This window comes from Lepus europaeus, chromosome 2, assembly GCF_033115175.1.
Source record: "Lepus europaeus isolate LE1 chromosome 2, mLepTim1.pri, whole genome shotgun sequence".
Taxonomy (NCBI): Eukaryota; Metazoa; Chordata; class Mammalia; order Lagomorpha; family Leporidae; genus Lepus; species Lepus europaeus.
The window spans coordinates 174,702,754-174,839,922 of record NC_084828.1 but is presented as its reverse complement, the minus strand read 5'-3'; the positions used below and the strand labels follow the sequence as shown (position 1 = coordinate 174,839,922).

The window sequence follows — 137,169 nt, the reverse complement described above, 5'->3', positions numbered from 1 at the left end:
CCTGCAGCCCAGGCTCCCTACACAGAGCAAATGTCTACAGGGGCTTGATCCTCAGGGACAGCCTCATTCCCTCCCTATCCCCAGCCCCTGAGTCTGAGCTTCTTGATGTTTCTGGCCAGCAGAAAAGGTTGAGAGCTCAGAACACAGTGATTTGAGGCGTCTATGGAACATTCATGGTGATTTGTCCAAAGGCCCCGGGTTCATAGTTCTCAAGCTCGGAAGAGTGTTCTAGATTTAGGGATTGCACTTGAAGATAATGGGTGGTACACACTGGTAGAGAGACCCTAGGAGGCAGGAGAAGGAGCCAAGAGAAAGGTGAAAGTCCCAAGGCCTGCCCCACCAAAGCCTGGGAGGAGGCAGAGGCTGGTGGAACAGTAATCCGCAAGAATACCGGCCACTTAGCACAAGTTTCCTCCTCCCTACCCCTCCCCAGACTAGCCGTGACTTGCCAGCGGAATCCAGGGAGAAGCTCATCAAAGCTCTAGAGCCCTGGGAATAAGTCTCGGCTGCCCCAGATCCTATCCCCGACCAATGCACCACCTCACATGCACAGTCATAGACACTCTCAGTGCTTCCCAAAAGGAAAAGCCCTCAGCAGCGTCCACTGAGGGCCAGTAGGGAGTGCAGTCCCCCGGGCCTCCCCTCCATCTTACTTAATGAGAATCTGCAGTCAGAGCCCAGGAATCCGCCTCCTGACTCTCACCCTGTGTGATGGTGATGCAGCCCACCCAGCACTAGACAGAGGACTGGCATTGGAAGATCACACTATCAAAGAAGGTGGGAAACGGTGCTACCCACAAAGCCAGGGGTTACTGCACGAACAAAGCTTGCTGTAAGGGCTTCACGCCACATCCCGAGAGCCATCAGAGAGGAGCACACAGAGATGGCACTCCGCTGGCTGTGCTGGCAAGTCAGCTTCTGTTCCTCCATACCAGGCCCAGGGCTGTGAGGCTTCTTTAAAGTGTGTAGCCCATAGAAAACCCAGAGGGTCACCCGAGTGTCTAGCAGGGCTTGCATGGGCATGGTGGACTAGCTCCAGAGAACAGGTGCTGGGCCAGGATTCATGCAAACTTACAGGGCTGGTGAACAGCGTTAAAGTCAGTACACACTTCTGGGTCGCAGTGGATTCTCTGCAGATGGCAGGCGCACATGGATGAACGTAAACAGCCAAAATGGGCTCACAGATAAGTCACCTGAATAGTTGAAATTGTATTCATATGATTTTTGTAAATAAAACCTTCATAGTACCAGAAGTAACCCATGAGGATAATTAAACAATTTCATGTAAAAGAACACAGGAAGTCCAAGCATATATTAGAAAATATCTTTGGGAAAATGGCAGGGCAAAGTTACTACTTAGCAATAGTCACATTGAACGTTAATGGCCTCAACTCTCCAGTTAAAAGACACAGATTGGCTGAATGGATTAAGGAACAAAACCCATCTATTTGCTGCTTACAAGAAACACATCTTTCCAACAAAGATGCATGCAGACTGAAAGTGAAAGGCTGGAAAAAAGATATTCGACACCAACAGAAATGAAAAGAGTGGGCGTAGCCATCTTAACATCAGACAAAATAACTTTAACACAAAAACTGTTGAGACAAAGAGGGGCACTATATAATGATTCAGGGATCAGTTAAACAGGAAGATATAACTATTATCAACGTATATGCACCTAATTACAGGGCACCAGTTTATTTAAAAGATATGGTAAGGGACTTAAAGGGTGACTTAGACCCCAACACAATAGTACTGAGGGACTTCAATACTCCACTCTCAGAGATAGACAGATCAACAGGACAGAAGATCAACAAGGAGACAGCAGATTTAAACGACACTATAGCCCAAATGGATCTAACAGATATCTACAGAACATTTCATCCTACATCTAAGGACTTTACATTCTTCTCAGCAGTACATGGAACCTTCTCTAGGATTGACCACATACTAGGCCATAAAGCAAGTCTCAGCAAATTCAAAAGAATTAGAATCATACCATGCAGTTCTCAGACCACAAAGGAATGAAATTGGAAATTAGCAACTCGGGAATCCCTAGAGCCTATGCAAACACATGGAGACTGAACAACGTGCTCCTGAATGAACACTGGGTCATAGAAGAAATCAAAAGAGAAATCAAAAACTTTCTGGAAGAAAATGAAAATAACAGCACAACACACCAAAACTTATGGGATACAGCAAAGCAGTGTTAAGAGGAAAGTTTACAGCAATAGGTGCCTACATCAAGAAATTGGAAAGGCACCACATGAATGAGCTTTCAATGCATCTCAAGGATCTAGAAAAACTGCAGCAAACCAGACCCAAATCTAGTAGGAGAAGAAAAATATTAAAATTAGAGAAGAAATCAACAGGATTGAATAAAAAATGACAAAAAATCAGCCAAACGAAGAGCTAGTTTTTTGAAAAAATAAAAAAAATTGACACCCCATTGGCTCAACTAACTAAAAAAAGGAAAGAACCAAATCAATAAAATCAGAGATGAAAAAGGAAACATAACAGCAGACACCACAGAAATAAAAAAAGAATCATCAGAAATTACTACAAGGACTTGTATGCCAGCAAACAGGGAAATCTCTCAGAAATGGATAGATTCCTGGACACATACAACCTACCTGAATTGAACCAAGAAGACATAGAAAACCTAAACAGACCCATAACTGAGACAGAAATTGAAACAGTAATAAAGGCCCTCCCAACAAAGAGAAGCCCAGGACCAGATGGACTCATGGCTGAGTTCTACCAGACATTTAAAGAAGAACTAACTCCAATTCTTCTAAAACTATTCAAAACAATTGAAAGAGAGGGAATCCTCCCAAATTCTTTCTGTGAAGCCAGCCAGCATCACCTCAATCCCTAAGCCAGAGAAAAATGCAGCATTGAAAGAAAATTCATCAATTCCCATGATGAACATAGACGCAAAAATACTCAATAAAATTCTGGCCAATAGAATGCAACAACACATCAGAAAGATCATCCACCCAGACCAAGTGGGATTTATCCCTGGTATGCAGGGATGGTTCAACGTTCGCAAATCAATCAACGTGATACACCACATTAACAGACTGCAGAAGAAAAACCATATGATTCTCTCAATAGACGCAGAGAAAGCATTTGATAAAATACAACACCCTTTCATGATGAAGACTCTAAGCAAACTGGGTATGGAAGGAACATTCCTCAACACAATCAAAGCAATTTATGAAAAACCCACAGCCAGCATCCTATTGAATGGAGAAAAGTTGGAAGCATTTCCACTGAGACCTGGTACCAGACAGGGATGCCCACTCTCACCACTGCTATTCAACATAGTTCTGGAAGTTTTAGCTAGAGCCATTAGGCAAGAAAAAGAAATTAAAGGGATACAAATTGGGAAGGAAGAACTCAAACTATCCCTCTTTGCAGATGATATGATTCTTTATTTAGGGGACCCAAAGAACTCTACTATGAGACCATTGGAACTCATAGAAGAGTTTGGCAAAGTAGCAGGATATAAAATCAATGCAAAAAATCAACAGCCTTTGTATACACAGGCAATGCCATGGCTGAGGAAGAACTTCTAAGATCAATCCCATTCACAATAGCTACAAAAACAATCAAATACCTTGGAATAAACTTAACCAAGGACATCCAAGATGTCTACGATGAGAATTACAAAATCTTAAAGAAAGAAATAGAAGAGGATACCAAAAGATGGAAAAATCTTCCATGTTCCTGGATTGGAAGAATCAATATCATCAAAATGTCCATTCTCCCAAAAGCAATTTATATTCAACGCGATACCAATCAAAACACCAAAGGCATTCTTCTCAGATCTGGAAGAAATGATGCTGAAATTCATATGGTGGCTGGTGCTGAGGCTCACTAGGCTAATCCTCTGCCTACGGCGCCAGCACCCCGGGTTCTAGTCCCGGTTGGGGTGCCAGATTTTGTCCAGGTTGCTCCTCTTCCAGTCCAGCTCTCTGCTGTGGCCCGAGAAGGCAGTAGAGGATGGCCCAAGTGCTTGGGCCCTTCACCCACATGGGAGAGCAGGAGGAAGCACCTTGCTCCTGGCTTCGGATCAGCGCAGTGTGCCAGCCACAACACGCCAGCCATAGTGGCCACTTGGAGGGTGAACCTATGGAAAAAGGAAGACCTTTCTCTCTGTCTCTCTCTCTCACTGTCTAACTCTGCCTGTCAAAAAAAAAAAAAAGAAAAAAGAAAGAAATTCATACGGAGGCACAGGAGACCTCAAATAGCTAAAGCAGTCTTACACAGCAAAAACAAAACCAGACGCATCACAATACCAGATTTGAAGGCATACTACAGGGTAGTTATAATCAAAACAGCCTGGTACTGGTACAGAAACAGATGGATAGACCAATGGAACAGAATAGAAACACCAGAAATAAATCCAAACATCTACAACCAACTTATATTTGATCAAGGATCTAAAACCGATTCCTGGAGCAAAGATAGTCTGTTCAACAAATGGTGCTGGGAAAACTGGATTTCCATATGCAGAAGTATGAAGCAAGATGCCTACCTTAGAACCTGTAAAAGTGAAACTGACACTATGAGAAGCAATGACTTGATCAGCCCTTGTCCTGACTGTTGAGGAGCAGCTTACTATTTTATTCCTTTTAGCATTTTCTTGTTCTACTTAATACCATTGGTTGAACTCTTTACTTAACACACAATTATTCTTAGGTGTTTAAACCCAACTGAAAATTGATCCCTGTTAAAAATAAGAGTGGGAATAAGAGAGGGAGATGTACAGTTCGGCACATGCTCACTCGGACTTACCCCTAATGGTAGAGCTAGAAACGTGCCGTGGGACTCCAAATCCCATTAAGTTGGCATGTACTAATGCCATCTTACTAGTTAAATTGATCAGTTTAAGTTCACAATTGATCATAATGATAGGATTCAGAGTCAAAGGGATCACATAAACAAGACTAATGTCTGCTAATACTAATTGATAGAATTAAAAAGGGAGAGAATGATCCAACATGGGAAGTGGGATACACAGCAGACTCATAGAATGGCAAATGCCCTAAACAGCACTCTGGCCTCAGAATCAGCCCTTCAGGCATTCGGATCTGACTAAGAAGCCCACGATAGTTTCTCAGGCAATGAAAGCCAACACATTGTGGCAAAAAGAATGACCTAAATAAAAGATCTCTGTGAGTGAGATCCCAGTGGATAGAACCGGCCATCAAAGAAGGAGGTACCTTTCTCTGAAGGGAGGAGAGAACTTCCACTTTGATTATGGCCTTGTCTAAATAAGGTCAGAGTTTGTGAACTCAAGAGGCTTCCATAACCTTGGCAGCTCATGACAAGAGTCTCTGGTGATTACTGACGTCATAAATAAGAGTGTAAATTGTTAAATCAATAACGGGAGTCACTGTGCACTTATTCCCCATGTAGGATCTCTGTCCTTAATGCATTGTACTATGAGAGTTAATGGTAAAACTAGTCTTCAAACAGTACTCTGTAGCTGTGTGGGATATACTAAGTTGATCTGTATATAAAGATAATGAAAAATGAATCTTAATGAAGAATGGGATGGGAGAGGGAGTAGCAATTGGAAGGGTTTGCAGGTGGGAGGGTGTTTATGGGGGGGGGGGAATCGCTATAATCCAAAAGTTGTACTTTCAAAAGTTATATTTATTATATAAAAGTTAAAAAAAAAAAGACAAAGCCTGAATTCCAGGCGCTAGAGCTGGGGCTGGAGGTCAAAGCAGGCTCAACCAAGACACTCTCCATAATTCTGCAGGGGCACCACAAATCCCTGGCCCTGGCCCAGGACAACATCGTTCTCAGTTAGGAGTGGAACTGTGCTTCGAGCTTGGATTTTCCAGTGATCTGATATAGGCTCAGTCCCTCTCCCAAGACTTTACAATCAGGAGAGACAGCTCTGGACTTGGGATCCCTTGGTCTAGACATCCCCTTTCTTTCCATCTGTTGTCCAGTGTCTATAGGGCACCCCAAGACAACGTCTGAATACAAGTAGTTTATCTGAGAGTGTATTTCCAGGAATCTCAGGGAAGTGTAGGAAAGTAAGACAGGAAGAAGAAAGCCGACAGACAGCACTTCCGTGATCGTATTACTTTTGTGGGCCACCATGGCTCAAAACTGTTTCACTGAAGGAAAATGACGCTCGGGTTTTATCTACCAATCCCATTCCTCCTTGGTTGAGTGTCACACCAGGGTTGTTGATTCTACACAACGTACAGCAGTGACCAGGGAAATCCCCAGGCAGAGAGAGATACAGGAAGCCAGTGTGTAGGGGAGGTATGTGCAGGTGGTCTCTGAGATAGACCCTTAGGTGCAGGTGGAAATGGTGACTGCTACACTGCAGGGCTATGGAGCAGTTGCTTGCAATGCTTATTGGGAATCTTTAATTCTGGGTGTATTTGAATGTCCCTTCTGAAGCAACCACATTGGGCCAATGTGTTATAGGATTAGTCTGAGCCTGGGATCTCTTCTTGGACTGATGGCTGGGGAGGAGCCAATCCAAGAAAACTTGTACCCTTCGGCTCCAAGCTCAGCCCTGGCTAGAAGAGTCTGCATGAATCTTGGAAGGTGTATTCCTTGCAGATGAGCTGCTGTTCCTGCCAAGCAAGCATCCCTATTTGGTGGCTGTTCAGTTCTTCCAAGATGAACCAACAGGGCTATTTGATATCCATTACCTTCTTACTGTCAAGTGGGATAGTATCCTTCTGTATTGCTCTCCTTTAAAGATCCCATACCTCCCAGATTCTGTCGGAAAATTAAACTTCCTTAAGACCAGCCTCAGCAATGGGCAGAGCAGATTAGCTACATGGACAATGCTTTTGTTTCCTCTGCCATGGGGATCAGCTGTGGCCCCAGCTCCCGAGGGCCAGACCGAGGCCTGCAGAAGTTCCTCCCACAGGCAATGCCTGTCCCTCACATTAACTCATCAGACATAGGAGTTTGGACTCTGTGCCCTCAAAGAGGAGTATGTAACCATGCATCTCCCCCAGTGTATTCTGTAGAATTTTAGTGTGTGGCAAAGTGTTTTGTGGGGAAACAATGCTGGTAAAATCACCCCCATGAAAATGCACTTGCTAAAGTATGGAGGACCCAAGGAGGTTTTGTTGTTCTTTTTTTTTTAAATCACACAGTGGTATGAAGTGACAGCCATCCCTGAAGAGCAGGGAGACAGAGGAGAGAACCCAGCTCCTGGAGTTCCTGGGTGCATTTGCCCCCCGGAGACTGAGCATCTGTCTGCCTGATGCTCCGTAGCTAGGACCCTATTTGTCATTTTTTGTTCTTAATGCATTTGCATTTCCCTGATTGCTAGTGATCCTGAACATTTTTTCATGTGTCTGTTGGCCATTTGGATTTCCTCTTTTGAAAGATGTCTATTGAGGTCTTTGGCCCATCTCTTAAGTGGGTTGTTTTGTTGTTGTGGAGTTTCTTGATCTCTTTGTAGATTCTGGTTATTAACCCTTTGTATGTTGCATAATTTGCAGATATTTTTTCCCAGTCTGTCGGTTGCCTCTTCACTTTCCTGACTGTTTCTTTTGCCGTACAGAAACTTCTCAATTTGATGTAATCCCAATTGTTAATTTTGGATTTGACTGCCCGTGCTTCTGGGGTCTTTTCCAAGAAGTCTTTGCCGGTACCTATATCTTGCAGGGTTTCTCCAATGCTCTCTATTAATTTGATGGTGTAGGGTCATAGATTTAGGTCTTTAATCCATGTTGAGTGGATTTTTGTGTAAGGTGAAAGGTAGGGGTCTTGCTTCATGCTTCTGTACATGGAAATCCAGTTTTCCCAGCACCATTTGTTGAACAGATTGTCCTTGCTCCAGGAATTGGTTTTAGATCCTTGATCAAATATAAGTTGACGGTACATGTTTGGATTGATTTCTGGTGTTTCTATTCTGTTCCATTGGTCTATCCATCTGTTTCTGTACCAGTATCAGGCTGTTTTGATAACAACTGCCCTGTAGTATGCCTTCAAATCTGGTGTTATGATGCCTCTGGCTTTGTTTTTGTTGTACAAGATTGCTTTAGCTATTCGAGGTCTCATGTGTCTCCATATGATTTCAGCATCATTTTTTCCAGATCTGAGAAGAAGGTCTTTGGTATCTTGATTGGTATTGCATTGAATGTATATATTGCTCTTGGGAGAATAGACATTTTGATGATATTGATTCTTCCAATCCAGGAACATGGAAGATTTTTCCATTTTTGGTATCTTCCTCTATTTCTTTCTTTAAAATTTTGTAATTCTCATTGTAGAAATCTTTGACATCCTTGGTTAAGTTTATTCCAAGGTATTTGATTGTTTTTGTAGCTATTGTGAATGGGATTGATCTTAGAAGTTCTTCCTCAGCCATGGCATTGCCTGTGTATACAAAGGCTGTTGATTTTTTGCATTGATTTTATATCCTGCTACTTTGCCAAACTCTTCTATGAGTTCCAATAGTCTCTCAGTAGAGTTCTTTGGGTCCCCTAAATAAAGAATCATATCATCTGCAAAGAGGGATAGTTTGAGTTCTTCCTTCCCAATTTGTATCCCTTTAATTTCTGTTTCTTGCCTAATGGCTCTGGCTAAAACTTCCAGAACTATGTTGAATAGCAGTGGTGAGAGTGGGCATCCCTGTCTGGTACCAGGTCTCAGTGGAAATGCTTCCAACTTTTCCCCATTCAATAGGATGCTGGCCATGGGTTTTTCATAAATTGCTTTGATTGTATTGAGGAATGTTCCTTCTATACCCAGTTTGTTTAGGGTTTTCATCATGAAAGGGTGTTGTATTTTATCAAATGCTTTCTCTGCGTCTATTGAGAGAATCATATGGTTTTTCTTCTGCAGTCTGTTAATGTGGTGTATCACGTTGATTGATTTGCGAACGTTGAACCATCCCTGCATACCAGGGATAAATCCCACTTGGTCTGGGTGGATGATCTTTCTGATGTGTTGTTGCATTCTATTGGCCAGAATTTTATTGAGTATTTTTGCGTCTATGTTCATCATGGGAATTGATGAATTTTCTTTCAATGCTGCATTTTTCTCTGGCTTAGGGATTGAGGTGATGCTGGCTTCATAGAAAGAATTTGGGAGGATTCCCTCTCTTTCAATTGTTTTGAATAGTTTTAGAAGAATTGGAGTTAGTTCTTCTTTAAATGTCTGGTAGAACTCAGCCATGAGTCCATCTGGTCCTGGGCTTCTCTTTGTTGGGAGGGCCTTTATTACTGTTTCAATTTCTGTCTCAGTTATGGGTCTGTTTAGGTTTTCTATGTCTTCTTGGTTCAATTCAGGTAGGTTGTATGTGTCCAGGAATCTATCCATTTCTGAGAGATTTCCCAGTTTGTTGGCATACAACTCTCTGTAGTAATTTCTTTTTTTTTTAACTTTTATTTAACAAATATAAATTTCCAAAATACAGCTTTTGGATTACAGTGGCTTTCCTCCCGTCCCCCATAACTTCCCTCTCACCTGCAACCCTACCATCTCCTGCTCCCTCTCCCATTCCATTCACATCAAGATTCATTTTCAATTATCTTTATATAGAGAAGATCAATTTAGTATATATTAAGTGAAGATTTCAACAGTTTGCACCCACACAGAAACATAAAGTGTAAAGTACTGTTTGAGCAGTAGTTATAGCATTAATTCACATTGTACAACACATTAAGGACAGAGATCCTTCACGGGGAGTAAGTGCACAGTGACTCCTGTTGTTGACTTAACAATTGACTCTCTTGTTTATGGCATCAGTAATCACCCTAGGCTCTTGTCATGAGTTGCCAAGGCTATGGAAGCCTTTTGAGTTCACCAACTCTGATCTTAATTAGATTATAGTCTAAGTGGAAGTTCTCTCCTCCCTTCAGAGAAAGGTACCTCCTTCTTTGATGGCCTGTTCTTTCCACTGGGATCTCACTCACAGAGATCTTTCATTTAGGTCCTCTTTTTTGCCAGAAAGTCTTGGCTTTCCATGCCTGAAATACTCTCATGGGCTCTTCAGCCAGATCCGAATGCCTTAAGGGCTGATTCTGAGCCCAGTGTGCTGTTTAGGGCATTTGCCATTCTATGAGTCTGCTGTGTATCCCACTTCCCATGTTGGATCATTCTCTCCCTTTTTAATTCTATCAATTAGTATTAGCAGACATTAGTCTTGTTTATGTGATCCCTTTGACTCTGAATCCTATCATTATGATCAATTGTGAACTTAAACTGATCAATTTAACTAGTGAGATGGCATTGGTACATGCCACCTTGTCTTTATAGTAACTTCTGATGACTCTGTTTATTTCTGTGGTATCTGTTGTTACATTCCCTTTTTCATATCTGATTTTATTGATTTGGGTCTTCTCCTTTTTTGGTTAGTTGAGCCAATGGTGTGTCAATTTTGTTTATTTTGTTTCAAAAAACTAGCTCTTCATTTTGCTGATCTTTTATAATTATTTTTGGATTCAATTCTGTTGATTTCTTCTCTAATTTTAATATTTATCTTCTCCTATTAGATTTGGGTCTGGTTTGCTGCAGTTTTTCTAGATCCTTGAGGTGCATTGAAAGCTCATTCATGTGGTGCCTTTCCAATTTCTTGATGTAGGCACCTATTGCTATAAACGTTCCTCTCAACACTGCTTTGCTGTATCCCATAAGTTTTGATGTGTTGTGCTGTTATCTTCATTTACTTCCAGAAAGTTTTTGATTTCTCTTTTGATTTCTTCTGTGACCCAGTGTTCATTCAGGAGCATGTTGTTCAGTCTCCATGTGTTTGCATACGCTCTAGGGATTCCTGAGTTGCTAATTTCCAACTTCATTCCACTGTGGTCTGAGAAGCTGCATCAAATGATTCTAATTCTTTTGAATTTGCTGAGACTTGCTTTATGGCCTAGTATGTGGTCAATCCTAGAATAAGTTCCATGTACTGCTTTGAAGAATGTAAAATCTTTATGTGTAGGATGAAAAGTTCTGTAGATATCTGTTAGATCCATTTGGTGTCGATTAAATCTGCTATTTCTTTGTTGATCTTCTGTCTGATTGACCTGTCCATTGATGAAAGTGGAGTATTGATGTCCCCCAATACTGTTGTATTGGGGTCTAAGTCTCCCTTTAAGTTCCTTAACATATCTTTTAAATAACCTGGTCCCCTGTAATTAGGTGTATATACGTTTATAATAGTTATATCTTCTTCCTGTTGAGTTGATCCCTGAATCATTATATAGTGCCCCTCTTTGTGTCTCTTAACAGTTTTTGTGTTAAACTTTATTTTGTGGCCAGTGCCGTGGCTCACTAGGCTAATCCTCTGCCTGCCCCAGGTTCTAGTCCCGGTTGGGGCACCGGATTCTGTCCTGGTTGTTCCTCTTCCAGTCCAGCTCTCTGCTGTGGCCTGGGAAGGCAGTGGAGGATGGCCCAGGTCCTTGGGCCCTGTACCCACATGGGAGACCAAGAGGAAGCACCTGGCTCCTGGCTTCAGATCAAATGGAAAAGGAAGACCTTTCTCTCTGTCTCTCTCACTGTCTAACTCTGCCTGTCAAAAAAACAAATAAAAGAAAAAAATAAAATAAAATAACTTTATTTTGTCTTATATTAATATGGCTACACCAGCTCTTTTTTGGTTTCTATTGGCATGGAATATCCTTTTCCAACCTTTCACTTTCAGTCTGAAAGTATCTTTGTTAGAAAGATGTGTTTCTTGTAAGCAGCAAATAGATGGGTTTTGTTTTTTCAATCCATTCAGCCAGTCTGTGTCTTTTAACTGGAGAGTTGAGGCCATTTACATTCAATGTGACTATAAATAATTAGTGACTTTGCCCTGTATTTTTGCAAAGATATTTCTAATATATGTTTTGAACTTCCTGTGATCTTTTACTGGGAGATTTCCTTCCTTTACCTTCTTTCATATTGATGACCATGTTTCTGTGTTTCTGTGTGTAACACATCTTTAAGCATCTTTTGCAGGGCTAGACAAGTGGTGACAAATTCTTTCAATTTCTGTTTGCTGTGAAAGGTCTTTATTTCACCTCCATTCACAAATGAGAGCTTTGCAGTATATAATATTCTGGGCTGGCAGTTTTTCTCTCTTAGTACCTGGGCTATGTCTCGCCATTCCATCCTAGCCTGTAGGGTTTCTGATGAGAAGTCTGCTGTGAGTCTAATTGGAGATCCTCTGAGAGTAATCTGATATTTCTCTCATGCACATTTTAGAATCTTTATGTTTCACTGTGGTGAGTTTGATTACAATGTGTCAATGCGAATCTTTTCTGTTCATGTTTACTGGGGATTCTATGTGCTTCCTGTACTAGGATGTCTCTGTCCTTCTCCAAACCAGGGAAATTCTCTGCTAGTATCTCACTAAAAAGGCCTTCTAATCCTTTCTCTCTCTCCATGCCTTCAGGAACTCCTAGAACCGAATGTTGGTTTCTTTAATAGTATCCTGTAGATTCCCAACAATATTTCTAGATTTCTAATTTCCTCTTCTTGTCTTTGGCTTGACTGTATACTTTCCTGTGCTCTGTCTTCTAAGCCCGATATTCTCTCTTCTGCCTCACTGACTCTGTTTTTTAGGCTCTCAACTGTGTTTTTTATTTGTTCTATTGAATTCTTCATTTCATTTTGACTTCTCTTCAATATCTCAATTTCATGTTCTATTGAATTCTTCACTTCATTTTGATTCCTTAAGATTTCATTTTCATGAGATTTTCTTTCAGGCCCTGCATGGATTTCAGTAGTTTGCGCATTTGTTTTTGATTTCTTCTAAGTATTCTTATCATCAATTTTTTGAGTTCCATTCCTTGCATTTCTTCTACCTTGTTGTCTTCATAATCTTGTATTGAAGTGTCATGTTCTTTTGGGAGCATCATGTTGTCTTCCTTATTCTTCTTTCTTGGGTTGTTGTGTTTGTTGTTTGGTATTTGTGGAGATACTCATTGGTTTCTTTTTTTTCCACTGTGGCAGCTTTTCTCACTGTGCTATGACTCTATTGATAAGTGGACTGTCTTCTGAATCTCTAGAGGCTTGTGGTGGATGTGGTCAGAGAGCTCTGTGCAGTTCTTCAGGGTTAAGGGTGTGCCTAAGGTGACACACCCAGGTTTGGTGTGGTAAATCTTCTCTCTCTCTCTCTCTCTCTCTCTCTCTCTCTCTCTTTCAATCTGAAGGGAAGTAATTCCACTCAGCTGAGCTCTTCTCCTTGATGGCGATCAGTGCCTGAGCACCAGCCCCAGTGGGTATATTTGTCTGCTCTGTCCCAAGGACCACACAAGGATCTGTGCAGTCCTCAGTGTAAGCTCAGATTCCCCTGCAATGTCTCTCAGCGGGTAGCCAGGGCCGCCCGAGCTTGTGGCATCTCCCACCGAGACTATCCACATCTCAGCCACACCATGAGTTCTCCCACACACTCTCAGGGTTTGCCCCCCCCCCCCAACAGTCCGTGTTCATAAGCTCCACACATTCACTAGGTCTTATCCTCCTGTTATTACTTCCCACCAGAGTCAGGTTTCTCTCCGATTTAGTCTTGACTGCTTTCCATGCAACCAATGGAATCCCTGCATTGTCTCCCTATAATGAGTCTTGGTACACAAATTTGACTTCAACATGTAAGTAGGTCTAGATTGGGAAGTTAACTTAGGCCTTGTTACTTAAAAGGGAAGAATTAAAGACACTGATTATATTCAATCAATTAGTGATGTCTGAGTGAGCATTGCATAGATATACTATGTTAATCAGGATGTGAACATACAGCACAAAGAAATTTTAGGATAGAAGGAAATAAGAGACAGTTGTGAAATCCTGGAATATAGGTTGACTTTGAAGAGTTTCCTAAGAGTTCCAAGAGCCAACCGTGTAAGGCGTTACAGGAGCCGAATGGTGGCAGAGAAGGGAGGGCTCCTCCCCAGACTACAGCCCACTGGTGACAGCCAGGAAGGTGTCGCTCACATGGGCATTGGGTGTAATAGCTACAGAACAGGTGGCAGCCAACAGGGCCTCCATTACCGGGGGATTACATATGAGTGCTGCCTCTGCTGCTACATGCTTGACTCTGTGATGTGCTGGCTTTAGCAAGTCACTGGGCTCGTATTCTCTTTGGTTTCCTTCGTTTCTTTGATTGGATTTGACTTTTTGCTGCACTTCTCTGAACAAGATGTCTTTAGATTTTTGGTTTCTGAGCAGTGCAGTTCCACCACTCATTCTATACATGTAAACACCCATCAGGTATCTACCCAGTGCCTGGCACTATTACAAGCTATGGGAATCAAAGCTGAAAGCCATGCGCATGTTTCTGGCCTTCACTGCACTGATAATTTAGCAGAAGAGCTAGGAAACTAAACAAATTACAAACCAGAGGTTTATAAACCACAGCAAGTTACGGAAATATCCAATGGGAATCATAACATACACTTCATACAGGTTTGGAAAGGGAGAAATTTGGTTCAAAGTCAATAGCTAAAGAATCAAAGAGGATTAACCTGCAAGGCAAACTGGGAGGATAATTTCAGGCACAGGAAACAAAACATGGAAAGGTCTTGCGATGGAAAGGAACGGTTCAAACTGAAGTAATGAAAGTAGTATGGCTGGTGCCTCCGGTGCTGGAGAAGCAAGCATACGGTTTGGGTTGGAAGGGTTTTCAATAGGACATAACCAGACTTGCATTTTAGAATGATAATCTGGGGGCCGGTGCCATGGCTCACTTGGTTAACCCTCCCCCTGTGGCTCCAGCATCCCATAGAGGGGCTGGGTTCTAGTCCCAGTTGCTCCTCTTCCAGTCCAGCTCTCTGCTGTGGCCCGAGAAGGCAGTGGAGGATGGCCCAGGTGCTTGGGCCCTGCACCTGCATGGGAGACCAAGAGGAAGCATCTGGCTCCTGGCTCATTAGGGGAGTGAACCAACGGGAGGAAGACTTTTCTCTGTCTCTCTCTCTCTCACTGTCTATAACTCTGTCAAATAAAAAAATAAAAAATAAAAAATTTAAATAAAGAATGATAATCTGGTTGCAGTTGGAGAATGGATTAGAAAGGACAACAAAGGGAGCAAAAGGATACACAGGGCACCATGGAGATGACCGCGGCCAGACCAGCATTACGGTGGACAGGTGAGAGACACTGGAGAGCATCAGATATCTGATTGTATTTAGGAGTGAAACTGAAAGAACACAAAGATGACGCCCTGCCTTGGGGCAGGCATGGAAACAGGCCGTTCACAGAGGCAGGAAGTCGAGAGGCGAGGCGGGAACTAGAAGGAAATGCAGAGAGGATGCACGCGCAGCTGGAGACGCTCAGGAGACAGGGCAGGGCCGGAGGACGACTCAGGAGTTGGCAGCATAGAAATGAGAGCTGCAGACAAGGAGGCGACGATGGCTCCCAGGAGCCTGTCAGACGGGCTTGGGCCCAAGCACCTGCTCCAGCTCTCATTAGGATGGCACTTTGGAAAGTTTCACTTTGCTGCTCTGTGCTCATTTATATAGTGGAGATACCACCTCATAAGGTACAGGATAGCTGATGTGATAGTGCGCAAACTGCTTAACCCAGAGACGGGGGCGTAATGGAGTCTCAGTGAATGCCAGCCACGACCAACGCTGTTGAGCCTCCTACTATCGTTACTATTGAAAAACGACAGGGCCCCATGATGCACAGTCATGGGTGGGAGGGGAACAGGCATAAAGGCAGGAAAACAAGAGAATATCACCATAGTCCAAAAAGAGGGAGTATTTCCAGGAGAAAGTGATCAGAAACAGCCAACAAGACCCTAAGATAAGAATTTAGGGGGGCCGGCACTGTGGCACAGTAGGTTAATCCTCTGCCTGTGGTCCTGGCATCCCATATGAGTGCCAGTTCTAGTCCTGGCTGCTCCACTTCTGATCCAGCTCTCTGCTATGGCCTGGGAAAGCAGTAGAAGATGGCCTGAGTGCTTGGGCCGCTGCACCCACAGCGGGAGGCCCTGAAGAGACTCCTGGTTTCGGATCGGCGCAGCTCTGGCCATTGTGGCCGTTTGGGGAGTGAACCAGCAGTTGGAAGACCTTTCTCTCTGTCTCTCCCTCTCACTGTATGTAACTCCACCTGTCAAATAAATAAATAAAATCTTAAAAAGAAATTGAGTGGTCCCTGAATGTAGCCATGAGATCACTGGGGTCCAGGCAGGGCCTGGGGGTTGAAGCCGCACTACAAGGGCTGGAGACAGTGAGTAAGAACGAGTGCTTTGTGACTGGGAGGATGAACGAGGAAAGGCCTGGAGGGGCTGTGAGTCCAGCGAAAGGTCCCTAAAGTCGCAGGATGGCTCAGAATCTCCACTGCTGATAGCGAGCGGGGGGATCAGGACGGGGAGAAAAATGAAGTAGCCAGGAAATAGTGTCCAAGTAGAGGGAGAGGGCTAGTGCAAGCCGGAACCCCCTCCTGGGAGGGGAGGGGAGGGGAGGGGAGGGGAGGGGAGGGGAGGGGAGGGGAGGGGAAGGAAGGGTTTAAAGGCAGCTTATAGTGGGAGCCTTGCTGCTGAAGCTGAGGGAGTTCCGTCTTTCTCCATGAACGGGAAGCATGGTAACGGGCTCACTGCCAGAGGAGACAGGGAGTTGACAGCTCAGACTAGAAGAAACCGATGCTATGGAAACCGTGTGGCTCCCAGGCAGCACTGGTGCCAGTGGTCCAGGTACAGAGGAACCTGCATCGGGCCGCTCCAGGCTACCTAGGCTTGAGGTTCATGGCCGGGATAAGGGAGTGACTGAGCAGACCATGGGTGTGATCTGCTTAGCAAGAGAAGTGTTCAGCCACTGGGCAAACAGAAAGTGACAGGAGGCCCAGAAGTTCAAACAGAGAGGGCAACATTGAACATGCCGGTCAGGAAGTAGGCTGACCCCAGATGAAGCGGACGGCGAGCCGAGGTCTTCGAGGAGCACGGGAGAGTGGCTGAGTGGTTCCAGAGTGAGGAGAGAGGTCGGGGGGCAGCACCTGGCTGTGGAGGTGGCCTTCACAAAGCAGGGAAGGCCCCATGACTTGGAAGGGCACCAGGAGCAAAGTCAAGACCCTGACTACCCACATAGCAGGGAGTGAACAGCGCCCCCTGCCAGCGCCCCTGGGAAGGACTGGAGAGGAGGGGGGGTAGATCTAGTGCTGAGGTGGGGTGGGCAGGGGCAAGCGGTCACCTCTCTGTGGTCTGTCCACTCCCAGAAGAGCATACTCTCTCGCTGAAGAAGAATGAGAAGATGGAATTCCCCTTTGGGTCCCCGGAAACTGCCTACTTCCGTCGGTTCACTCCGGAGTCGCTGGCACAGATTGAGAAGCGCATTGCCGCCGAGAAGGCGGCCAGAAAGTCCAAGAGAAGCACAGAGGAAAGAAGGACCAGGAAGGGAAGACACGGCCTCAGCTGAACCTGAAAGCCTGCAACCAGCTGCCCAGGTTCTACGGCGAGCTCCCTGCCGAGCTGATCGGGGAGCCCCTGGAGGACCTTGACCCCTTCTACAGCACACACCGGGTAAGAGGGAGGAGCAGGCGCCCCAGTCCTACCCAACCCCGCAGGCCCCAGGCCCGGAGCCCTGGCGGGTGTAGCAGTCTGCCAGACTCAGTTCTCCAGAAACACGCCTCATCACCCTCACCCTTTGCTGCTCTGTGGGAATCCTGATGACATTTGTGAGAGAAGCCAATCAAATCCAAACTCTCAAAAGCAGATGCCCGCTGCAGAGCTGCAGGGAACACTGGCTGTGCCCGCGCACGAGCCCTAGCTGGGGTCTCCAGAGTGCCAACTGCCTTGGCAGGTAGAGACCACCGATCTGGGGCTGGGGGCGCGTGGGGAAGAGGCACCAGGGCAGAATCACGTAAGCTGGTGATCTTAGAGCTCCTGGAGTCCCCAGAACTCTTGGAGGGGGGTTCATGAGGTCAAATGGTCTCACAATGACATCCGATGCCATTTGTCTGTTTCATGCCCACTCTCCTGAGAACACTCAAAAAGGGTCCACAGAAGCCACGCGTGGGAGAGGAGGTCACCCCTCTAATAGGGTGGTGACCTGACGATTCCTGCCTTCTCCAGTGTCCCCAGTCTTAATTTCTAATATCTCTCTCTCTCTCTCTCTCTCTCTCACACACACACACACACACTGAGCCAAAAACGCACAGACACAAATAAAAGCCCTGTGAGGTTCCCAATAACTTTTGAGAGGAATACTTCTTTTGAAACCCAAAGTTTGAGAACCACTTGTCTAAACAAGAGCTGTCTGTGACAATTACCCAGTCTGCCTTAGACATCCTACAGGGCTGTAAAAGCTGTAGATTTGACTCCGGGAGTTGGGGGGGGGGGGGGCAGCCATCAGCCATCTTAAATAGCCTTGTAGAGAAAATACAAAGACACAGCATTTTCTCTCTCTCTCCCCCCTGTTGAGAGCCTGTACCCCCTCCAGTGCTCAGAGGCAACCACAGGAGGGGAGAGGCAGAGACCCAGGAGGTGGAGAAGGGGCGGACACAGCAGGACAGCCTCCACTCAGAAGGGAGACTTGGGGCCACCAGGACCCCTCTCCGAGCGGATTTTTCAGGTGGGATTCAGCCTCCTGCCTGTGCAGCACTCCCCGGGGGCCCGCCGCAGTGCAGTTTGTCACAGATGCTGCTGGGGCAGTGTGGACACGGCCCAGAGTCCCCTCACAACTCTCCATTTGGCTCTCAGTGACCTGCCGTTCCCAAAGCCGTTCTCACTCTTGAGCCAAGGCGACATCGCTCACGCTGAAAGGACGTGTTCCTGTTTCTCACTGGAGCTCGTTTTCTGTCTTTTGTTTCATTTCAGACATTTATGGTGCTGAACAAAGGCAGGACCATCTCCCGATTCAGTGCCACGCGTGCCCTGTGGCTGTTCAGCCCCTTCAACCTCATCAGAAGGATGGCCATCAAAATGTCTGTCCACTTGTATCCTTTGCATGGTTGCTTGTCCCACATGGCGGAGTCAGCAGTGCCCACTGCAGCCAGCCACAGAGCCTTTCTCCAACTGAGTCCCAGGCCACGAGATCAAGGAAATGCAAAAGCCATCTATGAGCTGGATGTGTCCAACACCCCAAGCAGTCCCAGACGCAGAGAAAGGGTTGGGGCACTCACAGGTGATTGGCTTTAGCTTAGACTAACCTGGCCACCCAACTTGCAAAAGGTCCTTTATATAAGCAGAGCTCTGCTGTGCCCCCAGGCTCATTCTCCAGTGAGAGAGGCCCAGGACTGTCTCGGGCAGATGAGGCACGCAGGAGTTACCTACTCTCTGCCCGAGACATGGTGGACAGTGGCTGCTCGCTGGGCCAAAGACCAGGGCCTCGCACAGAGCCACAATGAGCAGGCTGTGACAGGCAGAGCAGGGACCATGGGCCAGCATCTCAACTTACTGCAAAGCTACCTGCAGGTTACAGTGCCGGGAGGGCTCCTGCTAAGGGGCATGGGAGGACTGCAGACACGTAAGTCTGCATTGGATTCACTGCTTTTTTTCCAATGCAAGCTGAAGTCTTAGGGAAAGAAAAAGACTTTGGCTTGGCCTTGGAAGTTCCTGATGACACATTCGGCCCTAGCTTCCAGGAGGTCCATGTGCAAGGTCAGTCTTGTCCTGTGCCAGCCTCTGCTCGCCAGACTCCAGCAAACAGGAGCCTTCCCAGCCCCTGCCGCCCTGGGCTGCTTGCTGGGGTGCTGCACAGTTCCGCTGAGCCAGCCACCCTGACGGTCACCCTCACACCCAGCAGAAACTGTACTGTCTCCTAAAGGTGCACTCCGGTTTCTCCGCGTGGGTTCCGTCTTCACGGCTAACCCGTGGGGATGACATCTCCAGACTTGACCTTGGATTTCCAGACTCTATGGAAGGATATCTAATGACAATTGCAGCAGCCCCCCCCCCCCCCCGCCTTTGTGAAATATTTCCCGAGTGTGCTGGTACAGGTGCACAAGCCTCTGATGCAGGGATTAGCATCCCGTTTCACAGATGACAAAACCAACACTCGGCGCTTCAGGAAACGCTCCAAGGCCACACAGCTAGTGAAGAGGTCCGGGCTGCGTCCTGTTGGCAGCAGTGTCAGTGCAGAGGAAAGAGGCAATGAAGGGCAATGAATGAGGGTAATTATTCTCTCAGTGTGCCACCTCTCCTGGAGTAGTTACTGCTTTAATACACACACACACACACACAATTACCCAGAAATTAACACTAGAGAGATGGCAGACCTACAGACTGTTCTCCATGGATCCCCGTTGAATTGCACTTAGGGAAGAAGCAGCTAACCAGGAGTAAAACCCCTCTAAAAGAACCAAGTGACCAGTGGAACTCTTCACCTTGAGAGTCGATGGGTCAGTGACTGCTTGGTGGAACTGAGCTGGGCAACAGGTCCGTTGAGGGGTCTCATCCTCACAGAACTCTACAGCGGTGTGTTACATCTCACGGACTGGAGAATCCCAAACGATACCTCTTTGAAGTGTGGAATTCCAGAGACCTAGCGTTCATCTTTCCCCAAAGCTATAACTGCAATCCCCTCTGCTGTGTTTCCGTAAGTAACATTCCACGTAAGATGTCAGAAGACTCTGAAGGTTAATTGACTCCTTGGGTAGACACTTTCTGCTGTGTGAGCCTATCTCTTAATTCAACTGTAGTCGGCAGGAAATGTGGCTTCATTAACGGCATGTCCCTTTTCAAAACGGCTGTGTTCCCAAGCCACCGTGTACTGCGGGCACTTACAGGGAACTAAAAGAAAGATGGGAGTCCCTGCGGCTCCAACTGAGCTCACGGAAGGTGAGCGGCGCACCCTCTCAGCCAGGCACATCTCGAGCCGTGCTTCTCCTTGGGAAGCATTGCTAGCAGCCTGGCTCCTCTTGAGGAAAGCGTCCACCCACGCTTCTTCCGACCCCTGTGACCCCCTCCCACTCGCCTTCCTCTCTGGTCACCCCTTCGCCTGTACTCCGTTCCTCCCTCCTCTCTGGCTCTTCGGAATTCCCCGTGACAGCCTAATCTCAGGTGGGATTTTCTTTGCCAGTCCTGTTTCAGGCGCTGCCCTGTGCCTGCCTCCACCACCGGTCCTGCCCACAAGCCCGTCCGCTCGCATCACTGACCTCAAGCTGTTAGGAAGACAATGTGACTAGACATTGTCGGCCTCCCACGCATCTCTAACCCCCGGCTTCCCACTGTCTGTTAGAATGAGAGGTGTTTGCCAGACAAGCCACAGGCCACCTTCCGCTCCTCCCTCCTCCCCAGGGGTCTGGTAGCAAAATGACCTGACTTCTCCCCCCAGCACTGGGCTGACCGGCTACAGGATCTTGGGAAAATTTCCCAGCTTTAGCAGGCTGTTTCCCCAGCTCCCCCGTGTAGACCCTCACATCCACGTCACAGCAGCGTACGCAAAGGACTCGGCCCAGGTGGGCGCTCAGAGAGCGCTGGTGACCGTGAGACAGGGCCGCAAAGCTGAGACTGGCTAAGCGTGAGGGCCTTCATCACTCAGCATCGAGATGACCCTAGTGACAGCAGGGAGATGTGGGACGCTGGAGCGCTTCCTTAACCAGGCCTCGCAGGTGGTTCACTTTATTCATCACACTCACCATTGTCGCCAACTGTGTGTACATGACCCAGACCGAATCGTCGGAGATCGAGTGAGTACATTTGCTGCCATTGCGCCTCTCTCTCCTCCCTCACCTGCTGGCCTTTGTCTTTTATCCCGCCAGACCTCATCTGAACAACGCTGACTCCTGTAACCATTAGGGCTGTGGTGCATAAACACACAGAAGGATTTTAACTGCCAGGAGGCACACCTTAGTGTTTCTCAACTTTGGCCGCACATTGGAATTCCATAGGAAGATTTTTAAACGCTGGTGTCTGGGTTCAGCCCTAGAGAGTTTGACTTCATTGGTCTGGGGTGTGTGGGCCTAAGTATTCTCCTCACCCCCACAACTCTCTCTCTCTCTCTCTCTCTCTCTCTCTCTCTTCCACACTCACACATTCATCAGGTGTACGCATGAATGAAGTTAGAGGAAGGCCTACTCTGAAAGAACTGGAGCAAAACAGAGGCTGAACTAAGAACAATGGCCCAGGGGTATAATCAGAACACAGCCCAGGAGTAGAGCTCACATTATCGCGGCTCGCACACTGCGGCTCTCCTGAGGTTACCCACGTCCCTGGGCTGGAGGAGAGAGCTGTCTAGTTGTCCTGAGGTTACCCACATCCCTGGGCTGGAGGAGAGAGCTCTCTAGTTGTCCTGAGGTTACCCACATCCCTGGGCTGGAGGAGAGAGCTCTCTAGTTGTCCTGAGGTTACCCACATCCCTGGGCCGGAGGAGAGAGCTCTCTAGTTGTCCCGAGGTCACCCGCGTCCCTGGGCTGGAGGAGAGGGCTCTCTAGTTGTCCTGAGGTCACCTGTGTCCCTGGGCCGGAGGACGGAGCTCTCTAGTTGTCCTGAGGTCACCCGCGTCCCTGGGCCGGAGGAGAGAGCTCTCTAGTTGTCCTGAGGTCACCCGCGTCCCTGGGCTGGGGGAGAGAGCTCTCTAGTTGTCCTGAGGTCACCCGCGTCCCTGGGCCGGAGGAGAGAGCTCTCTAGTTGTCCCGAAGTCACCCGCGTCCCTGGGCTGGAGGAGAGGGCTCTCTAGATGTCCTGAGGTCACCTGCGTCCCTGGGCTGGAGGACGGAGCTCTCTAGTTGTCCTGAGGTCACCTGCGTCCCTGGGCCGGAGGACGGAGCTCTCTAGTTGTCCTGAGGTCACCCGCGTCCCTGGGCTGGAGGAGAGAGCTCTCTAGTTGTCCTGAGGTCACCCGCGTCCCTGGGCTGGAGGAGAGAGCTCTCTAGTTGTCCTGAGGTCACCCGCGTCCCTGGGCTGGAGGAGAGGGCTCTCTAGTTGTCCTGAGGTCACCCGCGTCCCTGGGCTGGAGGAGAGGGCTCTCTAGTTGTCCTGAGGTCACCTGCGTCCCTGGGCGGGAGGACGGAGCTCTCTAGTTGTCCTGAGGTCACCCGCGTCCCTGGGCCGGAGGACGGAGCTCTCTAGTTGTCCCGAGGTCACCCGCGTCCCTGGGCTGGAGGAGAGGGCTCTCTAGTTGTCCTGAGGTCACCCGCGTCCCTGGGCTGGAGGAGAGGCCTCTGTAGTTGTCCTGAGGTCACCCGCATCCCTGGGCTGGAGGAGAGGCCTCTGTAGTTGCAGAATGTGGAGATTTTTCAAAACGCTCAGACAGCCCTTCCAGTGCGATAACGAAAACTCTTTTACCAACTTTTTTTTTTTGGGGGGGGGGGGGGGGCTACCTATAACAAATTGCATGCCACAATAGAAAAGGTGTCCTCTTTCTATTAGTGGGTTAAAAAGGGGAAAATCATGTGGTCATCTTAGATCAGTGCTGAAAATCATTTGATAAAGTTCGATTTCTATTTTTTTATTTAAAACTCCTTAAAAACTGGACTAGAAGAGAAACGCCGTCTGACACAGGTGTCCACTCTTTAAGAAGTAGCAAACATGCTCAGCTGCGAGCGTGGAAACCCTGCCCTTTGAGCACAAAAGGGAACCAAGCAGGGATGCCTGCTCTCATGCGTTCAACTTTGTGAAGGGTCCCAGGGACAAGAAGTAAAACGCCTAAGAGAAGCACCGCAGGTGTTCCGATTTACAGCTGGTAATACTGAGTACAGAAAACATCCAACAGACTCTAGAGATAAACTATGAGGATCAACAAGATAATATAGCAAGATAGGTGGGGATAGGTTAGTAGACATAAATCAATTATATATCTTGCAGCAGCAAACAAGAAATATGTTTTCTTTCCAAAAAATATCACTGCCAGCAATTAAAATATTGTGCTGGCACGTAAAGATATCAAGTGTCCAGGGACAAGATCATCAAAGCATAAGTAAGATTTCTGTAAGCATAATTATAAAAGGCCTAGAGTAAAATTTTAAAAAAAACTAATAAACAGGGAGAAATTTTTATGTTCTAAATCAAAGTCTCAATATTGTAAAAACTCCACCAGGTGACTGGTAAATTTAAGGTAATTTCCAATCCATATCCCATCAGGCTTTCATTGTATTACTTGACAAACTGATTCTAAAATGTAAATGAAAATGCGAAGAGCAGATTAGAGCCAAGACATCCGTAGGAAGCAAGAACGACAGAACTCGCACGCCGGCTGCTCTGATCTGCGGGCAAGCTCTCGGAACGGAAAGCGAGCAGCCCATAGACAGACCAGTGCAGACCAGGCTTTGCTGGCCACAGCGGCCCCAGAGAGCCTTCAGCAAGTGGTGCAGAACAAGTGGGAACCCCAGTGGGAAAATTACAATCGCGCCCAACTTGCCACCACTCTCAGGAATCAATTCCACGTGGACAAACGCCTGGCTTTCTTCAGAAGGACATAGGCCAAGGAAAGCATTTTGATAACTTCAGGTTGGGAAAAGCTTTGTTACACGTGACACAAGAAGCACTAGCCCCGGGGGGACGACTGACGCTAGAGTTAGGAACCTGTGCTCACCCACGGACACCCAGGGACTTGGAGAAAGTGAAGAGCAGCCTGCTGAGAAGATACCTGTACCACACAGACATCAAGGGTGCTTACGGCCAAGCCCCCAGCTGCAGAACAGGAGAGGGAATTCACTCCGCGCTTCCAAGGGGCTGATAAGCGTCAAAGCATCCTTAACTTTTTTTTATCAAGAAGATGCAAATTAAAATCACACAGAGAGTACCGCAGGCTCCCCACATGAGGAACAAGGGAGGCAGGTGTGGCAGTGGACAGACAGGAAGACCCAGAGCAAGGGGACCCCCACGTGGCTGGTGAGGGGGTGTCGCCGAGACTTGTTTGGAAAGCAGTGGGTGCTGTCTAGCAAGGGTGCCGACACACACTGTGTCCCTCTAGTTCCACGCTCTACAGCAACATGTACTGGTGGCCCCAGACGACGCACACAAGGGAGTTCATGAGCGTGTGCCTGAGAGCCAGATCCTGGAATCAACCCGAACAGCACTCAGTCTCGGAGCACATGAACTGTTCCTGTTCTGTTCTACACTGGAATGGCGTACAGCTATGAGAATAATAGACCGTGGCTCCACACAAGACAAAGCCTGAGTCTTACCAACGTGATACAGAATTGGAAAAGTTCCGTGAATATGATTCTATACAAAATGCAGAAGCAAGACCATTATGGTTTGGAGTTGTCTTAATCCACTCACTGTTGCCATGACAAAATCCCTGTGACTGGGCATTTATAAAGGAAGGGGTGTATTTGGTTCGTGGCTCTGAAGGCTGGGAAGCCCAGGAGCGTGGGTGCAGCACTGCCCGGCCTCTGGGGAGCTCTCCTCACTGCATCACATGTGAGACACAGCAGGCGTCTGCTCGGGTCTCTCACCTTCTTCTGGTGAAGCCATCAGTGCCATCACGGGGCCCCAACCTCGTGACCTCGTGGAATTCCGATCGCCTCCCCAAGGCCCATCCTCCAAGCCCATTAACATAAGGATTCACAGATTGTTTCCAGCACATGGACTTTTGAAGGACACATTCAGACCACCCCAGAAATGCAAGTGGGAGATAAAAATATAAATGAAGACAAGAAAATGGAAGAAACTTAAGAAAACTGTGACCTCCAGGGAGGAGAAGGGAGGATGTAGTTAGCAAGGGGCTTGTATCTGCTCATGGCGTCCCGTTTTGTGATGAGCGTGTTGTCACACACGCTGCTGTGGACTGAACTGCAGCTCCGGAAAATGTGTGCACTGGAACTCTAGCCATCCATGGAACCTGAGGGCAGTGGCTGAGGCTGAAGGAGGTCACGGGAGAGGAGTCTTTGTGCCCTGTGGAGGGGACAGCCACGAGGAGACGCGGCCTTTGCACACTGACTCGGTGTGCACGGCTGTGAGAAATCAGTGTCTGTGCTTCGCGTCCCCCAGGCCAGGTCTCTCGTGATGGCAGCCGATGACCAACCCTCAGCACCCGTTTACAGCAGCCAATCTACGTTTTTATTCTGCATTTAGGTGCGTTTTTATTCTGCGTGGTACATTCATAAGAAGAGGATTTCAAAAAACCAAAATCACTCTTAAAATAAATGACTATTGGCTGGCGCTGCAGCTCAATAGGCTAATCCTCTGCCTTGCGGCGCCGGCACACCGGGTTCTAGTCCTGGTTGGGGCGCCGGATTCTGTCCTGGTTGCCCCTCTTCCAGTCAGCTCTCTGCTGTGGCCCGGGAAGGCAGTGGAGGATGGCCCAAGTGCTTGGGCCCTGCACCTGCATGGGAGACCAGGAGAAGCACCTGGCTCCTGCCATCAGATCAGCGTGGTGCGCCGGCCGCGGCGGCCATTGGAGGGTGAACCAATGGCAAAGGAAGACCTTTCTCTCTGTCTCTCTCTCTCACTCTCCACTCTGCCTGTCACAATAAATAAATAAATAAATAAATAACTGTTGCATAAAATGCAAAATACTGAAAAACATAAATCAGAATGTAGCTACTAGGTAGAGAAAGCCCGAGATCACACAGGCTGAGATCACGCAGCACGTAAGAGTTCCATCCCTCTGGGCACATTTAATGCAAACTGTTTTTTCTCAACGTGAGTTATCTGGGGATTCTGGTTAAATATGCGGATAGCAAGTGTATGTCCTGCCTCACCCTTTCGAAATACCAATAAAACGACCGCGTGGGATAAGAAGAGAATTATTCTAACAGAATGGATATGGGCAAGGAGAAGGGAAAAGGAAAACTCGGAGGACAGATGCTGCCATGCCAATCGTGGAAGACCGGAAGTGGGAGGAAGAGAGCTAAATCACTCCGCAAGCAGGCCTCATTAGACCAAAGGCCTGCAGAGGACGGCGAAAGTGAGGCTCCAGCTTTGCTCCTCCCACAAACCCCACAGGCCCCCGGCAGCCGACAGGACTCAAGAGCATGGACAGGGAGCTGAGGGAGGGAAGAACACCGGGCAGCGCCTGCCCCGCATCGCAGCTCCGGGAACGGCAGGAGTTAGAGAGAGTTCATAAAATTACTAAACCAACGCGTGGCAAAGTGACTGCATCCAACAGTCCAGAGGTGAACATGAAAAACACTAAATACAGTGAGATGATGGCAAAACAGAGTGGAAAAGAAGGAGAATTACCAAACAGAAATACTAGATCTTATTTAGAGAAATGCAAACCAAGAACAATACACTAAATAGTGTTAATTATAATAACCTTATACTTATTAAGAGCATCTCTAGAACAAAAATACAAACTCTTTTAAATAGCAGAGTTGGACACCAAAAATCAGGCAAAGAAAACATAGCAGATAATGAAATGCATTTAAAGCTACTAAATGTAAAGCACAAGGTAATATATGCAAACTACGACTAAGCAAAATCATGTTAATAAATGTAAACGGATTTAGCTCACACATATTTTTTAAAAATTCATATTGCATTGCAAAGTGATACCCAACGTTATGTTGAATAAAAAAATACACTCCACAAAGTGATACTGAAAAGCTGAAATTAAAGAATGTGCAACGAGACAAGAAAAGACAAACAGAAAAGAAGCAGGAGTCACAGGCCTAATCGCAGGAAAAAGGGAAATTAGGCCAGGAAGCATTAAGCAGTACAAAAATGACATTCTGTAACGCTAAATAACCCATAATAATGATGTTTACAACAAATATCGTGGCAAGAACAGTCATAAATCAGAAACTAAGTTTAAGGGTAAACGGACAAAAAACACTAATAGGGACAGGAGAGTTAAATGTCTTCCAGGCAACAGCTGATCAAGTGCACCAGAAAGTACAGGAAGTTACAGACGACCTCACTAATAATTATGAATAGCATGCAGCAAATTCTAGTCCATGAGAATGGAGAACACACTTCCTTTCCAAAAACCATGCAAATGACCAGCTATGAAGCTGTGACAAAAACATCAACAAGATCCAAAAGGTGGACATGACAAAGAAAATTATCCCAGATCACACTGCAATAAAATAAGAAAATAATAACAAAAGCAGACAAAAGCAATAATTGGGTTTTCTACTAGGTAAGTTTGAAAACTTCCCTCGAAGAATTCCTGAATGGAAGACAAACTGCAGACTAAAAGCAGTTTCATCAGAGCCCATCGGGTGCAGGTACAAATGAGCCCCCAGAACAATTCATAGCACTGAAGTACGGGGTATTTATAGCAGTAAAAGTGAAAGTCATTTAAGTACTTAACATAAAACTAGAAAAAGAACAATAAAACAAATGAAAGGAAAACAAAAAGAAAGCATAAAAGGAAAAATTAGTTAGAACATAGAAAAACAGTAGCACTAATCAATCCAAAAGCCACTATAAAAATATGTACAAGACCTTATACTGAAAATGACTAAATATTTTTAAGAGAAAGCTTAAAGGGCCTAAATAAATTTAAGGGCATCTCATGTGAATGGATTAGAAGACTCAGTAACGTTAAAACATCAGTGTGCCCAAAGTCAACGGGCTCCCAATAAAAACCTCACATGTAGCTATTTTGTAGAAAATGGCTGAATGGACATGACTTGCTTGGAGGAAGCAAAACTTCACTGTGAGTCATCTGACAGACACCGTGTTGTTGCTGGTCAGCACATCCTCTTATTTTGCCGGCACAGCTAATTTTCTGGTGAACTCACTTATGTCCATCTCTGTACACACCATGTGGGTAAACCTGAGGGGAGAACTTCTAAAAGTAGAACTGCCCAGACAAAAGGATATGCGATTTTCATTTTTGAGATATTCCCAAGTTATCTTTCAAAGCTATATCAATCTTCATTTCCATTAACATTAAATCCATTCCTCGTGAAGGATGTGTACTAACTAAATTATTGACACAATTTCCTTTGTAAGCACACCAAAAATATGTAAAATATCAAAACCTACCTATCTGGTCCTAGACATGGAGATTTATGGGACAGGTGCCTGGGAATGCTGTGCCTTGTGGAAATTAGTGGCCTAGATTCTGTTTTTGCAGTGCAGGCTGGTAACAGCCACCAGCTGATTCTGGGGCCCACAAGAAGACAGGAAGCACCCTTGGGGATAAACTGAGGCTCCAAATATCACATTGTGCTGCTTTGAGGGAAAATTTAGTCACACACAGTGAGGACTCAGGCGCCCATCTGCTGCCATGTTCTCGTACCAAGTGGTCCCATCCCTTATCTACCCCTCCCTGTCGTTATCCTGCTCATAAAGATCAGCTTCACACTCTATCAGCTGACAAGTGTAGCTCCCTGTCTGTCTGCTTGTGGGGAGGTGGAGATATATAGTCCATGTTTCAATAGCTTCTTTTTTATTAAAGATTTATCTATTTATTTGAAAGTCAAATTAGAGAGAGAGAGAGAGAGAGAGAGAGAATCTCCTATACACTGGTTCACTCCCAAATGGCTGCAATGGCCAGGGCTGGGCCAGGCTGAAGCCAGGAACCAGGAGGGTACAGGGGCCCAAGCACTTGGGCCATTTTCCACTGCTTTCCTAAGAACATTAGCAGGGAGATGAACTGGAAGTGGAGCAGCCAGGACCTGAACCGGTGCCCATGAGATGCCAGCCCTGCAGACGGCAGCTTAACCTGCTATGCCACAGGGCCAGCCCCTCAATACTTTCTTGTGCTCAGAAAGAAGCTAGAGATCGAGAGGCCACAGTGGGGGAGAATATTCTAGATTGGGCACTAGGATGAGATGAGGGAGGCAGGGGAGGCAGAAGTGGTGAGTAAGTGTGAGCAGAGCAGAACGCCCCTCCCTCCATGCCCGGGGCCCCAGAGCAGCACGGAAGGGGCTTCTGGTCAGCCCCTGCACGCCCGTCTCCAGCCACGCTCAGACTCTGGGCAGATACGGGACTGACGGCAGCCACGTGGGTGCAGGGAACAGCACAATGGAAAGGAAAGGATCTGTGCAATGGAATTGGAGCTGTGGAGACGGGAACACAGGCCTGGCACAGCGAGCAAAAAGCAGTAACTTCCTGTCTTTTCAAATGTACAAAATGCTATCAGATGGTAGTGTGCTTTATCCGGCTCTTTTTAAAAGATCAATATTCTTATCTGATGCTTTTTTCAAAAAATCAATTCTGTTTTTCAGATTTGTCTAAATGGATACATACAGATATGTCTCTCTCTCTCTCTCTCTCTCTCTCTCTCTCTCTCTCTCTTTTTTACTTCTATATAGTATCCCATGAACGTATTGTGTATTTCTGGCTAAAATTCATAGTTTTCCTTTCTGTATTAGGTGTTCCATCCTCCTAGAATTTATGTTTTTGTGTGCATAGCATGAGGTAGTATTTCCTCTCTGTATTTTTCCAGCCTCATCTTCTTAAAAAAGGATTTATTTATTTAGTTTGAAAAGCACAGTTACAGAGAAAGATAGAAAAAGAGATATTCTATTTGCTGGTGCACTTCTCAGATGGCCACAACAGCTGGGGCTGGACCAGGCTAAAGCCAGGAGCCTGAAACTCCATCGGGGTCTCTCATGTGGGTGGCAGGGGCCCAAGCATTTGCGCCATCTCCTGCTGCTTTCCCAGGCCACAGCAGAGAGCTGGATCAGAAGTGGAGCAGCCGGGACTCAGAACCGGTGCCCACATGGGATACTGGCGCTGCAAACAATGGCTTAACCTACTGTGCCACAACACCAGCCCCAAGGGTCGTATTTTTTATGCTCTTTCTTACAACACTGTTGAAGCTTTGATTGGAAATGCACTTAATTTATTTATTACCACAGGAAGGGTCATGTACAGAATGTGAAACCTCACACATCAACATGGCGTATCTGTTAACACATAGAGACACCTTTCATTTCCACAACAGTGTTCTGTAAGGTCTTGTCACTGGGTACACTGCACTTGTGATCTTTGAACATTTATTTTTATTTCTAAAATGTCAGTGTGCTTAATTTCTATATATTGACTTTTCACCCAGCCACCTTGCTGAGCTCCATGGTGATATTTCTCCACCAGTCCTCTTGGATTTTTCTATTTAGACAATTCTATCCTCCTTCTTCTTTCTGATTCTTATGTCACTCACTTTTCCTGTCTTATTGAGTAGGACAGGACCTTTAGCATCATGCTTCACCAAAGCTTTAGCAGTGTGTTTCTTTTTCTTGACTTCAAAGGTTGTGCGCTTAATGTCTTACTGTCATCATGGCGTCCGTGGTACTCTCACCACTGCCCTTTCTCAAGCTGTGAAAATTCGATTGTTAGTTTAAGATTTTCCTTATGAGTGGATGTTGGCTTTTTATCACTACTTGTGTATTTATTAAGGTTGTCCTATAGTGTTTCATCTATTAATACAGTAGGTACAGTGATGGATTTGCTAATCTATTTGTAATGGTTCCAGCTTGCCCATTCTGCTGGATTCCGTTTGCCAGGATGTGTTTCATTTGATGTATCTGGGAATGGAACTGGCTTCTAATCTTCTGCAAACTGTCCCGTGTGGGGCTTCACTGTGCCTCACTGCTGCTTTCTTATGTCCTCGGGAACTCCACGTTCTTCTCGCTTACTTTCTTTTTTTTCTTTCTTTCTTTCTTTTTTTTTTTTTTTTTTTTTTTGGACAGGCAGAGTGGATAGTGTGGGAGAGAGATAGAGAGAAACGTCTTCCTTTTTGCCGTTGGTTCACCCTCCAGTGGCTGCTGCAGCTGGCGCATCGTGCTGATCCAAAGCCAGGAGCCAGATGCTTCTCCTGGTCTCCCATGCAGGTGCAGGGCCCAAGCACTTGGGCCATCCTCCACTGCTTTCCCTGGCCATAGCAGAGAGCTGGCCTGGAAGAGGGGCAACTGGGACAGAATCCGGCGCCCCAACCGGGACTAGAACCCAGTGTGCTGGCGCCGCAAGGCGGAGGATTAGCCTGTTAAGTCACGGCGCCGGCCCTTCTCACTTACTTTCAGAGCCACTCAGCTCTCTCCATCCCATATGACATTTCTCAACGAGTGATCTAAGAGTCTCCGTGGTCACCAGAAGGCGCTTAGTAGCCACTTAATTGTTTGAAAGACTCCGAAGAAAAATAATGCAACTATTTTATGCAGATAATTTAAAAATCTGAAATGCAAGATTAGTCGTGATTTTCATAGAATTTCTCACTTTTAGGCCGGCGCCACAGCTCAATAGGCTAATCCTCCGCCTTGTGGTGCCGGCACACCGGGTTCTAGTCCCGGTTGGGCGCCGGATTCTATCCCGGTTGCCCCTCTTCCAGGCCAGCTCTCTGCTATGGCCCAGGAAGACAGTGGAGGATGGCCCAAGTGCTTGGGCCCTGCGCCCGCATGGGAGACCAGGAGAAGCACCTGGCTCCTGCCTTCGGATCAGCGCAGTGCACCAGCCGCAGTGCACCAGCTGCGGCGGCCATTGGAGGGTGAACCAACGGCAAAAAGGAAGACCTTTCTCTCTGTCTCTCTCTCTCACTGTCCACTCTGCCTGTCAAAAACAAACAAAAAGAATTTATCACTTTTTTGTTCATAAAAGCAGTTATGTTCATCAAAGACTACAGTGCATGATGGTTAATATGAAGTTAATGATAGGCACAGTGACAATTTGCTCTCCAAATGGTTGCAACAGCCAGGTCTGGGCCAAGCCAAGGCTGGGAGCCAGCAATTCCATCATCTGCATAGCAGAGGCCCCAAGCACTTGAGCCATGAGCCACTGCTTTCCCAGGAGCATTAACAGGAAGCTAGACTGAAAGCAGAGCATCCAGGACCCAAATCAACAGCCCAGTATAGGTGCTGGCATCACAAGCAGTGGCCTAACCCACGACACCACAGCACCAGCTCCAGGACGCTTTTCCTAACTTATGTATTTCATTGTCATTGGCAGTTGTTTACATTTGTGAAACTTGCATTTCCCATCATTACTTTTGCACTGCACAATATCCCAATTCACAAAAATGAATTAGCACTTCAAAGTGGTTTGCTAAAATGTAATAATGAGAAAAATTTAAATATAAATCCTACAACATGAAATAAGGTCACAAATATAAGTAATAAATAGACTCCATCACAAAAATAAAAATGTGAACCTGGCTTGAGACAAGTAGGCAATAATCTCACAAAAGCAGATAAAAATATATAAGAAAACAGAAGCCACGGCAGTGAACAACAGTTACTGAACAGTTAGACCAGTGATCCTCTTGTCTTCACACCCAGTTTATGATCTACTAACATCTGGGTCAGAACTTCCATAATGTCTTCCAAAAAGCTCATCAACCTCACTCTTCAACCAACTGACCATGTCTTGTAGAAGCACAACATGAGTTTTCTCGGGACAAAATTATCAAAATTTGATGCAAAAGGTGAGATAACCCTGAAACTATAGAGCTGTCATTCATCCTCCTATCAAAATCAGGCACAATCAAACTCTAGCTGATACGATAGAAACTCAGGCTCAAAATTACCTACAAAAGCTGTGGTTGGAGAGGAGCAAGAAAAGCGACTGGTAGAGTCCCTTCCTTCGAATCACCACGCTCCTTACAATGTCACTGACATTTAAATCGATGGCTGTGACACACGGGAGCAGACAGACACTGACCGGACAAACTATGAAGGGAACAGTAGTCAGCAAGGGCTCACACAAATGAGAGGGGCAAGCTTAGTGACTGTCCTATTGTCAGGAAGCTAATTTTCAAAGCTGAGACCTCTCGTTTGACTAAAGGTTTGTTTTAAACTATGCAACCATCTTAAAAATGTGTTGGTTTGCACATTATTCACAGCTGTCAAAAGGTGCAGCTATCCCAAATGTCCGTCAACAGATGAGCGGATAAGTGAGTTGTAGTCAACAGATAGACAGAGCTACTGTTCAGCCTTAAACACGAATGAGATGCGGACAGAACATGCAACTTGCAAAGCAAGCCTGAAACAGAGGACAAATCTTGTGTGACTGCACCAACAAGAGGTGTCTGGACTCACGGGGACAGCAGGCGGAACAGCGCTTTCCAGAGTGGAGGATGGGAGTGATCGTTAACGGCTCCATTGCCGTTTGAGATGACGAAAAAGATCTGGAGGTGTGAATGCTCAATGCACTTAACTATATACTTAAAATGATTGAAGTGATAAATCTGTTATGTATACTTTACCAAAGTTTTATGAAAAAGCAGCTATAAGGGCCAGTGCTGTGGCACTGTAGGTTAAGCCTCTGCCTGCGGCACTGGTATATGGGCACCAGTTTGAGTCCTGGCTGCTCTGCTTCCAACTCCCTGACGGGCCTGGGAAAGCAGTAGATCATGGCCCAAGTCCTTGGTCCCCTGCACCCTCGTGGGAGACCCGGAAGAAGCTCCTGGCTTCTGACTTCAGATGGTCCCAGCTCTGGCTGTTGCAGCCATTTCGGTAGTGATCCAGTGGATGGAAGACCTCTCTATTTCTCCCCCTCCCCCTCCCCCTCCCTCTCTAACTCTGCCTCTCAAGTAAATAAAATCTTTTTTTTTTTAAAGTAGATACATTGGAGCCAGTGTTGTGGTGCTATGGGTTAAGCCTCTGTTTGCAATGCAGCTCTTTTTATCACAGTGCCAGTACACGATGGCCCAAGTGCTTGGCCCATGGCCACCCACGTGAGGGATCTGGATGGAGCTCCTGGCTCCTGGCTTCAGACTGGCCCAGACCTGGCTGTTGTGCCCATTTGGGGAGTGAACCAGCAGATACAAGACTCTCTCTCTCTCTCCCTTTCTGATTCTCAAATAAATAAATATACAAATAAATCTTTTTAAAATATTTTATTTACTTGAAAGACAGAGTTACACAGAGAGAAAAGGAGATGCAGAGAGAGAGAGAGAGAGGTCTTCCATCTGCTGGTTCACTCCCCAACTGGCCACAACGGCTGGAGCTGCGCCGATCCGAAGCCAGGAGCCAGGAGCCAGGAGCCTCCTCCGGGTGCAGGGCCCAAGCACTTGGGTCATCCTCCACTGCCTTCCCAGGCCACAGCAGAGAGCTGGACTGGAAGAGGAGCAGCCAGGTCTCGAACCGGCGCCCGTATGAGATGTCCACATTGCAGGCCACGGCTTTCTTTACCCGCTACGCCACAGCGCCACAATGCCACTATGCCATGAATAAGCGTTTAAAAACCAAAAACCAGGCATGTGGGACTGACAACGAAGCAGCTGTGGCCACAGGACAGCACGGGCAGCATCGCCACACAGAACCCAGACGCTGCTTCCCGCCACCCCGCCGCGCCGGCACAGCGGGCCAGGCAGGCTCCGGGCGGCCTGTGCCGTGGCAGGAGGGCACACGGCCACCGCTGACCGGCCGCGGCCAGGCGCCAGCGGACGCGCCACGGGACCGCCTGGCAAGCCCGCAGAGACGTCTCCGGTGTCTGAGGTTACACGAGCACCGCCCAGGGCCGCTCGGCATCTGGGAGGCCGCACAGCCGCGTTTCTAATGGCTAAACACCGGACTTCTGCGAACTCCGCCGCGGGGCGCCGGGTCTTCCTCGCACCAGGGACTCACTGACGAGCACCCTGCCAGCCGTTCGGTTCCAGCTCGCCGCCGTCCAGAACGGTCTCCGGACCGGCCCTGCACCTGCCAAACGCCCCCACGCCTGTAACTCGGAGCCAGGGACTTCTAAGCTAGGAAAGCTGCAGAGTGGGGCGGCGGACAGCAAGCTGTGGAAGCTGACCGGCCCGGGGCACACAGCCCAGCTGACGCGGGACGGCTCCGACGGATGGCTCCAAGTCCAAGGCCGGAAGCCGCACCTCCGCTCTGTGGGGCCATGTTCACCCGCCTGTCAATCAGGCGACCCCTGACCAGGAAGTACCGCCTCTCACCGCGACGTGGGGGCGGAGCCACGTAAACACTTCCGGTTTTCCCACCTACATAAAGAGCTAGGGAGACCGGAAGTGCCCGCTCTTGCTGGACTCAGGGCGGGTGGGGTGGGGTGTGGTCGTTCCCTTTCTCTGGTCTGTTCTCCCTGAGTGGAGCCCTAGTGAGCCTGTGAGTTTGCCTCACTTTGTAAGCCAAGTTTGTCACACTGCACGCCGTGTCTGGGCCTGGATTTAGAATTCTCTGAGACAGAGCCTGGGAGATTGACTTGGGCCCAAACCCAGCCCGGAACACAGCCAGAGGCCTCAAGCCCGAGCTCTCCTCTCAGGGCACGGAGGCGACCGGTCGAGGTCGGTGTTTGCTTTCCGGGAGCTGCCTGTGCGGGCGTAAAGGGCCCGTGCTGGCCCGGCCTCCCGGCGGCCACCGCTCGGCTCTGGGGGTTCTCGCCCTTCCTGTCTCCGGCCACCCGTGCAGCCCTTTTATCCCCCAGGCCGCGTGGCTTGCGAGTGGCTCCCACCTCTGGGGCCTGCCCGGTTCCCTTCTCCCGGGGCGGCGGGGGAAGCGCCACTTGCTGTTTGTTGTTCAGTCGCCGGCTCTGTATCAGCCTGGATCGCACAGACTTGTGGCGAGCAGAGTGGCGAGTGCACGCCATGGCCAGACACGGTTCCCCTCCCTGGGTTGCAGCGAGCAGCTCTTGGGCAGCGCTCGGCAGAAGGTCCGGGCTGTGTCTGGGCGGAGCGGGATTTCTCCCTGCGCGCGTGGCGCCCGCTGGTCCTGCACTGCCCGGAGACAGTGGCTCTGGCCCGCAGGACGGGCGTGTCCGCGCGCCGAGCTGCCGGGGCTCCCCGCTTCCAGCTGGGTTCGCCTTAGCTCGGCTCTGCCAGTCACCGCCCGGCGGCAGTGACCGCGTCGCCGTCCATCCACACTCTGGTCTCTGACGGCTGTCTGTGTCCTCCCTGCTCTGCGCCTGTTTCTGAAAACTGCTTTACCAGTCAGCAGACGCTGTCAGGGCGGGCGGAGGCAAGCGCTCTGTCTGACCCGAAGTCTGCCTGCTCCCACTGCCGGGCCTGTGTCTGTAAGCGCACAGCGGACTTACTGTGACACAGCTGAGTCCCTGGGGTGCGTGGGTCTCCGGGGAGGCTCCCCTCGCCACTTGCTAGGAATTCAGATTCTTTTGAAGAGTATTTGTTTAGCTCTTTGGCCCATCTCTTCACTGGATTGCTTCGGATTGGTTCTTGTTTCGGTTCTTTATAGATTCTGGATATTGATTCTTTGTCAGAGGAATATTTTGCAAATATTTTCTCCCGTTCAGTTGGTTATCTTCACTCTGTGGATGGTTTCCTTTGCTATGCAAAAGGTTCTTTAAAAAAAAAAAAAGACCTTTATTGGAGCCTGCTATGAAAACAAAACAGAAGTAGAGACGTTTAAAAGGGACGTTTAAAAAGGCCACAGCTGGAAAAGCCACCGCCTGCAGTGCCAGCATCCCACATAGGAGCCAGTTCAAGTCCCAGCTGCTCCGCTTCTGATCCAGCTCCCTGCTGGTGCTCCTGGGAAAGCAGCAGAGGATGGTCCAAGTGCTTGGCCCCTGTACCTGCGAGGGAGACCCAGAGGAGCCTCCTGGTGTCCTGGCTTCGGATCAGCTCAGCTCCGGCCGTTGCGGCCATTTGGGGACTGAATTGGCGGATGGAAGACCTCTCTCTGTTTCTACCTCTCTCTGTAACTCTGTGTTTCCAATAAATAGAATGAATCTTTAAAGGGAGGGGGCTGCACAAGGCTCGTCCCCTGCCCCGTGCGCCGCCGTCAGCCACACGAAGCCCTCCCAACCCGTGTCTTCCTGTGCCTCCTTGACCTTCCTCATCCTTGCCTTGCCCTGTTTCTCTTCGCCACCTCGGTGATGTTCCTTGCACATTTTCCCTGGAACAGTCCCAGCAGCCGTCTCTCCCTCCTGAAGGCGGAGGGGACCCCGAGCTCTCTCCCTCATTCACTCTCCTCTCCGCCCTCCTTCCCAGGTGTGTCTTCACCGGCATTTACACCTTCGAAGCGCTGCTGAAGATACTGGCCAGGGGGTTCTGTCTGAATGAGTTCACTTACCTACGAGACCCTTGGAACTGGCTGGACTTCAGTGTCATCACCCTGGCGTGAGTATGTGTTTTTGTGTGTGTGTATGTGTCTGTGTGTCCGTGTGTGTCCGTGTGTGTGTCTGTGTCCATGTGTGTGTGTCTGTGTCCATGTGTGTGTCTGTGTCCGTGTGTGTGTTCATGTGTGTGTATGTCTGTCCGTGTGTGTGTCTGTGTGTCTGTGTTTCTAAGTGTCCATGTATCCGTGTGTGTGCGTCTGTGTCCGTGTGTGTGTCTCTGTGTGTCCGTGTGTCTGTGTTTCCGAGTGTCTGTGTGTCCGTGTGTGTGTGTCTGTGTGTGTGTCTGTGTCCGTGTGTCCATGTGTCCGTGTGTCTGTGTCCGTGTGTCTGTGTGTGTCCGTGTGTGTGTGTTTGTGTCCGTGTGTGTCTGTGTCCATGTGTGTGTGTCCATGTGTGTGTATGTCTGTCCGTGTGTGTGTCTGTGTCCGTGTGTGTGTCCTTGTTTCCGAGTGTCCATGTGTCCGTGTGTGTGTGTCTGTGTCCGTGTCCGTGTGTGTGTGTGTGTGTGTGTCCATGTGTCTGTATTTCCGAGTGTCCATGTGTCCGTGCCCATGTGTGTGTGTCTGTGCCATGTGTGTGTGTCTGTGTCCGTGTCCATGTGTGTGTCTGTGTGTGTCTGTGTCCGTGTGTGCCTGTGCATTTGTGTGTTTCTGTGTCCGTGTGTGTGTGTGTGTGTCCGTGTGGTGTTGGCAGCTGTGATCAGGCCCCTACACTACGGACATTTCCTCATCTCAGCCGAGCTCCCTCCTTTGGCCCCACAGGGCCTGGGATTTTCTTCCAGGAGTGCTACTTTGGGGGTCACATTTCAGGGTTAGTCCTGTGGGCACTGGAAGTCAAGGATGTCAGCTCTGGACCATCGGAGGGCTCGGTGTTGTACCTGCGACAAGGCCGTTTGCTGAGGCATCAGTGACTGGTTGGCTGAGCCTGCGTGCACGCTTGCGTAGCATCCACCCACACAGCATCACAGCCTCCTTGTCACTGCACGTCTTTTCAGATGGTCTATTCTGAAAGACGCTGTGATGGCTAACTTGGCATCGGCGTCAGTCCATACGCAGTGGTGCCTGTAGACTCCCAGCATCCTCTCCGGGTGCTTCCTAGGCTCGTGTGACCCAGAGGTGTCCTCGTGTGAGCTGCACGCCTTCCCAGGAGGCTCTCCTCACGTGGTGCTGCCTGCCTTCTGGTCCTGCAGATACGTAGCCATCGCCAAAGACCTCCGAGGGATCTCCGGCCTGCGGACGTTCAGGGTTCTCAGAGCGCTGAAAACCTTTTCGGTGATCCCAGGTGAGCAGGTGCAACCACAGAGCATGGGCTCGTCTGCACAGGATCCCCGTGAGGTCCCAGGGAAAGGACTGTCATCTCCACTGGAGAGGCAGTGTCAGCTGGAGGCCAGAGCTCTGCCCACACTCCACGTGGCCGCACCAGCAGTAGACGACAGGCGTGTCCTCACCTTCGGTCCTCCCTGTCGGGTTCCATTCTCATCTATGCCTTACAGCAAGGATTTAAACTTGGCCATGGGATCATCACCGTTTCTATAGCTCTGAGATTGAGCCCCAGCCTTGTCTTTGGACCTGCAGAGGAGAAAAGACTCAGCTCGTTCTTGGTTACAGAGAACTCAGACACAAAAGTAGCACCCCAAGACTCATGGCCTGGGCCTCCTACATCTGTGTTGCTGCCAGCAGCTGGGCCACTGCTTCTCGCCTCCCACCAGGTAGATGGTGGGGACGGTGAGGCCAGGCGCAGGACCCCACACTCCTCCATGGCCTGATGCTCCCCGCCCTGCCCCTCCCAGAACCCTCCTCCGCCCCTGTGAAATGGAAACCCTGCTCCTGGAGTGGGCATCCCTTCTGCCCGCAGCGCCTGGCTCTGCAGGGATCCACTGGAAAGCCTTTTCCAATCTGTGGACAAACTCCACAAGGAACCACAGGTCTGCCCTTGCTTTCTCCATTACCTACGCTCAACCAGGAAGACCCTGGCCTGGCCCTCTCCACATAGCCCACCTTGCTTCATGTTCCAGAACCCACCTGTGGGGCCCCAGATACCCCATGCCCTACTCACTCAACTGCTCACCCCGGCCCACCTTGGGCTGTGCTGCTGCGTGCAGCTGCGCTCCCCGTCTGTTTACCCAGGCTGCTGCGTGCGGACGCGCTCCCCGTCTGTTTACCTGACTCACACTCGCTCCTCAGGGCTCTCCCGAGGATTCTCCTCCTCCACGATGCTCCCTGGGCTTTTCTGCCTCCCCACACCCCGCCCCATTCCCGCGCTGGGCTTCAGGAAAGGGCTGCTCCGCTGTGTGTCCTGGGGCTTCCCTCCAGTGGCTGGACAACCCCACTGTATGCTGCAGCTGCGGCCATCGCTGGGGGCTGGCACACATGGTAGCCGGTGGATTCTCTGTCTACCAAACGACGGGCCAAAGAAAGATCTGAGACGGCTCCCTTAGGCACAGCTCTCCCTGCTGCCTAGGAAGCTGCTCGCCCAGAGAAGGAGCTCTCCTTCCCCACAGCCGTGAAGCCCTCCTCCTTGTCCAAGCAGGGCCCCGTCTGTGCTGCCAGCTGTGGTCAGTGTCCCTCTGTTTCTCCCAGTGTTTCTCAGGGTCTCACTCCTTTGCCGAGGTCATCTGTCTATGTCTTTGTCTCCATCATTGCCTCGCTCCATGCTCCTGGTATCTGTGTCTCCCTTGCCTGCCCCCCTCTGCCACACAGGCACACACAGGGAGGCTCCTGCACTCCCAAGCCTCAAGGAGCCTCCCAGGGCTTGGGTAGGCACAGGAAAACAGATGCCAAAGGGCTGGAGGAAAGTCCGTAGCCTGGCCCGGCCCTCAGCCGCTGGTCTTTACCTGAACCGCTGGTGTCAGGAATGCCTCAGCCTCAGGACCACAAGTGCCTTGCAGGGGTCTCCGTTGCCTTATCTTCCAGTGAGGACCGCAGGCCCGGGTGGCTGGCCTGCCCCTCGGCAGTCGCCAGGTGCAGGGGAGATGCTGGCGCTGCCTCCCCCCCCCCCCGCACCTGGTAAATACCTCCCGCCTTGTGGGGAGAGGGGCAGGGGCATGCGTGGCCCTCGTCCAGTGTCAGCGACACCTGCCCGCAGGACTGAAGGTCATCGTGGGGGCGCTGGTGCACTCGGTGCGGAAGCTGGTGGACGTGACCATCCTCACCATCTTCTGCCTGAGTGTCTTCGCCCTGGTGGGCCTGCAGCTCTTCAAAGGCAACCTCAAGAACAAGTGCATCAGGAATGACTCTGCCCTCTACGACGGGGCCAACTACTCCCTCGACCTTGAAAGTGAGTAGAGTCCAGTGAAGACCTGGGCACCCTACAGACCCCGGGGTGGGGTGAGGGCCTCCTGCACACCTGCACAGACAAGGGGCACCCTACAGACACCGGTGCAGGTGTGAGGGCTCTGCATACCTGCACAGACAAGGGGGACCCTACAGACCCCAGGGTGGGGTGAGGGCCCCCTGCACACCTGCACAAACAAGGGGCACCCTACAGACCCCAGGGCAGGGGTGAGGGCCCGCACACACCTGCACAGACAAGGACAAGTGTTTGGATTCCTCCTCCCTGCTGACATGCTCTCCTGAGGTGTGTGTTACTTTGAGCTCCCCAGGTTCCCTGTGGTGGGGAAGTGAGCTGAGCTCCTCCTCTACAGTTGGACTGAGCCAGGGAACCCACCTGGCTCAGGAAGAAGACCGAGGAGGTGTGGCCTTGGCTGCACCCAGCTGGTGTTAGGGGCCAGGGTCCTCGGGGTGGGGAGCCTTCACCTCTCCCTTTCTTCGGCAGGCTCCTACATCAATAAGCCAGGCACGTCTGAGCCTTTGCTGTGCGGGAACGGATCTGATGCAGGGTGAGTAGTTGACTGGGATAGCACCAACACCCAGCAGTCCCTCCTCCATCTTTTCCTCAGCATCTCTGGGCAGACACTGGTGGTCAGGTCGCACGGAGGGTGTGGCGATAAACAAGTGATGGCCCGTGCCCTAACTCACGGGCCTAACTAACTGCCTCAGGCTGCAGTTTCAAGTTCTGAGAGGCCAGAATCACGGCGAACGAGTGGGAGGCCAGGTGGGAACCATGGCAACCGAGAGTTCATGCCCCATCTGAAGGGTCAGCCATTACTCTGCCGGGCTCTGGGTTGCCGTGGAAATGTGGGTGCACTACTTAACAGCTCTTCCAACACTTGAGAGAGAGAAAAAAAATCTAAATTTTTGTGTGAAATCTCCCAGCTATGAATTTGACTACAAATGCCTGTTTTGGGGCCAAACAAAATATTTCTGTAGGCCCAATCCAGCCTACAGGCTTCCAGTTGGAGATCTCTCACACATACACGTACAGGTGCTACATTGTGGGGAACAAGCACTGTGCTGCAGGCTCCGTGGGCTCAGTGATGATGCAAGGCAAACAACAAGGTCAAGGAGGACCTCCTGGAGGCTGGGTGGAGGTGAGTGTTCAAGGATGACGGGGTGAGGACCCCTCAGCTCTGCCTGTTCTGTCATCACTGGAGCGAGGCAGGAGCGGAACATGCTCAGCAAAACTCCCGAAAAGCCCGTCCTCCCCGGTCCAGGACTGCGTCCCCACCCCCGAGAGGCCTGCAGCCCCACCCTGCCCAGGTGGAGCCGCGTGGAGCCTCTGGGAGGCTGCACCTTCATCAGCTCCCTCAGAGAACGCCCTCAGATGGAGCTGCGAGGTGGGAGCGCAGGGGGGCGTTTGGCCCCAGCAGGCTCCCTGGTGTCTGTCTTTGTCCTTCTGCTGACGTCACAGTTCTCACGTACGGAGTACAGCGTGAGCATCCAGTGCACGCATCCAGCGTCACTAGCGTTTCCGTCTCTGCCGGATCTTTCTTCACTCAGGCGCTTGGCATTGGCTTTTGGCTTGGGGAAGGGTTTTCTGACAACAGCTTCCTTTGCTTTAATATAAATTTAAACTGAGGGCCTCCCCCATGTCCTTTTGCTGCCTGCACAATGGCATTTCTCAAGGCAGTGACTCCAGAGCGGTTCACGCACTCCCAGGGTACCCTTGTGAGCTTCATCTGTCGGACCCCCCTCAACCCAGCCAGGGAGGTCCCAGCCAGGCAGTGGAGGAGTGGCCCCAGCTGGGATGGCAGGGGAGGCCAGCCCAGGACAAGGGCAGAGGGAGCCCTGAAACCCGGCTGGGCACAGAAGAGCTGGGCCAGAGCACAGGCCCGTACTGACCAACTGCACTGTGGGAGAACAGGTGGGGAACAGGTACTAAAAGAACATCTGATAATTTTCAGCATTCTTTCACTCATATTATTCCAGGCCATTCTTTTGCTCACTCCTGAGGTTACAACAGCCAGACTTTTAATTTGCATTTTATGTAGGATGAGTACTAGGCTAATGGCACCACACAGGAGATTTTGCACGGTGGACTCACGTAATCCTCAGAGCAGTGAGCTGCTGATGCGCACTGGCCACAGTGGGGTTCTGCAGAGGACGTAAAAGTCAGGCTGCGCTCTCAGGGTTGCCTTTAGGAAGCCCACAGGACACGGGCAGGCTTGCTCCTTGGAACAGCCAGCAGCAGATTGCCTGTGAGCGTGGCTCTGCAGGGTCAAGAAGCGCAAAGCCCTCCAGTCACAGTGCAGGTAGGAGCGGAACTGATCACCTTGGCTAGATGGAGTGCTGACCCATGGTATGTGTGTTCCCATGGGTGTCTGCAGTCAGAGAGCCCCAGCTTAATGCTGGGAAGGAACCTGGGGGTAAAGGAATCCCAAACATTAAACAAGACATTACTGTTTCCTCGCCAGGCCCTCCCCATTGCCCTGAGCTGACATTTCCATTTTTTTTTAAAGATTTATTTATTCTATTGGAGAGGCAGACTTAACAGAGAGAGAGGGAGAGAGAGAGAGAGAGGGAGAGAGAGAGGTCTTCCATCTGCTGCTTCACTCGCCAAATGGCCACAATGGCTGCAGCTGGGCCAATCCGAAGCCAGGAGCAAGGAGCTTCTTGCAGGTCTCCCACATGGGTGCAGGGTCCCAAGCACTTGGGCCGTCTTCCACTGCTTTCCCAGGTGCATTAGCAGGGAGCAGGATTGAAAGTGGAGCAGCTGGGAACTCAGAGTGGCACGCAGAGGGGATGCCAGTGCTGCAGGCAGAGGCTTAACCAACTATACCACAGCACCAGCCCTGAGAGATTTTTTGACATTAACTCACCTGCTGATTAAGAGGAATCCAACATTCCCCACCCCAGCACTCACCTCTAGTGTGTCATCTCTAGTGTGGCCTTATTCACGGACCAGTCTTCAGGAGGAGGCTGGACTGACTCAAGTCCTGGGATGCTTTGCTGTTGTACTTCTCTCCTTCTCTCTTAAAGCGCCTGTGTAGTTTTAAGCAACTGGCTTCTCTTTATAGAAAGGCTTACAATTTGGGGCTGGTGCTGTGGCATAATGGGTAAAGCCGCCACCTGCAGTGCCAGCATCCCATATAGGTGCTGGTTCAAGTCCCGGCTGCTCCATTTCTGATCCAGCTCTCTGCTGTGGCCTGGTAAAGCAGTAGAAGATGGCTCAAGTCCTTGGGCCCCTGCACCCGCATGGGAGACCTGGAGGAAGCTCCTGGCTCCTGGCTTCAGACTGGTGCAGCTCCAGCCATTGCAGCCAACTGGGGAGTGAACCAGCAGATGGAAGACCTCTATCTCTCTGTCTCTGTCTCTGTCTCTCTCTGCCTCTCCTTCTCTCTGCGTGTAACTCTGACTTTCAAATAAAATAAATAAATCTGGAAAAAAAAAAAAAGGAAGGCTTACAGTTTCCTGTGTGCCAAGCGGATTTTTGAGATTCAGTCGTATTGTTTGTAGAGCACCTAGGGCAAAGAGAGGCGCAGGGGACATGCTCAGTGAGCGGGAAGCGTCATCCCCACTGGTAGATACAGTTCATCGGGGAGCTTGGCTAATGCGAGTGCTCCTTCGACAGGCAGCCCTGCAGAGGGTACCCGCAGGCTCGGGTTTCAGCTCTGTATTACTACTACCCATTCTCTGTTTCCTGGTGTGAACTGCCAAAGGGTTTGATGTCTCGTGGAATCACATCTGAGCCATCGGCTGGCCTCCCCCGGCCACTGCCTGACCAAGACACTCTGAGGAGAGAGGAGCTGGTGTCCCGCACTTCATGGATGAGTGAAACTGAGCTAGACAGACGGAGTGGCCAAAGTCATCCGGATAGTTAGAGAAAGGCCAGGCCTTGGGCTCTGATCTCTGCCTTCAAACTCTTGTCCTGCAGCTCCAAGCTGCCCGGCCGCCATCAAGCAAGGGCCCACACGATTGGTGACCTTCTCTGTTCTTGCTGCAGCCACTGCCCTGCCGGTTCTGTCTGCCGTAAAACTTCCCAGAACCCGGATTTTAACTACACCAGCTTTGACTCCTTTGCTTGGGCTTTCCTGTCTCTGTTCCGCCTCATGACACAGGACTCCTGGGAGCGCCTCTACCAGCAGGTACTGATCTGCGTGCCCCCACACGGGCTTGGTTGGAGCTGGGTAGGTCAGCCATGTGGAGGATCTTGCCTTGATCTCGGGCCCACGTGCTATGGGTACGTGTCTCTCTTCTCTCCCTTGACTGCAGACGCTGAGGGCTTCGGGGAAGATGTACATGGTCTTCTTTGTGCTTGTCATCTTCCTGGGGTCTTTCTACCTGGTCAATTTGATCTTGGCGGTGGTCACCATGGCATATGAGGAGCAGAACCAGGCGACCATGGCTGAAATTGAAGCAAAGGAGAAGCAGTTCCAGGAGACCCTCGCGTTGCTCAGGAAGGAGCAGGAGGTCAGTGACGGCCAGAAGGCCGTGGATCCAGTTGCAGGCTGCGTTCTTGGACTGAGGGCGGGACCAGCACGTGGAACCTGGAGGAGGATTCTCCTTAGCCCAGGAGCCCCGTAGGTCAGGTTTTCTCGAAGGAGAACCCAAGCAAGGGTAGCCGGTGATTTACCGGGAGTGCTCCAGAGAGAAGGGAAGTGAAGGGGGCAGCACGGGTGGAGGCTGTGTGCTGGTCAGCCCTTTGTGACCAATACTCGACGCCATGGCAGGTCGCCTCGAGGGAGAGGCTCCCAGCTCTGGAGAGCGAAGCTGTGCTGTCTGCCTTGGCTTGGCCCTGGGGCGGCCTCTTGGCTGCACACCTCCCTGCGAGTGGCAGCTGTGGGACCACAGACGGGAGTCGGCAGTCACACCTTGAAACAGGAAACCCAAGATTTGAGCACAGACAGGTTGAGGCTTTTCTAGCAACCCTCTCTTTAGAACTAACAAGCGAGTCCATAGAATTACCTCAGTCCCTTCCAAGTGTATTCCTCCGATGACCCAAGGCTCTCCCAGTAGGTCCCACCACTTAAAGGTTCCATCAGCTCCCATGGCACTGCGCTGGGGGGTTGGGAGCCCAACACGTGGGCCCTCGAGGGACAAACCACAGCCAAACCATGGCAGGCGGACATGAGGTGGAGTGCCCTCAGCTGGAGCTCCGGAGCAGGATTAGTCGATTCCAGCCCAGCCCAGGGGCAAGAGGCTCCGCAGAGGGCTGCAGGTGTGAGCCGTCCACTGTGGTCACCAGAGACTCCAGCAGTCCACTGTGAGATCCGGTGAGGGAGGCGACCAGGGATGCTGCCTTACCATGGCCACATCCACCACCACCCAAGTCCTAAGCCTTGGCCACCTCTAGCTCCGATCCCTCCTGGCTGGGGCATGCGTGTGTGCCCCTCACGTCTAGGGCACGCATGTGTGCCCCTCACGTCTGGGGTAAGTGTGTGTGCCCCTCACGTCTGGGGCACGCGTGTGTGCCCCTCACGTCTGGGGTAAGTGTGTGTGCCCCTCACGTCTGGGGCACGCGTGTGTGCCCCTCACATCTGGGGCACGCATGTATGCCCGTCACATCTGGGGCATGCCTGTATGCCATCACGTCTGGGGCACGCATGTGTGCCCGTCACATTTTGGGGTACGTGTGTATGCCCTCATGGCTGGGGTATGCGTGTGTGCCCCTCACATCTGGGGCATGCATGTAAGCCCTCATGTCTGGGGCACGCCTGTATGCTGTCACGTCGAGGGTATGCATGTATGCCCCTCACGTCTGTGGTAAGCATGTATGCCCCTCACGTCTGGGGTACACGTGTATGCCCGTCACGTCTGCGGTAAGCGTGTGTGCCCCTCACGTCTGGGGTACATCTGTATGCCCCTCACATCTGCGGTATGCGTGTGTGCCCTCACATCTGGGGTACGCATGTATGCCCTCACATCTGGGGCACACCTGTATGCCCTCACGTGTGGGGCACGCCTGTATGCCCTCATGTCTGGGGTACACCTGTATGCCCTCAGGTCTGGGGTACGCCTGTATGCCCTCAGGTCTGGGGTACACCTGTGTGCCCTCACGTCTGGGGTACACCTGTATGCCCTCACGTCTGGGGTACACCTGTATGCCCTCAGGTCTGGGGTACGCCTGTATGCCCTCAGGTCTGGGGTACACCTGTGTGCCCTCACGTCTGGGGTACACCTGTATGCCCTCACGTCTGGGGTACACCTGTGTGCCCTCACGTCTGGGGTACACCTGTGTGCCCTCACGTCTGGGGTACACCTGTATGCCCTCACGTCTGGGGTACACCTGTGTGCCCTCACGTCTGGGGTACACATGTATGCCCTCAGGTCTGGGGTATACCTGTATGCCCTCACATCTGGGGTACACCTGTATGCCCTCACATCTGGGGTACGCATGTATGCCCCTCAGGTCTGGGGCACGCCTGTATGCCCTCACGTCTGGGGTACACCTGTGTGCCCTCACGTCTGGGGTATGCATGTGTGCCCTCACGTCTGGGGTACACCTGTATGCCCTCACATCTGGGGTACGCATGTATGCCTCTCACATCTGGGGTATGCATGTATGCCCTCACGTCTGGGGCACGCCTGTATGCCCCTCACATCTGGGGCATGCCTGTATGCCCCTCACATCTGGGGTACGCCTGTATGCCTCTCACGTCTGGGGTACGCATGTATGCCCTCACGTCTGGGGTACGCATGTATGCCCTCACATCTGGGGCACGCCTGTATGCCTCTCACGTCTGGGGCACGCCTGTATGCCCCTCACATCTGGGGTACCCATGTATGCCTCTCACATCTGGGGTACCCATGTATGCCCTCACATCTGGGGTATGCATGTATGCCCTCACATCTGGGGCACGCCTGTATGCCTCTCACATCTGGGGTACGCCTGTATGCCCTCACGTCTGGGGTACGCCTGTATGCCCCTCACGTCTGGGGTACGCATGTATGCCCTCACATCTGGGGCACGCCTGTATGCCCTCACATCTGGGGTATGCATGTATGCCCTCACATCTGGGGCACGCCTGTATGCCTCTCACGTCTGGGGTACGCATGTATGCCCTCACGTCTGGGGTACGCCTGTATGCCCTCACGTCTGGGGTACGCATGTATGCCCTCACGTCTGGGGTATGCCTGTATGCCTCTCACATCTGGGGTATGCATGTATGCCCTCACATCTGGGGTACGCATGTATGCCCTCACGTCTGGGGTACACCTGTATGCCCCTCACATCTGGGGTATGCATGTATGCCCCTCACATCTGGGGTATGCATGTATGCCCTCACGTCTGGGGTATGCCTGTATGCCCTCACATCTGGGGCACGCCTGTATGCCCTCACATCTGGGGTATGCATGTATGCCCTCACGTCTGGGGTACACCTGTATGCCCCTCACATCTGGGGTATGCATGTATGCCCCTCACGTCTGGGGTATGCATGTATGCCCTCACGTCTGGGGTATGCCTGTATGCCTCTCACATCTAGGGCACGCCTGTATGCCTCTCACGTCTGGGGCACGCCTGTATGCCCTCACGTCTGGGGTACGCCTGTATGCCCTCACGTCTGGGGTACACATGTATGCCCTCACGTCTGGGGCACGCATGTATGCCCTCACGTCTGGGGCACGCATGTATGCCCTCACGTCTGGGGTACACCTGTATGCCCTCACGTCTGGGGTACACCTGTATGCCCTCATGTCTGGGGTACACCTGTGTGCCCTTCATGTCTGGGGTACGCCTGTATGCCCTCATGTCTGGGGTACACCTGTGTGCCCTCACGTCTGGGGTACGCATGTATGCCCTCACGTCTGGGGTACACCTGTATGCCCTCACGTCTGGGGTACACCTGTATGCCCTCAGGTCTGGGGTACGCCTGTATGCCCTCAGGTCTGGGGTACACCTGTGTGCCCTCACGTCTGGGGTACACCTGTATGCCCTCACGTCTGGGGTACACCTGTGTGCCCTCACGTCTGGGGTACACCTGTGTGCCCTCACGTCTGGGGTACACCTGTATGCCCTCACGTCTGGGGTACACCTGTGTGCCCTCACGTCTGGGGTACACATGTATGCCCTCAGGTCTGGGGTACACCTGTATGCCCCCACATCTGGGGTACACCTGTATGCCCTCACATCTGGGGTACGCATGTATGCCCCTCAGGTCTGGGGCACGCCTGTATGCCCTCACGTCTGGGGTACACCTGTGTGCCCTCACGTCTGGGGTATGCATGTGTGCCCTCACGTCTGGGGTACACCTGTATGCCCTCACATCTGGGGTACGCATGTATGCCCTCACATCTGGGGTACGCATGTATGCCCCTCAGGTCTGGGGCACGCCTGTATGCCCTCACGTCTGGGGTACACCTGTGTGCCCTTCACGTCTGGGGTATGTGTGTATGCTGGGCCCCACCACCTGCTGCAGCTGCTCTTTTCTCTCCACAGGTTCTGACAGCGCTGGGGGTTGACACAGCCTCCCTGCACTCCCACAGTGGATCACCTTTAGCCTCCAAAAATGCCAATGAGAGAAGGCACAGAATGAAGCCAAGGGTGTCAGAGGGCTCCACGGACGACAGCAAGTCACCACAGTCCGAGCGTTACAACCAGCGCAGGATGGTAAGGGCTCCGGTTTGTCTCCAGAGATCGCCTGCCTTTCCAGCTGCCCTGGCCAGTGGGGGGAGCTGGAGGCACACGATCAGGAGGACGTGTTAGTGATCCAGACACCACTTCCAAATGCAGCCTCAACTAAAATGGACATTGTGGTTAAGGAAAAGGGGTGAGTTATAAGAACTTTTATGGAGGGAGGGGTGATGAGCAGGATTGGACCCTGGGATGTAGAAAGAGGAGAGAGGAGTCCAAGATGACTCCCAGATTTCAGAACTGGGCAGTGGAATCACTGATTGGCAGGTCCGGGACATGGGGAAAGGGTTTCCTGTCCATGGTGCTGAAATCATCCACAGATACTCTGACACCAGGCTTCAGGCCCAGTGGCTCAAGCTGTCATGTTTTGTTGGAATCCATCTCTGTGACGCACTCCAGCCCAGAGATGGCTTCAGCTCCTCACCTCAGACCCTGCATCAACTCCCCCCTCAACGTTCTGCCTCCCATTTCAAGGTTTGCAAAAATCCCTCTCCACGTTTCTTCCACCTCCTCCCTGCCTCCTGAAAGTCATGTGTGCCCTAAACATGCCCTTTCCATGGGCTTGAGAGTCAGTCCCCTCTCCATGGCGGGGCAGCTCCAGCACTAACAGCACAGGAAGGGGATCCATGTGGCTGTTGTCCAGGCCTCTTGCCCCCTCTTCCCTCCCAGTCTCCTTTGCTATGCTCGCCTGCAGGATGCTTGCTTGCTTGCTTTATTTTGCAGCCTCACCTCTCCAACCCTGGATTTATGTGTGTGCTCCATGCACAGGTACACTCATGCACTCGGGCCTCAGTGCCACCCCACACCAAGGCACTGGGCTACGCCTGTGCCCTTCTCTTCCTTGCTCTGCCTCTTTTGAGAGGCACCTGGCATGCACACCCTGGAGTTTATGAGGTTTTCCTAAGGAGGTTTGGCCGAGACTGCAGCAATCACAGGACAGGATGAGTCACAGCTCCCAGGGAGGTGTCAGTGATGCCCTGAGCTGGGCTTTCCTGTTCCCCAGTGAGTCGGCCCCTCGGAGATTAGCACCTGGATGTCCAACAATTGTGTGGCTTGTGTGCTTATCTCTCCAGTTAGGCTACCTTCAGGGGGAGGAAAAGAGAAGTTTTCGCTCAACAATACTAGGTGCTTGATATATAGGACTAAAATATGGTCTCTTTCCTGAAGATTTCCATTAGGGGTGAGGAGGCAAATGCAAAAACAGCTATGTGTCAAATGCTGTATTAAAGACATGTACATGGGGTCAAAAAGTTTGTGGAAGTGAAGTTGAATTAAAATATAAGTTTGTTCAGTGGCAAAAATTTTTTTGAAGTCCATGCATTGTAGTTTTCTTTTTTTTTTTTTTTTTTATGGACAGGCAGAGTGGATAGTGAGAGAGAGAGAGAGAGAAAGGTCTTCCTACTGCCGTTGGTTCACCCTCCAATGGCCGCTGCGGCCAGCTCATCTCGCTGATCCAAAGCCAGGAGCCAGGTGCTTCTCCTGGTCTCCCATGGGGTGCAGGGCCTAAGCACTTGGGTCATCCTCCACTGCCTTTCCCGGGCCATAGCAGAGAGCTGGCCTGGAAGAGGGGCAACCGGGATAGAATCCGGCACCCTAACCGGGACTAGAACCCGGTGTGCCGGTGCCACAAGGCGGAGGATTAGCCTGTTAAGCCATGGCGCCGGCCAAATAAATCTTTTTTTTTTTTTTTTTGACAGGCAGAGTGGACAGTGAGAGAGAGAGAGACAGAGAGAAAGGTCTTCCTTTTGCCGTTGGTTCACCCTCCAATGGCCACCGCGGTAGCGCGCTGCGGCCGGCGCACCACGCTGATCCGATGGCAGGAGCCAGGGGCTTATCCTGGTCTCCCATGGGGTGCAGGGCCCAAGTACCTGGGCCATCCTCCACTGCACTCCCTGGCCACAGCAGAGAGCTGGCCTGGAAGAGGGCCAACCGGGACAGGATCGGTGCCCCGACCAGGACTAGAACCCGGTGTGCCGGCGCCGCAAGGCGGAGGATTAGCCTAGTGAGCCACGGCGCTGGCTGTAGTTTTCATAATATGCATTTCCATGAACTTTTTGAAGACCCCTCATAGAGGAGGGAGCATCCACTCCTACAGGGAGAGGAAAAGGAACAATGGAGATGAGTAGTAACTGAAGACTTGGGAGGGTTTGAGAAGCAGATTTTAAAGCTGGAAAAAGAGCTTGTGCATACAAAGACTGAGATGCCAGCTGAGTACCCCTTGTTTATTAACTTTCTTATTTGAAAGGCAGAGAGAGAGATCATCTATCCACTGGGTTACTCCCCAAATACCTGCAACACTGGCATTGAGCCAAAGCCAGGAGCCAGGAACTCCACCCAGGTCGCCCATGTGGGTGGCAAGGACCCAGTCACTTCAGCCCTCACTGCTGCCTCCGGGGTGTGCATTAGCAGGAAGCTGGCGTCAGGAACAGAGCCAGGACTCACTCTCAGGCTCTCTGTTGTGGGATGCAGGTCTCAATTGTTTCACCAAATGCCTACCCCTGGGTATTTCTTTAAGGCTAATAGATTAATTGGAGTTCATTCAAGAAGACATCCACTTCCTCTTTTTCTTCGTAAGTTCTGGTAAATAGGCTTAGGCAGTTTTATTGAAAACCGTGTTTTGACCAAGAGCAATGACATGGTGGTTAGATGTAAGACGTGGAGGAGACAACGCACTTGAGACCAGTCGGCCTCCTTGTATGATGCAATTTCAAGGCCATTGTAGTTTGTAGGCTTGGAGATCATTGCCTATCTCTTGTCAAAAAGGTTAATTCTAGAACAGCTGGTGGCCAAATAGGCACTGGGTGTCAGGACCCAAGCTGCTTCTCAGCCTCTTCACTGGTTTGCTTGGTGCTGAAGCACTCCAGCTTGTGATATTTTACACGGATTTGCCAGTTCTGCCCCTTTGCTTCCAGAGGATTTGTATGAGTGATGTAGTCCTTGGGCGTGTATTCTAGGCAGAGAGTGCTTCGTTTTATACTGGACTTCTAGTGATGGCTCCTGAGCAGGACTAAGCTCCAGGTGAGCAAGCACAGACACTCAGTGCCCTGGGATACGGGGAGAGAGAAGGAAAACCCTAGTTGTCAAGATTCCTGCCTTAGTAATTTTGTAAACAAAAGAAATTAAGGAAGGGGGAATCAAGCAATGTGGTAAAAATTTAGTGACAAGTTGATGTTTGTAGTTTAGAAATACTAATATGACTTGAGGCCAGAGTTCGGTGACTTTTTCTGGTCAGGCTCCCTCTGTGTCGTGGGAACTGGCCAAGCCTACACACTAACCCTCTGGGTTCCCTCAGTCTGTGGATTAGCTCTCGTCCCCTGGCAGTGGGAAGCCACACAGTTCTCTCAGTGGAAGGTTTTGATGGGAATTGTTATTGATTTGGAGGAAGGGAATTATTCTTCCAGGAAACTAGGCTGCAACTCCCCTTCCTGTCTCTCCATTGCTGATGGTTCAAAGCCTGCCTCAAGGGATTCTAGAAGCTCATTATATAATAAATCTCTAGTCTCCTCCTCTGCAACACTCATACAGCCTGGATCTAATGAATTGTACAACCTAATTTTCAGACAATAGAGTGCACACGTTCATTCAGCAATCACTTACCAAGCATATTCCAGGACCAGTGTGCATATTAAAATCTCCTCAGTCACAACTTTGAATGAGGAGAAGGAAACTTAAAACAGACTTTTTGCTCCCTGAGGCAAAGGGAGCTGACCCATCCAGTTGACAAAGCTGTCCTTGGCCATGATGACCTATAAGCTGATATTAAGTGTCCTGCGGTCTTTACTCTCTCCTGGCCACCCCTGGTCTGTCCAGAATCTCCTTAACCCCTGGTCCCTCCTGTGCACCCAAAGCAACCATTGGGTCTTGGCTTTATTAACAAGGAAGCAGTGAGACTGAGGCTGGGGAAATGGAGTGGGTGGAGAAAATTGTGCACTAGGTTTGTTGGAGAACCAGCTTCCCTCCAGCCTTCTTCTCTACTCCTCTGGGGCAACGCCCAGTCTTTCCTAGGCCTGAACTCTGGGAGGCGCCGGGCTAGCCACGGCAGTGTTTTTCACTTCCGAGCCTCTGACCGAGATGCCTCATTCCATGATGGGGTCACAGATGATGGAGTCTTTCGTGGAGATCAAGAAAGCCAACCCGGACAGCAAGGCCCTCTCCCTAGGAGCCCACTCACTCAACCCCCCAACCCTGGCGTAGGGCATGGAGAAGATGGACACCTCACATTGCCCACCAGTGAGCCTGCCCCTGGAGCCACTGAAGTCTTGGTGAGTTTGTGAATGCTCTAGATCTAAAGATGCTTCCATCTAGAGGTCTGGGGCCAAGAAGCCATGTGTATCACCAGCAGAAGTATTTAGCTGTCTCTCCAAGCAACTCCCGTTAGAGACAGGACAAGTGAAACCCGGGAGAGAGGGAGTGTACTTGAGCTCAGACAGGCTTCTGGTCCACCCTGCAGTGCAGTGATGCGGCTTATTTTCCATGCGACCCCATATCTCATCTTATTTTTCCCTCCATCCCTATTCACTTCCACTGCTTTAGAGATGGACTTTCTTGCTCTCAAGGTGAGTGTCTCTTCCTACTTGTGGTTCTGTGCCGAGAATCCAGGGATGGCAAGAGGGAAGCAGAGAAATTCATGGAGATGCTCGGAGCAGATCTTAGCAGCAGCAAAGTAATCCCTGCTTTACTCACAGGAAAAATGGCCCAAGTGCACACATTGGGCAGCAGCGAGCACCTGACCAGCACTCTGATACAATAGTCACAGAGCATAGTGGCAAACCCGGGAATCCCCATTAGGCTGGGGCTGTAATCTAATGGTGCTCTCCTCCATTCCAGTAATGATGCTTCTAGTGTTTTTCAGCTGTCCTCTCTGGCTAACCAGGGAGACAGAGCAATTTGTAAACAGACTTGCAAAGAGGCCCTTGTGTGATTCTGCTAACTCAGATGCGTTGTACAGAGTTGCCCTGGCTCAGCCTGATGGAGTGTCACGTGACCCAGGGTCCCAGCAAGAAACAGACCACTCCAAGAGAGAGCTTCAGTAAACCCTACAGAGTGTGAGCTGGGGTGAGGAGGCACCTGCATGCTCGCCACAGTGGGGACCTCTTGCACACCTAGGGTAGAAGTCAGAACCGACGGGGCCGCCGGAGACGACCTGTGATCTTAGACGATCACAGGTGCTCCTCAGCCGTGCTCCCAGAGGAGCCAGGAGATGAATCACTGACTGGCTCTCCTTCCCATCATCCTCTGATGCCTGTCTGTGCCTCCCATTGACCAGAGCTGACCAGAACCAGAAAGTGAGTGTGGTGCCTTCTGCCCGGTCACCCTCCCCAGGCACGTGGCAGATGAGAAGGTGGAGAGCAGCTCTGCTAGGCACGCTGGACCAGCAGAGAGCCCTGCCGTCAGGGCAGCTTGCCGGGGTCTCTGGGAAGAAGTCCATCCACATTCAGGGCGTCTCGTGCCTGTCTCCTGATGGGCCCCTCACATTCTCTGTCTGCTCCCAAGATTATGGCCATCCCACGTACTCTGACTTTGATTTCGTTCTCATTCAGTTGTTTGGCTAGCCTGGGACTGACGCTTCGAGCCCTTCCTTGTTGCATTGATAGGGATGTCAGAGCTCACTCACAGGTCACATCTCACCTAAACTTCCCGAGCCTCCATCTCTCCTTGTAGAATGCTCTCTGATTAGCTGGAGGGTTCATCAAAACAACAGAGTGCCTGCAACGTATATACATTTGTCCATCAAAGAACAGAGGAGCTCCTAGGAGTCCTATCAACATTTTGTGCAGTTCAGGATCCTACAACAGAACATCATAAACTGGGTGACGATAAACAATGGAAGTCTCTTTCTGGAGGTGGGGCCGTCAAGGTCAGGGTGCCTGCAGATTTGCTGTCTGTGGAGGGTCCACCGCCTGGTGTGCAGATGGTGCCTATTGCTGTGTCCTCACAGGATGGACAGTGTAAGGGAGTTCCCTGGAGTCTCCTATCCCAGCTACGAGGGCTCCACCTGCATGACCAAACCACCTCCCAAATCCACCTTCAAATACCATTACCTCCAAACCCACAGCATTAGGATTTCAACATACACGTCGGAGTAGGTCCCAGACCTTCAGTCTACTGTAGACAACCTGTGTCTGGACAGTCAGGTCGCACAGACATTCCATGCAGAGAGACCATGGATGTTGGGAAGGAAGTGGTCTGTGAGAAGGAGGTCAGGACAGTCCAGCACAGAGCAGGAATCCTCTAAGTTTCCCACGCACTGCCTGGTTCCAGCTCCTGCCCTGTAGTAGAAACCCTGAAGGAGCTTGAGACAGCCCCGTGCGCACCTGCTGCCCAGGTCCTGTCCTAGCGTAGGCAGTCACAGAGCTGCCGGTAAACCCCAGCCACCCTGTCAGCTTCCACCCTGGGCTCTGGCCCCATCTCAGCCCCATGTCCTTGTGCTGATGGCTGAGCTCTTAGCCCGGGTTCTCCACGTCTGACTGTGGAGGGTGTCAGCGTCACTGGCAGCTCTGTCCCAGGAGTCCGGCCAGCAAGAGCCTGAGCCATCTGTCGTTACCAGTGAAGACTGAGGTTGGCGCGAGCGTCCTGCTCTGTTCGTGTCACTGCAGGCCTTTGATGCAGGAAAGAAGAAGGCGTTCCTGTCAGCAGAATTTCTGGATGAGCCCCTCAGGACCCAGAGGGCGATGAGTGTCGTCAGCATCATGACCTCCGTGATCGAGGGTAAGTGCTCGTGGGAGCGTCTGTTCGCTGTGCTGTGCTGAGAGCCGGGTGCGCAGCAGGAGGAAGGCCCTAGCTCGCCCAGTGGACACTCCTCTGTGTCCTGAGATCCGAAACACCCCTCCCGCACGTGCGGAGACAGAGCCCATCACCCTCCCTCAGTGTGGTTTTTCACGTCTGTAGTTTTTCAAAATCACAAGACTCCAGTGAATGAAACACTCTGGCCCACCTGTTGCTCAAATACACATCGGCTATAAAGCAGGTGCTCTCTGCACTCACAGAAGTGGGTTTTTAAGAAGTTACTGTCAGAGACCAGAGAAATCCAGGCCATCTCTCCGGCGTCCTAGAAATGTAACAGTCTTACAGTTTCTAACATGACAAAATTATCCTGTTTTTCATGGCTGTAACTTTCACAGCTGTGAATTAATTTCTGCCACAAACCCCATGCTTCATTGAAAGGTAAACAAAGTAAATCAGTCCATCGGCTTCACTAAATTGTTGCGGATTTTGGGCTCACGTTCGGTTTTGGGTTCTGACATGGGAGTGGGAATCCACCCGGGCTCCCCAGGGCTGTGTCTAAGTACCAACCCAAGGGTGGTGGAAGGGAGTGGCACCAGGTTCTGGCCACCTGCCAGCCAAGAGCCCATAGTGTGTGATTTCATCCCTCACCTGAGCACAGGGTTCTCCTGACGTAGCCTTTATTCTGCCTCGGGCTGTGTGGGATGTGGGGTTGGCCACATCCAGTTACGAACCTCCCCCGAGCAAATCGAAGAGTCCTGGGCTGGAGGAAGAAGGGGGTCTGAGTGTCGAGGAGCGTGGGCGCACCCTTCCCAGCCCTGGGATGAAGCCTGACGTGGGCAGAGGGTGTGATGCAGTGGAAACTCCCAGAACGGTTGAGGGACTTGAAAGCAGGGCCTGTAGGTGCCTTGTCTTAGGTGAATCCAGAGATGGAAAATATTAGAGAGAGAGCCACAAGCTAAGCATGGCACAGGCCAGCAATGTGCCTGGGTAGGGGCCGCCCCAGGCACCTTCAGAGAGTGCTCAGTGGCTGCAGAGTGGCAAGAGAGTCCCCGGGTAACAACTTCCCCACAGTGAAGGCTATGGAGGAGATGAGTGAGAGCCAAAGAGAGAAGACACCTCCGTGCATGGCGCTCCCACAGGAGGCCCAGTGGGCACCACAACTCAGGCAGGGTGCGCTCAGCAGTGACTAAGGAGCATCCTGACCCTCCTGCCGTCGGGACTTCCCGGCCTCCGGCACAGCCTGGAACACGGAATTAACCAGAGCAGTGTCCAGGGTGGGCAGACAACACTCCTAAGCTGCATTTCTCACTTACCCAAGTTTATATTTGGAGAAATGTGTACTCAGTCTTTTCCAAACATGTTTGTTTATTTTTACTCATTTGAAAGGAAGAGATACATAGAGACAAACAGAGCTCTTTTATATACTGATTGACTCCCCCAAACACCTGCAACAGCCAAGAGTGGCCAGACAAGGACGGGAACCCTCACCTGCACCCAGATCTCCCTCGTAGGGGGCGGGGACCCAATGGTTGAGCCTTCAGCACTGCCTCCCAGGGTGCACGTTGGCAGGGAAGTTGACGTGGGATGCAGGCGTCCCAAGCAGCGCCTCAACCACTGCACGGAATGCCCTGCCCTTCCTCATGCTCAGGCAGCGAGGTGTAGACTCAGTCGTTTTTCCTCGTTGAGAATTATTTACGAGGCACTTTTTATTGTACTGGTGTCTGCACTCCTGACGTTTTTCATGGCTGCACAGAACTTCATGATGCCTGTTTGCCTGGAAGTTTTCCGTGCCCACCCTCGCACCACAGTGCTAATACAAACGTGTGCTTCTTCGTGTGTTCCCTAGAGCTGCTACACTTCCTGTTCCCTGCTTGTCACTTGTCCACTCATCAGCAAGCATTTACTGAGTGCTGTTACGTATCCCACACGGCTCCGGGCTCTGGGGCTCAATGGTGACCGTAACGGAAGGTCCACATCCTGAGATGCAGGTGCACACAGTGAACGAGCACAGGGAGATTTCGGGCAGTGATAAGGACTGGGAGAGGCAAAAAGGAGGGAAGGAGGCGGAGAGAAGGGAGGAGCAGAAAGGGCGGCTTTGGATCGCGTGTTTCGGGAAGGCCCTTCTCCATGACAGAGCAGAAATCTGAGTGAAGAGTCAGTCATATGAGAATCCAGGGAGGAGCGCTCCGTCCACGTGACCAGTGAGCAAAACCTGCAAGACGGGCACAGCAGTGAACCCAACGTGTGTGCCCAACATCCCAGTGTAAGAAAGATACAGGGGCCGGCGCCACGGCTCAATAGGCTAATCCTCCACCTTGCGGCGCCGGCACACCGTGTTCTAGTACCTGTCGGGGCACCGGATTCTGTCCCGGTTGCCCCTCCTCCAGGCCAGCTCTCTGCTGTGGCCTGGGAGTGCAGTGGAGGATGGCCCAAGTCCTTGGGCCCTGCACCCCATGGGAGACCAGGATAAGCCCCTGGCTCCTGCCATCGGATCAGCGCGGTGCGCCGGCCGCAGCGCACCAGCCGCGGTGGCCATTGGAGGGTGAACCAACGGCAAAGGAAGACCTTTGTCTCTGTCTCTCTCTCACTGTCCACTCTGCCTGTCAAAAAAATAAAAAAAAAGAAAGAAAGATACAGGAAGGCCTTGGGGTGGGGAGAGGCAACGGAGGACACTCATCAGTAAGGACACAGCCCTGGAGCCCGAGTGCCTGGTGGGCAGCCTGTGTCTGCCATGGTGGGAGGCCTTGCACCCTTGGAGCTCCGTGAACTTTGCGGTGCCTCAGTTCTCTCACCGGTGAAAAACTGAACATGCACTTGCCTGGCAGGGTTATGTGAGGATTCCGATCCTTAGAACCAGACCTGGCACATGGTAGATGCTCGCCAGATGTTGACTGTCCTGTTCACGGGGTTGCCAACTCTGAGAGCAGAGATGCTTCTGCTTTGCTCACAGCTAGGAGAGCAGTGCACAGCACAGAGCTGGCACTCGGCAAATGGTAGCTGAATCAATGGTGAATGACTGGGCCTCACAGAGGCGGCACTGGGGGGAGTGGTGCTACTTCGCAATGATCTGAACTGATTAAACAAAGAAGAAAATAAGGAACAGTCGAATATCTTGGGGCAGGACACAAGATGCTATGGGAGGAGACAGAAACTTCAGTAAGGGAAACCTCAGTGTAGGTCCAAAGTGTCAGTTTTCTGAGCCCAGTGCGTGCAGCCTTCCCTGGCTACGTGTTCGGGCCTCGGTGCCCACAGGCTACACGAAGCGCACTCACGCTGTCAGAGTGATGAAGGGCTTCAGAGGCCCACGAGAACTTGGCAGCTCACTGAGTTCAAGGCGCGTGAGCCATCTACGCTTGACACTCACACTGAGATTTGACAGTTGTCCAAAGCAGACGACCAGGTGAGGACCAGAGCAGTGTGGACAGCTGCCTCACGCTTAGCGGGAAAGAACGTGGAGCGACTCACTAGTCTGGTGCTGAGTGTCTTGAAGGAGAAGTGCAGGATGCTAGGGAAATGGGTAAGTTTAGTCTGGGGTCACAGAAGCATTCGAGGCTGCAAGGACCCTAAGGAAGAGTGAAAACCCCTGATGTAGGTGGAACAGAGAGAGCAACAAGGAGGGGCTGGGAGCAGATCCTGAGAACTCCCCGGACGACAGCGTGGAAGTAGACTTCATCCTGAGAGCAGTGAGTGGCCACTGAAGCAGTGCGGGAGCAGGGGGGGCTGTTGGTAAAGGTCGCTCGAATACACAGAGGAGTTAGGAGGGGAAGTGTGTCGGCAGGGGACCTGGGTAAGAGACGGCAGTGCCTGGGCTCTGGGGTAGGGCGGGGGGTATGAGGGGAAGAGGAAGGGTCTGAGAGCTCTCTCCAGGACCCAGGATCCAGGACTTGATGATGCACCTTTGTCTGGTGTGGGCAACCAAAGGGCTACTCTGGCCATGACCCGCTTCAGGGAGAGCAGGGGGCTTCGCTGGACAGCGATGAGAGGGGAGGAGGGATCGAGTCTGGGACTCGGGTTTCGGGTTCCCTGGGAAACATCCAGGTAGGGATGTCCGATTGCAAGCTGATGCTACAATAGGTGAGTCTAGAAGTCAGACAGCAAGCAGCCTAGGGATGCGTATTGGAAAGTGTATGTGAACATAGATGGGGATTTCGACAAGATGCAAGTGGATAAGGTGGTGTAGTGGAGATCAAGCCCAGAGAAAAGATGGTCTGGGGCAGAGCTCGAGCAAACTGCAAAGATGAACGGTGGGAGAGAGGAGACGGGGGCAGCGGGCATGCCTGGAGACGGGAGGCCCAGAGGAGCGCAGTACAGAGCCAGGAGGAAACTCCTTCAGCAGAACAGAGATCAGCAGAGGCTGTGCTGTGGAAAGGTCGGGCTGGATGCCGCCTTCGGAGTGTCCACAGCTATCTCTGGTGACCTGAGCGGAAGAGGACTAGTCGCAAACAGGGGTTGGCAGACACGATGTTGGGGGCTTGGAGAGGGAGGCATCGCATAGACAGGAGGTTTGCTGTGAGGGTGAAAAGGTGACCCTGGCCAGGAGGGTTTTCCGGTTTTTGTGTTTTGGAGGCATTGGTGTGTGTGTGTGGAGAGTACATGCCGATGAGGAGGACCTGTGGGAATGGGAAGACTGACGATTAAGGAGAGCAGAGAGATGCACACCTAGACACTGACCATAACGGGGGCAGAACCCCCTGGACCGGAGCAGGAAGAAAGCTTCCACGTGGCCTCACTCTTTCTAGAGAATGCTCTGGGCAGGGGGACAGTCCTGCTGCAAACTGGCACGCGTGTGGCTCTCAGCCTCCGGGTCGCCCAGCAGTGCTGACGCTGCTTACAGAGCACAGCCCCTCTTCCCGGCACACCTCACAGACAGGCGGCTTCACGGCTGCCGGCTGCTCTCGGCACCAGGGAAGCTCCTGCGTTCCCCCCTGGGCTGGCTGGTTTTGCTCCTGGGTGTGCCGACTTCTTTACGGAAATGTGCTTTGACATCTGGTGTCCGAAAAACCCACAGCCAGTAATTAAAACAAGCCAGTGCTGAAGGCAAGCAGTCTATCTGTGAAAGAGAAATGGACACCAATATATGAAAATGTAGACAAGTATAGAAATAACTAGTGGCAAAATCCTTGGAGAAATGAACGATTATAAATAGTATTGATATTAATAAGAAAAGATTGGAAAAAGTGAACCAGATCAATATCTTATTCCTTACCCAAAACAAACCCCAAGCGTACCAAAGTTCTCCATGCAAAAAGTGAAACTAAAGGAAGGAGAAGGCACGGACAGAAAACCCTCACAGGTACAGCATGAATGCAAGAAAACAGAGAAGCAATGAAAAATCTGAATAAAAATTTCTAGAATTCTTTCATTTCTATAAGGTGAACAGATTTCATGTATTCCATATATACAGATTTAAGAGCGTGGTGATACTTCCGGCCCTGCCCTCCTTCCACCCACACTCACACCCTCCCCCTCCTTCCTTTCTACATTTTTCTTTCAATTTTTACAATGACATACCTTCAGCTTATTTCATAAGCACAGCTCCCCTAAGTAAAGAATCCAGCAAGTAGTGAAGTACAAAAACCACTGTTCTCACGAGTATAGACAGGGCTGTAAGTAGTCACATCTCAGCAGGTCAATGTCTCTCACTTAGGTTACAATTCTTTTGTTTTCTATCAGTTACCACAAATATGGGAAAGCACGTGACATGACTGTTTAGGGAAGCAGTGAGGGGATGAGCTGTTAGCAAACGTTGGGGGTATGCGATGCTTTTGGTACCTTCATTTGCTTTAGAAAAAATGCACCTAGTAGTAACATTCAAGCCTTGCACTGTGCCTGCAGTGGAAGTTACCTCCTCCCGCCGAGGACCCCCACCCCACACCCCGTTCCCTGGTCTCCCAGCAGATGTGCCTGCAGTGGAAGTTACCTCCTCCCGCCGAGGACCCCCACCCCACACCCCGTTCCCTGGTCTCCTAGCAGATGTGCCTGCAGTGGAAGTTACCTCCTCCCGCCGAGGACCCCCACCCCACCCCACCCCACACCCCATTCCCTGGTCTCCCAGCAGATGTGCCTGCAGTGGAAGTTACCTCCTCCCGCCGAGGACCCCCACCCCACCCCCCGTTCCCTGGTCTCCCAGCAGATGTGCCTGCAGTGGAAGTTACCTCCTCCGGCCGAGGACCCCCACCCCACCCCCCGTTCCCTGGTCTCCCAGCAGATGTGCCTGCAGTGGAAGTTACCTCCTCCTGCCGAGGACCCCCACCCTACCCCACCCCACCCCCCGGTCCCTGGTCTCCCAGCAAATGTGCCTGCAGTGGAAGTTACCTCCTCCCGCTGAGGACCCCCACCCTACCCCACCCCCCTTTCCCTGGTCTACCAGCAGATGTGCCTGCAGTGGAAGTTACCTCCTCCCGCCGAGGACCCCCACCCCACCCCACACCCCACACCCCCTGTTCCCTGGTCTCCCAGCAAATGTGCCTGCAGTGGAAGTTACACCCTCCTGCCAAGGACCCACACCCCACCCCATAACCCACACCCCGTTCCCTGGTCTCCCAGCACACCCCTTCCCAGTCACTGTTGTATCCTTTAAGCCACATCCTATCCAGATACAAGCACATACACACCACACCCTTAGAAAGGTTTTCTCCATCACCACAAGTCAGTCTGCCCTCTCCCTGCTCATAATGTTCTTCACTGTGTTGTTATTGTAAAGAGCGGGCACTGTCTGTCTTCGCCTGTGTGGGCTGCTGTCTATACAGCAGTGGAACTGCTAAACCTACAGCCATGCCACTGGCCCTGGTTACACACCCCAGTGGAGGTTGAATGGAGACATCAAGAGTCAGGAGCCCAGTGCCGAAGGACGAGACCAGACACTGGACACGCTGCTGCTCAGCCTTTTGGCCAAGCCCAAGTGCAGAAACCGTGCCTACGCAGACATTTCAAAAAGTTAGTGGAAAACAGGATGAAGATGCAGTTTATTTTGATGCAAAAAAAAAAAGGAAGGAAGGAAATCCCTGCATATGTACGGTTTTCAAAAAGTCTGGGAAATGCATATCATGAAAAAATTATGTATGGGTTTCAAAATATTTTTGCACCAAGACGAACTTTTAATTCTATTTTTCCATGAACTTTAAAAATACTCTCGTATAAACGGCCTGGGTGGGGAATCGGCAAACAGACGGTTCCGTGGGATTTTCTAGACAGAGGGAAAAGAGAGACTAGGAGAGAATGCTTAGGTTCTCCAGCACTTGGCTGGCGTTCGGCGTGGTTAAGACTCAGCTTGGAATGTCGCTACCCCACAGTGAAGTGCAGGAAGCCGAATCCTCCTGCTGCTGCCTTCCCAGGTGCACTAGCAGGGAGCTGGTTCCGCGGTAGAGCAGCCAGGACTCGAACTGGTTCCCGCGTCGCACGGGGCAGCTTAACCTGCACACAACACTGCCAGTGTACATGCTGGTGGGGGTGGCTCAAGGCGGGAGGGGGGATGGCAGGGGCTTGAGTGGGTGGGAGAGGAAAGGCCCCTCGTGTGAGAATGACTCACACACTGCCGGCGGTGGGGGGAAGAGAGGAAGTCCTTACACGAGCAGTTTTGCATCCTGAGTGAAACAGAAGGGAGTGAGGAGTGGAGGGGAAGAGGCCGGGCTGGTGGCCGGAGGAGGCTGGACAGGTGAAGGGGCAGCCTGTGGTGCAGAAGCAGAACTCCTGCGGGGCACTCGCTGGGGCTCCTGCATCGCTGCTGGGCCCAGTTAGCATGGCTGTGTGCTCTTTCCGGCTAGGTTCAGCTCCCTGGGTGCAAGTGCACAGGAGTCTGCAAACTGGGTGCATTCAAGTTGGGTTTCCCAGGGACATGCGATGGAGGAGGAAGGTAAAGGGAATGAGGGTCTGTTAAAGGGACAGGCGTGACAGCTGAGCCGGGGAGGTGGAGAACATGGCAGAAGTAACAGGCAGTAAAAATGCGTGCCCGAAGGTTTGAAGGACTGGATGGGGGCAGGGATTGGGTGAAGCTGCGGGACTAGAGGAGCCGGGGAGCAGGGAGGGATTCCTGGGGAGAGGGGGGGCTGAGGTCGAGATGCTGGAGGCGGTCATGACCAGCCCTAGCAAGGCCTGCGAGATGGCCATAGGAGACGCGGCACTGACAGCTGTCCCTGACCACCCCTGTGACGCAGAACTGGAGGAGTCGGAACAGAGGTGCCCGCCGTGCCTGACCAGCCTGGCCCGGAAGTACCTCATCTGGGAGTGCTGCCCCCCGTGGGTGCGGCTCAAGAGCAGACTCTTCGAGCTCGTGACCGACCCCTTTACCGAGCTCACCATCACCTTGTGCATCGTGGTGAACACCGTCTTCATGGCCATGGAGCACCACGGCATGAGCAGAACGTTCGACACCATGCTGCAGACAGGCAACATCGTGAGTGGGGGGCGGGGTGGCAGCCCTGGCGAGGTGGGGACACGGGGCACAGGGAGGCGACTCTGGAGGACCCAGCTTGAGCTGGCGGAAATTACTTTGGGATGAACAAGCGCAGGCCGGTGGGTGGAGAGAGCCCTGAGTGGGAGGCGGTATTCTGGAACTCCTTAACAGCCTGGGACGGCCACTCGACTCGGGCTCTTGGCTGCTTCTCCTTGGAATGAGGTCGAAGAGCGCTTTTCCGGCTAGCGGCAATCCAAGGACACGGAAGGTTCCTCCAGCTTCCTTACGGCCGCGCCTGCAATCGACAGCGGCCCTGGATCTCAGTGCTGCCATTTAAGCACAACAGAGTGGAGGAGGCAGTGAGGGGGACATGGGGACCCCTGTGCTGGGTGAGTGGAGGAGGCAGGAGGAGGCAGTGAGGGGGACATGGGAACCCCTGTGCTGGGTGAGTGGCGGAGGCAGGAGGAGGCAGTGAGGGGGACATGGGAACCCCTGTGCTGGGTGAGTGGAGGAGGCAGTGAGGGGGACATGGGGACCCCTGTGCTGGGTGAGTGGAGGAGGCAGAGGGGGACATGGGAACCCCTGTGCTGGGTGAGTGGAGGAGGCAGTGAGGGGGACATGGGAACCCCTGTGCTGGGTGAGTGGAGGAGGCAGTGAGGGGGACATGGGAACCCCTGTGCTGGGTGAGTGGCGGAGGCAGGAGGAGGCAGTGAGGGGGACATGGGAACCCCTGTGCTGGGTGAGTGGAGGAGGCAGTGAGGGGGACATGGGGACCCCTGTGCTGGGTGAGTGGAGGAGGCAGAGGGGGACATGGGAACCCCTGTGCTGGGTGAGTGGAGGAGGCAGTGAGGGGGACATGGGGACCCCTGTGCTGGGTGAGTGGAGGAGGCAGAGGGGGACATGGGAACCCCTGTGCTGGGTGAGTGGAGGAGGCAGTGAGGGGGACATGGGAACCCCTGTGCTGGGTGAGTGGAGGAGGCAGGAGGAGGCAGTGGGGGGGGGGGGACATGGGAACCCCTGTGCTGGGTGAGTGGAGGAGGCAGAGAGGGGGACATGGGAGCCCCTGTGCTGGGTGAGTGGAGGAGGCAGGAGGAGGCAGAGAGGGGGACATGGGAGCCCCTGTGCTGGGTGAGTGGAGGAGGCAGGAGGAGGCAGAGAGGGGGGACATGGGAGCCCCTGTGCTGGGTGAGTGGAGGAGGCAGGAGGAGGCAGAGAGGGGGGACATGGGAACCCCTGTGCTGGGTGAGTGGAGGAGGCAGGAGGAGGCAGAGAGGGGGGACATGGGAACCCCTGTGCTGGGTGAGTGGAGGAGGCAGTGAGGGGGGACATGGGAACCCCTGTGCTGGGTGAGTGGAGGAGGCAGGAGGAGGCAGAGAGGGGGACATGGGAACCCCTGTGCTGGGTGAGTGGAGGAGGCAGTGAGGGGGACATGGGGACCCCTGTGCTGGGTGAGTGGAGGAGGCAGGAGGAGGCAGAGAGGGGGACATGGGGACCCCTGTGCTGGGTGAGTGGAGGAGGCAGGAGGAGGCAGAGAGGGGGACATGGGAACCCCTGTGCTGGGTGAGTGGCGGAGGCAGTGAGGGGGACATGGGAACCCCTGTGCTGGGTGAGTGGCGGAGGCAGTGAGGGGGACATGGGAACCCCTGTGCTGGGTGAGTGGAGGAGGCAGTGAGGGGGACATGGGAACCCCTGTGCTGGGTGAGTGGAGGAGGCAGTGAGGGGGACATGGGAGCCCCTGTGCTGGGTGAGTGGAGGAGGCAGTGAGGGGGACATGGGAACCCCTGTGCTGGGTGCCAGTTTTTCCTGTCACATCCAGTTTAGGCACGATGCTACTTTAAACCTTCCTCCAACATTTTTTAGTATTATTTGCTTTCAACAAGTTAAAAAGAAAATCCACACTGGGTTTCAGTGCAGGCTGAATTAAAGTGGCTCAGAGGAGCAGCAGCATCCCAGCCTGGTCTTTGCTGTAATAATTGTTACAGCACCCACTCAAGCCCAGACATGCTCTCCCAGGCTGCTTGTGGATTAGCTGTGTTTTTAAAAAAAGGTTTTATTTATTTATTTGAGAGGTAGAGCCACAGACAGAGAGAAGGAGAGCAGAGTGAAAGGTCTTCCATCTGCTGCTTCACTCCCCAAATGGCTGCAATGGCCAGAGCTGGGCTGATCAGGAGCCAGGAGCTTCTTCCTGGTCTCCCATCTGTGTGCAGGGGCCCAAGAACTTGGGTCATCTTCTGCTGCTTTCCTAGGCCATAGCAGAGAGTTGGATCAGAAGAGGAGCAGCCAGGACTAGAAGCAGTGCCTAAGTGGGATGCCAACATCACAGATGGAGGCTTTAGCCCACTGTGCCACAGTGCCGGCCCTGGATTACCTCGTTTTGTTTGCACCACGACCCTACACGGCAGGTGCTGTTATTGCTCCCTTTCACAGATAATAAACTGAGAGGCAGAAGGTTAAGAAATTTGCCCTGGGATTTGGACCCAAGCTGACTGGCTCCAGAGCCCGTTCTTCTTAACCCTGGGGCTGCACCACCTCAGGCACCTGCTGTGTGTGTGTGCCTGCCTGTATACACACACTTAGTAAGCAGAAAGTGGGAGGGCTCCGGGTCCCCCCAGAGGTGGTCACCCAGGGGCACTGGGACTCCCAGCGCTTCCAGCTCCCCAGAGGCTGCAGCCTTGGGTACAGGGGTCCCAGAGAAAACTCTTGCCCCGAAGTCTCCTCCTCCCCCCCTCATCCCACAGCAGGCTCCAGCGTGCACCTAAGCTGGGCTGTCGTGTTCTGCCCAAAGCTGGTGTGAGATGATATACTGTGCCCCATCAGCGTGTGCAATTACACCACTAAGGCAAGTAAGGAGAGCTGTGCTGTATTTCAGTGAATAACAGGGCTGGGCACTTGGCCTGGCAGTTAGGGTGCTAGATGCCCACGTCCCGTGTTGGAGTATCCAGGTTTGAGTCTCAGATCTGAATCCTGGCTTCAGCTTCCTGCTGGTGCTGGAGGCAGCAGGGATGGCTCACGTGGTTGGGTCTCTGCCACCCACATGGGAGACCTGGACTGAGTTCCCTGCTCCCAGCTCCAGCCTGGCCCAGCCCCATCTACTGTGGCATTTGAGGAGCCTGCCTGGGATGCTGGCATCCCATATGAGCGCCAGTTCAAGCCCCGGCTGTTCCACTTCCTATCCAGCTCCCTGCTAATACCCCTGGGGGCAGCAGAAGATGGTCCCAGTGCTAGGGCTCCTTCAGCACATGCGGGAGACGCAGACTTCAGTCTGGCCCAGCCCTGGCTATTGTGGCTATTTGGGGGGCGAACCAGTGGATGGAAGATATTCTCTCTCTTCCCCCTCCCCTCAACTCTGCCTCTAAGATAAATAAATAAATCTTTTAAAAATTGAATGCAAAAAACAGACAGACTGTTGAGCCCCACCCGCCGTCATTCTGTAGTGGGAGACGCTGAGGAATCGCAGCAGAGCCAGCTAAGGAAGAAAGGAAGGGCATGTGGGTCCACGTGGCTCCAACGCACACGCCCTGAGCACTGGAGATTAAAAACGGGACAGAAGCCAGACCAGAGGCCAGGCTCTCCTTTTAGCCATCGTCCCCCGAGCCCTCAGACCGCACTCTGATGAAGAACCTGCTTCCACCCGCAGGTGTTTACCATATTTTTTACTGCGGAAATGGTCTTCAAAATCATCGCCTTCGACCCCTACTACTACTTCCAGAAAAGGTGGAACATCTTCGACTGCATCATCGTGACCGTGAGCCTGCTGGAGCTGGGCATGTCCAAGAAGGGCAGCTTGTCCGTGCTGCGCACCTTCCGCCTGGTAATGCTTCCCCCGGGACCCCCACCAACTCCAGGCGCTCAGCCCTGGGGATGCACGCTGTCCCCCGAGCACTCCAGCACTCCACAGCCGGCTCCCTTTCCTGCCTGTCCCCAGGGAGGTGGGCACGGCTCCGGAGAGCCTGCAGATGTGGTTCTCCTGGGCTGGCCTTTCACTGACCCCGGGTGGGTCGCTGCCTCTGCCCCAGCAGCAGGCTTCTGTTCTCTTCCCAAATAATAACAACAATGGCACTCACGCCAGCTTATGACGTGTCGGGCACTGGGCCGGCCCCTTGACATGACGTCTCGTCATAGAGAAGAGCCTATTTCTCTAAGTAGCCAGAACACGACAGCCAGGGGGCTGGGCCCTAAGGCAGGGCCAGTGGAAGACATCCAGACGTGGTCCCCAAAAAAGCCACAGCCCGTCCTCTGATAAAGCATTTTTGGTACCCTCAGAGAAATAGAAGCTTGCTGATTTAAGGTGCATCGTGCGACCCACAACGTCCAAAGCCCCAAACAACCAAACAGGTTGACTCCACAGTGGAAGTGGGGTCTGCGGCACTTCCCTCCTGCCCTGGCTCAGATTCATGGCCCACAGTATCACCATGGCCTTGCAAACAGAATCTGTACACCTTCCCCCTCTGCCCTTGCAGCTTTGTGTGCCTGGTAAACCCATAGCCTGGAGTCAAAGCCGACAATTTCCCTTTCCATCTGCATGCAAGGCATGGGCATTGCTGGAGAAAAACAATATGGCTCAGTGGGCTAGTCTCATAGCTTTAATTGACAGACTTTATTTTTCAGAACAATTTTAGATTTTCAGAAAAGTGGAGCAGATATTACAGAAGGCTCCCGTATACTGCATGCGAACACACACACACACACACACACAGGGGTTCCCCTACTGTCGACATTTAAGACAGCACATGCATTACACATAACTCCCCAGTGGCTTCCCACTGCTGCGAGAACAGAGAGCAGGGTCTGACTGGCAGTGTGCCAAGCTCCCCTGACCGCCTGCTCACAAGCCAAGCACTGTCCTCTTGGCCTCTTGCTGCAGCCTGAGGCCTGTCCCTTCCTGACACGTAGCAGGACTTCCCCTGGCACGTGTGTTTCCCCTGCCTGGAAGGCTTTTCCTGTGGCCTGCGCTGGGCTCAGCTGCTCTCCACCTTGGGCACCTGGCCCACAAGTCACCTCCTCCAAGAGGACCTTCCCCACTGTGTGAAGCCGGAGTCCGGTGATGGTTCAGTACATGTGTTCAGATCAGATCAGGGTGCGTGTGTCCGTCTTCTCAAACACCCGTCCTCTAATTGTGCTAAAAGAGCCCTTTCTTGTAGCTCTTTGGAAATACAGTCAATTATCGCTGTGCAGTCACCTGCGGTGCAGTAGAACCCCAGAACCTAGGACTGACTCAGTGCCTGGTGTCCAGCCTGCCAGCCCTCTCCTCTGCTCTCCTCGGCTGCTGGGGCCTACTATTCTACTCTCAACTTCTGAGAGATCAGCTTTTCAGGTTCAGAGAGAGAGAGACCTGCCATTGCTGGTTCACTCCCCAGACGGCCACAACATACCCCGTTCTAACTATTTTGGCTAACATTGTAATATTTAATTTTTCATCCAGAACTGTCTCAGTAATTCAGTGAGTCATCTAGTATCATCTTTTGGACTTCTAACACTGTTAGATCATGTAGGAATAGCAAGTTCTCTCCTCCTCTTCTGCTCCGGTTCCTCCCTCTCTGTCACCCGGCTGTCAGGGCTGTGAGGAGAAGCAGTAAGAGCAGGCATCCTTGAGAACACTTCCAGTATTTTACCAAGTCTGACCTTTGTGGCAAGACTTTTTAAAAACAAAGAACTCTAGCCGGCGCCACGGCTCACTAGGCTAATCCTCCACCTTGCGGCGCCGGCACACCGGGTTCTAGTCCCAGTCGGGGCACCGATCCTGTCCCGGTTGGCCCTCTTCCAGGCCAGCTCTCTGCTGTGGCCAGGGAGTGCAGTGGAGGATGGCCCAAGTGCTTGGGCCCTGCACCCCATGGGAGACCAGGAGAAGCACCTGGCTCCTGCCATCGGATCAGCGCGGTGCGCCGGCCGCAGCGCGGCAGCCGCAGTGGCCATTGGAGGGTGAACCAACGGCAAAAGGAAGACCTCTCTCTCTGTCTCTCTCTCACTGTCCACTCTGCCTGTCAAAAAAACAAACAAACAAACAAACAAAAAAAAACACAAAGAAGAACTCTATCAATTTAGGAAGCTCTTTTTTGTTAAAAATATGTATCATGGATGGATGTTTAATTTTATCAAATAATTGTTCTGTGTGTATCATGATAATCACATGAATCTTTCTTTTAATTTGTTAAAGTGATAAATTATATGAATTGATTTTCTAAGACTAAATCAACTTCGCATTCCTGGAATAAACCCAACTGGATCATGATGTATTTTTTTTTTAAGATTTATTTATTTATTTGAGAGGTAGAGTTACAGGCAGAGAGAGGGAAAGGCAGAAAGAAAGGTCCTCCATCCACTGGTTCACTCCCCAAATGGCTGAAACAGCCAGAGCTGGGCCGATCTGAATCGGGAGCCTCTTCCAGGTCTCCCACGTGGGTGCAGGGGCCCAAGCACTCTGGGCCATTTTCTGCTGCTGTCCCAGGCCATGGTAGAGAGCTGGATAGGAAGAGGAGCAGCTGGGACATGAACCTGCTAGCAACACAGGCAGAGGCTCAGCCCACTACACCACAGCGTAATGTATTTTGAATACATTAGAAAATTCATTTTGCGAATAATTTGCTGTAGATTGTTACATCCATATTAATGGGTAGTGTTTGACCCATAACTTTCCTCACTTGCATCATCCTTGCCAAGTTTTGGGGGTAAGGTATCAAGGTTATGTCAATCTCCTTTGAAAGAGCTGAGCGTTCTCCCTCTTTTCTGCACTCAGTCTTTGAGTAGGAGTGGAATTACTTGCTCCTTGTCGATTTGCTAGAACTCAGAGTGAAATCATCTGGAGGTCAAGATTTGTTGTTGCTGATTGAATTAGGTTTTCTGTTTCTCTAATTGGTTGTTAAGTTTTTCCCTTCTTATCTAAATTTTCAAGTTTGTTGACATGGAGCTGTGCATACTATGCTATCATTTGTGTATAGCTTGTGTGGCTCTGTCTGAAGCGAGGTACCCAGAGAGGCAAGGTTGAGAGGCGATGGGACTCTAAGAACTGGGACCCAGTGAGAGGTCACCAGGTCGTTGCCAGTACGCCCTCGGAAGGGACTGATGCAGCTCTCACGGGCCCCAGCTGCTCTCTCACTTCAGGTTCTGTCGTGTGACCTTGCCTTGTGCTCCTGTCACAGGTGAGGCTGTGTGTCGTGAGGTCTCCCCCAGGGCTGAGTGAGTGCCAGAGCCATGCCCTAGAACCTGCAGAACAGTGGCTTAGAAAGCCTCTCTTCCTTATGAAGTACCCAGCCTCGGGTATTTTGTTATAGGAACAATGAGCCAACGCACTATGCCTCTTTCTCTGAAAAGTCAGTATCACCTACGCTTATGTCACTGTTTTCTTAATAAAAGTGATTTGTGCTTTCTCTCATTTTTCATTAGTCTTGCCAAAGATCATCAATGTAATTAATTTTTTCAAAGAACCAACTTTTGGCTTTTAATCCTGTGTGTGTCACTGATGTTTTTCTATTTCATATAATCCTGTATCTTATCTTAATTACATCCTCCATTTACATACTTTGTTCTTTTCTAACTTCTTATGATGCAATTTTCAGTCTAGTTTCTTTTCCAATAGTCACTTAAGACTTCAATTTCCTTCTAAGAACTGATTTAATATGTAAAATTTTCCTTATTGCTTACTTCTAAATATTCCCTAATTTCGACTTTGATTCATCTTTTGACACAAGGTTAATTAGAAGTGCAGTTCTTAATTTCAAAACATATGTGGTATTCCTAGTCATCTTTATGCCGTTGAATTCTAACTTTATTGTAGTCAGAAAACATATGCTGTATAATTGCAATGCTTTGAAGTTTACAGATAATTTGGTTTTGGCTCAATATGTTGAAAATGTTCTTTATGTACTTGTAAAGAATGTATCTTCTGCCGTTGTGGGGTGCAATATCCTACATATATCCTTTGGGAGGAGAAAGTTCATTGTGTGATATCAATATTCCATGTCCCTGTTTATTGTCACCTGCTGTTTCTAGCGGTTACTGGGGGATGATGTATAAAAATATCTCCCGGCTCTGATTATGGGTCTGTCTGGAGGCTGCATTACCAAGTACATACAGATTTTTAAGTTGCTGTGTCTTCCTAATAAAGTGAAGCTTCTGTAAGATTGACCTTCTTTATCTCTAGAAATGTTTTTTGCCTTAAAAATAATCTCTTTTGCCTGACATTAATTAAATACCTTTGCATCCTTTTGGCTTAGAGTTTGCCAGCTATATTTTTATCTGCTCTTGCACTGACAGTCTTTGTTGATCCTTAGGGTTTTTATATGTCTCTTGCAAATAGTATACACTCAAATTTTGGATTGGTATTTGGTTCTGACAATCCAGTCTTTGTCTTCTAGCCGAAACATTAAGTCCACTTGTTTTATTGTGAAGACTGGCTTATTTGGACAGGTGTGGAGCCGGATCTCCCTCTCTCCTTGATTTTAAAGTGGTTATTTTTCCTTGTTCTGTTTCCCAACGTTGCTGCCTTGAAAACTGAAAACTCTGCTTTTGTTCTCTTGGTGGCTGCCTTGGAAGTGACAGCATAGGTGGAGCTTAACCAAAGTCAGCAGCGTGATGAAATCTTTACTCCGCCCCCACACCTCTTCATTCCAGGTACCCCTTCCCTCGGCTTCCTATCATGCTAGGTAGTTTAATTGTATCTTGATTTTAATCTTTTTTTTCACTAACTAGTGATAAATATTGCTATTATACCAGCAATCCCCAAAACTCAGTAGTTTAACCCAATAAAGTTTTATCCCTCACTCACCTGATGGAAGCCAGGCAGCTCTCGTGGGACATCTTCATACCTGAAGAAAGCCTTCAGCCCTCAGAGTTTCCTCGTTTGTGCAAAATCATGAGTCCAAGGTTTTTGTTTGTTTGTTTGTTTTTTCTATCTTAAAGTGTGAGAAATGTCTTTAATCAGGGCTCCTGGTTTATTTTACAGTACAAATCCTTCCGATGGCTCCAGACTGCTCATGTGCTACACATTCAACGTATCTTTGTTGACAGAGTCCTCAGTTCCATTTATTTCTCTGCTTGCTCTCCGTCCCTGTGCCTTTCTCTCCCAAGACAAACGGTGGCTCTCCCTTTAACACATGATGTTTGCAGGAGTTGCTCATCCATTGGGAAAGCGAATAAGTCTTCGACAGTTAGAGGTCTGACCCCATTGCTTGCTCTCTGGGTCAGGAGGCACTAGGCTTCCCCAAATTCTTAAGGCACTTTATCTGTGTTCTCGTTTCTTTTATTTCTTACAAACCAGCAAAATCTCTCCTGGAGTCATGTCTTTTTGTAATATTGTGACAAATAGTCTGAATTACAGCTGACACACAATGCCAAGGTTTTACAGACCCTTCCACCTGGGCAGTTGGCTCAGAGGGTCATGATCTGCCTCCAGAATTTTTGCAAGCTAGACTTTTGCCATGAAAATTAACATGGAGCAAGCCTTGTCCAGCCTGCCTTCTCGGCTTTCTTGTTGTCCAACACATGACCACTAAGCCAGTGCCGCACATTGGACGTTTTCCAGATGACAGTGCCTCTTTTGTTGTGTTCATTTCCACATTAATCAGAGAAGTACAACTAACTGCAGCAATCCCTCGATCCCCAACCCAAATCTGGGAGTTAAAGTAGTAGAAGTCGGTGTCTGCCGGAACATTCACAGGAAGCTGTCCTGGGAGTGCCTGCTCTGTGATGACGCCGAGATACAGGATGACCTCCTCTTGTCAGTGGATGCCTCTGTGGTGTCCACGGAAGGAAAGGAGAAACGCCAGGGGCTTGTGGCTACACCTGAAAAGTAATGTACATCCCTTATGCCTGCATCTCCATCCCAGAGCCAAAATCCAATACTGCGTTCCCACTGCTTGCATCTGGGAGTCTCTGCCACAGCCCATGAGACATCACTGTGGTGTTCATTTCATGTCTGTTGGGTTTCATTCTCACACTTAGTACTTGCTTGCTCTTCATACCTTGTATATCACACCTTCCTTCTGGGATGGTTCTCCATCGGGCTAATGTGCCTTCTTTAGAATCTCTTTGAGTAAGTGCGGTAAGCTCTCTGTTTTGTTTATCTGAAATCTGCCTTGGCTTTCCTCTTGTCTTTGGGAGATATTTCCTATGGGTATGAGCTCATGAGTGATGGTTTCATCTCCACTGTTGCTGATGAGCCATCAGCTTTTCATTTCGCTGTTGTTGCCTTTCTCTGGGTTCTTTTAAACCTTGTCTTTGTCTCCAGTGTTCTGCAATTGCACTATAAAACGTCTAGGTATAAATTTATTTTTATTTGTAATGTGTAGAACACATCGGTTTTCTGAATCTGTAGATTTTCTTGAGTTCTAGAAAGTTCCCAGACATTATCTGGACAAATGTAGCCTCCACTCCATTCTTTCTTTCCTTCTGGACTCTGACTCTGTCACTCATCCCTCCACATCTCTTACATCATTCTTGTTGTTTCTTTTTTATTTTCCTTAAAGCTCTTTTACTCTTTTTTTTTTCCATATACCCCACACACCATTTCCCTTATTATTTTTTTTCCCAAAGAAATCTTTTACTTATTGAGTTCAAATTTCATAAGTACAGCTTTAGGAATATAGTGATTCTTCCCACCTACATACCCTCCCTCTCCTACTCCCACCCCACCTCCTCCTCCCTCTCCCATTCCCAGTCCCATTTCTCCATTAAGATTCATTTTCAGTTAACTTTGTACACAGAAGACCAACTCTATACTAAGTAAAGATCTCAACATTTTGCGCATGCACACACACACACACACAAAGCTTTTTGAGAACAAGTTTTATAGTTAAGTCTCATAATAACAAATTGAGGACAGAGGGAAGTTAGTGCGCAGTGACTCCTGTTATTAATTTAGCAATTAACACTCTTATGTGTGACGTCAGTGATCACCTGAGGCTCTTGACATGAGTTACCTAGGCTATGGAAGCCTTTTGAGTCAACAAACTCTGTCAGGGTTTGGACAAGGGCATAAGCAAAGTGGAATTTCTCTCTTCCCGTTAGAGAAAAGTGCATCCTTTGATGGCCACGTCTCTCCACTGGGGTCTCACTCACAGAGATCCTTCATGTAGAACATTTTTTGCCACAGTGTCTTGGCTTTCCATGCCTAAAATGCTGTTGTGGGCTTTTCAGCCAGACCAGGAAGCTTTAAGGGCTGATTCTGAGGTCAGAGTATTATTTATTGTGATTATCATTCTGTGAGTCTGATGTGTCGGCTGCTTCCCATGTTGGGACATTCTCTTCTTTTTGATTCTATCTATATTATTACCAGGCATTTGATCTTAATTATATGATCACGTTAACACTTAATCCTATCTATATGTTCAGTTTAACACTTAATATCACTTTAACAATTAAGATGGCATTTCTACCACCCAGCTTAATGGGATTTGGGGTCCCATGACAAGTTTTTAAACTATACCCTCCGAAGTAAGTCCATAGGACTGTATGCAGAACTATACAGCTTTACAGTTACAAACTTCCTCCTCCCTCTTATTCCCACTCTTATTTTTTACTGAGATCTGACTTTATACTCATGATTAACTCTATGTTAAGTGAAGAGTTCAACAAATAGTATGAAGAAAAAAAGACGAAACTATCCTTCAGCAGTCAAGACAAGAGCTATTCAAGTCATTGCTTCTCAAAGTGTCAATTTCACTTCAACAAGTTTCATTTCAGGTGCGCACAGATAAGGGAGAACACATGGCATTTCTCCCTTTGGGACTGGCTTATTTTACTAATTGTGATGTTTTCCAGATTCATTCATTTTGTTGCAAATGACCAAGTTTTTTTAACCACTGCGGAGCATTCCATAGTGTACATATCCCATGATATCTTTCTCCAGTCTTCAGTTGATGGGCATTTAGGTTGATTCTGTGTCTTAGCTATTGTGAATTGAGCTGAAATAAACATGGAGGTGCAGATAACTCTTGTTTACTGATACTGATTTCATTTCTCTTGAGTAAATTCCCAGGAGTGGGATGGCTGGGTCATTTGGTAGGTCTATATCCAGATTTCTAGGGTATCTCCATACTGTCTTCCATATTGGTTTTACCAGTTTGCATTCCCACCAACAGTGGACTAGGGTACCTTTTTCCCCTAGTCTATGAGGTTTCTGATGAGAAGTCCACTCTGAGTCTAATTGGAGATCCTCTGAAAGTAATCTGGTGTTTCTCTTGTGCACATTTTAGAATCTTTTCTTTATGTTTCACTGTGGTGAGTTTGATTACAATGCATCGTGGTGAATATCTTTTCTGGTAATGTTTGTTATGAGTTCTATGTGCTTCCTGTACTTGGATGTCCCTTTCTTTCTTCAAATTAGGCAAGTTTTCTGTTATTATTTCACTAAAAAGGCCTTCTAATCCTTTCCCTCTTTCCACACCTTCAAGAATTCCTGTAACCCATCTGTTGGGTCATTTGATAGTATCCTGTAGATTCCCAACAGTATTTTTTAGTTTTCTAATTTCTTCTTGTGTTTAATCTGACTGTGTATTTTCCTGTGCTTTGTCTTCTAAGTTGGATATTCTTTCTCTTGCTTCACTGATTCTGTTAAGGCTTTCCACTGCATTTTTATTTGTTCTATTGAATTCTTCATTTCAAAGATTTTATTTTATTTCTCTTTAAGATCTCAATTTCATGGGAGAAATTTTCTTTCATGTCATGTATAGATTTCATTAGTTCATGCATTCGCTTCTGATTACTTCTCGGTAATTCTATGATCAATTTTTAAAATCTGATTTCTGGCATTTCTTCAATATCATCATCTTCACAATCTAGAATTGAAGTGTTGTGTTCTTTTGGGGGCTCATGTTGTCTTCCTTATTCTTGTTTCTTGAATTGGTGTGTTTGTTATTCGGCATTTGTGGAGATACTCATTGGTATGTTCTTTGTTTTTTCACTGGGGCAGCTTTTATTTTTGGACTATGTCTGTGTGGATTAGTAGAGTGTCTGCTTTCAGGGAATGCCTAAGAGGCAAATGGCGTGTGTGGCCAAGGAGCTGTGTTCATTGCTCCAGGGTGAAGGGCCTGTCTGAGGTGACACTCCCAGGTTTGGCGTGGTAAATCAATCTGTCTGTCTCTCTATCAGAGGGAGGTTTGTTCTTGTCTGTTGGGGTAGACTCAGCTGAGCACCTCTCCTTGAAGGAGACCAGTCCTGGATGCTAGCCCTTGTGAGTATATTATTTGTCCGCTGTGCCACAAGGACCCCACAAAAGATCTGTGCAGTCCTAAGTCTAAGCTCAAGATTCCCCAGCAGTGTCCCTCACCAGGTAACCAGGGAGTCCTGATTGTGTGGAGCCTCCCACAGTGACTGCCTAAGGTCCCAGCCACACCCTGACTCCTCCCGGGCAGCCTCAGTGTTTCACAGCCCTGCCACAGAAGCCTCCCACAGTCACGAGCACCTAGCCTCTATCTGTTCTCCCCACCAGACTCGGGAGTCTCCACTTGGCTGGTTGCTGGGTGCAGACACAGCTGGTCCTCTTACATCATTTTGAACTTTTCCATCTCACATTTTTCTGGGCTGCATTGTAGATCATTTCTTTGGATTTATCTTCAGTTCATCAAATTTCCCTGTGTCGAATGTGCTATGAAACTCCTCCAAGAGATTTTTAATCTTAAGTATTATGTTTTTCATTTGTCAAAGCTCTTTTATTTATTTTTCAAATTTTCTTATGGTTTCTTGTTCTCTGCACATAGCCTCAGGTTTAATTTTATTTCTTAAAACCTATTATCCCTGATTATATTGCAGTCTTGGGGTAACCACCTTGCTTTGTGAATGACTGCTGCCCTGTGTGTGGTTTCTCCTGGATCCCTCTCACCCCTGGTGCCTCTGTGTGTGTGTGTGCTACACGCACACACGTGCTCATTTGGTTGGCTGGGTAGTTTTTACAAAAACTCTCAGACACCTTTAGAGGGAATCCTTTAAAACCTGGAATGAAGACAGGTTCTTCCAGAGAGTATTTCATTTATATCTGCAGGGTACTTTGTAAGATTCCTCTAAATTAAATGCTCACTTGAAATACCTTAGCAGCGTGAAGCCCAGCTAAAAGCCTGTGTGAGAAGCACTTTGCAGTTCCAAACTCTCTGTGTCAATTTGCCCCTTCTGCCTGGTGGCCAGCACTGGAGTGCAGCTCCCCTGCGTCCTCCTGGGCTGGCTCTGGCTCATCCTTCTGGGAGGCACCAGCTCTTTGGAACCCAGTCTGTGAGGGGCTCCAGTGCTGTGAGACCAGTACCTTTCACAGGTGTGCACTGTGCTGCTCCCACATTCAGAGACCACTGCCGCCTCCATGTAGGCCCACGCCATCGTGGAAAGGTCTCCAGAGAGAAGCTGACTTCAGCAGCCAGCTCGGCTCTCTGCATTTCTCTGGGTTCCTGCACTCATTTCATTTTTGCCTGCAGAATTCCTTACTTTATGGACAGGTCATAGAACACTGAATATTTTGTTTTCCAGCCTTTTAGGTGATATTTGGCAAAAATGAGACTGAGGGGACCCAGCGTAGTCTTCCATATTACCTGCAAATAACCATCCCTGCATACCAGGGGCAAATCCCACTTGGTCCAGGTGAATGATCTTCCTGTGTTGGATTTGATTAGCTAATATTTTGTTGAGGGTTTTTGCATCTGTGTTCATCAGGGATATTGGTCCATAGTTCTCTTTCTCTGTTGTTTCTTTTTCTGGTTTAGGAATTAGGATGATGCTAGCTTCATAGAAGGAGTTTGGGAGGATTCCCTCCTTTTCAATTGTTTTGAATAACTTGAGAAGAATTAGAATTAGCTCTTCCTTATTTGCCTGGTGGAATTTAGCAATGAAGCCATCCAGTCCTGGGCTTTTCTCTTCACTAATTCAGTCTCCGTCTTGGTTGTTGGGCTGCTTAGGTGTTCTGTGTCTTCATGATTCAACTTTCAATTCTGGAAGGTTGTATGTGTCCAGGAATCTATCCACTTCAACTTTTTCCATTTCTTTTAGATTTTCTGATTTGTTGGTGTATAGCTCTTTGTTGTAATTTCTGATGATTCTTATTATTTCTGTAGTATCTGTTGTTAAATTCCTTTTTCATCTTTGATTCTATTGATTTGGGTCTTCTCCCTCCTTTTTTGGTTTGTTGGGCCAATGGTGTATCAATTTTGCTTATTTTTTCAAAAATAGCTTTTCATTCCATGGATCTTTTGTATTGTTTTTTGGGTTTCAATTTTATTTATTTCTTCTCTAATTTTTTAAAATATTTATTTGTTTGTTTGAAAGAGTTACACAGAGGGAGAAGGAGGAGAAGGAGAAGGAGAAGGAGAGTGAGAGAGAGAGAGAGAGAGGTCTTCCATCTGCTGGTACACTCCCCAATTGGCTGCAACAGCCAGAGCTGCACCAATGCGAAGCCAGGATCCAGGAGCTTCTTCCAGGTCTCCCTCGCAGGTGCAAGGGCCCAAGGACGACTTCCACTGCTTTCCCAGGCCATAGCAGAGAGCTGGTTGGAACTGTAGCAGCCAGGTCTCAAACTGGGGCCCACATGGGATGCCGGCACTGCAGGCAGTGGCTTTACTCGCTACACCACAGCACTGGCCCCTTTTGTTTATCTTTTAACAGTTTTTGTGTTAAAGCCTATTTTGTCTGATATTAGGATGGCTACACCTGCTCGTTTCTGCTTCCTGTCAGCATGGAATATCTTTTTCTATCCTCTCATATTCAGCCTGCAGGTATCTTTGTAGAATCCTGTAGAATTTCCACTGTGACTTTCTCTCTAACTCTCCCCTTAGAATGTACATCCTACACTTTCTTTTTTTTTTTTTTAACTAATTACCCCTAGCCTAGAGCAGGACACCCTTCCCTATTCCGCCATCTTGGAATTCCTCACAATTTACTTACAGTTTAGCATGAGCTTAATTCTGCACAACAGAATGCCATCTAAGGGGATTCTAATGCTAATTGCTAACACTCCCCCACAACTAAGGCACTGGTAGAAACCCTAGCCAGGTGTGGTTACGGCAGGAGCTGCTGCCTGGTGTTTTTGCTCAGCTGCTAAAGAGCAGGTCCTTGTCTCCCTCCCTGTCCCCATCGCACCTGCAAGTCTTTATGGTGTGGTGGGCAGGTGTTGTAAGTGTCAGAGACCTGTTCTGGCCTCTGCTTTTGCACTTGTCCAGAATATGCAGTGAGAATGGCGACTTTCATCACTGTATTATTAATTACATTCCCCCAATACCCTCCAAGAAAGGACTCCATCTAGTGACCGATGCCCAGTTTTCACTGGTCTCCCTCAGCTACCTCTGCATCCAGTATAAGAGCACCTTCCAGATCACCTCTAAGGTGAACACAGACCCCTCCCCTTCACACAGAGGAGTGGATGTGGTACTTCCTGCATCAGAGGGTTCCACCTGCCTATTGGACAACACACTTGTTGCTGCTCAGTTCTGTTCAGCTCCACACCCTAGCACCCAAGCCAGAGTCTGGCTCACAGTAGACACTCCACAAGTATACCTCAACTGGATGACAGACAAGAGCTCAGATACTCTCTCTAGTAAAGGACCAAACATGTTATTTTTAAATATTCATTTATCTTTATTCACAGTGCTTTTGCTCTCTTATGGGACTCAGCATATTTGACTTCCTGAGACTTCCTCTTGTCTCAGTAACTAGGACAGGAACCCACAGCCCACATACATCACAGGCCAGCACACATGTTTCTGGTGTTCGTTAAGGTGGGGAGGCTCATTACGTTGGTCGGTTAGAACTCATGAATCTTGCATCCTTGAAACTATGTACATTTGCAGTTTGAGAGCTGGAAGGGGCAGCGGATGGTGTCCACTGCCCCAAGGTGAGCAGTGCCCTAGTTGGTTGCAGTGGGCCACGCCTTGGTGGAATTGGCCAGCCTCTCTTCCAGCCAAAAGCAAGCCTGCTCTCACTTGTGAGCCCACTCTAACCCCACCATACCCCTACAGGGAGGGACTACCCACCTGCAGGACGGATCAGGCTTGTGGCTGTTGAACAGTAAATGTGGAAGACCACTGCCCCAGCCCGAGACCCCTGCCCCAGCCAGTGAGGCACACTGAGGCTGGTCTGGTTTTTGAGTGACCTGTGACCTGGGAAGAAAGGTTGCTGGAAGCAGCGTGCAGGGAGCCCTCTGTCCCCATGGAATGAGTTGTCCTGTGCTTTTCCCAGCCCTCTGGTTTCCGATGACCACAGCCGCCACGACCTAACCCCGTCTCTGGTTCCCTGCAGCTGCGGGTCTTCAAGCTGGCCAAGTCCTGGCCAACCCTGAACACGCTCATCAAGATCATTGGGAACTCAGTGGGGGCCCTGGGGAACCTCACCATCATCCTGGCCATCATCGTCTTCATCTTCGCCCTGGTGGGCAAGCAGCTCCTGGGCGAAAGCTACCTCCAAAACAGGGAGAAAATCTCTGAATCCAGCGGGCAGTTGCCCCGCTGGCACATGCACGACTTCTTCCACTCCTTCCTCATCGTCTTCCGGATCCTCTGCGGAGAGTGGATCGAGAACATGTGGAACTGCATGCAGGTCGGCCAGACAGCCATCTGCCTCGTCCTCTTCCTGACGGTGATGGTGCTGGGGAACCTGGTGGTGAGTCGGGGCCGGCGGAGGAGGCCTCTGGGCTGACCTTGCACGTCTTTATCCCACACTGCACCCCGCTGCCTGCAAAGTCTTCAAACTTCTCAAACTGCCCTCCCCCCACCCATTATGAGAACTATGTCTTGGAAGGCAGCTGGACTTACAGGACATGGGCACAGCTGGCAGAGACTGGTGTGGAATCCCCCATTCCACTGCTTGCCAACTGGGTGACCCATGGCAAGAGACTTAACCTCCTCGTGCTCTAACTTCCTTTAAAAACTGAGCAAATAGCGCTCACTCCGGGGCCTGCAGCAAATCGCCTGCTGCGGGGTCTGGGCCGCGGCAGGAACCCAGGAACTGGCAGCTGTTGGAGGAGAGCTTCCCTTCCTCGCTCTGGGGGCCATGGAGGGAGGGGCCCAACAGAGGAGTAAGAGCTGCTGCTCAGGACCCAGGAGGGCATGGGGATAGGCCCATGGACAAGACGAAGGCGAGGGGTGGGGTCATGGACACTGTGGTAACAGTATCCACTCCCAGGTCTGGAGACCTTCCTGCCAATCTGTTGTAACATCTCCAGCCCCCACTTGCCCCCACCTGCTCTAGGGCCCCCATCCTGCCTGGCACTGCATGCCTGTGTGAGAGGGTCTGGTCTTCCAGGAGCCCTGGGAGGTGGCCAACTTGGGTTCTTCTAGAAGGATCTCACGGGAGAATGCTAAGCCAAGAGAGGGGGTGAAACAAATCCAGACGCTTCGAAGTCTTTCCCTCCTGGTGCCTGAGCCAGAGCTGCCACCAGCCTGCATCCCCGAGGGTGGGGCTGAGCTCGCCTGTGGAGCCACAGGTGCCCCTGACCCTCAGCCAGGAAGCGCGCCTCCCTCCGCGCGTTCACATCCCTGCATCACTCAGGCTTCACAGGCACTCTGGGGGTGGGAAGTCCCCAGCCCTGCTCACGTGTGGGGAGGGGGAGCATGTGAAGCTGGAAGCAGCAGGAGACGTGCCCAGGACCCCAGAGGCAGGAGTAGACTCGAGTGCATTAGCAAGTGAGGTGACCCCAGTGCGGGCCCACACGGGCTCGTCCCTGCTGGCCCAGGGTGCCATCCTTGACTCGCCAGGGAGATCTTCCTCCATGGGGGACAGCGTGCCCCCAAGCCTTGTCCACAGGGCACAGCTCACCTGGGACATCCCCAGGGCTCTCCGGGAAGAGCATCGCGGGTGGGCAGGGAGAGGCCAGGACTGACTGTCCTGCCGTCCAGCCACAGACATGGCTGTGATGGGGCCCCGCTGGTTGATGGCTCCGTCTCCCCTCCCACTGCTTCCCCTCAGGTGCTCAACCTGTTCATCGCCCTGCTGCTGAACTCCTTCAGCGCCGACAACCTCACCGCCCCGGAGGAAGATGGGGAGGTGAACAACCTGCAGGTGGCCCTGGCGCGGATCCAGGTGTTCGGCCGGCATGCCTGGCGGTCCCTCCGCAGCTTCTTCAGCAGGCACTGCCGGCTCCCCCCACCTAAGGCACAGCCCCCGCTGCCGGTGAAGCTGCCGCTGTCCAGCTCCAAAGCCGAGAACTGCACTGCTGCCGATGCGGCCGCAGGCAGCCCTGGAGGGCTCCCAGCTCCCCAGGGCCCCAAGGGTGGACACGGCGAGTTAATCAGCAGCTCCGCCGTGTGGGTCTCCGTGCCCATTGCTGAGGGTGAATCCGATCTGGACGACTTGGAAGAGGACGGTGAACAGGAGTCCCAGAGCGCCAGGCAGGATGGGGTCCCCAGAGAACAGGTGAGAGCTCTGCCCTGGGACAGCCCCAGCCGAGGGGGAGGGACCAGGGCAGAAGGGAGTCACAACTGAGGCCGTCCCACAGCCAGGCCGACATGGCCAGGCCACAGGACACCTGGGTATAAGGGCGCGTAAACCAACCCAAGGGCCCCTGAGCAGGTGGCCTTTGAACGGAACCTGAAAGAAGGGGGCAGGTGGCAGGCGAGCCCCAGGCCACCTGGTGCGACCCGTGGGGCTCATCTCACACAGCCACCCCATTGGCTGGGCCAGCCCAAGCCCTGTGCACGACATGCTAATGAGATTGCTCCAAGAACAGCTTGCTGTTCGGAGCAGGGTTCCTGATGACTGCGTGACTCACACAGCCAGCTTTTCCCAACAAGTGTCGCCGTGGGAAATGGCACACATTGCTTCCGGAGCCAGAGAACGCAAGGCACACATAAGCCCTTTGGGCCATCCACATTTTTCAATGCTTTTCACTGTTCCTTATTATCTTATGTTGGTATACGAGCCCTCACCACCCTCTTCTTTTTTTTTTTTTTTGACAGGCAGAGTAGACAGGGAGAGAGACAGACAGACAGAAGGTCTTCCTTTTTGCCATTGGTTCACCCTCCAATGGCTGCCGCACTGCGGCCGGGGCACTGCACTGATCCAAAGCCAGGAGCCAGGTGCTTCTCCTGGTCTCCCATGTGGGTGCAGGGCCCAAGGACCTGGGCCATCCTCCACTACACTCCTGGGCCACAGCAGAGAGCTGGCCTGGAAGAGGGGCAACCGGGACAGAATCCGGCGCCCCGACCGGGACTAGAACCCGGTGTGCCAGCGCCACAGGCGGAGGATTAGCCTGTTGAGCCACGGTGCCGGCCACCATCCTCTTCTAAGTGACACAAGGCATGCACTTCTGCACGCTGCCGGAGGCCAGGGATCCCTGGGTGGCCCCTAGGGACATGCGGGCTGCCAGCCAGGCCCCTGAGTAGCCTTAGACAGCTGCTCTTCCATAACCTCTCCCCATGCAGCTGTCGCTTCCCTGTGATCCAGCAGCTGCTGTTACCAGCCACCTCTCACAGGCCTTTGTCTGGGTGACAGCTGAGGGCAGGGCACCCCCACCCCATCCCAGAGGAAAGGACAGAAACTCTGTGGGCATTTTCAGTCACTTTGGGAGTGGGGGGTGCTCCGGGTAACCAGGTTCACAGCCAGTCTCACTCCCGGACAAGGAACACCCGGCACGGCCAGCACCAGCTGAGCCTAGTGCCTTGGCAGAGTGCTGTTTCATAAACGTGGACATGTTTTGTCATCAGAATCGCAGAGTGAGGTGGATCCTGCCATCTCAGGGTTGCAGGTGGGAGATGATCAAGAGAGGACGCATGGTTCTCCCAAGCTCGCACGGCTTCTGACAGAGCCAGGAGTCAGAGCTGTCTGCACACAGGCTGTGCCTGTCTGTGTGGTAGCTGCACACATGAAGTCCACGGGTGCCGTGAGAGAGCTCTTCCACTTTGGAAGTGGTCAGCCAAGGGTGGGCCCAAGCACCCAGCTGGAACCCCCTCTCCCCAACAGAAACAGCTGCAGCAAGTCGGGGCACCCAGGAGCCCTGGGTCTGGGACATCTTCCGAGGACCTGGCTCCATACCTAGGGGAGAAGCGGGCCGACGAGGGCGCTCTTCAGGTGCCCGCAGAGGTAGGTATGTGAGCGTCTTGAAGAGGCTGGGCCGCAGGCCGGGCCCCGAGCAGGGCCCCAAGGCGGGGGCGGCATGGAGAGCTCCAGACTGCACCCAACCCTGTGCCTCATTTCTGGTCCTGGGGACCTTCTAAGTCCCCCCAACCTCTGGCTCGGCAGCACGGCCTCAGCTTCCACCACGCCAGCGTCCCCGCCCTGCCCAGGCCGGCGTAGGGACAGGAAGGCAGAGGGGGCCGTGCGGCAGCTGGGAGGCGCTCTCTGAACCTCGGCCTCTTCACCTGAGAAGCAGAGCGGCAGTGCCTGCCGCGTAGGGTGACTTGGAAGCTCAGATGAGAGGCTCCTGTCAGAGGTTTAGCTCCTGCCCGAAACAGAGCCAGTGCCCAGAAAGTGACAGCCAAGGAAGCAGAAACAAAAGACGACTCCCAGGGAAAGGCAGCCATCTCTCGGAGCCAGCCGATAAAAGCCAAAAGCCGGAGGCGCCCCGGAGGAGGAAGCCTCCCCCCACACCTCCCACCTCCCGGCAGTCTTTTGTCCCCATCCCATCAGGGCTGAAGGATGCCTTACAAGAGGTAAAAATAAGCCGTGCCGCTTGCGAATCTCTGAAGACAGCCAGCTCTCAGGCACCCCGCGTCCATGAAGGGCTGGCAGCTCTAATACCCCAGGGCTGAAATCAAGAATCTGATTGGTCAGCTGGCCACCGAGAACTGCCTGCAGGACAGGCCCAGGCTAGGCCAAGGTGAGGAAACCATCATCCATCCCAGAACCCCGAACCTGTCAGCCATGGGATGTGTGTCTCGGGTGAGGCTGACCACAGCAGGACAGGGCCAAAGAGTGGCTGCAGTGGGAGCTGGAGGCTGCTTGGTCCCCACTGGGTGGGGCTGGCTCATCCCGCACACGTGTGGCCTGGGTCCTTCCACGTGATCGAAGCACTCCGCTGGCTAGCAACAGTGCTGTCAGTACACAGCGTCTGGGTGCTGGCTTTGTTTCTGTGTTCTTGTCCATGACCCTGGCCAGGCAGGGAGGGGCCTGGCTGCGACAGACGGGGACCGACCCCAGCATTTGGATCCATTAGCCAAGCTATCGGGTGTACTAATAGGAGAGCAGCTCCGACTCCTAATTGAATTGGTCAGGAGACATTACAGGGCTGGCGCTGCCAGGAGGGCAGCAGAGGCCCTGCAGCATTGCTCCCTGATTAAATATTCAAGTCCAGCGAGAGCCAAGAGTCTTCATGGGTGTAATTACGGTGTCTCGGGCCGTCGCCGGCGCTCCATCAGGGCCCAGAGGTCTCAGCTGCACACAGCTGAGCCTGGGCTCCACACACAGTGTCAGTGCCCGGGGCCTCCACTGTGGGGCACCCAACACACAAGGGATGCCCGGCAGGTGCAGCGGCGGGAACCCAGGCCCTTGGTGCTCCTGCCAGTCCCCGGCTGAGCCTGCAGTGACCGGTCCCATGCAGAGCTGAGTTCACTGCCTTGGGCTTCTGCCCCCCAGGGCGTGGATGACACCAGCTCCTCGGAGGGCAGCACGGTGGACTGCCTGGATCCTGATGAGATCCTGCGGAAGATCCCGGAGCTGGCGGATGGCCTGGAGGAGCCAGAGGGCTGCTTCACAGAAGGTAAAGGGGCAGCCTGGGGCCAGCACCCGGCGCGACACTCCCAGGGCCTGTTGGCTCCACGGGAGGCAAACAGGCTTAGGGCACCAGCACCAGACACGAACGCCACGAGGCACCGCAGCTGGAAGAGCTGCCTGCCTCTCACGCCACGTCGGACACAGCACACGTCTTCCCCGGTGCACTTAGAAAGCCTCCCCGAGTGACAAACCAGCCACCCTGGGGACCGGGGAGAGGGAGCCGCCACCATAAATGCTGATGTGGGCATGAGGGACCCGCGCGAGGCTCCCTCCATGCTTGTGTCACTCAAGGCAGAGCCTGTCTCCGACGCACCCTTTGTCAGCACGTGTTTGCACCATGAACACATAAGCAGACAGTTCACGCGACGGTCACTGCAGCCTCGATTTCACAAAATAGAAATGGAAAGAAAAACAAACTCACTTCTAGTTCCAGTTGACGCAGGCCTCATGCTGGCCACATGGTGACCCCTCGGTTTGGCATGGGTTCAAGGCACAGCCCCTGAGACGACTCCAGCCCACAGCCGCTGGCTTGCCAGGTTCCCAGGGACCTGGGGTCGGGGCTAAGGACACAGACCACTGGTGTTGTCTGTGAGGAGGAGGCTGGGCAGGACGAGAGTGGTCAAGACTAGAGGAATGCCGGAGGCGCTGGGTTGCAGCACGGACTGGGAGGAAACACTTTTCTCCCATATTCCGCGAGAGGCTTCTCACCCAAAGGGCTGTGAGTGAGTTTCCCACTACAGGGGTCTTTCTGTGGGGCTACAGCAGAAGTGGTCGTCTTTGCCTAATGGGATACCCACCATCGGCCACCTGTCCCCACAGGCTGCCTTCGCCGCTGTCCCTGTTGCAAAGTAAACACTGCCAAGTTCCCGTGGTCCATGGGCTGGCAGGTGCGCAAGACCTGCTACCGCATCGTGGAGCACAGCTGGTTCGAGAGCTTCATCATCTTCATGATCCTGCTCAGCAGTGGGTCTCTGGTAAGGGGAGGAGGGCATCTGCCCCAGAGCCCTCCAGATGGGGTCTTCACAACGCAGAGGCCCTGGATCTGCATCCAAGGGCTCCCCCAGCCTGTGCCTGCGAGGAGAGCCACAGGCCAGCATGAAGGCTCAGAGCATGGCAGGTGCCTGTGTTAGGGCCTGCTAACCCTGGCTACAAGCATGCCAAGCCCTGAATGTGTGCTTTCCACTTTAGAGCTGGAGAAACCAAGACAAAAGGTTCAAGGGGCTTGCTCAAGGTCACCCAGCTTATTGGCCGCAAAATCTAACTTTGCCTTTATTTGATCCCAGAGTCCCTGGCCTCCCAGCCTCTGACCTCCCAAAGCTGCTGGCCTCTCTGACAAACAGGACCATTCTTCCTTGTCTTGTCCATCCACCTGCAACTGCTGTTTGGCCTTGAAAGCTCCCAGAACATCACTACAGTGGCACCTCCCCAGGTGTAGCCCCTTGGGTGCCGAGGAGACAGGCATTTGGCAGTTGTTAAAAGACTGCGTCCCACTTCACAGAGCCTGGGTTCAGGTCCCAGCTTCAGGCCCAACCCCAGCCTCCGGCAGTGCACACCCTGGGAGGCGGCAGTGCCGGCCCAGATGGCTGGGTCCCTGCCACCCAAGTAGGGGACCCTGGTTGAGTCCCTGGTTCCTGGCCTCAGCCTGGCTCGGCCTCAGCTGCTGTGGTCCTTTGGAGAGCGAGCCATCAGATGGTAGGGCTTCCCTGCGCTCCCTCTCCGTCCCTCACCGGGGAGCGTGTGGAGAGGCAGATCCTGAGTAGGAAGAGCTGTAGCATGGCCTAGACTCCGCAACCCCAGCAAGTCACCAGGGCTGCCTGCACTGCCAGCCGTGAGCCACACGGGGCAGCAGGTGTCAGGGCAGGGCCAGGCCCTGTCTCCAGAGCTGCACGTTGGCCTGCGCAGGGCAGGGGTGGGGATGGCCCTCCCTGCCTGGAGCACATGCGACTGTGGTGCCCTGCCCACACCCGCCCTCCCCTCCTCCAGTCCTCCTGGACCAAAGCAACAGCCCCACACCTCTGCCTGGCCCCGGTCTTCCCTGGCCTTCTCTCCTGCGCTCCCCTCCTCCTCTCAGCCGGCCACCGCCTCCTGCCCGCTCCATTCCCAAGAGGGCCTCAGACCTCGCAGCAGCCACCCCACCACCCCCATCTCCATCCCCAAGGGACCACACAGCCCCACACCGAACTTCGTCTTCTTTATGTGTTCACCTTCGGGGCTTTTAAACGTGGCAGGAGTCTTCGTCTGACGAAGTGAGCACAAAGGAAAAGAACTTGGAAATGACAGCAAAGGGCAATGGGGGAACAACTCGCTCACTTTCCTATCACTCACAGCTTCCACTCGGGAAGCTCTTGGCACGGCTCCTCCCCATGCTTCCCCCACACGGAATCCGGTGCCCTTTGAACAGAAGACCCCCTGTGCGCTTGGTCCTGTCTCAGCAGGGTCTCACAGCAAGAGCTTCCAGCCCCCTGCGTGCGAGGGCTGCAACCAGCTCCTTCCTGGCTGTGCTCCCCAATGTGTGCAGCCAGCCCCCCACCCCAGGCGCAGGCCAGAGCGGGTTCCTTGTGCCCCCCTCTTGGTGAAGCCCCCCAGAGGAGCAGAGGAGTGGGGAAGAGCCCGCGTCCGGGTGATGCCGAGCCCCCGCGGGAAGCCGTGCAGCCCCATGCTGACTGCCGTCAGCCCGCATGGTGTCCAGGTGGGCCTGGCCCTGTGCCATGGCGCGGCCCCAAGGCAGCCCCTTTTAACCTGATGAGAGTTTCCCTGATCGCTCGTGCGAGGGAGCGCTTTCTCTCCGCAGGTTTGGTGCCAGCTTTCACTCTCAGTCTGGGAGCTGCCCGGGACTATTCCCAGACGCCTTTATTTCTGATCCACACCTCAGTCTCCCTTTAGTTCACTTCCAAAACGCAACCGAACAGCTTTCCCTTCTCACCTGCTCTCGCTGCCCTGCAAAGCTCGACAGGCCCGCCTGCATCCCCACTGGCTCGGAGCGCCTCTCGGCTTGTCTCTGCCCACGGCACGCAGGGCCACGCTGGCCACCACGTGGGGCCCAGCAGCAGCCTGTCCTGCCCCTCCCCCAGGCCTTTGAAGACTGCTACCTGGACAAGAAGCCCACGGTGAAGGCCCTGCTGGAGTACACGGACCGGGTGTTCACCTTCGTCTTCGTGCTGGAGATGCTGCTCAAGTGGGTGGCCTACGGCTTCAAGAAGTACTTCACCAACGCCTGGTGCTGGCTGGACTTCCTCATCGTGGCCGTGAGTGCTGGGGTGGGGGTGGGGTGGGGCCAGTATCTGGGGCCTGAGGCCTCCCCTCTGACTCCTGGCTGTGGCTAGTGCCAAGGCGACTCCAAAGCAAAGCCAGGAGCACTGAGCAAGGAGTCTGAGAAGAACCTTGCATACCCGTGCAGGTAAGGGCCAGGCAGCACGAAGTCCTGACACCATGGCGTCCTCAGAGCCCGTGCACCATGAAGTCCTGACGCCATGGCGTCCTCAGAGCCGTGCACCATGAAGTCCTGACGCCATGGCGTCCTCAGAGCCGTGCACCATGAAGTCCTGACGCCATGGCGTCCTCAGAGCCGTGCACCATGAAGTCCTGGCGCCATGGCGTCCTCAGAGCCGTGCACCATGAAGTCCTGACGCCATGGCGTCCTCAGAGCCGTGCACCATGAAGTCCTGACGCCATGGCGTCCTCAGAGCCATGCACCATGAAGTCCTGACTCCATGGCGTCCTCAGAGCCGTGCACCATGAAGTCCTGGCGCCATGGCGTCCTCAGGGCCCGTGCACCATGAAGTCCTGACGCCATGGCGTCCTCAGGGCCCGTGCACACTCAATTCTTGGGCCTCCATCCAGAAAGACCACCGCACTCCTCTGCATTTTTATAGCCAAGACAAGCTGACACGTGAGGCCCTCAAGGGTCCAGACACAGGGGAGCCGGGAGCTGCTGACAGTCAAGGTTGCTTGGTCCTCGAAGGAAAAGAAAGACTTGACTTAGCAGCTAGGAGCTTGGGCACAGACCCGTTAAGGGTGGCAATGTGGTGGCTGAGCGTTCCTTGCCCAGGGGCTCAGATCTGTGATAAAGGAGGTTGTCTCCAGAGCAGCAGGCAGTGGACCCTCCCGGCCGCTCACTGGAGTCCGCGGCACAGTGTGAGCCAAGGGCGGGGGGACGCTGGGATGAGACGATGCTCCCACTCTGCCCGCGCAGATCTCCCTGACAAGCCTCATCGCCAAGATCCTGAAGTACTCGGACGTGGAGTCCATCAAAGCCCTGCGGACCCTCCGTGCCCTGCGCCCGCTGCGTGCCCTGTCTCGATTCGAAGGCATGCGGGTAAGACCACCACAGAGCAGCTGGGAGCCCAGGCCCCCCAGCACCCCCCACAGCACCCACTCAGCTCCGGGCCGACCACGAAGGTCGAAGGTCAGAGGTCAGCTCTGCAGCTCCGCTTCCTGCCCTGGCGGGCGTGGTGCTGCACAGCCTGACTCCCTCGTTCTCCCTTCTCACCCAGACACATCACATCCGCCAGGACTCAGGCCCCACTCCCTCCTGCCCTTAGGGAGGTGAACCCCACACGTGGCCCCACAGGCATCCCAGCTCCGCCTCGTGTTCTCACTGTCATGGTCCTCAGAACCCCCAGGTTCTCTGTGTTCCCATCACACTCATCAGCTCAGCACCAGCCATCGGCACCCACCTGGCCCTGTGGCTGTCCTCCCCTCCCCCACCCCCTTCCTGATCCTCAGCCCCCGCCTTGCTCTCCCTGCCCACCCCAGGCTGGACCTCAGAGAGGGCACAGAGTGAGGTTTCACACTATGTCTACACCCTTGGCTCCAACTAAAGGGGCTTTTGAAACTGACTTGTGCCTTTACAAGCACGTGAAGCTGAAGATTGAAGTGGCTTGAAATGCATTTGGTTTTGCATCCAGGTTCTTGTTTGCTGACTTACAAATGAGCAAGTTTATGAACACGGATTCACATGCACACTGACTCTTGACCACAGCGTACTTGACACTGTATTGTGTGTGTGATATTGAAAGGCAACAACGCAAGGTCCCAGAAGACTGTGCAAGTGCAGCGAAACACACACACACACATGCACACACACGCACATGCAAGCACACGCACACATGCGTGCACGCATGTACACACGCACACATGTACACGCACACATGTGCACACACGTGCGAGCACACACAGAGACACACACGCACACACGCACACACATCCCCAAACGAGTGTGTGTGTGTGTGCTTGCCAGCCCCTCTTTCGCCTCGGTGCTGAGGGAGACACGGAGACCTGCCCGGATCAGGTTTAGGGAAGGAAGTCCGAGCCTGAGCTTGCTAGTGCGCTGGTTAGCGCATTTCTCTGGCTGCCTTCAGAGCCTGCCGGCTCGGGCAGACAGGAGTCAGTGGGGCCCCGCAGGAGGGAGTTCCAGGCTGCGTTTGGGTGTTCGAGGCCCTTCCCTGTTTTCACCAGGTGGTGGTGGATGCCCTAGTGGGCGCCATCCCGTCCATCATGAACGTCCTCCTCGTTTGCCTCATCTTCTGGCTCATCTTCAGCATCATGGGCGTGAACCTGTTCGCTGGCAAGTTCGGCAAGTGCATCAACACCACCGAGGAAGTGTTTTCCACGGTGCCATTCTCCGTTGTGGACAACAAGTCTGACTGTATGGCTCACAATGTCTCTCACAAGCTCTTCTGGGTCAACGTCAAAGTCAACTTCGATAACGTTGCCATGGGCTACCTCGCGCTGCTTCAGGTGGTGAGTCAGCCGGCAGCCAGCTGCACCTCTCCCTTCAGCTGCTCGGGGCCTCGCAGGAGCTGCCCGTGGGGTTTTGCCAGGGTGGGGAGGGAGAGCCAAGGGCCTCTCTGTCCCTGCAAGCTGCCTCACAGTGCCCCCCCGCCTCACAGTGGTGCAGTGGGGGAGGAGCGTGAAGGGCTGGGGCTGCCAGGAGTCGCACGTGTGCCGCTCAGACGACACCACCTGTGCAGAGCGATCAGGTGCGGCCAGGTCTCCGTCTTCCGGCCCACATCGTCCCCAAGCAGGCGTGACTTCCGAATCGGCGTATCATACGCTGCCTCACGCCGACGCCAGCCTCCGCTGCAGCCATGCCGCCTTCCACTTGTTCATCCAGTTACCCGGGAGCCCTGCCTGACGCCGTTTGTTCCCGTGTCCACTCAGCAGATGGCCCTGAGTAGCTCTGCTGTGCCACTCCCTGTGCTGTGCTTTCCCCTGGGGGACCCAGTGCAGCCCTGGCTCCAGGGGCCGATGTTTTATGAGAAAAACCCAAGTGAATGAATCGAAACAGCCCAGCAAGTGCTCCAGGAGGCTCAGGGTGTCAGAGGGCACGCCCACTTCCAGGAACTCACGAACACTAAACTGGAGACGGTGGTGTGGGTGGCTTCCATTCCAGGCAGGGAGACAGCCCGTGCTGATGGCCTGTGCGGCAAGTGCGAAAGTGGTTGAGCAAATGTGAGTCCCAAGACAGGGAGACTCGACCAAGGTCACGAAGCAGCCTTGGAGCAGCTGACTGGAGAGCCAGACGTGTAGTCCATGCCCCATTGTGGATGTCTCCATGTCTGCTTTTTGTAAGAATTACTTATTTGAAAGGCAAGAGAGGGAGAGAGAGGGGTCTGCAGGTTCACTCCCCAGATGCCTACCGTTAGCCAGAGCCAGGAGCTCCACCCAGGCCTCCCATGTGGTAGCCAAGACTCAAGCACTCGGGCCTAGGCTAGGCACATTAGCAGGAGTCTGGATGAGATGGGGAGCAGCGGGATGCACATTGGCACCCTAATAGGGAATGCCGGCATCGCAAGTGGTGAAGCCCACCGTGCCACAGCCGGCCCTGGCTTCAGAGCTGATTGTCCTGAAGGCCACACGAGCTGCCGAGCCCTTTGCTCCCCAGGACTCCTTCGCTGGGTCGCTTCCCCCACTCACCAGGCAGGGTCTGGGTAGTCAGAGGGACAGACACTGAGAGGCCTCTGTCCGCATTTCCAGGCAACCTTCAAGGGCTGGATGGACATCATGTATGCAGCTGTTGATTCCCGAGAAGTGAGTCCGAGCCTGCGGTGCCCGCAGCCTTCCTCTGCCTGCATCCCACCCGTACCAGTCTGACCTGGACAAGAGCTGAGCATGGCCTTGGTGCCGGAGCAGCCTCACGCCATCCCCGTGTGCGCAGTGTGCAGTGGTCCCTCTGTCGGGTGTCCAAGCCCACCCCCGCCCCCCCCCCCATACACACTCCTCTGCTCCTCCCAGAGGGAAGCAAGCATCAGGTAACGAACAGGCAGCGTGCGTGCAGGAGTTCCCTGGACGGGGCGGCGGCTGCCGTAGAGGGCACTGGAAGCAGTGAGTGGCAGTTAGGCACCAGCCAGGTGGGGAGGGGCTGTCGGGGGCGGAGCCTGTCAGGCTGTAGCAGCCGCCAGAGATGCCTGCCCCCACGGCCTGGCCCACCTGGGTTCCCTGGCAGCCTGCGAAGTGTTCTGGGCTGGCTCAGCGTCCCCCAGAAAGAGGGAGATTCGAGGTTCGCGTGGGCGACCCTCATGCATAAGTTTGGGTGAGACTATAGAAAATTCCCAAAGTCCTCTGGGGGTGCGTGGCTGAGCCGCGTCCTCCACGGCTGCCCGCAGTGGCCGCCCGTGCAGCTGCACCCCTCCCCCTTTCTGGGTTCCGGCTGCCTCTCCCCTGCGCCCCATATCTGCCTCCCCCTAGCCTTTCTGGGTTCCGGCTGCCTCTCCCCTGCGCCCCATTCCTGCCTCCCCCTAGCCTTTCTGGGTTCCGGCTGCCTCTCCCCTGCGCCCCATTCCTGCCTCCCCCTAGTCCTTCTGAGTTCCGGCTGCCTCTCCCCTGCGCCCCATTCCTGCCTCCCCCTAGTCCTTCTGGGTTCCAGCTGCCTCTCCCCTGCGCCCCATTCCTGCCTCCCCCTAGCCTTTCTGGGTTCCGGCTGCCTCTCCCCCGCGCCCCGTTCCTGCCTCCCCCTAGCCTTTCTGGGTTCCGGCTGCCTCTCCCCTGCGCCCCATTCCTGCCTCCCCCTAGCCTTTCTGGGTTCCTGCTGCCTCTCCCCCGCGCCCCATTCCTGCCTCCCCCTAGTCCTTCTGGGTTCCAGCTGCCTCTCCCCCGCGCCCCGTTCCTGCCTCCCCCTAGCCTTTCTGGGTTCCTGCTGCCTCTCCCCCGCGCCCCATTCCTGCCTCCCCCAGCTCAGCTCCCAGGTGAAGGCCTGTCTCAGGTGGGCGTTCGGGGCCCAGCCCCTTCCCTTACCCACTTGTCTGCTCACAGGTCAACAGCCAGCCCAAGTGGGAGGAGAACCTTTACATGTACCTGTACTTTGTCATCTTCATCATTTTCGGAGGCTTCTTCACCCTGAATCTCTTTGTTGGGGTCATAATTGACAACTTCAATCAACAGAAGAAAAAGATAAGTGGGGCCTGGGTGCTTCTGCCCAGGTAGGGACTCAGCCTTGGCCTGGAGACCACTCACAGCCCTTGGCGCCTGACCCGGCTCTGGCCTTCAGCACCACCACCACCTGCCCTGGTCAAGCCCTCACCCCGTCCGCTGCCGGGACACTTGCGTTCCTCCCAGGGCCACGCCACCCCTCCCCTACCCCGCCCTGGGTCCCCAATCCTCCCACTGGAACAGGTGGGACCCGTGGGCAGCACCATGGGGAGAGAGAGGGCTGCACCACCAGCTTCGTTTGAGGCTCTGGGCCCTCCAAGGGCTGAGTCGGGATGGCACAGGCAGAGCCAGGGCCCCGGGCCCCGGTCCCAGCAGAGTCCCTGTCTTACCTCCGCTCACTGTCCGACTCGCCAGGGGAGGGCCTGATCCCACTGACTGGTCAGCACCCAATCCTAGCCAGCCTCTCATATTTGATATTCCAGCCGTGAGACCAGTGCAGGCGAGCCCAGGCCCCGCGCCATCCTCCCTGCCCCTCAGGCTGGTGGGGCGCCACTTTGGATCAGAGCGTGAGGGGCCGGCTGGCGGGTGCCACAGAGCGCGGTGCCGCCTCCGGCTACGCGGGCGCCTGGGCTGGCCTTCCTGACTCAGTCCCCTGCCGGCCACATCTCCCCAAGTCTCAGTTCAGGAGTGGACACTCAGAGCCAGGGGTCCCTAGGACACACATCCAGCGAGGCAGACGTCCTGCCGACCAGGTCCAGGGCATCCAAAGCGGGCAGGACGTATCTGTGGCTGCCCTACGGGGGCTCAGCACGACAGTGCCCGCTCATCAGAACTTAGGGGCTTTGAGCTCACGGCAGCGGCCCCTTCTCCCATTCAAGGGGAGGGGACAGAAGCACGGACACAGCTGGCCTCGTTAGTGGCCGAGCCAGGCCCCCGGTGTCCGCCCGAGTCCTCCGCGTGGGCCCCTCCAGGAAGCCTTTGCTTCAGAACAAGAGGTCTCGGGAGTGGAGTCTTCCAGCACAGATCTCAGTGCGGCCCCTGCCCCGTGTCCAGAAATCGCCCAACATCCCTTCCCGGCCCCACGGCACTCGGCACCTCTCCAGCACGTGCAGTGACCCGTCTGTGCCAACGTCCTTCTGAAATGGGTGGTTTTCAAATCACGTGGGAAGGTGCAAGGGGGGGTGGGCTGAAGCATGCCCGCGGGATCCGTAAAGCACCTCCCACGGTGAGAGTCCTGCCACTACAGCAGCACAGGGAGTGCAGTCGGCAGGGCCTCGGGAGAACGGGGAGGACGGGGCCACGGTGCCTCTGAGGCCAGACCCAAGGAGAAGGCCCCAGATGTCCTCAGCTCCTCTCCAGAGGGGGACGAGCCCCACAGTGCTTGCTCCAGAGGCCCTGCAGGAAGCTCTTGCCCCTTGGCAAGAAGCCCAGTGAGCTTCACTGCAAGAGGGGCTGGGCCCGAGGCTCAGATTGGAACAAGCAAGCCCCTTCCCCTGGAGTCCAGCTCCCAGGCCCTCCCGTGTATCCAGGCAGCACCTCTGGGTCCCCGGAGAACAGAAACCAGCTCTGCTTCAGAGACCCGCACGGGAAAGCCCAGTTGGCCCCAGTCCCACAGCTCTGCCATTGCTTGAGGCACCCAAGCAAGATGCCCCCTGGTCCTGGGCTTGGCATGTCTCTGCAGAGGAGGGGAGACGCCGGCATGGACCTCCCCTCCAGCGTGCTCCCCGGGGGTTCCCGTTGTGTTAGTAACAGAGTGTGGCCCTCTGCACCTAGGGGGCCAGGACATCTTCATGACGGAGGAGCAGAAGAAGTACTACAACGCCATGAAGAAGCTGGGCTCCAAGAAGCCCCAGAAGCCCATCCCGCGGCCCCTGGTGAGTCCTAGTGTCATGTCTGTGGCCCCAGCCCGACCGCCCCTCCCAGCCAGCGCAGTCTGCACAAGAGAACAGGGTGGAGTTTGGAGATGGGGTGATGAGGACTCCCAGGCCCCAGGCCCGAGAAGTTTGTGAACAACTCTGGTCTGGGATGGATGTGGCCCCTACAGCTGCTCCAGACAGACCTGCGGAAGGGCAGAGTCCCCTCAACAGATGCGGGACGATCCCCTCCAGCCCGGGAGAGCTGTGAGGCGGCAGTTGTGCGTGGGGCCACGTCCGTTTGAGTCTGACAGCTCTCTAAGAGCTAGCAGGTGGCAGCCCATCCCACCACGACACAGAGGCCAAGTGAGCCTGGCCGCGAACTCCCTGCTCTGACAGCTCCTGACGGCTCCCTGGTCTCCCTCACAGACACCCGTGCACAGTCCCTCAAGTAGCATGTGTGTAACAGGTACCCGTGTGCAGAGGGAAGTGCAATCCAACCCGGTAGGGCGGCTAGTGCATCGCACTGAGGTGTAGTCCACTCAGAGCCGCCCACTCTGTCTTCCGCGCATTCGCCAGGCACTGTGGGGACCCAGGGTTAGAGCAGTGAACAAGGGGGACCAAGTGCCTGCGCTCAGAGAATACACCCTAGGGACAGTGACAAATAATTAACAGAAACCACGCATGTGCTAATTCCCCCGCTGGAGGATGCCGAGGGAGAGAGGACAGAGGGGACGGCAACGATGCCCGCACTGGAGCCTCGGGGAATCCCGTGTCTGAAAGTGAGGCGGAGGAGACTTGAAAAGGCAGCCTGGGGGCCAGCGTTGTGCAGGAGTGGGTGACGCCACTGCCTACACCACAGGCATCCCATGTGGGCGCCAGTCTGTGTCCAGGCTGTTCCACTTTCAATCCAGCCCCCTGCTAATGGCCTGGGACAGCAGTAGAAGATGGCCCAAGTGCTTGGGGCCCTACATCCACCTGGAGACCGCTGCTGGCTCCTGGCTTTGGATCAGCCCAGCTCCGGCTGTTGTGGCCATCTGGGGAGTGAACCAGTGGATGGAAGACCTCTCTCTCTCTCTCTCTCTCTCTCTCTCTTGCTGTGCCCTATAAATAAATATTTTTTAAAAAGCAGCCTGAATGGCAAGCAAACCCAGAGTCAGATGTGGAGGAAGCCATGCAGGGGAGCTTCAAGGTCAAAGAGATGTGAAGCGGCGTCCAGCAAGGCCCCCTTGGATTCCACAGCAGTTGTCAGAGGTCTTAGCGAGAACCGCTTCAGCGGCAGGATGGGGGCCAAAACTCTGTTGGGCAACGAATAGGAGGCAAGGATTTTGCACAGCTCTTTCAACAAACCTAGCTGTGAACGTGGGGAGAGACCACAGCCGTAGCTGGAGCCTCAGGAAGGGTTTACTTAACGTGAAGAGTGGCTAAGTCATTGCAGATTTACCTAAGGAGCCAAGGACGGAGAGACATCCACATAGACGTCAAAAGAGTGGCGACAGCCAAGAGAGCACAAGTGTGGCCAAGAGCCTGACCCATCAGCAGCAAAGCAAAGGGACCAGGAGGCTGATAGGAGGTGGTGGTGAGCAGGTGACCCGGCTCCAGAGGAGGAAGGGTTTTATATGACACGGGAGAGGCAGAGGGCTTGGGGACAGTGGGGGACAAGGAGGAAGCCAGGCCTGACCCTTACCCTGGGGTGTTGGGGCAGAGACAGTGGTGGCCTTTGAGTAGGAAGACGTGTTTTCAGCCCAGGGCAGGTGAGCACCATACAGAGGAGGTCTAGAAAATTACAGGGATTAAGGGCTCGCACAGCAGTAGGACATTAACAGTACAGGAAAGCATAGAGGGCCACATTAAAAATAACCAGACACAAATGATCCCTTGGCTATCCAGGCCCCTGTGCCTCTCCCAAGAGGGCAGAGAATCAGGACCTGACCTGATGCCCTGCTTGCGTCGGCTCAGACGTCCGTGCACCCCAGGAATAAAGAGAGAAATTCCCCAGGGGTAAGTCGCTTCATTGCACACCTTACCCTCAGCAGATTCCCTCACATCAGTAATCTCGCAAGCACTTCTTGAGCCCTGGCTCCACAGGGGGCTCTACAGTGTGCAGCTGGGTAAGGGACAGCCCTGTCCTCCAAGGGCTTGTTGTCTAGTAGAGGTGAGAAGCGTCCACGGGATGTCAGAACTCAGGATCAGCGTGGAGGCTGAGGGAGCCAAAGAAGGGCCAGCGCCGTGTGGCACAGCGTGACGAAGTGGAGCTCGGCAGAGTGGCTCCCTCAGGACTACTGGAATGTAAGGGAGGGAAGACCACAGACCAGGGCGCAGGGAGTGCCCGAAGGCCTCAGAGGGCTGGGAGAGGTGGCAAGGCCTTGAACTGGGGTAATGAAGTAGAATCAACTTGAAGAAAGACTTTGGAATGGACAAGATGTGGCTTCTGCCTGGATGTAGAGTGAGAGAAGAGAGACAGACACTTGAAAAGATGCACTTACTTATTTGAAAGGCAGAATGACAGAAAGGGGGGAGAGAGACACAGGGAGGGAAAGAATCCTGCATCTATTATATCACTCCCCAAAGGCCACAGCAGCTGGGGCTGGGCCGGGTCACAACCAGCAGCCAGGGGGAGTCTCCCACATGGATGGCATGAACCCAAGTTCTTGGCTTACCATCTGCTGCCCCTGGGTGCACTAGCAGGAAGCCGGATTGGGCCAGCAGGGACTAGCACTGGAGCTCTGATATGGATATGGGCATTCCAAACTGCAGCTTAACCCACCGTACCACAATGCCCACCCCAGACAGGCTTTTAACACGCATCTGTGGAGGACCCAGCCCCTCCGGATGCCTGTTCTTTGTGCCAGCACAAAGGCCCTGATGCCACCACCCCTTGTCTTCTCAGAACAAGTACCAGGGCTTCGTCTTTGACATCGTGACCACACAAGCTTTTGACATCGCCATCATGGCCCTCATCTGCCTCAACATGGTCACCATGATGGTGGAGACTGACAACCAGAGCGAGGAGAAGACCCAGGTCCTCAACAGGATCAACCAGTTCTTCGTGGCTGTCTTCACGGCCGAGTGTGTCCTGAAGATATTCGCCTTAAGGCACTACTACTTCACCAATGGCTGGAATGTGTTTGACTTCATCGTCATGGTCCTCTCCATTGGGAGTAAGTGGGCAGCTGGGGGTGGGGGGAGATCTGGCCTCTGGGGTCGTCTGGGCTGCTTTCTGAAAACCAAGACGATTTTTTAAAATACATGGTAGACGTTAAGAGCCATAGATTGGAAGTGTCCCCCGGGCTGCTCTCTCCATGCTGTCGAGTCTGTTGGGGCACCTGCTGGGTGCACAGCCCACCTCCAGAGACCCAGCGGCTGTCGGGGGAACACCAGCTCCTGAGAGCCTCAGGCTGGAAGGTGAGGGCGTCTCCGGGGGCCCGCCTTCAGCTTCTTCGGAGTAGGTGGTGGGTGCTGTGATGTGTGATGAGTTCTGAAGTCCATCCTGGCAGGGAAGAGGTGTGCTCCCAGCAGAATAAGGAAGGGCCAGGAGGGCTCTTCTAAGTGGACCACTAAGCCGAGGCCCTGGAGTTCAGTGGCTGTCCACGGAGGGCCCTGAGCAGTAGCAAAGTCGAGCGCTCCCGGCTCTCAGGGTAGCACTGGGTGTTGAACCCAGGGCTGCAGGGGCGCCAGTGCTCAGGGAAAGTGGTAGGGTCTGAGGCTGGCTTAGGGAATGGAACCACAACCGAGCCCTCGCGGAGTTCCCGGCACTGGGCTGGGCAGCCCTCGGAGGGTGGTGCCCTCACTGAGTATACTTCAAGTCAAACCTCAGAGACTCAGCAAGTCACACGAGGGCACAGCGTTCGTGGGGCAGAGCTGGAGTCAGAGCAGGCTGCTCTCAGGAGCTAAGGGCCTCCTGCCACAGCCGGGGGGCTGCCCTGCACTGCTCGTGGCTCAGCTGAACAGGGACCCTGAGAAGCCAAATCCCAGCTCACGAGCTTCACTGTGCATTGGAATTGAACCCTTGTGGGTAAATCCTTCTCACTTGTCATGCCAGGGCGGAGCTGTAGATTAAATTTCCCATCGATTTACTATCAAGAGCTGGTAGCATCTCAGTACGACTTGGCAACATTTGAGCGATCTCACCTAGCCTTGGGTCAGGAGGACTTAAAGTTGTTTTCTTTGTGTCTGTTTTGTTGTTGCTGCTGTATTTTTTTAAAACCACTTTATTGAGGTAGGACTGACATACAGAAGTCTGTGTCTATTCAATGTATGTAATTTGTGCTTGGAGATGAGGAGGTACCATGAAACCATCACAGCCATCACCTCCAAAATTTCCTCTTGCCCGATTTACTTATTCATTTACCTGCATTACGTTCTAAGAACACTTAATAATTGCTGTCTTAGAAATGTTTAAGTACACAATACAGCATTGTTAACTTTAAACACTATGGAACCAATGGCTGGAAGTCCGCGCACCCCAACTCTGCCTTGCAAATAAATAAACAAATAAATATTTTTAAAAACCGGCACTGTGCTCCAGAGCACAGCTCTAGAGCCTTCTCACCTGCGGAGCTGAGGCTCTGCGCCCTCTGACTAACCTTCCATTTCCCCGTCTCCCCCACTGGAAACCGCCTTCCACTCTGGCTCCCTCGGGTCTGACTGGTGCCGGTTTCTCTTGTGGAGGAGCCCTTCTCGGGCTTGGAGTCTGCATCTGCCTAATTCACATAGCATAGTGGGGGGAGGGGGGACCGGTCGGTTTTTATCAGTTTTTGTTTTGTTTTGCTTTGCTTTGCTTTCCAGAGTGAGAGTTGTAAAACCCTTCTTAGTTTTCTATTAAAGGAATGAGCTTCCGTATGTAACTTCACACATCATCAGGCTGGAGATAAAATGCACCCCAAGTAGTTAGGTCTGTGATGAGGACACCATAGCTGCCAGTGAGCAGGAACCGCTCGCAGAGGCAGCGGGAATGCACACGGAGGCACCCGCCTGTCTGCCCTCTCCCTCCCTCCCTTCTCCGCTCGCGAGACATTCACCGAGTATCTGATGTTAAAGTGTGAGGATTCATCTACCCTGAGTAAGGGCCTGACACAACAGAAAGCAGAGACCAGGCCCAGGCAGCAGGCCTGGAGTTAGGACAAGGATGACGACGCCCAGGCCCCACAGCAGGGCGCCTGCGTTCCGTATTTGTCCATTGTGGGTCCTCGGTAGCAGCAGTGATGGTTCAAGGACTTGGGTTTCTGCCCTCCACACGCGAGACCCAACTTCGGGCAGACCATTCCCAGCTACTGGAAGCATTTGGGAGTGAACCAGCAGATGGCAGCTCGTTCGCTCGCTCGCTCTGTGTGTGTATCAAATACATTGTTGGACCTCTCAGTTGCAGAGATGCCCACTTGCTCGGGAGGACGCCCAAAGATCCAGACCAGTTGATGCAAAAAGCACGAGGTTTTTATTGAACGTTTGCGCAAACGGGCCCCCACCTCAGGCAGTGAGGAGCCCCGAGCGGCAGTTTCACACAGGTTATATAGGCAACGAATTAGCATATGGAATGCAGAGGTGGCACGGGATTGGCTGGTTCGGAGGGACAATTAGCATACCGGAGAGTGCTGAGGAGAGTGCTGAGGGAACCAGCTGAGGAGAGTGCTGAGGAGAGTGCTGAGGGAGAGTGCTGAGGAGAGTGCTGAGGGAGAGTGCTGAGGAGAGTGCTGAGGAGAGTGCTGAGGAGAGTGCTGAGGAGAGTGCTGAGGGAGAGTGCTGAGGAGAGTGCTGAGGAGAGTGCTGAGGAGAGTGCTGAGGAGAGTGCTGAGGGAACCAGCTGAGGAGAGTGCTAAGGAGAGTGCTGAGATTCTCTGAAGGGGAGTGGCAACTCTGCTCTGGGCATGCCCAGAGGTTATCTGAAGGGGATTGACTTTTCCTTCCCAGAGAACGTCCTGCCCGCTGGACTCTGGGGAACATCTAACCTCTTAAGAAGCCCCTGATATCTGCCCAGGCCTAGTTTCTTGTCCCTCTCCCCCATAAGGGTCCTTCATTCCCTCCTTTTCTTTTTGCAAAGATTTTAATCCTAAAATCTATTGGACCGGTCTGGGGAGAGCCTGCCTTACTGGAGGGAGGGAACTCTGTTCTTGCTGGACTGGGTTGGGTTCCACGTTAACAATTGTGGAGCATGGGGATTGGAAAAACAATGGGGAAAGGCCAGGAACATCATAAATATTAAACAGTTTTTGAAAGTCTTAGCTTGAGTGGGTTCTGAGTGCGCTGGAGCTTCCATTTGGCTGGTCTATCCGGATCCTCGGGGCCCTGGGGAGGTGGTGCTCGCTTCACGTGTGAGGCGTGGACCCAAGCAGCGATTCCGTCGACCTTGAGAGCGGTGGGAGTTGTCAACAGCACAGTGAAGGGGCCTTTCCACCGGGGTTCTAGAGTCTTAGATTGGTGCCTTCGGACATACACAGCATCACCGATTTGGAAAGGATGTGGAATGGTTGTCGTCTTGGGTTGGTAGGCTGCTGCAAGAGGTTTCCAGACCTGGTTCTGGATGATCTGGAGTGCTCTCAACCGGGCCTGTAACTTAGGGGCATCGGCAACGGAGTCACTGGCAAGGTCAAGCAAGCCTGCTACTGGTGGGGGCCCTCCATAAAGGATTTCGTATGGTGTCAGCCCGCAATGAGAGGGCGTGTTTCGGACCCGGAACAACACCATAGGGAGGAGTTGGACCCAGTCTTTAACACCAGTCTCCAACGCTAATTTGGTCAAGGTCTCTTTAATTATTCTGTTCATTCTTTCTACCTGTCCTGAACTTTGGGGTCTATAGGCACAGTGCAATTTCCAATTTATGCCTAATGCTTTGGCCACCAACTGACTTACCTGGGAGACAAACGCTGGGCCATTGTCGGACCCGATTACCTTAGGCAAGCCGAACCGGGGGAAGATCTCCTCTATGATCTTCTTGACGACCACCTGGGCGGTTTCCCGTTTTGTGGGGAATGCCTCAGTCCATCCGGAGAAGGTGTCTACAAAAACTAGAAGATACTTATTCCCATAACTGCCCGGCCTTATCTCAGTGAAATCGACCTCCCAGTTGATTCCTGGTCGGTCTCCTCTTACCCTAGCTCCCTCCGGGAGCTTGAGGTGTCTGGCATTTACCTTGGCACACGGAACACAGGATTCAGTCACCTGCTGGACTAAAGAGTCAAGTCCGGGGATGTAATAAGACTGCCTATCTTCCTGTAAGGCTGCTTTTAGCTTTTTGTGTCCCAAATGAGTCCATTGATGGAGGCTGGTAATTATTTCTTTAGCCAATTGGTGTGGCAGGACTATTTTCTCTCCGAGCCTCCAAACCCTTATTTGTTCATCATACTCTGCACCGAGCCGCTGGATCGTATCTAAGTCTTGGTCCGAATAGAGGAAAGGTGGTTCCCTCGATACTTGGGTGGGCTCAATTGTCTTTAACGGGAGCACCTGTTGGCTCAGGGCTGCCGCCCTAGCGGCCTCGTCTGCCATCCTGTTTCCCCTTGCTACGGGGTCGTCTCCTCGTTGGTGCCCGGGGCAATGAATTATACTCAACATTTTGGGCAGGAACAGGGCCTGTAGAAGATCTAGGATTTCCTGCTTATTTTTAATGTCCTTGCCTGCTGAGGTTAAGAGGCCCCTTAGCCGGTATATCTCCCCATGTACATGGGCAGTGGCGAAAGCATACCGACTGTCTGTATAAATGTTGACCTTTTTGTCTTGTGCCAGTTTTAAAGCTTGAGTTAAGGCTATGAGCTCGGCTTTTTGAGCAGAAGTTCCAGGCTTTAAGGCACTTGACCAGATAACAGTTTTTCCATCCACCACCGCTGCCCCAGCCCTCCGCTCACCGTTCTGTAGAAAGCTGCTCCCATCCGTGAACCAGGTCATTTCGGCATCCGGCAGAGGCTGGTCGGTTAGGTCTTTTCGGGTGCCGTGGGCCTCAGCCAGGATTTGGTGACAGTTATGGATTACCTGGGCCTGGGGCCCCAGTTCCGGGAGCAGGGTGGCCGGGTTTAAAGAGGTGGCAGTCCCAAACCGGACCCGCTCTGAGTTTAATAACATAGTCTGGTAATGAGTTATCCGAGCATTTGAGAGCCACCGGTCTGGTGGCTGGCGGATAACTGTCTCCACAGCATGAGGTGCCACTATGGTGAGAGGTTGGCCTAGAGTCAATTTATCCGAGTCTTTCACCAGAACTGCCACGGCCGCTATCATGCGGAGGCACGGAGGCCAGCCGGCCGCTACATTGTCTAGCTTTTTTGAAAAGTATGCCACCGGCTTTTTCCAGGGTCCAAGCATTTGTGTTAGCACTCCCTTCGCCACTCCCTTGTTCTCATCCACGTATAATGTGAAGGGCTTGGTCATATCAGGGAGGCTCAGGGCTGGGGCTGACAATAGGGCCTTTTTTATGTTGTCAAACGCCCGCTGTTGCTCTTCTCTCCATTGAAAGGGAGCATTGGACTTCGTGAGGGGGTACAATGGGGCTGCCAGCTCCGCAAACCCAGGAATCCAAAGGCGGCAGAATCCCGCACTCCCGAGGAATTCCCGCATCTTTCTGGCATCGGTGGGGGGTGGAATTAGAGCAACCACCCTTTTTCGGCTCTCTGTCAGCCACCGTTGCCCTCCTTCTAGGAGGTAGCCTAGGTAGGCCACCTGTTTCTGACATATTTGGGCCTTTTTCGCGGAGGCTCGATAGCCCAATTCCCCCAGTCTCTGTAGCAGGGCCCCGGTACCTTTTAGGCAGTCCTGCTCAGTTTCAGCGGCAAGGAGGAGGTCGTCCACATATTGCAGGAGGACCAGGTCCAGATGGTTGACTCGGAAGTCGGCCAAATCTAGGTGCAGAGCTTCGTCAAACAAGGTAGGCGAGTTTTTAAATCCTTGGGGCAACCTTGTCCAGGTGAGTTGTCCTGAAAACCCGGTCTCTGGGTCTTTCCACTCAAAAGCAAAGATGGATTGGCTCTGAGGGCTCAGTCTTAAACAAAAGAATGCATCTTTTAGATCTAACACAGTGTACCATACGTGGGTCGGAGGCAAGGTACTTAGCAGATTGTAGGGGTTGGGCACTGTGGGATGCATATCCTCCGTTCTCCTGTTAACCTCCCGCAAGTCCTGTACCGGGCGGTAGTCACCCGTACCAGGCTTCTTTACTGGTAGTAGGGGGGTGTTCCAAGGTGAACGACAAGGTTTTAAAATGCCTAGGTGTAACAGTCTCTGGATATGTGGCCGGATACCTTCCTTAGCTTCCTTGCCCATCGGATATTGACGAACTGACACGGGAATGGCCGTGGGCTTCAGATCTATGATCAAGGGAGGCCGGTTGACGGCCAGCCCTATTCCCGCAGTCTCTGCCCAGGCCTGAGGAAAATCTGTGAGCCACTTGGGGTCCAGGGGAGCCATGGTGGACGAGGGCCTCTCGAATAATCGGTGTTTGTCCTCCAAGCGTAGTGTTAATACCTGGAGGGGCCGCCCTCCTGAGTCTGTGATGGTAGCTCCTTTCTCATGGAAGTGAATTTGGGCTCCTACCTTCGAGAGTAGGTCCCTGCCCAGGAGGGGGTAGGGGCAGTCTGGCACTAGTAAGAACGAGTGTGTCACAAGTCCTGTACTTAACTGGACCTCTCGATTGGTTGTCCAGCGATATAACTTCCCTCCAGTTGCCCCCTGAACCCAGGAAGTCTTGGAGCTTAAAGGCCCTTTTTCTGAAGTCAGTACCGAGTGCTGGGCTCCCGTGTCAATCAGGAAGGTTACCGGTCTGCCCCCCACTTCAAGGGTTATCCTGGGCTCAGGGGGGGGGCTCCTGGCCCTGACTCACCTAGTCGTCTTCTTCCAGGGACAGGATTGGAACTGGTCTCCTCTTTGGTCCCTGTGTTTTCTTCGGGCAGTCTTTGACCCAGTGTCCTCTTTCTTTACAATAGGCACATTGATCTCTTTCCACCCGAGGCTTTCGTTTGTCTCCCAAGTCCCTATTCTGTCCTGGTCTACTCCTTTCTGTATCCTGCACTACGGTGGCCAAAATTCTACTAAGCTCTCGATTACGTCTTTTGTCTCTTTTGTCTTCCCTTTCCTCCTGCTCCTTGCGGATCCTTTCCTCCTTCTCCTCTCGGGTCTCCCTTTTGTTGTAAATCTTTTCTGCCTCCTTCATTAAATCTTGTATAGTATACCCCTGAAGCCCCTCTAGCCGCTGCAATTTATTGCGGATGTCCGGCGCTGACTGTCCTATAAAGGACATGATTACATCTCCCTGCCGGTCCTCTGCCAGGGGGTCAAACGGGGTGTACATACGGTAGGCTTCCATTAATCTTTTTAGGAAGCCTGCCGGCGTTTCCTCAGCCCCCTGCACTACTGCACGTACCTTGGCCAAATTGGTGGGGTGCTTTCCAGCCCCTCTGAGACCCGCAAGGAGAATCTGGCGATAAAGACGAAGTCGCTCCCTACCAGCAACGGTGGTGTAGTCCCAATCAGGACGGGTTGAGGGAAACGCCTCCTCGATTTCGTTTAGCAGTAGGGTCGGTCGGCCATCTGCTCCAGGGACGTTTTTCCGTGCCTCAAGGTAGACACGCTGCTTTTCCTCAGTAGTGAGGAGGGTCTGCAGAAGCTGCTGACAATCATCCCAGGTGGGCTGATGAGTCAATAAAATTGACTCGATCAGCCCAGTCAGAGCCTGGGGGTCCTGAGAGAAAGAGGGGTTATGGGTTTTCCAATTGTAAAGATCGGAAGCAGAAAATGGCCAGTACTGCATCTGGCCAGCCACCGAGCGAAGAGGAAAAGCCTGCGAATTCCAGATGCTTCCCGAGCCCCCTGCCTGCCCCCGACGGAGGCGCAGGCGGCTGGAGGGCGGGGAAGGCGCTGAGACTTCTTCCCCTGCCCTCGTGGGATCAGGGGATGGTGCAGAAGGTTGCACATCCCACTCTGGTTGTTGTGGGGGTTCCTGCGGGGGAGCAGGCTGGCTGGGAAGATAGGGTGGGGGAGAGTCAAAGAGCAGAAAGTCCTGATCAGCCGGAAGAACCGGTGGCTTGTCAGGTTTTGGATCTCGAATCTCCTTCAGAGGGTATAGGGAGGAGGTTGGCACAACCGGGATAGGAGGAGGGGGTAACGGGGTCCGTATGGGCTCCGTCGGGAAGGAGAAGGGTTCTATCCAGGGAGGGGGGTTACGTGTAAGATCCTCCCACGTGGTAATGTAGGGCACCTGATCAGGGTGTCCATTGGATCCTGGCTGAAAGACTCGCGCCTTAATCTGTAAAATAATATCGAGGTTAAAAGTGCCGTTCCTTGGCCAGCCGACCTCGAAGGCCGGCCACTCTGAGGAACAGAATTTTGCCCATTGTTTCCTTTTAACCTCCAATGAGAGGTGGCGCGCACGTTCTCAAACGTCCTTCCAGTGATCTAGAGTGAGACTTAAAGGGGTGGTTATTTGTTGACCCATGGGTGCAAGGATTTCAGCCCAAACAAAAAGAACAGCCAATGCACAGACATATACAGTAAGCAAGACATACCACATGGCTAAGACAAATCGAACGCTATTGCGCTATTTTTGGGAGCGGCTGCCTGACCAGCCCTCCCCGGGAAGGAGGGAGACTTGGTCTCCGACCCACCTCCAGACCACCCCGGGAGCGTCTTCCGGGGGAACGGACCGAGGGTTTCCCCTACTGGTCTCACAGACCGGAGTGTCCTCTGGGGAACGGACCAGGGGTTGCTGGGCACGCCTGCCTCCCCCACTGGTCTCACAGACCGGAGCGTCCTCCGGGGAACGGACCAGGGGTTGCTGGGCACGCCTGCCTCCCCCACTGGTCTCACAGAGTCAGGTACTGGCCAGTCAGAACACTCAAGACGAAGAACAACAAACAGAAAACACTTAATTATACCTCCAACTGGTCCGCAGAGAATGGGTCTGAGGGCGACCTAAAATCCCCGTACGGGCCACCAAAATGTTGGACCTCTCAGTTGCAGAGATGCCCACTTGCTCGGGAGGACGCCCAAAGATCCAGACCAGTTGATGCAAAAAGCACGAGGTTTTTATTGAACGTTTGCGCAAACGGGCCCCCACCTCAGGCAGTGAGGAGCCCCGAGCGGCAGTTTCACACAGGTTATATAGGCAACGAATTAGCATATGGAATGCAGAGGTGGCACGGGATTGGCTGGTTCGGAGGGACAATTAGCATACCGGAGAGTGCTGAGGAGAGTGCTGAGGGAACCAGCTGAGGAGAGTGCTGAGGAGAGTGCTGAGGGAGAGTGCTGAGGAGAGTGCTGAGGGAGAGTGCTGAGGAGAGTGCTGAGGAGAGTGCTGAGGAGAGTGCTGAGGGAGAGTGCTGAGGAGAGTGCTGAGGGAGAGTGCTGAGGGAGAGTGCTGAGGAGAGTGCTGAGGAGAGTGCTGAGGAGAGTGCTGAGGGAGAGTGCTGAGGAGAGTGCTGAGGAGAGTGCTGAGGAGAGTGCTGAGGGAGAGTGCTGAGGGAACCAGCTGAGGAGAGTGCTGAGGGAACGTGCTGAGGGAGAGTGCTGAGGAGAGTGCTGAGGAGAGTGCTGAGGGAACGTGCTGAGGGAGAGTGCTGAGGAGAGTGCTGAGGGAACCAGCTGAGGAGAGTGCTAAGGAGAGTGCTGAGGGAACCAGCTGAGGAGAGTACTGAGGAGAGTGCTGAGATTCTCCGAAGGGGAGTGGCAACTCTGCTCTGGGCATGCCCAGAGGTTATCTGAAGGGGATTGACTTTTCCTTCCCAGAGAACGTCCTGCCCGCTGGACTCTGGGGAACATCTAACCTCTTAAGAAGCCCCTGATATCTGCCCAGGCCTAGTTTCTTGTCCCTCTCCCCCATAAGGGTCCTTCAACATAAGTAATATTTTTCAAAGCTGAAGGCCAGTGGTTTAGCAGAAAACTGTGGGCTGCATGGACACACGATGTTCCCGTACCATAGGAAGATGTTCCTGTCAAACTGGACTTTAAGAGAAAGATATTTCCAAAGATTGCAGAATCCAGGATTACAGTTACTCCCCACGGCCTTTCCCACTTCCTCTCCTTCCAGCACACACTGAGACCAGCCCTGTGGCATGACAGAGGGCAGGCCAGGAGTCAAAGCGCCCCTGAGAAGGCTCCTTCACCACCTGACCTGAGGAGCTGCAGCCCCCTAGCCCCTAGCCCTGGCCTCATCACTGGGACGACGTTGGTTCCAGTGGAGCCGCCATGGGTCCCAGTAGGTGCCTACAGGTCCCCAAGACCAAGCTTCAAAACCCCAACTAGACATCAAATAAGGGAACATATAGCTTCTTCATCCTTCAGCCTTATTCATAATCAGGTCTGGGGGCAGTAACCGACCCTAAAAAAGCCCATCTCCGGGCCCAGAGTGAGTTCAAGCACAGCGGGAAACGAAAGGAGCAAATCAGCACCATTATAGAGACATCTGGCCATCCAAAACCAGTCCGCTTCAGCTGTCAGCTAGTGGTTGGCTCCTCGGGACCCTTATAATTAACACCAGGCTCTGTGCCATTATCCACGGGACCCTGCGCCGGGAACTGAGTCTGCACAGTAGGAGACAGGGAGACAAGTCCGCGGGGGTCCTGGGCGTCCCAGCGCCAGCACCTACGTTCAGAACAAGGCTGCAGCGTCGGGCAAGAGCAGACAGCGTGAGAGCCGTGGGCGTGTGGCTGCGGTGCAGTGACTTCCAGCTGCAACGGGCTGCAGGAGATAGGGTTTCGACCACAGAGGTTGACTTAAGAAAATAGTATTGTGGGTGGAGGGAAAGGTAAGAACATAGTGGGAGAAGCAAGACCTCCTGGAGGGATAGCAGATTCGTGCGATGAGCGTTTCCTGAGCCCACTTCCTGCCACCTCTGTGCTAGGCGTGGAGGACCCAGAGTCCTGAGCACGAGTGTTCAGGTGTGGCTTGCTGGGCTGGTGGTGGGCGGTGCTAAGGAAATCAGCCCCACTCTTTTTTTTTTTTTAAGGCCTGCTGTTTTCCGCCCTGCTTAAGTCGGTTGAAAGTCTCTTCTCCCCGACGCTCCTCCGTGTCATCCGCCTGGCCCGAATCGGCCGGATCCTCCGGCTGATCCGGGCAGCCAAGGGCATCCGCACGCTGCTGTTCGCCCTCTTGATGTCCCTGCCCGCCCTCTTCAACATCGGGCTGCTGCTCTTCCTGGTCATGTTCATCTACTCCATCTTCGGCATGGCCAGCTTTCCCCATGTGAATCACGAGGCCGGCATCGACGACATGTTCAACTTCCAGACCTTCGCCAACAGCATGCTGTGCCTCTTCCAGATCACCACGTCGGCCGGCTGGGACGGCCTGCTCAGCCCCATCCTCAACACGGGGCCGCCCTACTGCGACCCCAGCCTGCCCAACAGCAACGGCTCCCGGGGCAACTGCGGCAGCCCCGCCGTGGGCATCCTCTTCTTCACCACCTACATCATCATCTCCTTCCTCATCGTGGTCAACATGTACATCGCCATCATCCTGGAGAACTTCAGCGTGGCCACGGAGGAGAGCACGGAGCCGCTGAGCGAGGACGACTTCGACATGTTCTACGAGATCTGGGAGAAGTTCGACCCCGAGGCCACGCAGTTCATCGCCTTTTCTGCCCTCTCAAATTTTGCAGACACTCTCTCCGGCCCCCTGAGAATCCCAAAACCCAACCAGCACATCTTAATGCAGATGGACCTGCCCTTGGTCCCTGGAGATAGGATCCACTGCTTGGACATCCTGTTCGCCTTCACCAAGCATGTGCTGGGAGACTCCGGCGACCTGGATTCCCTGAAGGCAAACATGGAAGAGAAGTTCATGGCTACTAATCTTTCCAAAGCGTCCTACGAGCCAATAGCAACCACCCTCCGGTGGAAGCAGGAAGACATCTCGGCCACTGTCATTCAAAAGGCCTACCGGAGCTACGTGCTGCACCGCTCCTCGGCCCTCGCCAACCCCCCAGGGGTGCCCAGGGCAGAGGGGGAGGCTGGGCCACCCCCAGGTGAAGGCTCTGTTGCATTCGTGGCACATGAAGATTGTGCGCTTCCGGACAGATCTGAGAGTGCGTCTGCCACGTCTTTCCCGCCATCCTATGACAGCGTGACCAGGGGCCTCAACGATGCCGTGCGCATGAGCGTCTCCAGTTCACTGCAAGATGCAGACGAAGCCGCCAGTAACCAGGTGACTGCCCCCGGGCCCTAGCGAGGATGCTCCGCTGGGACACGTCCGGTTCGGATGGGTTTCTCTGCTCTGTGCTCGCTCTTCCCACTCTGGAGGTCACCCAGCCACACCCTCACCAATGCATGCCCCGGGTCACAAAGTCAGAACTGGGCAAGGCTGCAGCTGGGCGAGCCTTCCTCCCCAGACAGGTGTCAGAAGCCAAGAGGATCTCCTCGGTGGCGTCCCTTCTGAATTTCACCATCAGAGCATGGGTTCTCTTCCTTTCCGGAACACGTCCTGGTCCTTTAACTTCGACTGTGACCAGAGGTCATGTTTCACAAGACAGACTTCTCAGGACAGGACCTGCAGGCATGTGGCCACGTGGAAGCTGCAGTGTTATCTAGGATTCTGCATGACTGCACGCTGAGAGCTGCCGGACAGCTGCGCTGGCCTGGGTAACACCTGTGCTCTGTCACAAAAGGCCTGGGGGGTTTCAATCAGAGTTCATATTTCTAAAGGGACGGCAAGGCCAGCGCCATATCTCAAGACGTCATCTTGTTTTCTCTTACGTGTGTGGTGCTGACCGTATTGGGAGTCGCCTCCCGTTCAGGACTCCTGACACCCTGCAGCTTGATCAGGAGGCTGGGAGAGGCAGGAGGGATCCCTCCCTGGGAGCTGCAGAGACCGGCTAACCCTCCCACGGATTGCTGGCAGACCAGGGCCAAGGTCTCCACCCTCTGCACCTTGGTCTGCCCCAGAGTGAATGCTTTCGGCACCCCTCCATCTCACGGGGTGGAACTCAGTGGTCACTGTCCCCACTGGTGATGGGAAAAGCACTCTGCTGTGGCTGCATGGCAAGACCTTTCTGCCAAGTTGCTACATAGGCTGTGGACGCATCCCAGAGCCCAGCTCAAAGTCAGACTTTCAGGAGCAGAGTCTGCACATCCCCTAGGGCCAGAACTCCATAATTAGTCTAATCAAAGAAAGACCGGGGGGAAGCACTGTGGCCTAGTAGGTTAAGCCTCCACCTGTGGCGCCGGCATTCATTGTGGGTGCCGGTTCAAGTCTTGGCTGCTCCACTTCCAGTCCAGCTCCTTGCTAATGCACCTGGGAAGGCAGTGGAAGATGGCCTAAGTACTTGGGCCCCTGCCCCTGGTGTGGGAGGCCCAGAGGAAGCCCCAGGCTCCTGTCTTCAGATTGGCCCAGATCCAGCCATTGCAGCCATGTGGGGAGTGAACCAGCAGATGGAGGACCTCTCTCTATCTCTCCCTCTCTCTCTCTGTAACTCTGCCTCTCAAATAAATAAATAAATCTTAAAAAAAAAAAAAAAACTTTCTGGAAAGATTTGGTAGACAAAAGATACCGCCAGTAGTTTCTTTCATTCATCCTACAAATGTTACTAAGCACCACTGTATGATGGGCCTTGCTCCAAGAAGAAGAGATAAGAGAGGAGTTAAGTTCCAGAAGATGAATTTTATTTAGCAGTGAATGTAAGGGCTGCTGGAGGAGTGTGTTCAGGCCAAAAGCACATGGCAGGTGTGGGAGAATGGTCTGCTGTGTGGCCACGAAGAGGTGGAGGACCCTCTGTGGAGTGGAGTCCAGTGGGCGGTCTGCAGGGGGCACTGTCCTGGAAGGGATTAATAAAGTTCCCATGGGACCCCCGAGTGGGTTCTCAAGGGAGCCTGAGCCAGACCGCTGAATCACGCTGGTTTCCGTCTGCAGACGTGATCTCTTCCTGCCACGTGTGCTTTTACATGCACCACCCACTGTGAGGGCCTAACCAGAGCTGAGCTGGTGAACCCTTGACCCTGAGTTCGACCTGCAGAGTTACCCGGCCATTGCGGTAATGGCTTCCACTGGTAATGGTCTTCCATTGTGGTGCTGAGAGCGGCCTCACCACGGGGCCTGTGAGTGTGGCTGTAATTGGAAATCAGGTCTTAACATTAGGTTAAGGTCACGCTGGGTTCCAGTGGTTCCTAAGCCAATGACTGGTGCTGTTGTGAGAGAAATTTGGACATAAACGTACGGCAGGATATCTTGTGAACACACACACGACAGCCATGTGAAGACAGGTGCAAGGTGGAGTGACGCAGCCGCAAGCCAAGGAATAGCCAGGACTGCTGGTGGGGGGGTGTCGTGCGGCGGCCCGAGCGGCCACTCGGAATGCTCCTGTGCGGCTCGGAGTGCCGGGCCAAGTCTCGCCTCTGCTTCCCAGCAGCCTCCTGCTCCTGCACCTGGGAGGAAGCAGATGCAAGCCAAGTGCTTGGCCCCCTCCTGTGGGAGACCCGGATGGCCCTCCTGGCTCCTGGCCTCAGCCTGACCCAACCTCAGCTGTTGTAGGCATTTGGGCAGTGAAGCAGCAAAGGCAAGCTCTCCCCCTCCTCTCCCCCCCTCTCTCCCTCTTTGTCCCTGTCACTCTGACTTTAAAACAACTAACTAAATAAATGTTTATAAAAAGACTCCTGGTCACCCCCAGGAGTGAGGAGGCGGCAAAGGAGGTGAGGCTCTTCCCCCGGAGGCTTGAGAGAGCCCGGCCCAGCCAGGACCCTGGTTTCAGACTTCTGGCCTCAAGTAGGAGAGTAAGTTTCTGTGAGCGTAAGCCCCCAGGTTGGGGTGCCTTGTCACAGAAGCTAGGAAGCTGATGCAGCCCCGGCTCTTCGCACGCGGATGTCATCTCTCAGATCACGGGGGAGTCATTAGCCCCCACGCAACACGCTCGCAGGCGCCGCGCACTGCGGGCCTTTCATCTGGAAAACCAGGGGTTCAGTGCCAAGTTCACTGGGACAGTTACAGGCAGGAACTGCTTTTCTAGGGGACAAACCGGAGGGGTGCAGGGCAGAGGGACAGCCAGAGGCTTCTCCTCACCCTCTCCCACAGGAAACAGGAAGTGCGGATACCCAGCGCTGGCGGGGAATAAGGCAGAGCAGCGGTGTGGGCCCCGGGAAGAACTGCAAACACTCGGCTGATGGCGAAGGACACGCGGGAACTTCCGTCAGCCCAGAGGGTCAGGCATGGGCGGAGCCCTGGTGTGTCAGCGCTGGCCTTAAAGCAAAAGGCAAATCATTTTCCTGAGTCCTGGGCAGGCAAAGATAGGAGACAGATGCTCAGTCTGCAGCTGATTGATGTTAAAAAAAAATTAAAAGCTGAGGCCGGCACAATGGCACAGCAGGCTAAGCGGCCACCTGCAGTGCCGGCGTCCCATGTGGGCTCCGGTGCATGTCTCAGCTGCTCCACTGCCGGTCCCGCTCCCTGCTAATGCTCCTGGGAAGGCAGTGGAGGATGGCCCAAGTGCTTGGGCCCTGCACCTGCATGGGAGACCAGGAGAAGCACCTGGCTCCTGGCTTCGGATCAGTGCAGCGTGCTGGCTGTGGCGGCCATTTGGGGGGTGAACCAACGGAAGGAAGACCTTTCTCTCTGTGTCTCTCTCATTATCTAACTCTGCCTGTCAAAAAAAAAAAAAAATCTTGAAGATGGAGCACAAGTCTAAACATGAAACTCATTTGTGTTTCAGATACACTTGTACACGCAGCCCGATGGTGACTCATACAGTATTTTCAGTGTATGTACATTTTGACTACAATGCACCACACAGGGTCACAGGTCCACTTGTGTTACGTCAGTTCTCAAAAAGTTTCAGATTTTAGAGCATTAGGGTTTGGGTCTTCAGGTTAGGGAAGATCATGTGTACGTTTTCATCTCAAAATACAACTTAGCTGGGAATCAGTGACAAAGGGAAAACAACTCCAAGCATATTCGGACACAATATACGGCAAAGGTGGCAGGAGCAGGGAGGAAAAGGCGGGCTTCCCGTGACCAGCACTGGGCTTATTGTGCTTCCAATAAAAATGAATAAATAAAAGTAGACCCCTACCTGCAACCATACTAAAAATCAATTCCAGCTGTGCCTAAGTGGGAAGGAAGATCTAAAGATCTTTTATACGATAAAAGAGGGAAACATCCGCGTAACAATAAATGAATAGAATTTGAATTTATTAAAATATACCATTTAGAATACAAAGCAAGCAAGTGGTAGGGTAGCAGAATTAAAACCCTTATGGCCAACAAAGTCTCGTACTCAGAGGATACGTTTACTAACTTTCACAATAGGAAATAGAGACCCCAATAGGAATAAGTGGCAAGAGACTTCACAAAAGAGGAAATGCGAATAACCAATGTACAGAAGTGTGCGCAAACCAGCAGTCAGGGAAATGCAGATTAAAGCCAAAATCCACCACCCACCCCTCAGGTGGGCACAGACGTGAGAGCCCAGCAGTACCAAGTGCTGACACAGAGCGGGAGCCGCCGGGGCTCCGAGGGGCTTCTGGAGCGTGGAAATTGGCCCAGTTGTTCAGGAAAACCGGGTAAGTTTGCCTGCAGGAGTCGGGTTCTCTGTTCTCAGGTCTGGACCCTAAAGGCGTGCAGACGCACCTGTTCTAGGAGACACGTGGATGGCGCCCACCGGCCCTGGGGTGGCTCCCATCGGACCCGATGGCCATCCGCAGGAGAACGACCTAACAAATCGTGGCATATTTTCAACACAACTTTATGCAGGAATGAAAACAAAGGAGATACAGCCTCATACGAGTCTAGAAATGAATCTCGCAGGCACAATGTTCAACAAAAGAAGCCAGACACAGAACTTAACTGATGACATGAGGTTGGAACCCAGGCAAGATTAGAGCGCACTGCTGGGAACTCACGAGGACTGGTGCCACCGAGGGCAGGGTGAGGATCCTGCCGGGGACAGGGGCGTTCGTGGCTGGGGGTCCACGACGGTCTAAGAACACTCTGGGGGTTCTCTGGAAGAGCCCCGTCCTTATAACCAGCTGAACATGCTTGTCTAGTGCACTTCCTGAATCTGCTGTGGTTCAGTTTCAAAAAGGAGGGAACTTCAGGCCGCTGAGCGCAGCTTCCCTCCCGCTTCACGGAAGCCGTTCCCACGCTGCTCTGTTGGGGCATTTCTATCTCGGGTCACCTGAGCTCCGGGGTACCAGGAGGAGCAGGAGAAGGGGAATTCTGGGAGAAGGCGGGTGTCTCCAAAGACATAGGGGCCCTGCAAGTGTGTGAGGAGTGAGGAGTGCGTCGGGGCAGGGGCGGAGTGTGCCCGGAACGGGACAAAGCTCCCCATCCCTCCGCACGACTCTGGGTGGTCTCACGAGTGTGGCAAAATGCTTCAGGATCCGCCTGGCCCAGGGCACCAGCCAGTTTGCAAGGACTGACCACATTACCAAAGCCGGAGTCCGGAGAGCCCTAGCTGTGCCGGGCAGGAACCCTTGCTTGTTGGATCTGGGGGGAGTCCAGAGGGAGACCCCAAAGGGGCACCAGGACAAGTGGGGCAGTGAGAGCAGGAAGTGGCTGAAAGGCTTGAGGTAGCTACTGCTTTACTGACCAGTGCAGAAATAATCCATTCCGCCCGCGCGTGGGGGCAGATACTAGCTCTGTTTGCAAGCGACAGAAACCCAACTCCCCCCCAAAAAAGAGCTCACCCACCTGGGGGGAACTCAGGCAGCAGCCGGATTCAGGAGAGCGTCTCCCCCTCTGGACTCTGCTTGCTTCTGTGTCGGCTCCGGCCTCAGGCAGACTGTGTCCGCGTGGTGGCAAAGACGACCCTGTAAGTTGTCACACATGCATGTGATCTCAGAAAGGGACCTCCGCTCCTCCCCAATAAGTCCAGCGAGAACGCAGGGAGTCGTGTCATTGGCCCCTGTTCCCACGCACACACTGCGTCCAGAACATGCCACACGCGGCCATCCCTGCATCGCGGGTCTCCTGCGTGGGTGGCCGGGAGCTGAGCTGGCAGCACTTCCCGACAGGTGACTCTAGGAGGGGGGAACGGTGATGGACAGCACTGCTCACTGCACTGCACCCCTCACTTTCCCAGTGTCAACACAGCTTTTTCTTTCCAGATGAGAAACAAAAACACCTTCCTGCGCCGATGCTGTGGCTCAGAGCGTTAAAGCCCCTGTCTACAGCACCGGCATCCCATATGGGTGCCAGTTCAAGCTGGCTGCTCCACGTCCGATCCAGCTCCCTGCTCCCTGCTAGTGTGTCTGGGGAAAGTAGCAGAAGATGGCCCAAGTGTTTGGGCCCCTGCACCCATGTGGGAGATCTGAAAGAACCCCCTGGCTCCTGACTTCAGGCTGGCCCAGTCCTGGCCATTGCGGCCATTTGGGGAGTGAACCAGCAATGAAGGACCTCTCTCTGTCTCTGTAACTCTGCCCTTCAAATAAATGAATAAATCTTTAAAAAAAAAAAAACTTTCCTCACCTAGTGTGATCATCTCATATAAAACCACACTCCCCTCTTCCCGAAAGGAGGCGATCCAAGGTCTCGTCTGATTACTGCTCCCGGCTTCTGGTCAGGAAGGCTCCAGAACCCAGCCAGGGCTTCACCACTTCTTATCATTTCAACTACTGCCAACCTCACCCTGTACACCTTGTCTCTCACAAGTGTTATCCCAGCAGCCTTCCTATCCATACCCTATGTCTTTTTTAAATTAATTGATTTATTTGAAAGGCAGAGTTACAGAGAGGCAGAGAGATCCTCCATCGGCTGGTTCACTCCCCAAATGGCCGCAACAGCTGGAGCTGGGCCAGTCTGAAACCAGGAGCCAGGAGCTTTGCCCAGGTCTCCCGTGCTGGTACAGAGCCCAAGCCTTTGGGCCATCTTCTACTGTTTTCCCAGGCCACAGCAGAGAGCCGGATCAGAAGTGGAGTATCCGAGTCTCCAACCAGCACCCATATGGGATGCCAGCACTGCAGGCAGCGGCTTTACCCGCTACACCACAGCGCCAGCCCCTGGTCCCCTATTTCTACCCATGTCTCCAAAAATCAATTCTCAAATAACAGCCAGAGCTCAACATTCACCCACAGCTCCTTTGGCGCTCTGAGTGGGCATCATTGCAGTGGCTGAGCACCGCTGGCCCTCACTCCTGTCTGACCCATCTCCCCGCCTCGCCCACTGTGCATCCGTCACACTCTCTGTGTGTTCGTTAAATGCCACAGCATGCTCCTACCTCAAGGGCCAATGCCTTGGGAAGCTGCTTCTCCCTCAGCCTCTAGCCACACAGCTCATTCCGGAACTTTCCTCAATTCCTCCCTGACCAACGGATCGAGTGACGGCCACACACACAGTCCCTTGCCACCCTCCCGCATGCCACACCTGCACTTGCTTTCTGTCCCTACCCCTGGATGAGGGCGAGACCCCACCTGTGCTCTCCTTGGCTGACCCGGCAACAAGAGGTGGGGTCAGAGCAAGCCCCGGGCGTGTGCTGAGTGAGTGCAGCACCTGCTTCCCGATCAGCCCAGAGCAGCACCCGCAGGCCAACTGCGTCCTCTGGTGTGGACGAACGCAGGCTTACCCAGGAAAGGGAGAGCCGGTCCACGGTGAACCGTAAGGCGTGCCCTCCGTGCGCCCGCAGCGGGGGCGATCTTGGCCCGCACGGCTCCTGCCCTGCTCCCTCGCGAGACAGGAGTGCTGGAAACAGACTCCTCCTTGGGAGTGGAAGGCCCGTCAGCCTTCCTGCCGGGCCCTGGACATCAGCCTTCCTGCTGGGCCCCGGACGCTGCCTCCACGTTGGCGCAGCCATGGGCCCCGGCTTGCTGGGGCTGAAGTCTGTGGAAACGCTGCTCCCTTAAAGCTCCGGGGAGTTTCTACATCTTGACCTCCACTCACTTGCTGCATATTGGGGTCTGCTTAGAGGAGCAGCCATCTCCACCTACCACGTCCTGCGTCCGTCAGAACAACAGAAACCCACTCTCCCAGAAGACAACGTCCAGGAAGGCAATGGGGAGGTAACGGGGAGGGAGTGGGGCAAAGCTGCACCACCAGGCGGCAGCCAAGGGCTGGGCAGGCTTCCCGGCAGCAGGTTCCTGCGGAAGAGCCCTCCAGGGCCGGGACGGGCAGCCTTCCCCCTGCGAGTTCCCCGTCAGGAGTCAGACCTCAAGGAGCGCACCCATTGGCCCGGCCCCAGTCAGGGAGGGAGCACACGCTGACCAAGAGCACCCACAGGAGCACGGGCAGCTCCCAGGGCACGGTCACAGCCAGAGGGCGGAGGCTGGGGAGGCAGGAATTCCCAGGAGTGTTCCAAGGGACGGGCTGCGTTCATGCTGTTTCAAATGTTCCTCCGACCAGAGACAGATTACAGGTTTATATTGTGTGTGTGTGTGTGTGTATTTACTACACTGAGCTTGGGGCCTGGCACTGTGGTGCAGTGGGCTAAGCCGCCACTTGTGGTGCTGGCTCCCTATGGGAGCTCTGGTTCAAGTCCTGGCGCTCTGCTTCTGATCCAGCTTCCTGCTACTGTGCCTGGGAAGGTACTTGGGTCCCAGCTACCCACATAGGAGACCCAGATGGGGCTCCTGACTCCTGGCTTTGGCCCGGCCTAGCCCTGGCTGTTGCAGGCATTTGGGAAGTGAACCAGTGGATGAAAATGTCTCTGTGTGTGTGCTTTTCAAATAACTAACTATTAACAAGAAAGAAAGAAACAGCTGAGATGCAGCAGGAGGCTGTGCCTGGTAGGGACCTGGGATTTTTGAGTCTGTCAAGTAAATGGACTGGAAGTCACTAGGGCTGCACAGAGAGGACACTCAGGGCACGCACCCGGACGCCCACGGCACGCACCCGGACGCCCACGGCATGCATCTGGACGCCCACGGCACGCACCAGGATGCCCACGGCACGCACCCAGATGCCCATAGCACGCACCAGGACACCCACGGCACACACCCGGACGCCCACGGCACACACCAGGATGCCCACGGCATGCACCCAGACACCACGGCACACACCAGGACACCCATGGCACATACCAGGATGCCCACGGCACACCAGGACATCCATCCCATCTCCATCTACAGTGAGAGGCCAGGTCCCTCTACCTCCAAACACTCCCTAGGCCCCCAACGTCGCCAGTGGACTCCCCAAGGTGGGAAAGTGCCCAAGGGGCTCATCTCCCAGTGATTTCAGAGAGAGGCACGGTTTCCCTGAGGGCCCCGGATGTGCCCCCGGAAGTCCCTGCGCGCCGCTGGCCCTGAGAACACCAGTGCTGACCGCAGGCCGACAGCGGCAGACGTGGGCAGGACCACTGGCCAGGCCGAGCAAGCGAGTTCTGAACGGGTGTGCAGGAGGAAGCTCCTTTTGGCCCTGACCAGAATTCAGTTAATTTGCTATTAGAATTGTGGCTGCTCCTGCTCCCTGCACACAGATGTAACTGCACTAGCGAACAATGCACAGGTGTGTGCTTTGCGCATGTGTGTATGTGTGCTTGTGTGTACATGTATGTGTGTACATGTATGTGTGTGCATGCACGTGTGTGCACGTGTGTGTATGTGCCTGCTGAGTAACGGTGCCGTGTGGAGTTGGAACACGGAGCCCCAGAACCACGGAGGCTGCACATGTCTGCAGAGGGCCATCCAGAAACAGCCCATGCATAAGCTAAGCAGCACGGCTCTGCGCCAGAGGCCAGAGGCCCCCAGTTGGAAGCCAGGCCGTCAGCTGCTCACGTCACAATTTCCATGAGCAACGTTCCTGTGTGTGCCGTGGCAGCCAAGATTCCCGCCCTGACGAGCCCACCGGAGAGGCTCAGTGGATGAAATGCTTTGTAAGAGTGAGCGGACGCGGAGAGCTCGCGCGGGCTGTCGTGGTGAGAACATCAGGAAGTCCTGCAGCAGCCGTGCCAGGTGCATGTGAGCACGGAGCTCCCAGAGCCTCCGGGACACCAGGCCCCTCCCGAGGGAGAGGTAGGAGGGCTGAACCCTTCCTGCCGCACCCCTTCCTCCCTGCCGCACCCCTTCCTCCCTGCCAACCTCTTTTCCTTCGCTTCTTTTCCCCGTTTTTTATTTTGAAGTATTTCAAGTATGCAGAAAAGCATAAGGGAGAGTTCAGTGAGCTCTTAGAGCTTTAGCAATTGTTTTTATTTATTGATTTGAAAGCCAGAGTTAGAGAGAGAGAGAGAGAGATCTTCCATCTGCTGGCTCACTCCCCAAATAGACACTCAGGGCTGGGCCAGTGAAGCCAGGAGCCCGGAACTCCACCCAGGTCTCCTAACCCCGTCTGCCTGAGCCTAGATGTCTCCAAAGCCGAGGACGACGCCGGCACTTCTGTGCTGCCCTCCTGGCTGGCCTGGCATCTCAGAGTTGGCAGCCCTGGCTCCATTTTGACTGCAGCCACTAAGCCCCCGGCTCCCCACCCCTATGTTGTCCAAGCCGAGCATGTACAAGGCAACCACTCATCACTCTGCACACTGCCTACGCCCTCCTCCCAGAGCAGAGAAGCAAAAAGATAAAACGGGAGGAAACCCGAGAGCCTGGGCTGCGCACTGTCCCCAAAGCAGGGCCCACAAACAGCAGTGCTGCTGTCCCTGCCCCCCAAGAGGGAGGGGGGGCGACTCTGTGCTCACCAAGGAGCATCCAAGCACACTTTTACACTGCTGGTGAGAGAGTGGGCGTGAAAAATCCCAGCCACTCTGGGGGACGGTTTGGCAATTTCTTACAAAAAGAAACGTACACTTACCACATGAACCAGCAATGGTACTCTTGGGCATTAATTCCAGAGAAATAAAAAATTATGTTCATGAAAAAAATCTGTATGCAAATGTTCATGACAGATTTACATATTGATTTGTTAATCTTTTATGTTTTAGCATAGTGGTGTTAGCACTATTTTGTATTTCAGTCATTCTGATAGGTGCATAGCAATATCTCATTATAGTTTTAATTCACATGGTGAACATCTTTTTTTAAAAGATTTATTTATTTGAAAGGCAGAGTTACAGAGAGGCAGAAGCAGAGAGAGAGAAAGAAAGATTTTCCATACACTGGTTCACTTTCCAAATGGCTAAAACAGCCACAGCTGGGCCAATCCAAAGCCAGGAGCCAGGAGCTTCTTCCAGGTCTCCCATGTGGGTGCAGGGGCCCAAGCACTTGGGCCATCTTCTACTGCTTCCCAGGCCATCGCAGAGAACTGGATCAGAAGTGGAGCAGCCAGGACTCGAACCGGCGTCCATATGGGATGCCAGTACTGCAGGCGGCAGCTTTACCCACTACACCACAGCGCCAGCCCATAAACGTCTTTCAGGTGCTTGTCTGCACTCCACAAATCGTCTCCATTGAAAAGCTTGCTCTTGTTTTTCGCTCATTTTTCCATTTGATTGTTTGGTTTTTTTACTGTTGGGAGTTGAAAAGTTTGCATTCGTTCTAGATAGCAGTCTTTACGTATGATTTTTTTCCCTGGCTGTAGCTTGTCATTTCAGCTTCATAACAGTCGTTCAGAGAACAAAAATCATTAATTTTGATGAGGTGCAATTTATCAAGTCTTTCTTTTAAGAATTATGCTTCTGGTATCAAGTCTAAGTCTAAACACTCTGAAAATGTTCACCCACATATCTTTCTTACTTTTTCAGCTTTATTTTGAATTAAATGTGTGGTGGTTTTGCATCAGTTTTGGGCTGGGGTTGAGGCTCATGTTTTCAGCCGCGGATGCACAGTCACTCCAGCACTGTTGTTGGAAAGACTATGTTCCTCCATTGCCTTGTGTCTGCACTGTTGTCAAAATTCAGCCCAGCATACTTATGTGGGTCTGTCTCTGAGCTCTCTGCTCCATTGCTCTGATCAGGCTGTGCTGTTTCCATTACTGTAGTGATGTCGCAAACCTGGACTACATTGAAAGGCCTGTAACTGCTGCTCAGATTTTGATAGAAATGGCATTACATCTCTAGATTAATTTAGGTAGAACAGACATCTTTACCATATTGAATCTTCAATCCATGAACATGGTATATCTCTTCATTCATTTTGGTCTTCTTTTTCATCCATATTTTGTCATTTTTCAGGATATAGATTCTATACATGTTTTTTTAGATTTTAGTATTTTGTTTTCTTTAAAATTAATACAATAAACTGTTTTGTGTTTTTAATTGCAGCTTCCATGTGTGCTCATTGTTAGTACGTAGAAAGGTGATGGAATTTTGTCTGTTTATTTGTATCCTGCTTTCTTGCTGAACTCACAAACTTGTTTTAGGCATTTGTTTATTTTGTGAAATCTCTGTGATTTTCTACTAGATATTCATGTCATCTGCAAATAAGGACCATTATCTTTCTTTCCAATTTATGTGCTATTATCTACTTTTATGGCCTACTGCACTGCCTAGAACTTCCAGCAGTGGTATATTGAATAAGAGTTGTGAGTGTAGACATCGTTGCCTTATTCCCAATCATAGGGGAAACCATGCAATCTGTTAAGTATGATGTTAGCTGTCTGGAAAGACTGGGAAGCATCCTGGTGCAGCTCTCTCCCTGTGCTGGCTGGGGAAGGGAGGTAGCAGCTGCTGCCTAACCCCACACAGATCTGTTAGCAGAGTCGAGTGGAACAGGGGTTCTTGTCCTCACATAAGAAAGAATTCAGACGTGAGACAGAGGAGTGGTAAGCAAGGCAACAAGGTGTAAGGGGGTAGGGCATCCATCAGAACAGATGGGCACCAGCCATTCAGAAACAGGAAAGCAAGGAGAACCTGCACCTGACAAGCCAGGTGGGCATCTCCACACAGAACTGAGAGAGCTGAGCTGAGAGAAGCGCACCTGACGGAGCAGGCGGGTGTCTCAGCAGAGACCGAGCACACAGTCTGCACCAGACCACAGTTTATGAGGGAATGGGCCCAGCTTGGTTTTTTAAGATTTTATTTATTTATTTATTTTTAAGATTTAATTTATTTATTTATAAGATTTTATTTATTTATTTATTTACAGACAGAAGGAGAGAAAGCCAGAGAGAAGGGTCTTCTGTCCACTGGTTCACTCTCCAAATGGCTCCAATGGCTGAAGCCAGGATCCAGGAGCTGCCTCTGGGTGTCCCACACAGGTGCAGGGGCTCAAGCACTTCAGCCATCCTCCACTTTCCCAGGCACATTAGCAGGGAGCTGGATTGGAAGAGAAGCAGCTGGGACTCGAACCAGTGCCCATATGTGTTGCCGTTGATTTCTCAACAATGTTGCAGTGGGTTCGTTTCTGAGAGGAGCAGCGTGGTGGGGGCAAGAGGCCCGGAGTCACCACACAGACCCCGGGAGTCGGGTGAGAGCAGGCTTGAGGCGAGCAGCCCGCAGACTCGTTTATTACAGTTGGTACAACAGCTTATATAGCCAAGACCAGCCAATCTGGTCAAGGGGCGGTCTGTGCCCCAACCAATCACAGCCTGTCACCAGGCAGGCTCCGTTGCCAGCTGGGTTTCGAAGCCGTTCCTGAGTAACTGATGCTCGCTTGCCAGTGGCCACCTTCGCATGGCCTTCTCATTCCACCACATTTCCCCCTTTTCGTTTATTTTTGAGCAACGGGAGGCATGATTCTTGGCCATACCATTGTTGACCCCGTTTCCATGTGGTCTCCGCACGCAGCTGTGCCTGTCTTAGGTTGTCCCCCAGGGGATCTTACCCGTCATTGACTAACCAGCGCTCAGATCGAGAGACCACAGGATTGCTTGCTCAGATAGGGGTAGGAATGAGGAATAACGGTTATCAGGAATGGCGTGACCGCACACAGGCTGTGGGCCATTTGAGTGGCTGACCAGAGCTGGTGGGGTACACAACAGTAACAGATGTGGCTGTGGGCAGTTTCTCAGGGTAGGATGATAGGGCAGGTGCGTCTGCTAACAAGGCGGAGTCTCGGTCTTGTTCAGCTGGTTCTGGTTGGCTGTCAGTTGCAGGCTTGATGTTTCTGGCTGGTACCCAAATGGGCTGTTCCGCATTCTCTGGAAAGACACAAGCATATCCTCGACCTTTGGTTAATAGAAGCCTTTTTACAGGCGTTGGAATCCAGGGCCTGAATTCTGCATCCGCTCCTACATTAACAGCAAATGTGCAGGTGGGATGGGGTCCAGCTGCTGCCCTAAGAGCTTGGGGTGCCCGAGGACTGCCACAAATGTGGGGATCCTCACTGGGTGCAGATGGGATGACCTCGCATGAGTTATTGTGTAGAGGTCCTCTTAGTTCATCCCACGGGTATGTGGGGGGTGGCTGACTAGGCATTGCTACCTTGTTTTTTCACTGTGGGAGCTCTCTCTCCCTAAGTCATCAACCATTGTCTGTGAGACAGGGACCTGGAGTGTCAGGCTCCTATCACTCACAGATTCACTATGTTTGATAATCTGCACAGGATTCTGAGAGGGGGGGTATCTTTCCCATGTCTGAGCGCTTAAGAGCGGCACAGTATGCCAACTCTAGCCAAAGGAAAGACACGCACAGCACTGCCGCCATAACAAAGCAAATTCCTAGCACCTCAGCTGTTGATGGCATTTTGCAGGAGGTTTCCCTACGTTAGACAAACAGACAGTGGTGTATCAGATCGCACGTATATCCTGTGCTTAGTGGGGGACTTCCTTGATTCGTTAGGTCAAGGCCGTATGCCCACACGGTGTCTCCGCAGCATCACTTCTCTCGAGTGAGGGAAGATGACTTGGTTCCGAATTCTGGGATGATCAGTCCCTTATATAGCCAAGACCAGCCAATCTGGTCAAGCTGTTGTACCAACTGTAATAAACGAGCCTGCGGGCTGCTCGCCTCAAGCCAACGGCAACATCTGCGCGCCAATGTGACTGAGAGAGAGACAGCGTGTCGGACTCGGTGAGGTCCCCCCTGGATTTCGGCAAGTAGGCCCCTCGGTGTTTTGTGTGCTGTTCGGTTCTGTGAGGGTGAGCACAGAACCCCCTCCTACGCCCCTTTCCTTGTCCTTGTCCTCAGTCTAAGTGACCCCAGGTTAGGCACACACCGTCCAGAAGCATACATCGCTTCTCGGCTCCTCCTTTTACTTTCGGTTCGCCCGGCGAATTCACATAAGGGACTGATCATCCCAGAATTCGGAACCAAGTCACCACTAAGCACAGGACATACTTACGATCTGATACACCACTATCTGTTTGTCTAACGTAGGGAACTCCCTGCTTTGTTATAGCAGCAGTGCTGTGCATGTCTTTCCTTTGGCTAGAGTTGGCGTGCCGTGCCGCTCTTAAGCGCTCAGACATGGGAAAGATACCCCCCTCTCAGAATCCTGTGCAGATTATCAAACATAGTGAATCTGTGAGTGATAGGAGCCTGACACTCCAGGTCCCTGTCTCACAGACAATGGTTAGGGACAATGACTTAGGGAGAGAGAGCTCTGACAGTGAAAAAAACAACGTAGCAAACAAGGTAGCAATGCCTAGTCAGCCACCCCCCACATACCCGTGGGATGAACTAAGAAGACCTCTAGACAATAACTCATGCGAGGTCATCCCATCTGCACCCAGTGAGGATCCCCACATTTGTGGCAGTCCTCGGGCACCCCAAGCTCTTAGGGCAGCCGCTAGACCCCATGCCACCTGCATGTTTGCCGTTAATGTCAAATTGCACGCAAAATTCAGGCCCTGGATTCCAATGCCTGTAAAAAGGCTTCTATTAACCCAGGGTCGAGGATATGCTTGTGTCTTTCCAGAGAATGCGGAACAGCCCATTTGGGTACCAGCCAGAAACATCAAGCCTGCAACTGACAGCCAACCAGAACCAGCTGAACAAGACCGAGACTCCGCCTTGTTAGCAGACGCACCTGCCCTATCATCCTACCCTGAGAAACTGCCCACAGCCACATCTGTTACTGTTGTGTACCCCACCAGCTCTGGTCTGCCACTCCAATGGCCCACAGCCTGTGTGTGGTCGTGCCATTCCTGATAACCGTTATTCCTCATTCCTACCCCTATCTGAGCAAGCAATCCTGTGGTCTCTCGATCTGAGCGCTGGTTAGTCAATGACGGGTAAGATCCCCTGGGGGACAACCTAAGACAGGCACAGCTGCGTGCGGAGACCACATGGAAACGGGGTCAACAATGGTATGGCCAAGAATCATGCCTCCCGTTGCTCAAAAATAAACGAAAAGGGGGAAATGTGGTGGAATGAGAAGGCCATGCGAAGGTGGCCACTGGCAAGCGAGCATCAGTTACTCAGGAATGGCTTCGAAACCCAGCTGGCAACGGAGCCTGCCTGGCAACAGGCTGTGATTGGATGGCTTTGGAAACCACATAGCAATGGAGCCTGCCCGGCAACAGGCTGTGATTGGTTGGGGCACAGACCGCCCCTTGACCAGATTGGCTGGTCTTAGCTATATAAAATGTTGTTCCAACTGTAATAAATGAGTCTGCAGGCTGCTTGCCTCAAGCCTGCTCTCACCCGACTCCCGGGGTCTGTGTGTGACTCCGGGCCTCTTGCCCCTACCACGCTGCTCCTCTCAGAAACTAATCCACTGCAACATTGTTGAGAAATCAATGGCAACACATATGGGCTGCTGGTGCTACAGGCAGAGGCTTAGCCCACTATGCCACTATGCCACTTCCCCTCCTCCACCCTCTTCTCTTGGACAAAGGGTTTGCTGGGTGTGAATTGGTAAAATTTCCCCCCGGATTTTATTACCCATGTTTTCGGACTGGACAGTCCATGTGGCAGCCAGGCAGGGAGGATTAGCCTAGGGAGCCTTCCTGGTGGGGGGCTCAGGCAGGACTTTATAGAATAAAATACTGGGCTGCTTATTTTTTATTATTTGTAAGCCAGAGGTAAAGAGCGAGGGGGACAGAGAGAGACAGAGATTTTCTATCTGCTGGCTCATTCCCCACATGGCTGCAATAGCCAGGGCTCAGCCAGGCTGAAGCCAGGAGCCAGGAGCTCCCGCTGGGTCTCTCACGAGGGGGGCAGGGGCCCAAACCCCTGGGTCATCTGCCGCTGCTTTCCCAGGCCACCAGCAGGGAGTTAGATGGGAAGTGGAGCAGCCAGGCCCGCACTGGTGCCCATGTGGGATGTTGGCATCACAACAGCTGCTTAACCCACTGTGCCTCAACGCTGGCCCCAAATGACCGGCTGCTTCCAAGGCTGGAGGCTGCTGTGCCCCTTCCACAGGGGCTTGTTGCCCTTAGGCCCCCCCACACACACACACACACACAGGCTAAATTCCAGCTTCCCACCTAACAGGCCCACGTCCCCATCTCCCCTAAGGAAAAGCCCTTGGCTAGCCTGAGAAACGCGCTGCAGCCTGGGGGGACCCAGACAGAGCAAAACGAAACAGAAAACCCCCTCACCTGGGGGAGGAGGGGAACAGGAGTGCGGGCAAGGCCCAGCGGTCTGCGGAGAGGCAGGGCCACAGGGCCAGCCCAGAGGGGATTAAATAGGTCAAAACTGTCTCCCTCCCCCGCCCCTACCACCTGCTAACAAGTGTCACCCGCAAATCCAGTGACAACCATCGGGAAAAAGAGACGGAGCCCCTCCAAGGAGCAACGCAAAGGGAAGGGCTCCTGAGCTTCCAACCAGCCCAGGTCAGGCCCCAGTTCACCCCCACACCCACACTGCGGACCTAAAAGAAGGAGGACCGAGCACATCTCTAAGCGGGACAATATTTTCCCCAGCGTCTGCTGACCTTTGCCACCAGGCTGTCCCCGAGGGTTTCTAACCACCGACCAGGGCGGCTGTGCGACACGAACTCCTATCCGTGTGCACTACCTCTTCCACCAGGCTGTCCCCGAGGGTCTCTAACCACCGACCAGGGCGGCTGTGCGACACGAACTCCTATCCGTGTGCACTACACCTTCCACCAGGCTGTCCCCGAGGGTCTCTAACCACCGACCAGGGCGGCTGTGCGACACGAACTCCTATCCGTGTGCACTACACCTTCCACCAGGCTGTCCCCGAGGGTCTCTAACCACCGACCAGGGCGGCTGTGCGACACGAACTCCTATCCGTGTACACTACACCTTCCACCAGGCTGTCCCCGAGGGTCTCTAACCACTGACCAGGGCGGCTGTGCGACATGAACTCCTATCCGTGTACACTACCTCTTCCACCAGGCTGTCCCCGAGGGTCTCTAACCACTGACCAGGGCGGCTGTGTGACACGAACTCCTATCCGTGTACACTACACCTTCCACCAGGCTGTCCCCGAGGGTCTCTAACCACTGACCAGGGCGGCTGTGTGACACGAACTCCTATCCGTGTACACTACACCTTCCACCAGGCTGTCCCCGAGGGTCTCTAACCACTGACCAGGGCGGCTGTGCGACATGAACTCCTATCCGTGTACACTACCTCTTCCACCAGGCTGTCCCCGAGGGTCTCTAACCACTGACCAGGGCGGCTGTGCGACACGAACTCCTATCCGTGTACACTACCTCTTCCACCAGGCTGTCCCCGAGGGTCTCTAACCACTGACCAGGGCGGCTGTGTGACACGAACTCCTATCCGTGTACACTACACCTTCCACCAGGCTGTCCCCGAGGGTCTCTAACCACCGACCAGGGCGGCTGTGCGACACGAACTCCTATCCGTGTACACTACACCTTCCACCAGGCTGTCCCCGAGGGTCTCTAACCACTGACCAGGGCGGCTGTGTGACATGAACTCCTATCCGTGTACACTACCTCTTCCACCAGGCTGTCCCCGAGGGTCTCTAACCACCGACCAGGGCGGCTGTGCACCGGCCACAGTGAAATGCCCAGACCTTTCAGGGACCAAGGGCCACGGACTCCGCAGTCGTGTGGTCTGTTGTTTGTCTTACAGCCTGGAACCAAGAGTGGCTTCTACCTTTATAAAGACTGAGAAGAAAGGTGAGAACGGAGAAGAGGAGTTGTCTGCAGCAACCTTGTGGCCCCCACACCTGAACTAACTACTAGCAGGTCCTTTATGGCAGTGCTGCTCCCCGACAGTCGGAACAGGCAAACTTGGCTCGTTGACACCTTAGGGAAGGGCTATTATCCCTTGACCTCGCTCTCCTTACCAGGAGAGTAAATCAAAATCTAGTCCACACCCCTGGGAAAATTTCGAAGATTTGTGTCACCAACAACTTTAGAAGTGCAATGGTAGGAGCTTGCACTGTGGCACAGTGGGTTAAGCCACTTTCTGCAATACCGGCATCCATATGAGAGCCAGTTAGAACCGCAGGTGCTCTGCTTCTGATCCAGCTCCCTGGTAATGTGTCTGGGAAAGCAGCAGATGGTGGTCCCAGTGCCTGGGCCCCTGTATCCACGCGGGAGACCCGAATGGAGTTCCAGGCTCCTGGCTTCAGACTGGCCCAGTCCCAGCCATTGCAGCCATCTGGGGAGTAAACCAGCAATGGAAGATCTGTCTCTCTCTCTCTCTCTCTCTCCTCTCTCTCTCTCTCTCTCTCTCTCTCCTCTCTCTCTCTCTCAACTCTAACTCTGCCTTTCCAATAAATAAATGTTAAAAAACAAAAAAAGTGTCATGGTCACAATCTCTGTCATGCCCCATTTAACTCAGCAGCTCGGTTGGTTCAGGAGGCGGATGGAGCTTGGAGAACGACTGTTGTTCTAAACCCGTTGTTGTAAACCTGTTCGGTAGTTAGTCTAATTGCAGCTGCTAGATTGGTTGTAGTCTCTTCAGCAGGACCGATCAACACAGTCCCCAGCATAATTTTGAAAATGATTTTTGCTTCATATCAGCTTGCCTTTACCTGGCCTAACCTGCAATACCCTCACACTCCAGGAGTGTTTAAACTACCTGCTCGCTGCTATTACGTAGCCAAAGACACCCTCAGCACACGGGCACCCACACGGCGGCTCACTGAGTCACACCGTCTTGATATTATGCTGTTTGACTCTGACAACAGCAAACAGCAAGCTTCTAGTAGCCTTAGGAAGACAAATCTGAGCCGGAAGATGAGCAGTGAACCCCAACCTCCGGAAAGTTCTCGTGGTCCACTGACCGGGGGCATGCTGGGATGTCCCTCTAAGGTGAAACAGCCTGAAATTTAGAAAAAAAATTACAACAGCACCAAAAACATCAAACATTTGATGTAAAGGTAACAAAATCTGTGCGAGAGATGTCTCTGGACAACTACAAACACAGACGCAAGAAGCCAAATGAGAAGCAGGTGGGGAGATGTGCCGTGCTGGCAGCCAGAAGACAGCATGGTTAAGACGTCCACGCACCCCGATGCTGAGCTCAGGGATTCAACACAATTTCACTCAAAACCACAGCAGAATTTGGCAAGTTGATTCTAAAACTTATATGAAAATGCAAAGAAACTAGAATAGCCAAAAATATTTAAAACTTCTCATTGCCTGATTTGTTTACTATAAATCTTTAGTAATCAAGACAGTCCAGCATTGAGAGACATATAGATGAACAGAAGAGAGTACAATTCCAATAGGAGGCCTTCACATATACTGCCCATTGAGGTTGTGTTTTGTTTGTTTGTCTTTTTGTTTTTGTTTTTTTGACAGGCAGAGTGGACAGTAAGAGAGAGAGAGACAGAGAGAAAGGTCTTCCTTTGCCATTGGTTCACCCTCCAATGGCCGCTGTGGCCGGCGCACCGCGCTGATCCGAAGCCAGGAGCCAGGTGCTTCTCCTGGTCTCCCATGGGGTGCAGGGTCCAAGCACTTGGGCCATTTTCCACTGCCTTCCCAGGCCACAGCAGAGAGCTGGACTGGAAGAGGGGCAACCTGGACAGAATCCGGCGCCCCAACTGGGACTAGAACCCAGTGTGCCGGCGCCACAGGCGGAGGATTAGCCTAGTGAGCTGTGACGCTGGACCTGCCCATTGAGTTTTGACAAAGGAGAGTTAGTGGAGAAAGGACGAGCTTTCCAGCAAATGGTGCTGGAACTACGGGGTTTCCAGGTGGAAGAAAGCGTCCACCCATACTTTGCTTCTCATACAAAGATTTGCTCAAAATGATCACCTACCAAACTGTACAACCTAGAGCTATAAGACTTCCAGAAGAAAATAGTTTTGACCTTGCATTAGGCAAAGATTTCTTAGGTACGACACGAAAGCAATATCCATTAAAAGAAAAGAATTGCAAAGTATACTTCATTAAAATTTAAAACTCCTACAAAAGACATTTTTAAGAAAATGAAAAGATAACCCACAGACGGGAAGAAAACACTGGCAAAACATAAGCCTTCTAAAGGACTTGGATCCAGGATCTATGTATATAAAGTCTTCAGCTCTCAAAACTGAAAGAAAAACGTGAGAAGCAGCTGAATATGAACAGTGGGCAGAATCTGACCCCTTTCAGCGTGAAAGGGCGCAGGGACAGCAGACGGACAGACAGACAGACGTCAGCAGCACTGGGCTCTGGGAAGTGTGACAGAAGCCACGACCACACACCACCGCACACAGAGCCAGCGCTGCAGCCCCACCAGGCCCGGGGTGGGGGTGTGGACGACGGGGAAGGCCCCACCGCTTTGGAAAGCAGCTGGGCTACCTCTTACAAAGCCACACACACATGTGCCATGCGATCCGACCTGTTCACTCCTAGACATCTATCAAGAGATAAGAAAGCCTATCCCACACAACTCACACGCAAGGGCAGGCATGCGTGCCGCACGGAGTCACCACTTCACCCCAGCCCACACTGAAGCCCCAGCTCCTCGGCTTCCAGTCCAACCTCCTTCTCAGCACAGCCAGAAGCAGCAGGCAAGGGCTCAAGAACCTGGGTCCCTAGGCCGGCGCCGTGGCTTACTAGGCTAATCCTCCGCCTGCGGTGCCAGCACCCCGGGTTCTAGTCCCGGTTGGAGCGCCAGATTCTGTCCAGGTTGCCCCTCTTCCAGTCCAGCTCTCCGCTGTGGCCTGGGAAGGCAGTGGAGGATGGCCCAAATCCTTGGGCCCTGCACCCACATGGGAGACCAGGAGAAGCACCTGGCTCCTGGCTTCGGATCAGCGCGGTGCGCCGGCTGCAGTGGTCATTGGAGGGTGAACCAACGGTAAAGGAAGACCTTTCTCTCTGTCTCTCTCTCTCTCACTGTCCACTCTGCCTGTCAAAAAAAAAAAAAAGGAACCTGGGTCCCTGCCATTCCATGGGAGACCCAGATCCCAGATGGAGGTCTGACCTTGGCCTGGCCAGCCCTGGCTGTGTCGGGCATTTGGGGAGTGAACCAGCAGGTGGAAGATGCTCTCTCCCTCTCTCTCTTCCTCTGCCTCCCCCTCCCCCTCCCCCCTCCCCCTCCCGGGTTGAAGTGGAAGCTGAGTGGCCCATCCCCACATCCATCAGCACGGGACCTGGCACAGGGTCTGAAGCATCAACAGCTCGGTCCTGCCTCTTGATGTGGCCCAGCAGGTGTGGCCCAGGCTCACGGGCAGGAGGGAGAGGGAAGGCCACTCCCTGGTGTCCATTCCATCTGCCTGGAAGGGCATCCCAGCTGGGGTCCTCGATGTGGACCCAGGGCCTGGGCGACAGCTACTCAGAGGGACCTGGGAGAGGACAGGAGCCAAGGCCAGGGTTCGCTCCGGAGAGGCCCTCGGTGAGAGTGTGGCCTGGGGGTGGTGCCGGCTGACATGCGGCTCCCCGGTGCCCAACACGCCTGTCCCAGAAGAGAAGACCCAGCGACCCAGCGACCCGTTCTCTGCAGCTGCAGAAATCAAGAGAGAAGTCAGGGTGTCCTCCCACTCCCACAGGCGCACACTGGGGTCACCAGCTCCCCAGAGCATCCCACGGGGGCCCAGCCACGGCCACCGCCCCTGCAGGTGCCCGTCGCCCATCCCCTGGGGGAGCAGAGAGGGCTGGAGCCGCTGTGTCCCCTTCCCGGCTGCTCCTTGCCGGGCGAGTGGGCGGCAGCTCTTCTGTGCGCCTGTCAGCGCTGGTTTGAGAAGCCTGTGCTCTCAGAAGCTGATGCATTTGTAGACAAGAGGCCGCTTTTGTCACTGCTCTGAGCGCTTTCTGCCCGGAAGCCCTGACTCCCAGGGCGGGGCCTGGCCGGGGGAGGGGAGGCCCCTGCACTTCTCCCTCCCAGGAGGGTGCAAGCACCAGGCAGACTGGGGCACCGGCACCCTGGCCCCCAAATTTGGATGCACACCGCAGGGAAGCAACCCCTGCTGGGAGAGCAGCAGGAGAGCCGCTTCCTCCCTCCCTCGCTTTCCATCCTTGCAGCACAGCCCGGTGGAGCAACCAGGGCTTTAGGGTCCCCTGGCGCGGCGGGCGGCGCTGGGACTGACTTCAGCGTGGTTCCTGCCTGTAACCCCACGTCCTTGTGCCGGGGCAAGCTCTGGGCCACTCGCTCCCTCCCTGTCTCCACCACAAAGCACAAAGCACAACAGCTCAGGCTCACGCTCAGAGCCGCACGCGGGGAGCGGACGTCCAGGGCCCCTTGCAGGAGAGCCGTGCTGGCCACCGCCTCTGAGCTGCTCTTCCTCCCATGCACCCACACGCAGGCACAGCCCGGAGGCCGGCGCCGCTTCCATTCAAACAGCTACCCATGCCTTCGGCTTCACTTCGGAAATGCACTCCGGTGTACCTGCAGGCCAATCCTCACCTCTCACTGCGCAGTTCCGTGACTCCGCAGCCAGCACCATGGTCAAGAGCGGCCCCAGTTACACGCACGCTTCTGCTGGGTGGAACACAGTAGACTCACCCATGCCGTACACACCAACAAACACGCGGCTCAAAGGCATAAAAATAGAACTCTGGTGGCAAGCCGGGCCCAACCACGCAATGCCCAGCTCGTGAGGGTCCCCAGCTCTGAGCACAGCTCCCTGGCGCCTCCGTGGCCCGCGTCCCCCTGCCCACCACCCTCAGACCCGTCCGTCCTGGCCCTGCCAGTTCATCACAGCACCCAGCCAGGCACCACCCCGAGTGCCCAGCCCCCAGTTCAGCCGCTGCCTGCTCTGAGCCCGGATCATGCTCAGAGCTGCACGCGGGAAGCGGACATCCAGGGCCCCTTGCAGGAGAGCCCTGGATCACACGGCCACATTGGGGGGTGGGGGCTCCTGGCCCCCGAGCCGAGAGAGGAAAACCCAGCAGCCAGCACAGCCAGGCAGGTAACGTCAGCAAACTGTATGACCTGCAGAGTGCTTGCCCGCCCGGGAGGCTGACATGATGACCGACTAGCCGACACACGGCACCTGCTCCCATGAGGATCAACCGATCCCTCAAAGAAACAACGCACCTGTGGGGCTGAATTCGGGCACTGGAGCCACCCAGCCGCGTCTGCACTCCTCCCCATGCCCTTTCAGTCGGCTACACGGCCACACCGGGGCGAAATACGACAGGAGGGAGCGCAACCGTGCCGTCTCCATGAAGGGGGCTGGACTTGGGGTGCCCACATGCCCCCAGCAGGACGCGATGGAGCCCGGGGAGGCAGTCTGGCTGGGTGGACATGTGACACTCCAAGCAGGTGCAGCGCCCAGGAAGGCTGGCTGGGTGGCGGGACCGTTCCTGGGAGCCCCCACCCCAGCCCCCAAAGTTCAAACTCAGGGCAGCTCTGCAGGGAGCGGAAGCCTTCGTGGCTCTTTTTCCTATTTCTTCTGTAGAGCATCCGCCAGGAACAGCACAGCCCCCACATTCGACCGTGGGCCAGGGCCTGCGCGGCTGAGCTGCCCGGAGCCCCTGTCAGGAGCCAAAGCCTGCTGCTTCTGCCGCTGACCCCTTTCTGGGCATTGGCCTCGCCTCGCGGGAGCCAGGGCTTGTCCTGGCTACAGACCCCTTTATCTGCCAAGGCCGTGGGGTATCGACGCCATCGCCCATGGGCCACACACAGATGAAGAATCAGGCAGGACCACA

The 137,169-nt window shown here is 52.9% G+C and overlaps 1 protein-coding gene across 1 annotated transcript; it reads left to right on the top strand.

The window, feature by feature from the left end:
* Positions 1-17,168: 17,168 nt before the first annotated feature.
* SCN10A (sodium voltage-gated channel alpha subunit 10) lies at positions 17,169-112,702 on the top strand. Its single transcript, XM_062216356.1, is given in 28 exon segments — positions 17,169-17,256; positions 17,259-17,437; positions 18,734-18,852; positions 21,469-21,546; positions 37,584-37,712; positions 38,901-38,992; positions 40,796-40,991; positions 41,460-41,549; positions 44,993-45,134; positions 45,262-45,459; positions 49,427-49,597; positions 53,617-53,883; positions 56,218-56,329; positions 64,501-64,739; positions 68,377-68,550; positions 81,942-82,301; positions 83,607-84,053; positions 85,599-85,718; positions 87,210-87,333; positions 88,167-88,321; positions 90,419-90,592; positions 91,540-91,662; positions 92,805-93,089; positions 94,326-94,379; positions 95,601-95,738; positions 97,487-97,591; positions 100,461-100,731; positions 111,489-112,702. Coding segments are annotated over 28 exon segments (5,844 nt in total).
* Positions 112,703-137,169: the final 24,467 nt, after the last annotated feature.